This window comes from Pseudorca crassidens, chromosome 1 (assembly GCF_039906515.1).
Source record: "Pseudorca crassidens isolate mPseCra1 chromosome 1, mPseCra1.hap1, whole genome shotgun sequence".
In the NCBI taxonomy this organism is placed as follows: Eukaryota; Metazoa; Chordata; class Mammalia; order Artiodactyla; family Delphinidae; genus Pseudorca; species Pseudorca crassidens.
Genome location: NC_090296.1, coordinates 143,511,648 through 143,655,826, shown reverse-complemented (window position 1 = coordinate 143,655,826; position 144,179 = coordinate 143,511,648). Strand labels below are relative to the sequence as shown.

General features: G+C 45.3%; 2 protein-coding genes and 2 pseudogenes across 4 annotated transcripts; 1 reads left to right on the top strand and 3 right to left on the bottom strand.

Moving 5' to 3' along the window:
* Positions 1 to 85,329: 85,329 nt before the first annotated feature.
* LOC137220097 (myeloid-associated differentiation marker-like) lies at positions 85,330 to 86,231 on the bottom strand (annotated as a pseudogene).
* Positions 86,232 to 91,109: 4,878 nt separating this feature from the next.
* LOC137202218 (myeloid-associated differentiation marker-like) lies at positions 91,110 to 96,073 on the top strand (annotated as a pseudogene).
* An 11,444-nt stretch (positions 96,074 to 107,517) lies between these two features.
* On the bottom strand, positions 107,518 to 126,246 carry ISG20 (interferon stimulated exonuclease gene 20). 2 transcript variants are annotated; one of them, XM_067696347.1, is made up of 4 exons: positions 120,688 to 126,246; positions 120,142 to 120,393; positions 109,273 to 109,473; positions 107,518 to 107,733 (listed from the first exon to the last, which is right to left on the bottom strand). In XM_067696347.1, the coding sequence occupies exons 2-4, from the start codon at positions 120,367 to 120,369 to the stop codon at positions 107,647 to 107,649; spliced, it is 516 nt and encodes a 171-aa protein (XP_067552448.1). In that variant the 5' UTR covers positions 120,370 to 120,393; positions 120,688 to 126,246; the 3' UTR covers positions 107,518 to 107,646. The 2 variants fall into 2 exon arrangements, with proteins under 2 accessions (XP_067552448.1, XP_067552457.1); XM_067696356.1 differs by lacking the exon at positions 120,688 to 126,246 and adding an exon at positions 120,510 to 120,667.
* A 3-nt stretch (positions 126,247 to 126,249) lies between these two features.
* AEN (apoptosis enhancing nuclease) lies at positions 126,250 to 136,654 on the bottom strand. 2 transcript variants are annotated; one of them, XM_067696334.1, is made up of 4 exons: positions 136,532 to 136,654; positions 130,838 to 131,414; positions 128,217 to 128,417; positions 126,250 to 127,254 (listed from the first exon to the last, which is right to left on the bottom strand). In XM_067696334.1, the coding sequence occupies exons 2-4, from the start codon at positions 131,348 to 131,350 to the stop codon at positions 127,018 to 127,020; spliced, it is 951 nt and encodes a 316-aa protein (XP_067552435.1). In that variant the 5' UTR covers positions 131,351 to 131,414; positions 136,532 to 136,654; the 3' UTR covers positions 126,250 to 127,017. The 2 variants fall into 2 exon arrangements, with proteins under 2 accessions (XP_067552435.1, XP_067552427.1); XM_067696326.1 differs by lacking the exon at positions 136,532 to 136,654 and having other exon boundaries at positions 130,838 to 131,435.
* Positions 136,655 to 144,179: the final 7,525 nt, after the last annotated feature.

Sequence of the window (144,179 nt, the reverse complement as noted above, 5' to 3'; positions counted from 1 at the left end):
CACATATATAGTACAAATGAACCAGACTGTGTACACCTAAGACAAAAAATATTCTAATCGTTACCCCAATTAGAAAAATTAAAACATCGAACAAGAAGTAATGTGACATAATCTTATGCGGGGTTTTCCTGGCACATTCCATTCTAATTTACAACCTGGGAACAGGACTTCCAGAAAGGCTCTGCTGCCCTAGTAATCTGATTTGGGAATGTTGAAATGCTGCCGCCTTGTGGCCATTTCGCACAACAGCAGCTTTAAACCCAGGGCTAATGGTCACTAAATATTCACACTCATTGCAGGCCTGTAAAGGACACCTGCCCTCAAAAAAAATCCTGGGGTCGAAAATCGACCCAAAAATTGAAAAGAGGGCAACGTTCCAAGAAGACCATTTCAAGAGGTTTATTGTACTCACAGCTTCTTTTCTGTTTTTGTTTAACAGATATAAAATAGGCGTGGAAAAATGCTGAACATTAGGGATTATTAAAGACATGCAAATCCAAATTACAAAATCCTGTCAGCTTATGCCAGTCAGAATGGCCATGGGTAAAATTTCTGCAAAATATAAATGCTGTAGGGGTTGTGGGGAAATGTGTACCCTCGGTTCAAAGTGGGACATGGTAAGAGCCAGTAATGAAAACACAAACAAGGTGCCTTGAAAAGGTAAATATTGAGCTACCATTCAATCAGGCATACCCACTGCAGGGCCTATGGCCTCAGAGGATGAGAATGAAAAAGACACAGGCTGGCAATCCTGCACTCCAGCTATATTTACCATAGCCAACATTTGGAAGCAACGAAAATGTCCATCAACAGGGGAATGCACAAAGAAGAAGTGGTCCATGTACACAATGGCACATGGCTCCAATAAAAAATATAAATTCACATTAAAAAACAAACATAAGTAAGGAGACATCAGCATTTGGCGGATTATCCGGGCACATTCCACTCTAATTTATAACTGAGGAACACCACTGGCAGGAAGGTCTGTTTCCCTAGTTACCTGAGTGGGGAAAGCAGAAATGCTGCCGCCCTCTGGCTGTTACCTGCAACAGCAGCCTTAAAACCTGTGCTAAGGGTCACTTTATATGCACAAGTACTGGAGGGCTGTAAATGAACCTGCCCTCAAAATGTCTTGAGGGAGGTAATGGCCAAAGTATTACAAAATGTGGCACATACTTCAGGCAAACACGATGAAGACGTAAGTTGCGCTCACAGTTTGAAGAAAAAACGGACAGGCCTGAAAACTCAATTTCAAGGGATTATGAGACACATGCAAATCCAACCACAAAGAGGTATCAGCTCAAACCAGTCAGAAGAAACATCAGAAGAAAGCTACAAACAATAAGTGCTGAAGGGGTTGTGGAGGAGTGCATACCCTCAACTTTAAGTGGGACGTAACCTGGTAAGACCACGAATGACAACAGAACGGACGTGCCTTTACGAGGCCAACATTGAGCTACCATATGATCCAGCAGGCCCACTCCTGGGCCTATAACCTAAGAAGACAGAACTGGAAAGACACAGGGAGGCAAATCTGCATTGCAACAGTATTACAATAGCTAAGACGTGAAAGCAACCAAGAAGTCCATCAACAGATGAGTGGACAAAGAAGAACTGGTATATGTACACACGGAATATTAGCCAAGGAAGAAAAGGACACAATTCCATTTGCAGCACCATAGATGAGTCTAGAGGTAATCACACAACTTGTAGTAAGTCAGAAAGAGAAAGACACATGTCCTAGGATATCACTTATAGGTGTTACCTAAAAACGGATACCAGTGAAGATATTTCCACAGAGAAAGGCAATCACAGATTCATTCAACAAACTTATGGTTCACCAATGGAAAGGTGTCAGGATTGGATACATTAGGATATTGGGGTTAACAGACATATACAAACACAGGTGACGTATATAATCACCAGAGACCATGGGAAAAGGATCCCAGGAAGAATAGACACATGCATATGTGTAAAAGAACCACATCTTGCACACGTAGAACAAGCAAAACATTGTAATCGAACTTGCTGTGATAAAAAATAAAACTTAAATTAAGAAAACGAACAAGAAGTAGTGAGACATAAACTTAAGGCGCTTTTTCCTGGCACATTCCATTCTAATTTACAACCTACAACATTGAGGCTCTGTTGTCCTAGTACACAGATTTTATAAAGGAGAACTGCTGCCACATTGTGGCCGTTTCACACAACAACAGCTTTAAACCCAGGGCTGATGGTCAGTTGATATTCAGAATAATTACAGGCCTGTAAATGACACCTGCCCTGAAAACAAATCCTGGGGTCGTATATCGACCAAAAAATTCAAAAGACATCCACAATTCAAAACAACAATTTCAAGAGGCCATTTTACGCACATTTGTCTTCTCTTACTTTTTCTTTCTTTTCTTTGTTAAAAAAAATGGGAATGGAAAAATGCTTAACATCAGGAATTAATGAAGTCATGCAACTCCAATCTACAAAAACGTTCACCTCACAGCCGTCAGAATGATCATCAGCAAAAACGTGTACAAAGAATAAATGCTGAAGGGGTTTTAGAGAACGGCGTACCCTCTTGCTGCTGTTGGGATGTAACCTGGTAACAGCCAGTATTGAGAACAGAATGGAGGTGCATTTCAAGGTAAAAATTGAGCTACCCTATGACCTGGTAGGCCCACCGATGGGCCTATCTCCTGAGTAGACTAGAATCAAAAAGACACAGGCTGGCAATCCTGCACTCCAGCAACGTGTACCATAGCCAAGATTTGGAAGAACCAAAATGTCCATCAACAGAGAAATGCACCAGAAGGAAGTGGTCCATGTACACAATGGAATATTAGCCAAGGAAAAGAATGAAACATTGCCGTTGGCACCACCATAGAAGGATCTAGAAATAATCAGCCAACTTGAGCTACGAAAGAACCCAAAAGACAGATATCCTATGACATCAGTTATAGGTGTTACCTAAAAATTGATACCCATGAAATTATTTCCAAGAGAAGGACACGCATGGATTCAGAAAACAAAAATATGTTTAACCACATGGAAAGGTGTAAGGAACATATGAATTAGGGTATGGGGGTTAACAGACATGTACTAATACTTATGAAATATATAATCACAAAATACCTATGGAATACCAAGAGAGGTCTACTCAACACTCTGTAATAACCTACACGGGAAAGGATCCAAAGATGAATAGATCGATGCATAGATATAATGAACCAGATTCTGTACACCTAGAACACACACAATATTTTTATCAAATTTGCTCTGATAATAAATAAACATTAAATTTAAAAAGCAAACAAGAAGTGAGGAGATTTAAGCTCTTGGGGGCTTGCCCTGGCACATTTCACTCTAATTTGCAGCCTGCTAACACGATTTCCAGGAAGGCTGTGTTGCCCAAAAACCCAGATTTGGAAATGTAGAAATGCTGCCGCCTTGTGGCCGTTTCCCGCAAAAGCGGCTTTAAACCCACAGCTAACGGTCACTTAACATTCACAAGGACTCAGGGCAGTAAAGGACACGTGACCTCAAAAATGTCCTGAGCTGGGAATGGCCAAAAAAATTAAAAACAGGCCAATGTTTCACGGAGATAGTATGAAGAGGTAAGTTTTATTCACTCTTCTTCAAAAAAAGAAACATGGATAACAGCTCAACATCAGGAATTATTAGACTCATGCAAATCTAATCTACATAAAGGATTCAACTCACACAAGTCAACTACCATCGGCAAAAGTCAACAAACAATAAATGCCGAAGGGGTTTCAGAGAACTGTGTACCCTCTAACTGCTGGTGAGATGTAAAGTGGTAACAGCCAATAATGAGAACAGAAAGGAGCTGCATTTAAAAGTAAAAATTGAGCCACCATTCCATCCAGCAGGGCCACTGCTGAGCCTCTCACCTGAGAAGACCAGAGCCGAGAAGACACAGGCTGCAAGAGCTGCACTGCAGCCATTTTCACAATAGCCAAGGCACGGAAGCAACCAAAATGTCCATCAACAGATGAATGGATAAAGAAGTGGTCCATGTACACAAAGGCATACTAACGATGGAAAACAATGAAACACTGCTCTTTGCGGCACCATAGATGAGCCCAGAGATAATCACAGAACATGAGGTAAGTCGGAAAGTAAAAGACATATATCCTATAATATCACTTATAGGCGTTATCTAACAACTGAGAGAAATGAACATATTTCCACAGAGAAAGGCAGTCACAGACTTAGAAAACAAACCACGCTTATCTAAAAGGAAAGGTGGGGGGAATGGATAGATTAAGATTAGGGTTACCATAGGTATACAAATACATATTAAATATATATATCAAAGAGACCGACCATATAGCAAGGGAGGTCTACGGAACACTCTGCAGTAATTTACATGGGAAGAGGATCTGTACATGAATATATATATATATATATATATATATATATATATATATACACACACACACACACATATATAGTACAAATGAACCAGACTGTGTACACCTAAGACAAAAAATATTCTAATCGTTACCCCAATTAGAAAAATTAAAACATCGAACAAGAAGTAATGTGACATAATCTTATGCGGGGTTTTCCTGGCACATTCCATTCTAATTTACAACCTGGGAACAGGACTTCCAGAAAGGCTCTGCTGCCCTAGTAATCTGATTTGGGAATGTTGAAATGCTGCCGCCTTGTGGCCATTTCGCACAACAGCAGCTTTAAACCCAGGGCTAATGGTCACTAAATATTCACACTCATTGCAGGCCTGTAAAGGACACCTGCCCTCAAAAAAAATCCTGGGGTCGAAAATCGACCCAAAAATTGAAAAGAGGGCAACGTTCCAAGAAGACCATTTCAAGAGGTTTATTGTACTCACAGCTTCTTTTCTGTTTTTGTTTAACAGATATAAAATAGGCGTGGAAAAATGCTGAACATTAGGGATTATTAAAGACATGCAAATCCAAATTACAAAATCCTGTCAGCTTATGCCAGTCAGAATGGCCATGGGTAAAATTTCTGCAAAATATAAATGCTGTAGGGGTTGTGGGGAAATGTGTACCCTCGGTTCAAAGTGGGACATGGTAAGAGCCAGTAATGAAAACACAAACAAGGTGCCTTGAAAAGGTAAATATTGAGCTACCATTCAATCAGGCATACCCACTGCAGGGCCTATGGCCTCAGAGGATGAGAATGAAAAAGACACAGGCTGGCAATCCTGCACTCCAGCTATATTTACCATAGCCAACATTTGGAAGCAACGAAAATGTCCATCAACAGGGGAATGCACAAAGAAGAAGTGGTCCATGTACACAATGGCACATGGCTCCAATAAAAAATATAAATTCACATTAAAAAACAAACATAAGTAAGGAGACATCAGCATTTGGGGGATTATCCGGGCACATTCCACTCTAATTTATAACTGAGGAACACCACTGGCAGGAAGGTCTGTTTCCCTAGTTACCTGAGTGGGGAAAGCAGAAATGCTGCCGCCCTCTGGCTGTTACCTGCAACAGCAGCCTTAAAACCTGTGCTAAGGGTCACTTTATATGCACAAGTACTGGAGGGCTGTAAATGAACCTGCCCTCAAAATGTCTTGAGGGAGGTAATGGCCAAAATATTACAAAATGTGGCACATACTTCAGGCAAACACGATGAAGACGTAAGTTGCGCTCACAGTTTGAAGAAAAAACGGACAGGCCTGAAAACTCAATTTCAAGGGATTATGAGACACATGCAAATCCAACCACAAAGAGGTATCAGCTCAAACCAGTCAGAAGAAACATCAGAAGAAAGCTACAAACAATAAGTGCTGAAGGGGTTGTGGAGGAGTGCATACCCTCAACTTTAAGTGGGACGTAACCTGGTAAGACCACGAATGACAACAGAACGGACGTGCCTTTACGAGGCCAACATTGAGCTACCATATGATCCAGCAGGCCCACTCCTGGGCCTATAACCTAAGAAGACAGAACTGGAAAGACACAGGGAGGCAAATCTGCATTGCAACAGTATTACAATAGCTAAGACGTGAAAGCAACCAAGAAGTCCATCAACAGATGAGTGGACAAAGAAGAACTGGTATATGTACACACGGAATATTAGCCAAGGAAGAAAAGGACACAATTCCATTTGCAGCACCATAGATGAGTCTAGAGGTAATCACACAACTTGTAGTAAGTCAGAAAGAGAAAGACACATGTCCTAGGATATCACTTATAGGTGTTACCTAAAAACGGATACCAGTGAAGATATTTCCACAGAGAAAGGCAATCACAGATTCATTCAACAAACTTATGGTTCACCAATGGAAAGGTGTCAGGATTGGATACATTAGGATATTGGGGTTAACAGACATATACAAACACAGGTGACGTATATAATCACCAGAGACCATGGGAAAAGGATCCCAGGAAGAATAGACACATGCATATGTGTAAAAGAACCACATCTTGCACACGTAGAACAAGCAAAACATTGTAATCGAACTTGCTGTGATAAAAAATAAAACTTAAATTAAGAAAACGAACAAGAAGTAGTGAGACATAAACTTAAGGCGCTTTTTCCTGGCACATTCCATTCTAATTTACAACCTACAACATTGAGGCTCTGTTGTCCTAGTACACAGATTTTATAAAGGAGAACTGCTGCCACATTGTGGCCGTTTCACACAACAACAGCTTTAAACCCAGGGCTGATGGTCAGTTGATATTCAGAATAATTACAGGCCTGTAAATGACACCTGCCCTGAAAACAAATCCTGGGGTCGTATATCGACCAAAAAATTCAAAAGACATCCACAATTCAAAACAACAATTTCAAGAGGCCATTTTACGCACATTTGTCTTCTCTTACTTTTTCTTTCTTTTCTTTGTTAAAAAAAATGGGAATGGAAAAATGCTTAACATCAGGAATTAATGAAGTCATGCAACTCCAATCTACAAAAACGTTCACCTCACAGCCGTCAGAATGATCATCAGCAAAAACGTGTACAAAGAATAAATGCTGAAGGGGTTTTAGAGAACGGCGTACCCTCTTGCTGCTGTTGGGATGTAACCTGGTAACAGCCAGTATTGAGAACAGAATGGAGGTGCATTTCAAGGTAAAAATTGAGCTACCCTATGACCTGGTAGGCCCACCGATGGGCCTATCTCCTGAGTAGACTAGAATCAAAAAGACACAGGCTGGCAATCCTGCACTCCAGCAACGTGTACCATAGCCAAGATTTGGAAGAACCAAAATGTCCATCAACAGAGAAATGCACCAGAAGGAAGTGGTCCATGTACACAATGGAATATTAGCCAAGGAAAAGAATGAAACATTGCCGTTGGCACCACCATAGAAGGATCTAGAAATAATCAGCCAACTTGAGCTACGAAAGAACCCAAAAGACAGATATCCTATGACATCAGTTATAGGTGTTACCTAAAAATTGATACCCATGAAATTATTTCCAAGAGAAGGACACGCATGGATTCAGAAAACAAAAATATGTTTAACCACATGGAAAGGTGTAAGGAACATATGAATTAGGGTATGGGGGTTAACAGACATGTACTAATACTTATGAAATATATAATCACAAAATACCTATGGAATACCAAGAGAGGTCTACTCAACACTCTGTAATAACCTACACGGGAAAGGATCCAAAGATGAATAGATCGATGCATAGATATAATGAACCAGATTCTGTACACCTAGAACACACACAATATTTTTATCAAATTTGCTCTCATAATAAGTAAACATTAAATTTAAAAAGCAAACAAGAAGTGAGGAGATTTAAGCTCTTGGGGGCTTGCCCTGGCACATTTCACTCTAATTTGCAGCCTGCTAACACGATTTCCAGGAAGGCTGTGTTGCCCAAAAACCCAGATTTGGAAATGTAGAAATGCTGCCGCCTTGTGGCCGTTTCCCGCAAAAGCGGCTTTAAACCCACAGCTAACGGTCACTTAACATTCACAAGGACTCAGGGCAGTAAAGGACACGTGACCTCAAAAATGTCCTGAGCTGGGAATGGCCAAAAAAATTAAAAACAGGCCAATGTTTCACGGAGATAGTATGAAGAGGTAAGTTTTATTCACTCTTCTTCAAAAAAAGAAACATGGATAACAGCTCAACATCAGGAATTATTAGACTCATGCAAATCTAATCTACATAAAGGATTCAACTCACACAAGTCAACTACCATCGGCAAAAGTCAACAAACAATAAATGCCGAAGGGGTTTCAGAGAACTGTGTACCCTCTAACTGCTGGTGAGATGTAAAGTGGTAACAGCCAATAATGAGAACAGAAAGGAGCTGCATTTAAAAGTAAAAATTGAGCCACCATTCCATCCAGCAGGGCCACTGCTGAGCCTCTCACCTGAGAAGACCAGAGCCGAGAAGACACAGGCTGCAAGAGCTGCACTGCAGCCATTTTCACAATAGCCAAGGCACGGAAGCAACCAAAATGTCCATCAACAGATGAATGGATAAAGAAGTGGTCCATGTACACAAAGGCATACTAACGATGGAAAACAATGAAACACTGCTCTTTGCGGCACCATAGATGAGCCCAGAGATAATCACAGAACATGAGGTAAGTCGGAAAGTAAAAGACATATATCCTATAATATCACTTATAGGCGTTATCTAACAACTGAGAGAAATGAACATATTTCCACAGAGAAAGGCAGTCACAGACTTAGAAAACAAACCACGCTTATCTAAAAGGAAAGGTGGGGGGAATGGATAGATTAAGATTAGGGTTACCATAGGTATACAAATACATATTAAATATATATATCAAAGAGACCGACCATATAGCAAGGGAGGTCTACGGAACACTCTGCAGTAATTTACATGGGAAGAGGATCTGTACATGAATATATATATATATATATATATATATATATACACACACACACACACATATATAGTACAAATGAACCAGACTGTGTACACCTAAGACAAAAAATATTCTAATCGTTACCCCAATTAGAAAAATTAAAACATCGAACAAGAAGTAATGTGACATAATCTTATGCGGGGTTTTCCTGGCACATTCCATTCTAATTTACAACCTGGGAACAGGACTTCCAGAAAGGCTCTGCTGCCCTAGTAATCTGATTTGGGAATGTTGAAATGCTGCCGCCTTGTGGCCATTTCGCACAACAGCAGCTTTAAACCCAGGGCTAATGGTCACTAAATATTCACACTCATTGCAGGCCTGTAAAGGACACCTGCCCTCAAAAAAAATCCTGGGGTCGAAAATCGACCCAAAAATTGAAAAGAGGGCAACGTTCCAAGAAGACCATTTCAAGAGGTTTATTGTACTCACAGCTTCTTTTCTGTTTTTGTTTAACAGATATAAAATAGGCGTGGAAAAATGCTGAACATTAGGGATTATTAAAGACATGCAAATCCAAATTACAAAATCCTGTCAGCTTATGCCAGTCAGAATGGCCATGGGTAAAATTTCTGCAAAATATAAATGCTGTAGGGGTTGTGGGGAAATGTGTACCCTCGGTTCAAAGTGGGACATGGTAAGAGCCAGTAATGAAAACACAAACAAGGTGCCTTGAAAACGTAAATATTGAGCTACCATTCAATCAGGCATACCCACTGCAGGGCCTATGGCCTCAGAGGATGAGAATGAAAAAGACACAGGCTGGCAATCCTGCACTCCAGCTATATTTACCATAGCCAACATTTGGAAGCAACGAAAATGTCCATCAACAGGGGAATGCACAAAGAAGAAGTGGTCCATGTACACAATGGCACATGGCTCCAATAAAAAATATAAATTCACATTAAAAAACAAACATAAGTAAGGAGACATCAGCATTTGGGGGATTATCCGGGCACATTCCACTCTAATTTATAACTGAGGAACACCACTGGCAGGAAGGTCTGTTTCCCTAGTTACCTGAGTGGGGAAAGCAGAAATGCTGCCGCCCTCTGGCTGTTACCTGCAACAGCAGCCTTAAAACCTGTGCTAAGGGTCACTTTATATGCACAAGTACTGGAGGGCTGTAAATGAACCTGCCCTCAAAATGTCTTGAGGGAGGTAATGGCCAAAATATTACAAAATGTGGCACATACTTCAGGCAAACACGATGAAGACGTAAGTTGCGCTCACAGTTTGAAGAAAAAACGGACAGGCCTGAAAACTCAATTTCAAGGGATTATGAGACACATGCAAATCCAACCACAAAGAGGTATCAGCTCAAACCAGTCAGAAGAAACATCAGAAGAAAGCTACAAACAATAAGTGCTGAAGGGGTTGTGGAGGAGTGCATACCCTCAACTTTAAGTGGGACGTAACCTGGTAAGACCACGAATGACAACAGAACGGACGTGCCTTTACGAGGCCAACATTGAGCTACCATATGATCCAGCAGGCCCACTCCTGGGCCTATAACCTAAGAAGACAGAACTGGAAAGACACAGGGAGGCAAATCTGCATTGCAACAGTATTACAATAGCTAAGACGTGAAAGCAACCAAGAAGTCCATCAACAGATGAGTGGACAAAGAAGAACTGGTATATGTACACACGGAATATTAGCCAAGGAAGAAAAGGACACAATTCCATTTGCAGCACCATAGATGAGTCTAGAGGTAATCACACAACTTGTAGTAAGTCAGAAAGAGAAAGACACATGTCCTAGGATATCACTTATAGGTGTTACCTAAAAACGGATACCAGTGAAGATATTTCCACAGAGAAAGGCAATCACAGATTCATTCAACAAACTTATGGTTCACCAATGGAAAGGTGTCAGGATTGGATACATTAGGATATTGGGGTTAACAGACATATACAAACACAGGTGACGTATATAATCACCAGAGACCATGGGAAAAGGATCCCAGGAAGAATAGACACATGCATATGTGTAAAAGAACCACATCTTGCACACGTAGAACAAGCAAAACATTGTAATCGAACTTGCTGTGATAAAAAATAAAACTTAAATTAAGAAAACGAACAAGAAGTAGTGAGACATAAACTTAAGGCGCTTTTTCCTGGCACATTCCATTCTAATTTACAACCTACAACATTGAGGCTCTGTTGTCCTAGTACACAGATTTTATAAAGGAGAACTGCTGCCACATTGTGGCCGTTTCACACAACAACAGCTTTAAACCCAGGGCTGATGGTCAGTTGATATTCAGAATAATTACAGGCCTGTAAATGACACCTGCCCTGAAAACAAATCCTGGGGTCGTATATCGACCAAAAAATTCAAAAGACATCCACAATTCAAAACAACAATTTCAAGAGGCCATTTTACGCACATTTGTCTTCTCTTACTTTTTCTTTCTTTTCTTTGTTAAAAAAAATGGGAATGGAAAAATGCTTAACATCAGGAATTAATGAAGTCATGCAACTCCAATCTACAAAAACGTTCACCTCACAGCCGTCAGAATGATCATCAGCAAAAACGTGTACAAAGAATAAATGCTGAAGGGGTTTTAGAGAACGGCGTACCCTCTTGCTGCTCTTGGGATGTAACCTGGTAACAGCCAGTATTGAGAACAGAATGGAGGTGCATTTCAAGGTAAAAATTGAGCTACCCTATGACCTGGTAGGCCCACCGATGGGCCTATCTCCTGAGTAGACTAGAATCAAAAAGACACAGGCTGGCAATCCTGCACTCCAGCAACGTGTACCATAGCCAAGATTTGGAAGAACCAAAATGTCCATCAACAGAGAAATGCACCAGAAGGAAGTGGTCCATGTACACAATGGAATATTAGCCAAGGAAAAGAATGAAACATTGCCGTTGGCACCACCATAGAAGGATCTAGAAATAATCAGCCAACTTGAGCTACGAAAGAACCCAAAAGACAGATATCCTATGACATCAGTTATAGGTGTTACCTAAAAATTGATACCCATGAAATTATTTCCAAGAGAAGGACACGCATGGATTCAGAAAACAAAAATATGTTTAACCACATGGAAAGGTGTAAGGAACATATGAATTAGGGTATGGGGGTTAACAGACATGTACTAATACTTATGAAATATATAATCACAAAATACCTATGGAATACCAAGAGAGGTCTACTCAACACTCTGTAATAACCTACACGGGAAAGGATCCAAAGATGAATAGATCGATGCATAGATATAATGAACCAGATTCTGTACACCTAGAACACACACAATATTTTTATCAAATTTGCTCTGATAATAAATAAACATTAAATTTAAAAAGCAAACAAGAAGTGAGGAGATTTAAGCTCTTGGGGGCTTGCCCTGGCACATTTCACTCTAATTTGCAGCCTGCTAACACGATTTCCAGGAAGGCTGTGTTGCCCAAAAACCCAGATTTGGAAATGTAGAAATGCTGCCGCCTTGTGGCCGTTTCCCGCAAAAGCGGCTTTAAACCCACAGCTAACGGTCACTTAACATTCACAAGGACTCAGGGCAGTAAAGGACACGTGACCTCAAAAATGTCCTGAGCTGGGAATGGCCAAAAAAATTAAAAACAGGCCAATGTTTCACGGAGATAGTATGAAGAGGTAAGTTTTATTCACTCTTCTTCAAAAAAAGAAACATGGATAACAGCTCAACATCAGGAATTATTAGACTCATGCAAATCTAATCTACATAAAGGATTCAACTCACACAAGTCAACTACCATCGGCAAAAGTCAACAAACAATAAATGCCGAAGGGGTTTCAGAGAACTGTGTACCCTCTAACTGCTGGTGAGATGTAAAGTGGTAACAGCCAATAATGAGAACAGAAAGGAGCTGCATTTAAAAGTAAAAATTGAGCCACCATTCCATCCAGCAGGGCCACTGCTGAGCCTCTCACCTGAGAAGACCAGAGCCGAGAAGACACAGGCTGCAAGAGCTGCACTGCAGCCATTTTCACAATAGCCAAGGCACGGAAGCAACCAAAATGTCCATCAACAGATGAATGGATAAAGAAGTGGTCCATGTACACAAAGGCATACTAACGATGGAAAACAATGAAACACTGCTCTTTGCGGCACCATAGATGAGCCCAGAGATAATCACAGAACATGAGGTAAGTCGGAAAGTAAAAGACATATATCCTATAATATCACTTATAGGCGTTATCTAACAACTGAGAGAAATGAACATATTTCCACAGAGAAAGGCAGTCACAGACTTAGAAAACAAACCACGCTTATCTAAAAGGAAAGGTGGGGGGAATGGATAGATTAAGATTAGGGTTACCATAGGTATACAAATACATATTAAATATATATATCAAAGAGACCGACCATATAGCAAGGGAGGTCTACGGAACACTCTGCAGTAATTTACATGGGAAGAGGATCTGTACATGAATATATATATATATATATATATATATATATATATACACACACACACACACATATATAGTACAAATGAACCAGACTGTGTACACCTAAGACAAAAAATATTCTAATCGTTACCCCAATTAGAAAAATTAAAACATCGAACAAGAAGTAATGTGACATAATCTTATGCGGGGTTTTCCTGGCACATTCCATTCTAATTTACAACCTGGGAACAGGACTTCCAGAAAGGCTCTGCTGCCCTAGTAATCTGATTTGGGAATGTTGAAATGCTGCCGCCTTGTGGCCATTTCGCACAACAGCAGCTTTAAACCCAGGGCTAATGGTCACTAAATATTCACACTCATTGCAGGCCTGTAAAGGACACCTGCCCTCAAAAAAAATCCTGGGGTCGAAAATCGACCCAAAAATTGAAAAGAGGGCAACGTTCCAAGAAGACCATTTCAAGAGGTTTATTGTACTCACAGCTTCTTTTCTGTTTTTGTTTAACAGATATAAAATAGGCGTGGAAAAATGCTGAACATTAGGGATTATTAAAGACATGCAAATCCAAATTACAAAATCCTGTCAGCTTATGCCAGTCAGAATGGCCATGGGTAAAATTTCTGCAAAATATAAATGCTGTAGGGGTTGTGGGGAAATGTGTACCCTCGGTTCAAAGTGGGACATGGTAAGAGCCAGTAATGAAAACACAAACAAGGTGCCTTGAAAAGGTAAATATTGAGCTACCATTCAATCAGGCATACCCACTGCAGGGCCTATGGCCTCAGAGGATGAGAATGAAAAAGACACAGGCTGGCAATCCTGCACTCCAGCTATATTTACCATAGCCAACATTTGGAAGCAACGAAAATGTCCATCAACAGGGGAATGCACAAAGAAGAAGTGGTCCATGTACACAATGGCACATGGCTCCAATAAAAAATATAAATTCACATTAAAAAACAAACATAAGTAAGGAGACATCAGCATTTGGGGGATTATCCGGGCACATTCCACTCTAATTTATAACTGAGGAACACCACTGGCAGGAAGGTCTGTTTCCCTAGTTACCTGAGTGGGGAAAGCAGAAATGCTGCCGCCCTCTGGCTGTTACCTGCAACAGCAGCCTTAAAACCTGTGCTAAGGGTCACTTTATATGCACAAGTACTGGAGGGCTGTAAATGAACCTGCCCTCAAAATGTCTTGAGGGAGGTAATGGCCAAAATATTACAAAATGTGGCACATACTTCAGGCAAACACGATGAAGACGTAAGTTGCGCTCACAGTTTGAAGAAAAAACGGACAGGCCTGAAAACTCAATTTCAAGGGATTATGAGACACATGCAAATCCAACCACAAAGAGGTATCAGCTCAAACCAGTCAGAAGAAACATCAGAAGAAAGCTACAAACAATAAGTGCTGAAGGGGTTGTGGAGGAGTGCATACCCTCAACTTTAAGTGGGACGTAACCTGGTAAGACCACGAATGACAACAGAACGGACGTGCCTTTACGAGGCCAACATTGAGCTACCATATGATCCAGCAGGCCCACTCCTGGGCCTATAACCTAAGAAGACAGAACTGGAAAGACACAGGGAGGCAAATCTGCATTGCAACAGTATTACAATAGCTAAGACGTGAAAGCAACCAAGAAGTCCATCAACAGATGAGTGGACAAAGAAGAACTGGTATATGTACACACGGAATATTAGCCAAGGAAGAAAAGGACACAATTCCATTTGCAGCACCATAGATGAGTCTAGAGGTAATCACACAACTTGTAGTAAGTCAGAAAGAGAAAGACACATGTCCTAGGATATCACTTATAGGTGTTACCTAAAAACGGATACCAGTGAAGATATTTCCACAGAGAAAGGCAATCACAGATTCATTCAACAAACTTATGGTTCACCAATGGAAAGGTGTCAGGATTGGATACATTAGGATATTGGGGTTAACAGACATATACAAACACAGGTGACGTATATAATCACCAGAGACCATGGGAAAAGGATCCCAGGAAGAATAGACACATGCATATGTGTAAAAGAACCACATCTTGCACACGTAGAACAAGCAAAACATTGTAATCGAACTTGCTGTGATAAAAAATAAAACTTAAATTAAGAAAACGAACAAGAAGTAGTGAGACATAAACTTAAGGCGCTTTTTCCTGGCACATTCCATTCTAATTTACAACCTACAACATTGAGGCTCTGTTGTCCTAGTACACAGATTTTATAAAGGAGAACTGCTGCCACATTGTGGCCGTTTCACACAACAACAGCTTTAAACCCAGGGCTGATGGTCAGTTGATATTCAGAATAATTACAGGCCTGTAAATGACACCTGCCCTGAAAACAAATCCTGGGGTCGTATATCGACCAAAAAATTCAAAAGACATCCACAATTCAAAACAACAATTTCAAGAGGCCATTTTACGCACATTTGTCTTCTCTTACTTTTTCTTTCTTTTCTTTGTTTAAAAAAATGGGAATGGAAAAATGCTTAACATCAGGAATTAATGAAGTCATGCAACTCCAATCTACAAAAACGTTCACCTCACAGCCGTCAGAATGATCATCAGCAAAAACGTGTACAAAGAATAAATGCTGAAGGGGTTTTAGAGAACGGCGTACCCTCTTGCTGCTGTTGGGATGTAACCTGGTAACAGCCAGTATTGAGAACAGAATGGAGGTGCATTTCAAGGTAAAAATTGAGCTACCCTATGACCTGGTAGGCCCACCGATGGGCCTATCTCCTGAGTAGACTAGAATCAAAAAGACACAGGCTGGCAATCCTGCACTCCAGCAACGTGTACCATAGCCAAGATTTGGAAGAACCAAAATGTCCATCAACAGAGAAATGCACCAGAAGGAAGTGGTCCATGTACACAATGGAATATTAGCCAAGGAAAAGAATGAAACATTGCCGTTGGCACCACCATAGAAGGATCTAGAAATAATCAGCCAACTTGAGCTACGAAAGAACCCAAAAGACAGATATCCTATGACATCAGTTATAGGTGTTACCTAAAAATTGATACCCATGAAATTATTTCCAAGAGAAGGACACGCATGGATTCAGAAAACAAAAATATGTTTAACCACATGGAAAGGTGTAAGGAACATATGAATTAGGGTATGGGGGTTAACAGACATGTACTAATACTTATGAAATATATAATCACAAAATACCTATGGAATACCAAGAGAGGTCTACTCAACACTCTGTAATAACCTACACGGGAAAGGATCCAAAGATGAATAGATCGATGCATAGATATAATGAACCAGATTCTGTACACCTAGAACACACACAATATTTTTATCAAATTTGCTCTGATAATAAATAAACATTAAATTTAAAAAGCAAACAAGAAGTGAGGAGATTTAAGCTCTTGGGGGCTTGCCCTGGCACATTTCACTCTAATTTGCAGCCTGCTAACACGATTTCCAGGAAGGCTGTGTTGCCCAAAAACCCAGATTTGGAAATGTAGAAATGCTGCCGCCTTGTGGCCGTTTCCCGCAAAAGCGGCTTTAAACCCACAGCTAACGGTCACTTAACATTCACAAGGACTCAGGGCAGTAAAGGACACGTGACCTCAAAAATGTCCTGAGCTGGGAATGGCCAAAAAAATTAAAAACAGGCCAATGTTTCACGGAGATAGTATGAAGAGGTAAGTTTTATTCACTCTTCTTCAAAAAAAGAAACATGGATAACAGCTCAACATCAGGAATTATTAGACTCATGCAAATCTAATCTACATAAAGGATTCAACTCACACAAGTCAACTACCATCGGCAAAAGTCAACAAACAATAAATGCCGAAGGGGTTTCAGAGAACTGTGTACCCTCTAACTGCTGGTGAGATGTAAAGTGGTAACAGCCAATAATGAGAACAGAAAGGAGCTGCATTTAAAAGTAAAAATTGAGCCACCATTCCATCCAGCAGGGCCACTGCTGAGCCTCTCACCTGAGAAGACCAGAGCCGAGAAGACACAGGCTGCAAGAGCTGCACTGCAGCCATTTTCACAATAGCCAAGGCACGGAAGCAACCAAAATGTCCATCAACAGATGAATGGATAAAGAAGTGGTCCATGTACACAAAGGCATACTAACGATGGAAAACAATGAAACACTGCTCTTTGCGGCACCATAGATGAGCCCAGAGATAATCACAGAACATGAGGTAAGTCGGAAAGTAAAAGACATATATCCTATAATATCACTTATAGGCGTTATCTAACAACTGAGAGAAATGAACATATTTCCACAGAGAAAGGCAGTCACAGACTTAGAAAACAAACCACGCTTATCTAAAAGGAAAGGTGGGGGGAATGGATAGATTAAGATTAGGGTTACCATAGGTATACAAATACATATTAAATATATATATCAAAGAGACCGACCATATAGCAAGGGAGGTCTACGGAACACTCTGCAGTAATTTACATGGGAAGAGGATCTGTACATGAATATATATATATATATATATATATATATATATATATATACACACACACACACACATATATAGTACAAATGAACCAGACTGTGTACACCTAAGACAAAAAATATTCTAATCGTTACCCCAATTAGAAAAATTAAAACATCGAACAAGAAGTAATGTGACATAATCTTATGCGGGGTTTTCCTGGCACATTCCATTCTAATTTACAACCTGGGAACAGGACTTCCAGAAAGGCTCTGCTGCCCTAGTAATCTGATTTGGGAATGTTGAAATGCTGCCGCCTTGTGGCCATTTCGCACAACAGCAGCTTTAAACCCAGGGCTAATGGTCACTAAATATTCACACTCATTGCAGGCCTGTAAAGGACACCTGCCCTCAAAAAAAATCCTGGGGTCGAAAATCGACCCAAAAATTGAAAAGAGGGCAACGTTCCAAGAAGACCATTTCAAGAGGTTTATTGTACTCACAGCTTCTTTTCTGTTTTTGTTTAACAGATATAAAATAGGCGTGGAAAAATGCTGAACATTAGGGATTATTAAAGACATGCAAATCCAAATTACAAAATCCTGTCAGCTTATGCCAGTCAGAATGGCCATGGGTAAAATTTCTGCAAAATATAAATGCTGTAGGGGTTGTGGGGAAATGTGTACCCTCGGTTCAAAGTGGGACATGGTAAGAGCCAGTAATGAAAACACAAACAAGGTGCCTTGAAAAGGTAAATATTGAGCTACCATTCAATCAGGCATACCCACTGCAGGGCCTATGGCCTCAGAGGATGAGAATGAAAAAGACACAGGCTGGCAATCCTGCACTCCAGCTATATTTACCATAGCCAACATTTGGAAGCAACGAAAATGTCCATCAACAGGGGAATGCACAAAGAAGAAGTGGTCCATGTACACAATGGCACATGGCTCCAATAAAAAATATAAATTCACATTAAAAAACAAACATAAGTAAGGAGACATCAGCATTTGGGGGATTATCCGGGCACATTCCACTCTAATTTATAACTGAGGAACACCACTGGCAGGAAGGTCTGTTTCCCTAGTTACCTGAGTGGGGAAAGCAGAAATGCTGCCGCCCTCTGGCTGTTACCTGCAACAGCAGCCTTAAAACCTGTGCTAAGGGTCACTTTATATGCACAAGTACTGGAGGGCTGTAAATGAACCTGCCCTCAAAATGTCTTGAGGGAGGTAATGGCCAAAATATTACAAAATGTGGCACATACTTCAGGCAAACACGATGAAGACGTAAGTTGCGCTCACAGTTTGAAGAAAAAACGGACAGGCCTGAAAACTCAATTTCAAGGGATTATGAGACACATGCAAATCCAACCACAAAGAGGTATCAGCTCAAACCAGTCAGAAGAAACATCAGAAGAAAGCTACAAACAATAAGTGCTGAAGGGGTTGTGGAGGAGTGCATACCCTCAACTTTAAGTGGGACGTAACCTGGTAAGACCACGAATGACAACAGAACGGACGTGCCTTTACGAGGCCAACATTGAGCTACCATATGATCCAGCAGGCCCACTCCTGGGCCTATAACCTAAGAAGACAGAACTGGAAAGACACAGGGAGGCAAATCTGCATTGCAACAGTATTACAATAGCTAAGACGTGAAAGCAACCAAGAAGTCCATCAACAGATGAGTGGACAAAGAAGAACTGGTATATGTACACACGGAATATTAGCCAAGGAAGAAAAGGACACAATTCCATTTGCAGCACCATAGATGAGTCTAGAGGTAATCACACAACTTGTAGTAAGTCAGAAAGAGAAAGACACATGTCCTAGGATATCACTTATAGGTGTTACCTAAAAACGGATACCAGTGAAGATATTTCCACAGAGAAAGGCAATCACAGATTCATTCAACAAACTTATGGTTCACCAATGGAAAGGTGTCAGGATTGGATACATTAGGATATTGGGGTTAACAGACATATACAAACACAGGTGACGTATATAATCACCAGAGACCATGGGAAAAGGATCCCAGGAAGAATAGACACATGCATATGTGTAAAAGAACCACATCTTGCACACGTAGAACAAGCAAAACATTGTAATCGAACTTGCTGTGATAAAAAATAAAACTTAAATTAAGAAAACGAACAAGAAGTAGTGAGACATAAACTTAAGGCGCTTTTTCCTGGCACATTCCATTCTAATTTACAACCTACAACATTGAGGCTCTGTTGTCCTAGTACACAGATTTTATAAAGGAGAACTGCTGCCACATTGTGGCCGTTTCACACAACAACAGCTTTAAACCCAGGGCTGATGGTCAGTTGATATTCAGAATAATTACAGGCCTGTAAATGACACCTGCCCTGAAAACAAATCCTGGGGTCGTATATCGACCAAAAAATTCAAAAGACATCCACAATTCAAAACAACAATTTCAAGAGGCCATTTTACGCACATTTGTCTTCTCTTACTTTTTCTTTCTTTTCTTTGTTAAAAAAAATGGGAATGGAAAAATGCTTAACATCAGGAATTAATGAAGTCATGCAACTCCAATCTACAAAAACGTTCACCTCACAGCCGTCAGAATGATCATCAGCAAAAACGTGTACAAAGAATAAATGCTGAAGGGGTTTTAGAGAACGGCGTACCCTCTTGCTGCTGTTGGGATGTAACCTGGTAACAGCCAGTATTGAGAACAGAATGGAGGTGCATTTCAAGGTAAAAATTGAGCTACCCTATGACCTGGTAGGCCCACCGATGGGCCTATCTCCTGAGTAGACTAGAATCAAAAAGACACAGGCTGGCAATCCTGCACTCCAGCAACGTGTACCATAGCCAAGATTTGGAAGAACCAAAATGTCCATCAACAGAGAAATGCACCAGAAGGAAGTGGTCCATGTACACAATGGAATATTAGCCAAGGAAAAGAATGAAACATTGCCGTTGGCACCACCATAGAAGGATCTAGAAATAATCAGCCAACTTGAGCTACGAAAGAACCCAAAAGACAGATATCCTATGACATCAGTTATAGGTGTTACCTAAAAATTGATACCCATGAAATTATTTCCAAGAGAAGGACACGCATGGATTCAGAAAACAAAAATATGTTTAACCACATGGAAAGGTGTAAGGAACATATGAATTAGGGTATGGGGGTTAACAGACATGTACTAATACTTATGAAATATATAATCACAAAATACCTATGGAATACCAAGAGAGGTCTACTCAACACTCTGTAATAACCTACACGGGAAAGGATCCAAAGATGAATAGATCGATGCATAGATATAATGAACCAGATTCTGTACACCTAGAACACACACAATATTTTTATCAAATTTGCTCTGATAATAAATAAACATTAAATTTAAAAAGCAAACAAGAAGTGAGGAGATTTAAGCTCTTGGGGGCTTGCCCTGGCACATTTCACTCTAATTTGCAGCCTGCTAACACGATTTCCAGGAAGGCTGTGTTGCCCAAAAACCCAGATTTGGAAATGTAGAAATGCTGCCGCCTTGTGGCCGTTTCCCGCAAAAGCGGCTTTAAACCCACAGCTAACGGTCACTTAACATTCACAAGGACTCAGGGCAGTAAAGGACACGTGACCTCAAAAATGTCCTGAGCTGGGAATGGCCAAAAAAATTAAAAACAGGCCAATGTTTCACGGAGATAGTATGAAGAGGTAAGTTTTATTCACTCTTCTTCAAAAAAAGAAACATGGATAACAGCTCAACATCAGGAATTATTAGACTCATGCAAATCTAATCTACATAAAGGATTCAACTCACACAAGTCAACTACCATCGGCAAAAGTCAACAAACAATAAATGCCGAAGGGGTTTCAGAGAACTGTGTACCCTCTAACTGCTGGTGAGATGTAAAGTGGTAACAGCCAATAATGAGAACAGAAAGGAGCTGCATTTAAAAGTAAAAATTGAGCCACCATTCCATCCAGCAGGGCCACTGCTGAGCCTCTCACCTGAGAAGACCAGAGCCGAGAAGACACAGGCTGCAAGAGCTGCACTGCAGCCATTTTCACAATAGCCAAGGCACGGAAGCAACCAAAATGTCCATCAACAGATGAATGGATAAAGAAGTGGTCCATGTACACAAAGGCATACTAACGATGGAAAACAATGAAACACTGCTCTTTGCGGCACCATAGATGAGCCCAGAGATAATCACAGAACATGAGGTAAGTCGGAAAGTAAAAGACATATATCCTATAATATCACTTATAGGCGTTATCTAACAACTGAGAGAAATGAACATATTTCCACAGAGAAAGACAGTCACAGACTTAGAAAACAAACCACGCTTATCTAAAAGGAAAGGTGGGGGGAATGGATAAATTAAGATTAGGGTTACCATAGGTATACAAATACATATTAAATATATATATCAAAAAGACCGACCATATAGCAAGGGAGGTCTACGGAACACTCTGCAGTAATTTACATGGGAGGAGGATCTGTACGTGAATATATGTATATATATATATATATATATATATATACACATATATATATATATACACAGACACACACACATATATAGTACAAATGAACCAGACTGTGTACACCTAAGACAAAAAATATTCTAATCGTTACCCCAATTAGAAAAATTAAAACATCGAACAAGAAGTAATGTGACATAATCTTATGCGGGGTTTTCCTGGCACATTCCATTCTAATTTACAACCTGGGAACAGGACTTCCAGAAAGGCTCTGCTGCCCTAGTAATCTGATTTGGGAATGGAGAAATGCTGCCGCCTTGTGGCCATTTCGCACAACAGCAGCTTTAAACCCAGGGCTAATGGTCACTAAATATTCACACTCATTGCAGGCCTGTAAAGGACACCTGCCCTCAAAAAAAATCCTGGGGTCGAAAATCGACCGAAAAATTCAAAAGAGGGCAACGTTCCAAGAAGACCATTTCAAGAGGTTTACTGTACTCACAGTTTTTTTTTCTGTTTTTGTTTAACAGATATAAAATAGGCGTGGAAAAATGCTGAACATTAGGGATTATTAAAGACATGCAAATCCAAATTACAAAATCCTGTCAGCTTATGCCAGTCAGAATGGCCATGGGTAAAATTTCTGCAAAAAATAAATGCTGTAGGGGTTGTGGGGAAATGTGTACCCTCGGTTCAAAGTGGGACATGGTAAGAGCCAGTAATGAAAACGCAAACAAGGTGCCTTGAAAAGGTAAATATTGAGCTACCATTCAATCAGGCATACCCACTGCAGGGCCTATGGCCTCAGAGGATGAGAATGAAAAAGACACAGGCTGGCAATCCTGCACTCCAGCTATATTTACCATAGCCAACATTTGGAAGCAACGAAAATGTCCATCAACCGGGGAATGCACAAAGAAGAAGTGGTCCATGTACACAATGGCACGTGGCTCCAATAAAAAATATAAATTCACATTAAAAAACAAACATAAGTAAGGAGACATCAGCATTTGGGGGATTATCCGGGCACATTCCACTCTAATTTATAACTGAGGAACACCACTGGCAGGAAGGTCTGTTTCCCTAGTTACCTGAGTGGGGAAAGCAGAAATGCTGCCGCCCTCTGGCTGTTACCTGCAACAGCAGCCTTAAAACCTGTGCTAAGGGTCACTTTATATGCACAAGTACTGGAGGGCTGTAAATGAACCTGCCCTCAAAATGTCTTGAGGGAGGTAATGGCCAAAATATTACAAAATGTGGCACATACTTCAGGCAAACACGATGAAGACGTAAGTTGCGCTCACAGTTTGAAGAAAAAACGGACAGGCCTGAAAACTCAATTTCAAGGGATTATGAGACACATGCAAATCCAACCACAAAGAGGTATCAGCTCAAACCAGTCAGAATAAACATCAGAAGAAAGCTACAAACAATAAGTGCTGAAGGGGTTGTGGAGGAGTGCATACCCTCAACTTTAAGTGGGACGTAACCTGGTAAGAGCCACGAATGACAACAGAACGGACGTGCCTTTACGAGGCCAACATTGAGCTACCATATGATCCAGCAGGCCCACTCCTGGGCCTGTAACCTAAGAAGACAGAACTGGAAAGACACAGGGAGGCAAATCTGCATTGCAACAGTATTACAATAGCTAAGATGTGAAAGCAACCAAGAAGTCCATCAACAGATGAGTGGACAAAGAAGAACTGGTATATGTACACACGGAATATTAGCCAAGGAAGAAAAGGACACAATTCCATTTGCAGCACCATAGATGAGTCTAGAGGTAATCACACAACTTGTAGTAAGTCAGAAAGAGAAAGACACATGTCCTAGGATATCACTTATAGCTGTTACCTAAAAATGGATATTTTAGGTGGATGATATTTCCACAGAGAAAGGCAATCACAGATTCATTCAACAAACTTATGGTTCACCAATGGAAAGGTGTGAGGATTGGATACATTAGGATATTGGGGTTAACAGACATATACAAACACAGGTGACGTATATAATCACCAGAGACCATGGGAAAAGGATCCCAGGAAGAACAGACACATGTATATGTGTAAAAGAACCACATCTTGCACACGTAGAACAAGCAAAACGTTGTAATCGAACTTGCTGTGATAAAAAATAAAACTTAAATTAAGAAAACGAACAAGAAGTAGTGAGACATAAACTTAAGGCGCTTTTTCCTGGCACATTCCATTCTAATTTACAACCTACAACATTGAGGCTCTGTTGTCCTAGTACACAGATTTTATAAAGGAGAACTGCTGCCACATTGTGGCCGTTTCACACAACAACAGCTTTAAACCCAGGGCTGATGGTCAGTTGATATTCAAAATAATTACAGGCCTGTAAATGACACCTGCCCTGAAAACAAATCCTGGGGTCGTATATCGACCAAAAAATTCAAAAGACATCCACAATTCAAAACAACAATTTCAAGAGGCCATTTTACGCACATTTGTCTTCTCTTACTTTTTCTTTCTTTTCTTTGTTAAAAAAAATGGGAATGGAAAAATGCTTAACATCAGGAATTAATGAAGTCATGCAAATCCAATCTACAAAAACGTTCACCTCACAGCCGTCAGAATGATCATCAGCAAAAACGTGTACAAAGAATAAATGCTGAAGGGGTTTTAGAGAACGGCGTACCCTCTTGCTGCTGTTGGGATGTAACCTGGTAACAGCCAGTATTGAGAACAGAATGGAGGTGCATTTCAAGGTAAAAATTGAGCTACCCTATGACCTGGTAGGCCCACCGATGGGCCTATCTCCTGAGTAGACTAGAATCAAAAAGACACAGGCTGGCAATCCTGCACTCCAGCAACGTGTACCATAGCCAAGATTTGGAAGAACCAAAATGTCCATCAACAGAGAAATGCACCAGAAGGAAGTGGTCCATGTACACAATGGAATATTAGCCAAGGAAAAGAATGAAACATTGCCGTTGGCACCACCATAGAAGGATCTAGAAATAATCAGCCAACTTGAGCTACGAAAGAACCCAAAAGACAGATATCCTATGACATCAGTTATAGGTGTTACCTAAAAATTGATACCCATGAAATTATTTCCAAGAGAAGGACACGCATGGATTCAGAAAACAAAAATATGTTTAACCACATGGAAAGGTGTAAGGAACATATGAATTAGGGTATGGGGGTTAACAGACATGTACTAATACTTATGAAATATATAATCACAAAATACCTATGGAATACCAAGAGAGGTCTACTCAACACTCTGTAATAACCTACACGGGAAAGGATCCAAAGATGAATAGATCGATGCATAGATATAATGAACCAGATTCTGTACACCTAGAACACACACAATATTTTTATCAAATTTGCTCTGATAATAAATAAACATTAAATTTAAAAAGCAAACAAGAAGTGAGGAGATTTAAGCTCTTGGGGGCTTGCCCTGGCACATTTCACTCTAATTTGCAGCCTGCTAACACGATTTCCAGGAAGGCTGTGTTGCCCAAAAACCCAGATTTGGAAATGTAGAAATGCTGCCGCCTTGTGGCCGTTTCCCGCAAAAGCGGCTTTAAACCCACAGCTAACGGTCACTTAACATTCACAAGGACTCAGGGCAGTAAAGGACACGTGACCTCAAAAATGTCCTGAGCTGGGAATGGCCAAAAAAATTAAAAACAGGCCAATGTTTCACGGAGATAGTATGAAGAGGTAAGTTTTATTCACTCTTCTTCAAAAAAAGAAACATGGATAACAGCTCAACATCAGGAATTATTAGACTCATGCAAATCTAATCTACATAAAGGATTCAACTCACACAAGTCAACTACCATCGGCAAAAGTCAACAAACAATAAATGCCGAAGGGGTTTCAGAGAACTGTGTACCCTCTAACTGCTGGTGAGATGTAAAGTGGTAACAGCCAATAATGAGAACAGAAAGGAGCTGCATTTAAAAGTAAAAATTGAGCCACCATTCCATCCAGCAGGGCCACTGCTGAGCCTCTCACCTGAGAAGACCAGAGCCGAGAAGACACAGGCTGCAAGAGCTGCACTGCAGCCATTTTCACAATAGCCAAGGCACGGAAGCAACCAAAATGTCCATCAACAGATGAATGGATAAAGAAGTGGTCCATGTACACAAAGGCATACTAACGATGGAAAACAATGAAACACTGCTCTTTGCGGCACCATAGATGAGCCCAGAGATAATCACAGAACATGAGGTAAGTCGGAAAGTAAAAGACATATATCCTATAATATCACTTATAGGCGTTATCTAACAACTGAGAGAAATGAACATATTTCCACAGAGAAAGACAGTCACAGACTTAGAAAACAAACCACGCTTATCTAAAAGGAAAGGTGGGGGGAATGGATAAATTAAGATTAGGGTTACCATAGGTATACAAATACATATTAAATATATATATCAAAAAGACCGACCATATAGCAAGGGAGGTCTACGGAACACTCTGCAGTAATTTACATGGGAGGAGGATCTGTACGTGAATATATGTATATATATATATATATATATATATATATATACATATATATATATATACACAGACACACACACATATATAGTACAAATGAACCAGACTGTGTACACCTAAGACAAAAAATATTCTAATCGTTACCCCAATTAGAAAAATTAAAACATCGAACAAGAAGTAATGTGACATAATCTTATCCGGGGTTTTCCTGGCACATTCCATTCTAATTTACAACCTGGAAACAGGACTTCCAGAAAGGCTCTGCTGCCCTAGTAATCTGATTTGGGAATGGAGAAATGCTGCCGCCTTGTGGCCATTTCGCACAACAGCAGCTTTAAACCCAGGGCTAATGGTCACTAAATATTCACACTCATTGCAGGCCTGTAAAGGACACCTGCCCTCAAAAAAAATCCTGGGGTCGAAAATCGACCGAAAAATTCAAAAGAGGGCAACGTTCCAAGAAGACCATTTCAAGAGGTTTACTGTACTCACAGTTTTTTTTTCTGTTTTTGTTTAACAGATATAAAATAGGCGTGGAAAAATGCTGAACATTAGGGATTATTAAAGACATGCAAATCCAAATTACAAAATCCTGTCAGCTTACGCCAGTCAGAATGGCCATGGGTAAAATTTCTGCAAAAAATAAATGCTGTAGGGGTTGTGGGGAAATGTGTACCCTCGGTTCAAAGTGGGACATGGTAAGAGCCAGTAATGAAAACGCAAACAAGGTGCCTTGAAAAGGTAAATATTGAGCTACCATTCAATCAGGCATACCCACTGCAGGGCCTATGGCCTCAGAGGATGAGAATGAAAAAGACACAGGCTGGCAATCCTGCACTCCAGCTATATTTACCATAGCCAACATTTGGAAGCAACGAAAATGTCCATCAACCGGGGAATGCACAAAGAAGAAGTGGTCCATGTACACAATGGCACGTGGCTCCAATAAAAAATATAAATTCACATTAAAAAACAAACATAAGTAAGGAGACATCAGCATTTGGGGGATTATCCGGGCACATTCCACTCTAATTTATAACTGAGGAACACCACTGGCAGGAAGGTCTGTTTCCCTAGTTACCTGAGTGGGGAAAGCAGAAATGCTGCCGCCCTCTGGCTGTTACCTGCAACAGCAGCCTTAAAACCTGTGCTAAGGGTCACTTTATATGCACAAGTACTGGAGGGCTGTAAATGAACCTGCCCTCAAAATGTCTTGAGGGAGGTAATGGCCAAAATATTACAAAATGTGGCACATACTTCAGGAAAACAAGATGAAGAGGTAAGTTGCACTCACAGTTTGAAGAAAAAACGGACATGCCTGAAAGCTCAATTTCAAGGGATTATGAGACCCATGCAAATCCAACCACAAAGAGGTATCAGCTCAAACCAGTCAGAATAAACATCAGAAGAAAGCTACAAACAATAAATGCTGAAGGGGTTGTGGAGAAGTGCATACCCTCAACTTTAAGTGGGACGTAACCTGGTAAGAGCCACGAATGAGAACAGAACGGACGTGCTTTTACGAGGCCAACACTGAGCTACCATATGATCCAGCAGGCCCACTCCTGGGCCTGTAACCTAAGAAGACAGAATTGGAAAGACACAGGGAGGCAAATCTGCGTTGCAACAGTATTACAATAGGCAAGACATGAAAGCAACCAAGAAGTCCATCAACAGATGACTGGACAAAGAAGAACTGGTATATGTACACACGGAATATTAGCCAAGGAAGAAAAGGACACAATTCCATTTGCAGCACCATAGATGAGTCTAGAGGTAATCACACAACTTGTAGTAAGTCAGAAAGAGAAAGACACATGTCCTAGGATATCACTTATAGGTGTTACCTAAAAACGGATACCAGTGAAGATATTTCCACAGAGAAAGGCAATCACAGATTCATTCAACAAACTTATGGTTCACCAATGGAAAGGTGTCAGGATTGGATACATTAGGATATTGGGGTTAACAGACATATACAAACACAGGTGACGTATATAATCACCAGAGACCATGGGAAAAGGATCCCAGGAAGAATAGACACATGCATATGTGTAAAAGAACCACATCTTGCACACGTAGAACAAGCAAAACATTGTAATCGAACTTGCTGTGATAAAAAATAAAACTTAAATTAAGAAAACGAACAAGAAGTAGTGAGACATAAACTTAAGGCGCTTTTTCCTGGCACATTCCATTCTAATTTACAACCTACAACATTGAGGCTCTGTTGTCCTAGTACACAGATTTTATAAAGGAGAACTGCTGCCACATTGTGGCCGTTTCACACAACAACAGCTTTAAACCCAGGGCTGATGGTCAGTTGATATTCAAAATAATTACAGGCCTGTAAATGACACCTGCCCTGAAAACAAATCCTGGGGTCGTATATCGACCAAAAAATTCAAAAGACATCCACAATTCAAAACAACAATTTCAAGAGGCCATTTTACGCACATTTGTCTTCTCTTACTTTTTCTTTCTTTTCTTTGTTAAAAAAAATGGGAATGGAAAAATGCTTAACATCAGGAATTAATGAAGTCATGCAAATCCAATCTACAAAAACGTTCACCTCACAGCCGTCAGAATGATCATCAGCAAAAACGTGTACAAAGAATAAATGCTGAAGGGGTTTTAGAGAACGGCGTACCCTCTTGCTGCTGTTGGGATGTAACCTGGTAACAGCCAGTATTGAGAACAGAATGGAGGTGCATTTCAAGGTAAAAATTGAGCTACCCTATGACCTGGTAGGCCCACCGATGGGCCTATCTCCTGAGTAGACTAGAATCAAAAAGACACAGGCTGGCAATCCTGCACTCCAGCAACGTGTACCATAGCCAAGATTTGGAAGAACCAAAATGTCCATCAACAGAGAAATGCACCAGAAGGAAGTGGTCCATGTACACAATGGAATATTAGCCAAGGAAAAGAATGAAACATTGCCGTTGGCACCACCATAGAAGGATCTAGAAATAATCAGCCAACTTGAGCTACGAAAGAACCCAAAAGACAGATATCCTATGACATCAGTTATAGGTGTTACCTAAAAATTGATACCCATGAAATTATTTCCAAGAGAAGGACACGCATGGATTCAGAAAACAAAAATATGTTTAACCACATGGAAAGGTGTAAGGAACATATGAATTAGGGTATGGGGGTTAACAGACATGTACTAATACTTATGAAATATATAATCACAAAATACCTATGGAATACCAAGAGAGGTCTACTCAACACTCTGTAATAACCTACACGGGAAAGGATCCAAAGATGAATAGATCGATGCATAGATATAATGAACCAGATTCTGTACACCTAGAACACACACAATATTTTTATCAAATTTGCTCTGATAATAAATAAACATTAAATTTAAAAAGCAAACAAGAAGTGAGGAGATTTAAGCTCTTGGGGGCTTGCCCTGGCACATTTCACTCTAATTTGCAGCCTGCTAACACGATTTCCAGGAAGGCTGTGTTGCCCAAAAACCCAGATTTGGAAATGTAGAAATGCTGCCGCCTTGTGGCCGTTTCCCGCAAAAGCGGCTTTAAACCCACAGCTAACGGTCACTTAACATTCACAAGGACTCAGGGCAGTAAAGGACACGTGACCTCAAAAATGTCCTGAGCTGGGAATGGCCAAAAAAATTAAAAACAGGCCAATGTTTCACGGAGATAGTATGAAGAGGTAAGTTTTATTCACTCTTCTTCAAAAAAAGAAACATGGATAACAGCTCAACATCAGGAATTATTAGACTCATGCAAATCTAATCTACATAAAGGATTCAACTCACACAAGTCAACTACCATCGGCAAAAGTCAACAAACAATAAATGCCGAAGGGGTTTCAGAGAACTGTGTACCCTCTAACTGCTGGTGAGATGTAAAGTGGTAACAGCCAATAATGAGAACAGAAAGGAGCTGCATTTAAAAGTAAAAATTGAGCCACCATTCCATCCAGCAGGGCCACTGCTGAGCCTCTCACCTGAGAAGACCAGAGCCGAGAAGACACAGGCTGCAAGAGCTGCACTGCAGCCATTTTCACAATAGCCAAGGCACGGAAGCAACCAAAATGTCCATCAACAGATGAATGGATAAAGAAGTGGTCCATGTACACAAAGGCATACTAACGATGGAAAACAATGAAACACTGCTCTTTGCGGCACCATAGATGAGCCCAGAGATAATCACAGAACATGAGGTAAGTCGGAAAGTAAAAGACATATATCCTATAATATCACTTATAGGCGTTATCTAACAACTGAGAGAAATGAACATATTTCCACAGAGAAAGACAGTCACAGACTTAGAAAACAAACCACGCTTATCTAAAAGGAAAGGTGGGGGGAATGGATAAATTAAGATTAGGGTTACCATAGGTATACAAATACATATTAAATATATATATCAAAAAGACCGACCATATAGCAAGGGAGGTCTACGGAACACTCTGCAGTAATTTACATGGGAGGAGGATCTGTACGTGAATATATGTGTATATATATATATATATATATACATATATATATATATACACAGACACACACACATATATAGTACAAATGAACCAGACTGTGTACACCTAAGACAAAAAATATTCTAATCGTTACCCCAATTAGAAAAATTAAAACATCGAACAAGAAGTAATGTGACATAATCTTATCCGGGGTTTTCCTGGCACATTCCATTCTAATTTACAACCTGGAAACAGGACTTCCAGAAAGGCTCTGCTGCCCTAGTAATCTGATTTGGGAATGGAGAAATGCTGCCGCCTTGTGGCCATTTCGCACAACAGCAGCTTTAAACCCAGGGCTAATGGTCACTAAATATTCACACTCATTGCAGGCCTGTAAAGGACACCTGCCCTCAAAAAAAATCCTGGGGTCGAAAATCGACCGAAAAATTCAAAAGAGGGCAACGTTCCAAGAAGACCATTTCAAGAGGTTTACTGTACTCACAGTTTTTTTTTCTGTTTTTGTTTAACAGATATAAAATAGGCGTGGAAAAATGCTGAACATTAGGGATTATTAAAGACATGCAAATCCAAATTACAAAATCCTGTCAGCTTACGCCAGTCAGAATGGCCATGGGTAAAATTTCTGCAAAAAATAAATGCTGTAGGGGTTGTGGGGAAATGTGTACCCTCGGTTCAAAGTGGGACATGGTAAGAGCCAGTAATGAAAACGCAAACAAGGTGCCTTGAAAAGGTAAATATTGAGCTACCATTCAATCAGGCATACCCACTGCAGGGCCTATGGCCTCAGAGGATGAGAATGAAAAAGACACAGGCTGGCAATCCTGCACTCCAGCTATATTTACCATAGCCAACATTTGGAAGCAACGAAAATGTCCATCAACAGGGGAATGCACAAAGAAGAAGTGGTCCATGTACACAATGGCACGTGGCTCCAATAAAAAATATAAATTCACATTAAAAAACAAACATAAGTAAGGAGACATCAGCATTTGGGGGATTATCCGGGCACATTCCACTCTAATTTATAACTGAGGAACACCACTGGCAGGAAGGTCTGTTTCCCTAGTTACCTGAGTGGGGAAAGCAGAAATGCTGCCGCCCTCTGGCTGTTACCTGCAACAGCAGCCTTAAAACCTGTGCTAAGGGTCACTTTATATGCACAAGTACTGGAGGGCTGTAAATGAACCTGCCCTCAAAATGTCTTGAGGGAGGTAATGGCCAAAATATTACAAAATGTGGCACATACTTCAGGCAAACACGATGAAGAGGTAAGTTGCGCTCACAGTTTGAAGAAAAAACGGACAGGCCTGAAAACTCAATTTCAAGGGATTATGAGACACATGCAAATCCAACCACAAAGAGGTATCAGCTCAAACCAGTCAGAATAAACATCAGAAGAAAGCTACAAACAATAAGTGCTGAAGGGGTTGTGGAGGAGTGCATACCCTCAACTTTAAGTGGGACGTAACCTGGTAAGAGCCACGAATGACAACAGAACGGACGTGCCTTTACGAGGCCAACATTGAGCTACCATATGATCCAGCAGGCCCACTCCTGGGCCTGTAACCTAAGAAGACAGAACTGGAAAGACACAGGGAGGCAAATCTGCATTGCAACAGTATTACAATAGCTAAGACGTGAAAGCAACCAAGAAGTCCATCAACAGATGAGTGGACAAAGAAGAACTGGTATATGTACACACGGAATATTAGCCAAGGAAGAAAAGGACACAATTCCATTTGCAGCACCATAGATGAGTCTAGAGGTAATCACACAACTTGTAGTAAGTCAGAAAGAGAAAGACACATGTCCTAGGATATCACTTATAGGTGTTACCTAAAAATGGATATTTTAGGTGGATGATATTTCCACAGAGAAAGGCAATCACAGATTCATTCAACAAACTTATGGTTCACCAATGGAAAGGTGTGAGGATTGGATACATTAGGATATTGGGGTTAACAGACATATACAAACACAGGTGACGTATATAATCACCAGAGACCATGGGAAAAGGATCCCAGGAAGAACAGACACATGTATATGTGTAAAAGAACCACATCTTGCACACGTAGAACAAGCAAAACGTTGTAATCGAACTTGCTGTGATAAAAAATAAAACTTAAATTAAGAAAACGAACAAGAAGTAGTGAGACATAAACTTAAGGCGCTTTTTCCTGGCACATTCCATTCTAATTTACAACCTACAACATTGAGGCTCTGTTGTCCTAGTACACAGATTTTATAAAGGAGAACTGCTGCCACATTGTGGCCGTTTCACACAACAACAGCTTTAAACCCAGGGCTGATGGTCAGTTGATATTCAAAATAATTACACGCCTGTAAATGACACCTGCCCTGAAAACAAATCCTGGGGTCGTATATCGACCAAAAAATTCAAAAGACATCCACAATTCAAAACAACAATTTCAAGAGGCCATTTTACGCACATTTGTCTTCTCTTACTTTTTCTTTCTTTTCTTTGTTAAAAAAAATGGGAATGGAAAAATGCTTAACATCAGGAATTAATGAAGTCATGCAAATCCAATCTACAAAAACGTTCACCTCACAGCCGTCAGAATGATCATCAGCAAAAACGTGTACAAAGAATAAATGCTGAAGGGGTTTTAGAGAACGGCGTACCCTCTTGCTGCTGTTGGGATGTAACCTGGTAACAGCCAGTATTGAGAACAGAATGGAGGTGCATTTCAAGGTAAAAATTGAGCTACCCTATGACCTGGTAGGCCCACCGATGGGCCTATCTCCTGAGTAGACTAGAATCAAAAAGACACAGGCTGGCAACCCTGCACTCCAGCAACGTGTACCATAGCCAAGATTTGGAAGAACCAAAATGTCCATCAACAGAGAAATGCACCAGAAGGAAGTGGTCCATGTACACAATGGAATATTAGCCAAGGAAAAGAATGAAACATTGCCGTTGGCACCACCATAGAAGGATCTAGAAATAATCAGCCAACTTGAGCTACGAAAGAACCCAAAAGACAGATATCCTATGACATCAGTTATAGGTGTTACCTAAAAATTGATACCCATGAAATTATTTCCAAGAGAAGGACACGCATGGATTCAGAAAACAAAAATATGTTTAACCACATGGAAAGGTGTAAGGAACATATGAATTAGGGTATGGGGGTTAACAGACATGTACTAATACTTATGAAATATATAATCACAAAATACCTATGGAATACCAAGAGAGGTCTACTCAACACTCTGTAATAACCTACACGGGAAAGGATCCAAAGATGAATAGATCGATGCATAGATATAATGAACCAGATTCTGTACACCTAGAACACACACAATATTTTTATCAAATTTGCTCTGATAATAAATAAACATTAAATTTAAAAAGCAAACAAGAAGTGAGGAGATTTAAGCTCTTGGGGGCTTGCCCTGGCACATTTCACTCTAATTTGCAGCCTGCTAACACGATTTCCAGGAAGGCTGTGTTGCCCAAAAACCCAGATTTGGAAATGTAGAAATGCTGCCGCCTTGTGGCCGTTTCCCGCAAAAGCGGCTTTAAACCCACAGCTAACGGTCACTTAACATTCACAAGGACTCAGGGCAGTAAAGGACACGTGACCTCAAAAATGTCCTGAGCTGGGAATGGCCAAAAAAATTAAAAACAGGCCAATGTTTCACGGAGATAGTATGAAGAGGTAAGTTTTATTCACTCTTCTTCAAAAAAAGAAACATGGATAACAGCTCAACATCAGGAATTATTAGACTCATGCAAATCTAATCTACATAAAGGATTCAACTCACACAAGTCAACTACCATCGGCAAAAGTCAACAAACAATAAATGCCAAAGGGGTTTCAGAGAACTGTGTACCCTCTAACTGCTGGTGAGATGTAAAGTGGTAACAGCCAATAATGAGAACAGAAAGGAGCTGCATTTAAAAGTAAAAATTGAGCCACCATTCCATCCAGCAGGGCCACTGCTGAGCCTCTCACCTGAGAAGACCAGAGCCGAGAAGACACAGGCTGCAAGAGCTGCACTGCAGCCATTTTCACAATAGCCAAGGCACGGAAGCAACCAAAATGTCCATCAACAGATGAATGGATAAAGAAGTGGTCCATGTACACAAAGGCATACTAACGATGGAAAACAATGAAACACTGCTCTTTGCGGCACCATAGATGAGCCCAGAGATAATCACAGAACATGAGGTAAGTCGGAAAGTAAAAGACATATATCCTATAATATCACTTATAGGCGTTATCTAACAACTGAGAGAAATGAACATATTTCCACAGAGAAAGACAGTCACAGACTTAGAAAACAAACCACGCTTATCTAAAAGGAAAGGTGGGGGGAATGGATAAATTAAGATTAGGGTTACCATAGGTATACAAATACATATTAAATATATATATCAAAAAGACCGACCATATAGCAAGGGAGGTCTACGGAACACTCTGCAGTAATTTACATGGGAGGAGGATCTGTACGTGAATATATGTGTATATATATATATATATATATATATATACATATATATATATATACACAGACACACACACATATATAGTACAAATGAACCAGACTGTGTACACCTAAGACAAAAAATATTCTAATCGTTACCCCAATTAGAAAAATTAAAACATCGAACAAGAAGTAATGTGACATAATCTTATCCGGGGTTTTCCTGGCACATTCCATTCTAATTTACAACCTGGAAACAGGACTTCCAGAAAGGCTCTGCTGCCCTAGTAATCTGATTTGGGAATGGAGAAATGCTGCCGCCTTGTGGCCATTTCGCACAACAGCAGCTTTAAACCCAGGGCTAATGGTCACTAAATATTCACACTCATTGCAGGCCTGTAAAGGACACCTGCCCTCAAAAAAAATCCTGGGGTCGAAAATCGACCGAAAAATTCAAAAGAGGGCAACGTTCCAAGAAGACCATTTCAAGAGGTTTACTGTACTCACAGTTTTTTTTTCTGTTTTTGTTTAACAGATATAAAATAGGCGTGGAAAAATGCTGAACATTAGGGATTATTAAAGACATGCAAATCCAAATTACAAAATCCTGTCAGCTTACGCCAGTCAGAATGGCCATGGGTAAAATTTCTGCAAAAAATAAATGCTGTAGGGGTTGTGGGGAAATGTGTACCCTCGGTTCAAAGTGGGACATGGTAAGAGCCAGTAATGAAAACGCAAACAAGGTGCCTTGAAAAGGTAAATATTGAGCTACCATTCAATCAGGCATACCCACTGCAGGGCCTATGGCCTCAGAGGATGAGAATGAAAAAGACACAGGCTGGCAATCCTGCACTCCAGCTATATTTACCATAGCCAACATTTGGAAGCAACGAAAATGTCCATCAACCGGGGAATGCACAAAGAAGAAGTGGTCCATGTACACAATGGCACGTGGCTCCAATAAAAAATATAAATTCACATTAAAAAACAAACATAAGTAAGGAGACATCAGCATTTGGGGGATTATCCGGGCACATTCCACTCTAATTTATAACTGAGGAACACCACTGGCAGGAAGGTCTGTTTCCCTAGTTACCTGAGTGGGGAAAGCAGAAATGCTGCCGCCCTCTGGCTGCTACCTGCAACAGCAGCCTTAAAACCTGTGCTAAGGGTCACTTTATATGCACAAGTACTGGAGGGCTGTAAATGAACCTGCCCTCAAAATGTCTTGAGGGAGGTAATGGCCAAAATATTACAAAATGTGGCACATACTTCAGGCAAACACGATGAAGACGTAAGTTGCGCTCACAGTTTGAAGAAAAAACGGACAGGCCTGAAAACTCAATTTCAAGGGATTATGAGACCCATGCAAATCCAACCACAAAGAGGTATCAGCTCAAACCAGTCAGAATAAACATCAGAAGAAAGCTACAAACAATAAGTGCTGAAGGGGTTGTGGAGGAGTGCATACCCTCAACTTTAAGTGGGACGTAACCTGGTAAGAGCCACGAATGACAACAGAACGGACGTGCCTTTACGAGGCCAACATTGAGCTACCATATGATCCAGCAGGCCCACTCCTGGGCCTGTAACCTAAGAAGACAGAACTGGAAAGACACAGGGAGGCAAATCTGCATTGCAACAGTATTACAATAGCTAAGACGTGAAAGCAACCAAGAAGTCCATCAACAGATGAGTGGACAAAGAAGAACTGGTATATGTACACACGGAATATTAGCCAAGGAAGAAAAGGACACAATTCCATTTGCAGCACCATAGATGAGTCTAGAGGTAATCACACAACTTGTAGTAAGTCAGAAAGAGAAAGACACATGTCCTAGGATATCACTTATAGGTGTTACCTAAAAATGGATATTTTAGGTGGATGATATTTCCACAGAGAAAGGCAATCACAGATTCATCAACAAACTTATGGTTCACCAATGGAAAGGTGTGAGGATTGGATACATTAGGATATTGGGGTTAACAGACATATACAAACACAGGTGACGTATATAATCACCAGAGACCATGGGAAAAGGATCCCAGGAAGAACAGACACATGTATATGTGTAAAAGAACCACATCTTGCACACGTAGAACAAGCAAAACATTGTAATCGAACTTGCTGTGATAAAAAATAAAACTTAAATTAAGAAAACGAACAAGAAGTAGTGAGACATAAACTTAAGGCGCTTTTTCCTGGCACATTCCATTCTAATTTACAACCTACAACATTGAGGCTCTGTTGTCCTAGTACACAGATTTTATAAAGGAGAACTGCTGCCACATTGTGGCCGTTTCACACAACAACAGCTTTAAACCCAGGGCTGATGGTCAGTTGATATTCAAAATAATTACACGCCTGTAAATGACACCTGCCCTGAAAACAAATCCTGGGGTCGTATATCGACCAAAAAATTCAAAAGACATCCACAATTCAAAACAACAATTTCAAGAGGCCATTTTACGCACATTTGTCTTCTCTTACTTTTTCTTTCTTTTCTTTGTTAAAAAAAATGGGAATGGAAAAATGCTTAACATCAGGAATTAATGAAGTCATGCAAATCCAATCTACAAAAACGTTCACCTCACAGCCGTCAGAATGATCATCAGCAAAAACGTGTACAAAGAATAAATGCTGAAGGGGTTTTAGAGAACGGCGTACCCTCTTGCTGCTGTTGGGATGTAACCTGGTAACAGCCAGTATTGAGAACAGAATGGAGGTGCATTTCAAGGTAAAAATTGAGCTACCCTATGACCTGGTAGGCCCACCGATGGGCCTATCTCCTGAGTAGACTAGAATCAAAAAGACACAGGCTGGCAACCCTGCACTCCAGCAACGTGTACCATAGCCAAGATTTGGAAGAACCAAAATGTCCATCAACAGAGAAATGCACCAGAAGGAAGTGGTCCATGTACACAATGGAATATTAGCCAAGGAAAAGAATGAAACATTGCCGTTGGCACCACCATAGAAGGATCTAGAAATAATCAGCCAACTTGAGCTACGAAAGAACCCAAAAGACAGATATCCTATGACATCAGTTATAGGTGTTACCTAAAAATTGATACCCATGAAATTATTTCCAAGAGAAGGACACGCATGGATTCAGAAAACAAAAATATGTTTAACCACATGGAAAGGTGTAAGGAACATATGAATTAGGGTATGGGGGTTAACAGACATGTACTAATACTTATGAAATATATAATCACAAAATACCTATGGAATACCAAGAGAGGTCTACTCAACACTCTGTAATAACCTACACGGGAAAGGATCCAAAGATGAATAGATCGATGCATAGATATAATGAACCAGATTCTGTACACCTAGAACACACACAATATTTTTATCAAATTTGCTCTGATAATAAATAAACATTAAATTTAAAAAGCAAACAAGAAGTGAGGAGATTTAAGCTCTTGGGGGCTTGCCCTGGCACATTTCACTCTAATTTGCAGCCTGCTAACACGATTTCCAGGAAGGCTGTGTTGCCCAAAAACCCAGATTTGGAAATGTAGAAATGCTGCCGCCTTGTGGCCGTTTCCCGCAAAAGCGGCTTTAAACCCACAGCTAACGGTCACTTAACATTCACAAGGACTCAGGGCAGTAAAGGACACGTGACCTCAAAAATGTCCTGAGCTGGGAATGGCCAAAAAAATTAAAAACAGGCCAATGTTTCACGGAGATAGTATGAAGAGGTAAGTTTTATTCACTCTTCTTCAAAAAAAGAAACATGGATAACAGCTCAACATCAGGAATTATTAGACTCATGCAAATCTAATCTACATAAAGGATTCAACTCACACAAGTCAACTACCATCGGCAAAAGTCAACAAACAATAAATGCCAAAGGGGTTTCAGAGAACTGTGTACCCTCTAACTGCTGGTGAGATGTAAAGTGGTAACAGCCAATAATGAGAACAGAAAGGAGCTGCATTTAAAAGTAAAAATTGAGCCACCATTCCATCCAGCAGGGCCACTGCTGAGCCTCTCACCTGAGAAGACCAGAGCCGAGAAGACACAGGCTGCAAGAGCTGCACTGCAGCCATTTTCACAATAGCCAAGGCACGGAAGCAACCAAAATGTCCATCAACAGATGAATGGATAAAGAAGTGGTCCATGTACACAAAGGCATACTAACGATGGAAAACAATGAAACACTGCTCTTTGCGGCACCATAGATGAGCCCAGAGATAATCACAGAACATGAGGTAAGTCGGAAAGTAAAAGACATATATCCTATAATATCACTTATAGGCGTTATCTAACAACTGAGAGAAATGAACATATTTCCACAGAGAAAGACAGTCACAGACTTAGAAAACAAACCACGCTTATCTAAAAGGAAAGGTGGGGGGAATGGATAAATTAAGATTAGGGTTACCATAGGTATACAAATACATATTAAATATATATATCAAAAAGACCGACCATATAGCAAGGGAGGTCTACGGAACACTCTGCAGTAATTTACATGGGAGGAGGATCTGTACGTGAATATATGTGTATATATATATATATATATATATACATATATATATATATACACAGACACACACACATATATAGTACAAATGAACCAGACTGTGTACACCTAAGACAAAAAATATTCTAATCGTTACCCCAATTAGAAAAATTAAAACATCGAACAAGAAGTAATGTGACATAATCTTATCCGGGGTTTTCCTGGCACATTCCATTCTAATTTACAACCTGGAAACAGGACTTCCAGAAAGGCTCTGCTGCCCTAGTAATCTGATTTGGGAATGGAGAAATGCTGCCGCCTTGTGGCCATTTCGCACAACAGCAGCTTTAAACCCAGGGCTAATGGTCACTAAATATTCACACTCATTGCAGGCCTGTAAAGGACACCTGCCCTCAAAAAAAATCCTGGGGTCGAAAATCGACCCAAAAATTCAAAAGAGGGCAATGTTCCAAGAAGACCATTTCAAGAGGTTTACTGTACTCACAGTTTTTTTTTCTGTTTTTGTTTAACAGATATAAAATAGGCGTGGAAAAATGCTGAACATTAGGGATTATTAAAGACATGCAAATCCAAATTACAAAATCCTGTCAGCTTACGCCAGTCAGAATGGCCATGGGTAAAATTTCTGCAAAAAATAAATGCTGTAGGGGTTGTGGGGAAATGTGTACCCTCGGTTCAAAGTGGGACATGGTAAGAGCCAGTAATGAAAACGCAAACAAGGTGCCTTGAAAAGGTAAATATTGAGCTACCATTCAATCAGGCATACCCACTGCAGGGCCTATGGCCTCAGAGGATGAGAATGAAAAAGACACAGGCTGGCAATCCTGCACTCCAGCTATATTTACCATAGCCAACATTTGGAAGCAACGAAAATGTCCATCAACCGGGGAATGCACAAAGAAGAAGTGGTCCATGTACACAATGGCACGTGGCTCCAATAAAAAATATAAATTCACATTAAAAAACAAACATAAGTAAGGAGACATCAGCATTTGGGGGATTATCCGGGCACATTCCACTCTAATTTATAACTGAGGAACACCACTGGCAGGAAGGTCTGTTTCCCTAGTTACCTGAGTGGGGAAAGCAGAAATGCTGCCGCCCTCTGGCTGCTACCTGCAACAGCAGCCTTAAAACCTGTGCTAAGGGTCACTTTATATGCACAAGTACTGGAGGGCTGTAAATGAACCTGCCCTCAAAATGTCTTGAGGGAGGTAATGGCCAAAATATTACAAAATGTGGCACATACTTCAGGCAAACACGATGAAGACGTAAGTTGCACTCACAGTTTGAAGAAAAAACGGACAGGCCTGAAAACTCAATTTCAAGGGATTATGAGACCCATGCAAATCCAACCACAAAGAGGTATCAGCTCAAACCAGTCAGAATAAACATCAGAAGAAAGCTACAAACAATAAGTGCTGAAGGGGTTGTGGAGGAGTGCATACCCTCAACTTTAAGTGGGACGTAACCTGGTAAGAGCCACGAATGACAACAGAACGGACGTGCCTTTACGAGGCCAACATTGAGCTACCATATGATCCAGCAGGCCCACTCCTGGGCCTGTAACCTAAGAAGACAGAACTGGAAAGACACAGGGAGGCAAATCTGCATTGCAACAGTATTACAATAGCTAAGACGTGAAAGCAACCAAGAAGTCCATCAACAGATGAGTGGACAAAGAAGAACTGGTATATGTACACACGGAATATTAGCCAAGGAAGAAAAGGACACAATTCCATTTGCAGCACCATAGATGAGTCTAGAGGTAATCACACAACTTGTAGTAAGTCAGAAAGAGAAAGACACATGTCCTAGGATATCACTTATAGGTGTTACCTAAAAATGGATATTTTAGGTGGATGATATTTCCACAGAGAAAGGCAATCACAGATTCATCAACAAACTTATGGTTCACCAATGGAAAGGTGTGAGGATTGGATACATTAGGATATTGGGGTTAACAGACATATACAAACACAGGTGACGTATATAATCACCAGAGACCATGGGAAAAGGATCCCAGGAAGAACAGACACATGTATATGTGTAAAAGAACCACATCTTGCACACGTAGAACAAGCAAAACATTGTAATCGAACTTGCTGTGATAAAAAATAAAACTTAAATTAAGAAAACGAACAAGAAGTAGTGAGACATAAACTTAAGGCGCTTTTTCCTGGCACATTCCATTCTAATTTACAACCTACAACATTGAGGCTCTGTTGTCCTAGTACACAGATTTTATAAAGGAGAACTGCTGCCACATTGTGGCCGTTTCACACAACAACAGCTTTAAACCCAGGGCTGATGGTCAGTTGATATTCAAAATAATTACACGCCTGTAAATGACACCTGCCCTGAAAACAAATCCTGGGGTCGTATATCGACCAAAAAATTCAAAAGACATCCACAATTCAAAACAACAATTTCAAGAGGCCATTTTACGCACATTTGTCTTCTCTTACTTTTTCTTTCTTTTCTTTGTTAAAAAAAATGGGAATGGAAAAATGCTTAACATCAGGAATTAATGAAGTCATGCAAATCCAATCTACAAAAACGTTCACCTCACAGCCGTCAGAATGATCATCAGCAAAAACGTGTACAAAGAATAAATGCTGAAGGGGTTTTAGAGAACGGCGTACCCTCTTGCTGCTGTTGGGACGTAACCTGGTAACAGCCAGCATTGAGAACAGAATGGAGGTGCATTTCAAGGTAAAAATTGAGCTACCCTATGACCTGGTAGGCCCACCGATGGGCCTATCTCCTGAGTAGACTAGAATCAAAAAGACACAGGCTGGCAAGCCTGCACTCCAGCAACGTGTACCATAGCCAAGATTTGGAAGAACCAAAATGTCCATCAACAGAGAAATGCACCAGAAGGAAGTGGTCCATGTACACAATGGAATATTAGCCAAGGAAAAGAATGAAACATTGCCGTTGGCACCACCATAGAAGGATCTAGAAATAATCAGCCAACTTGAGCTACGAAAGAACCCAAAAGACAGATATCCTATGACATCAGTTATAGGTGTTACCTAAAAATTGATACCCATGAAATTATTTCCAAGAGAAGGACACGCATGGATTCAGAAAACAAAAATATGTTTAACCACATGGAAAGGTGTAAGGAACATATGAATTAGGGTATGGGGGTTAACAGACATGTACTAATACTTATGAAATATATAATCACAAAATACCTATGGAATACCAAGAGAGGTCTACTCAACACTCTGTAATAACCTACACGGGAAAGGATCCAAAGATGAATAGATCGATGCATAGATATAATGAACCAGATTCTGTACACCTAGAACACACACAATATTTTTATCAAATTTGCTCTCATAATAAGTAAACATTAAATTTAAAAAGCAAACAAGAAGTGAGGAGATTTAAGCTCTTGGGGGCTTGCCCTGGCACATTTCACTCTAATTTGCAGCCTGCTAACACGATTTCCAGGAAGGCTGTGTTGCCCAAAAACCCAGATTTGGAAATGTAGAAATGCTGCCGCCTTGTGGCCGTTTCCCGCAAAAGCGGCTTTAAACCCACAGCTAACGGTCACTTAACATTCACAAGGACTCAGGGCAGTAAAGGACACGTGACCTCAAAAATGTCCTGAGCTGGGAATGGCCAAAAAAATTAAAAACAGGCCAATGTTTCACGGAGATAGTATGAAGAGGTAAGTTTTATTCACTCTTCTTCAAAAAAAGAAACATGGATAACAGCTCAACATCAGGAATTATTAGACTCATGCAAATCTAATCTACATAAAGGATTCAACTCACACAAGTCAACTACCATCGGCAAAAGTCAACAAACAATAAATGCCGAAGGGGTTTCAGAGAACTGTGTACCCTCTAACTGCTGGTGAGATGTAAAGTGGTAACAGCCAATAATGAGAACAGAAAGGAGCTGCATTTAAAAGTAAAAATTGAGCCACCATTCCATCCAGCAGGGCCACTGCTGAGCCTCTCACCTGAGAAGACCAGAGCCGAGAAGACACAGGCTGCAAGAGCTGCACTGCAGCCATTTTCACAATAGCCAAGGCACGGAAGCAACCAAAATGTCCATCAACAGATGAATGGATAAAGAAGTGGTCCATGTACACAAAGGCATACTAACGATGGAAAACAATGAAACACTGCTCTTTGCCGCACCATAGATGAGCCCAGAGATAATCACAGAACATGAGGTAAGTCGGAAAGTAAAAGACATATATCCTATAATATCACTTATAGGCGTTATCTAACAACTGAGAGAAATGAACATATTTCCACAGAGAAAGACAGTCACAGACTTAGAAAACAAACCACGCTTATCTAAAAGGAAAGGTGGGGGGAATGGATAGATTAAGATTAGGGTTACCATAGGTATACAAATACATATTAAATATATATATCAAAAAGACCGACCATATAGCAAGGGAGGTCTACGGAACACTCTGCAGTAATTTACATGGGAAGAGGATCTGTACATGTATATATATATATATATATATATATATATATATACACACACACATATATAGTACAAATGAACCAGACTGTGTACACCTAAGACAAAAAATATTCTAATCATTACCCCAATTAGAAAAATTAAAACATCGAACAAGAAGTAATGTGACATAATCTTATGCGGGGTTTTCCTGGCACATTCCATTCTAATTTACAACCTGGGAACAGGACTTCCAGAAAGGCTCTGCTGCCCTAGTAATCTGATTTGGGAATGGAGAAATGCTGCCGCCTTGTGGCCATTTCGCACAACAGCAGCTTTAAACCCAGGGCTAATGGTCACTAAATATTCACACTCATTGCAGGCCTGTAAAGGACACCTGCCCTCAAAAGAAATCCTGGGGTCGAAAATCGACCGAAAAACTCAAAAGAGGACAACGTTCCAAGAAGACCATTTCAAGAGGTTTATTGTTCTCACAGTTTTTTTTTCTGTTTTTGTTTAACAGATATAAAATAGGCGTGGAAAAATGCTGAACATTAGGAATTATTAAAGACATGCAAATCCAAATTACAAAATCCTGTCAGCTTACGCCAGTCAGAATGGCCATGGGTAAAATTTCTGCAAAATATAAATGCTGTAGGGGTTGTGGGGAAATGTGTACCCTCGGTTCAAAGTGGGACATGGTAAGAGCCAGTAATGAAAACACAAACAAGGTGCCTTGAAAAGGTAAATATTGAGCTACCATTCAATCAGGCATACCCACTGCAGGGCCTATGGCCTCAGAGGATGAGAATGAAAAAGACACAGGCTGGCAATCCTGCACTCCAGCTATATTTACCATAGCCAACATTTGGAAGCAACGAAAATGTCCATCAACCGGGGAATGCACAAAGAAGAAGTGGTCCATGTACACAATGGCACGTGGCTCCAATAAAAAATATAAATTCACATTAAAAAACAAACATAAGTAAGGAGACATCAGCATTTGGGGGATTATCCGGGCACATTCCACTCTAATTTATAACTGAGGAACACCACTGGCAGGAAGGTCTGTTTCCCTAGTTACCTGAGTGGGGAAAGCAGAAATGCTGCCGCCCTCTGGCTGCTACCTGCAACAGCAGCCTTAAAACCTGTGCTAAGGGTCACTTTATATGCACAAGTACTGGAGGGCTGTAAATGAACCTGCCCTCAAAATGTCTTGAGGGAGGTAATGGCCAAAATATTACAAAATGTGGCACATACTTCAGGCAAACACGATGAAGACGTAAGTTGCACTCACAGTTTGAAGAAAAAACGGACAGGCCTGAAAACTCAATTTCAAGGGATTATGAGACCCATGCAAATCCAACCACAAAGAGGTATCAGCTCAAACCAGTCAGAATAAACATCAGAAGAAAGCTACAAACAATAAGTGCTGAAGGGGTTGTGGAGGAGTGCATACCCTCAACTTTAAGTGGGACGTAACCTGGTAAGAGCCACGAATGACAACAGAACGGACGTGCCTTTACGAGGCCAACATTGAGCTACCATATGATCCAGCAGGCCCACTCCTGGGCCTGTAACCTAAGAAGACAGAACTGGAAAGACACAGGGAGGCAAATCTGCATTGCAACAGTATTACAATAGCTAAGACGTGAAAGCAACCAAGAAGTCCATCAACAGATGAGTGGACAAAGAAGAACTGGTATATGTACACACGGAATATTAGCCAAGGAAGAAAAGGACACAATTCCATTTGCAGCACCATAGATGAGTCTAGAGGTAATCACACAACTTGTAGTAAGTCAGAAAGAGAAAGACACATGTCCTAGGATATCACTTATAGGTGTTACCTAAAAATGGATATTTTAGGTGGATGATATTTCCACAGAGAAAGGCAATCACAGATTCATCAACAAACTTATGGTTCACCAATGGAAAGGTGTGAGGATTGGATACATTAGGATATTGGGGTTAACAGACATATACAAACACAGGTGACGTATATAATCACCAGAGACCATGGGAAAAGGATCCCAGGAAGAACAGACACATGTATATGTGTAAAAGAACCACATCTTGCACACGTAGAACAAGCAAAACATTGTAATCGAACTTGCTGTGATAAAAAATAAAACTTAAATTAAGAAAACGAACAAGAAGTAGTGAGACATAAACTTAAGGCGCTTTTTCCTGGCACATTCCATTCTAATTTACAACCTACAACATTGAGGCTCTGTTGTCCTAGTACACAGATTTTATAAAGGAGAACTGCTGCCACATTGTGGCCGTTTCACACAACAACAGCTTTAAACCCAGGGCTGATGGTCAGTTGATATTCAAAATAATTACACGCCTGTAAATGACACCTGCCCTGAAAACAAATCCTGGGGTCGTATATCGACCAAAAAATTCAAAAGACATCCACAATTCAAAACAACAATTTCAAGAGGCCATTTTACGCACATTTGTCTTCTCTTACTTTTTCTTTCTTTTCTTTGTTAAAAAAAATGGGAATGGAAAAATGCTTAACATCAGGAATTAATGAAGTCATGCAAATCCAATCTACAAAAACGTTCACCTCACAGCCGTCAGAATGATCATCAGCAAAAACGTGTACAAAGAATAAATGCTGAAGGGGTTTTAGAGAACGGCGTACCCTCTTGCTGCTGTTGGGACGTAACCTGGTAACAGCCAGCATTGAGAACAGAATGGAGGTGCATTTCAAGGTAAAAATTGAGCTACCCTATGACCTGGTAGGCCCACCGATGGGCCTATCTCCTGAGTAGACTAGAATCAAAAAGACACAGGCTGGCAATCCTGCACTCCAGCAACGTGTACCATAGCCAAGATTTGGAAGAACCAAAATGTCCATCAACAGAGAAATGCACCAGAAGGAAGTGGTCCATGTACACAATGGAATATTAGCCAAGGAAAAGAATGAAACATTGCCGTTGGCACCACCATAGAAGGATCTAGAAATAATCAGCCAACTTGAGCTACGAAAGAACCCAAAAGACAGATATCCTATGACATCAGTTATAGGTGTTACCTAAAAATTGATACCCATGAAATTATTTCCAAGAGAAGGACACGCATGGATTCAGAAAACAAAAATATGTTTAACCACATGGAAAGGTGTAAGGAACATATGAATTAGGGTATGGGGGTTAACAGACATGTACTAATACTTATGAAATATATAATCACAAAATACCTATGGAATACCAAGAGAGGTCTACTCAACACTCTGTAATAACCTACACGGGAAAGGATCCAAAGATGAATAGATCGATGCATAGATATAATGAACCAGATTCTGTACACCTAGAACACACACAATATTTTTATCAAATTTGCTCTCATAATAAGTAAACATTAAATTTAAAAAGCAAACAAGAAGTGAGGAGATTTAAGCTCTTGGGGGCTTGCCCTGGCACATTTCACTCTAATTTGCAGCCTGCTAACACGATTTCCAGGAAGGCTGTGTTGCCCAAAAACCCAGATTTGGAAATGTAGAAATGCTGCCGCCTTGTGGCCGTTTCCCGCAAAAGCGGCTTTAAACCCACAGCTAACGGTCACTTAACATTCACAAGGACTCAGGGCAGTAAAGGACACGTGACCTCAAAAATGTCCTGAGCTGGGAATGGCCAAAAAAATTAAAAACAGGCCAATGTTTCACGGAGATAGTATGAAGAGGTAAGTTTTATTCACTCTTCTTCAAAAAAAGAAACATGGATAACAGCTCAACATCAGGAATTATTAGACTCATGCAAATCTAATCTACATAAAGGATTCAACTCACACAAGTCAACTACCATCGGCAAAAGTCAACAAACAATAAATGCCGAAGGGGTTTCAGAGAACTGTGTACCCTCTAACTGCTGGTGAGATGTAAAGTGGTAACAGCCAATAATGAGAACAGAAAGGAGCTGCATTTAAAAGTAAAAATTGAGCCACCATTCCATCCAGCAGGGCCACTGCTGAGCCTCTCACCTGAGAAGACCAGAGCCGAGAAGACACAGGCTGCAAGAGCTGCACTGCAGCCATTTTCACAATAGCCAAGGCACGGAAGCAACCAAAATGTCCATCAACAGATGAATGGATAAAGAAGTGGTCCATGTACACAAAGGCATACTAACGATGGAAAACAATGAAACACTGCTCTTTGCCGCACCATAGATGAGCCCAGAGATAATCACAGAACATGAGGTAAGTCGGAAAGTAAAAGACATATATCCTATAATATCACTTATAGGCGTTATCTAACAACTGAGAGAAATGAACATATTTCCACAGAGAAAGACAGTCACAGACTTAGAAAACAAACCACGCTTATCTAAAAGGAAAGGTGGGGGGAATGGATAGATTAAGATTAGGGTTACCATAGGTATACAAATACATATTAAATATATATATCAAAAAGACCGACCATATAGCAAGGGAGGTCTACGGAACACTCTGCAGTAATTTACATGGGAAGAGGATCTGTACATGTATATATATATATATATATATATATATATATATACACACACACATATATAGTACAAATGAACCAGACTGTGTACACCTAAGACAAAAAATATTCTAATCATTACCCCAATTAGAAAAATTAAAACATCGAACAAGAAGTAATGTGACATAATCTTATGCGGGGTTTTCCTGGCACATTCCATTCTAATTTACAACCTGGGAACAGGACTTCCAGAAAGGCTCTGCTGCCCTAGTAATCTGATTTGGGAATGGAGAAATGCTGCCGCCTTGTGGCCATTTCGCACAACAGCAGCTTTAAACCCAGGGCTAATGGTCACTAAATATTCACACTCATTGCAGGCCTGTAAAGGACACCTGCCCTCAAAAGAAATCCTGGGGTCGAAAATCGACCGAAAAACTCAAAAGAGGACAACGTTCCAAGAAGACCATTTCAAGAGGTTTATTGTTCTCACAGTTTTTTTTTCTGTTTTTGTTTAACAGATATAAAATAGGCGTGGAAAAATGCTGAACATTAGGAATTATTAAAGACATGCAAATCCAAATTACAAAATCCTGTCAGCTTACGCCAGTCAGAATGGCCATGGGTAAAATTTCTGCAAAATATAAATGCTGTAGGGGTTGTGGGGAAATGTGTACCCTCGGTTCAAAGTGGGACATGGTAAGAGCCAGTAATGAAAACACAAACAAGGTGCCTTGAAAAGGTAAATATTGAGCTACCATTCAATCAGGCATACCCACTGCAGGGCCTATGGCCTCAGAGGATGAGAATGAAAAAGACACAGGCTGGCAATCCTGCACTCCAGCTATATTTACCATAGCCAACATTTGGAAGCAACGAAAATGTCCATCAACCGGGGAATGCACAAAGAAGAAGTGGTCCATGTACACAATGGCACATGGCTCCAATAAAAAATATAAATTCACATTAAAAAACAAACATAAGTAAGGAGACATCAGCATTTGGGGGATTATCCGGGCACATTCCACTCTAATTTATAACTGAGGAACACCACTGGCAGGAAGGTCTGTTTCCCTAGTTACCTGAGTGGGGAAAGCAGAAATGCTGCCGCCCTCTGGCTGTTACCTGCAACAGCAGCCTTAAAACCTGTGCTAAGGGTCACTTTATATGCACAAGTACTGGAGGGCTGCCCTCAAAATGTCTTGAGGGAGGTAATGGCCAAAATATTACAAAATGTGGCACATACTTCAGGAAAACACGATGAAGAGGTAAGTTGCACTCACAGTTTGAAGAAAAAACGGACGTGCCTGAAAGCTCAATTTCAAGGGATTATGAGACCCATGCAAATCCAACCACAAAGAGGTATCAGCTCAAACCAGTCAGAATAAACATCAGAAGAAAGCTACAAACAATAAATGCTGAAGGGGTTGTGGAGAAGTGCATACCCTCAACTTTAAGTGGGACGTAACCTGGTAAGAGCCACGAATGACAACAGAACGGACGTGCCTTTACGAGGCCAACATTGAGCTACCATATGATCCAGCAGGCCCACTCCTGGGCCTGTAACCTAAGAAGACAGAATTGGAAAGACACAGGGAGGCAAATCTGCAATCCAACAGTATTACAATAGGCAAGACATGAAAGCAACCAAGAAGTCCATCAACAGATGAGTGGACAAAGAAGAACCGGTATATGCACACACGGAATATTAGCCAAGGAAGAAAATGACACAATTCCATTTGCAGCACCATAGATGAGTCTAGAGGTAATCACACAACTTGTAGTAAGTCAGAAAGAGAAAGACACATGTCCTAGGATATCACTTATAGGTGTTACCTAAAAATTGATACCAGTGAAGATATTTCCACAGAGAAAGGCAATCACAGATTCATTAAACAAACATATGGCTCAACAAAGAGAAAGGTGTGAGGATTGGATACATTAGGATATTGGGGTTAACAGAGATATACAAACACATGTGAAATATATAATCACCAAAAACCTACGGCATACCAAGAGAAGGCTACTCAACATTGTGTCATAACCTACATGGGAAAAGGATGAAGAATATATATATGTGTGTGTGTGTGTGTGTGTGTAAAAGAGCCACATCTTGCACACCTAGAACAAGCAAAACATTGTAATCAAACTTGTTGTGATAAAAAATAAAAATTAAATTAACAAAACGAACAAGAAGTAATGAGACATAATCTTAAGGGGCTTTTCCTGGCACATTTGGTTCTAATTTACAACCTACAACACAACTTCCATTATGGCTCTGTTGCCCTAGTAACCAGATTTGGTAAGGAGAAGTGCTGCCGCCTCCTGGCCATTTCACACAACAGTGCTAATGGTCACTTAATATTCAAAATAATTGCAGGCCTGTAAATGACACCTGCCATCACAAAAAATCCTGGGGTCGTAAATCGACCAGAAAATTCAAAAGACGTCAACATTTCAAGAAAACAATTTCAAGAGGCATATTTTATGCATATTTTGTCTTTTTTTTCTTTAAAATGAAATGGAATTGAAAAATGCTCAACATCAGCAATTAATAAAGCCATGCAAATCCAATTAGAGAAATGTTCACCTCACAGCCGTCAGAATGTTCTTCAGCAAAAAGTCTACAAAGAGTAAATACTGAAGGGGTTTCAGAGAACTGTGTACCCTCTAGCTGCTGGGGGGTTGTAAACTGGTAACAGCCAGTAGTGAGAACATAATGGAGGTGCATTTAAGGGTAACAATTGAGCTACCATGTGATCTGGTAGGTCCTTGGATGCGCCTATCACCTGAGCAGAGCAGAATGGAAAAGACACAGGCTGCCAAACCTGAACTGTAGGAACATTTAGCATAGCAAAGACTTGGAAGAAACCAAAATGTCCATCAACAGAAAAATGCACAAAGAGGAAGTGGTCCATGTAAACAATGGAATGTTAGCCATGGAAAACAATGAAACAGTGCCATTGGCACCACCATATAAGGACCTAGAGATAATCACCCAACTTGATGTAAGAAAGAAACTGAAAAACAGATATCCTATGACAACACTTCTAGGTGTTACCTAAAAATTGATACTCATGGACATATTTCCAAGAGAAGAAAAAGCATGGATTAAGAAAAAAATATTATGTTTAACCAAATGGAAAGGTGTAAGGAATGCATGAGTTAGGATATGGGGGTTAACAGACATGTATTAATACATACAAAATATATAATCACAAAATACCTATGGAATGCCAAGAGAGGTCTACTCAACACTCTGTAATAACCTACACGGGAAAGGATCCAAAGATGAATAGACAGATACGTTGATATGATGAACCAGATTCTGTACACCTAGGAGAAACAACATTTTTATTCAATTTTCTCTGATACCTAATAAAAATTAAATTTATAAAGCAAACAAGTAAGGAGATATAAGCTCTTGGGGGTTTGCGCTGGCACATTCCACTCTAATTTGAAGCCTACTAACACGATTTCCAGGAAAGCTCTGTTGCCCCAAAACCCAGAATTGGAAATGTAGAAATGCTGCCGCCTTGTGGCCGTTTCCCGCAAGAGCTGCTTTAAACGCACAGCTAATGGTCACTTAGCATTCACAAGGACTCAGGGCTGTAAAGGACACGCCCTCAAATATTGTGCTGAGGGAGGGAATGGCGAAAAAATTCAAAACAGGCAAATGTTTCAAGAAGACAGTATGAAGACAAGTTTTACTCACTGTCTTTTAGAAAAAGGAAAATGGATAAAAGCTCAACCTCAGGAATTATTAGAATCATGCAAATCTAATCTACAAAAAGGTTTCAACTCACACCAGTCAAATGACCATCAGCAAAAAGTCTACAAACAATAAATATTGAAGGGGTTTTAGGGAACTGTGTACCCTCTCACTGCTGATGAGATGTAAAGTGGTAACAGCCAATAATGAAAACAGAAAGGAGCTGCGTTTAAAAGTAAAAATTGAGGTACCATTCAATCCAGCAATCACACCACTGGGCCTCTCACCTGAGAAGACCAGAATCGAGAAGACCCGGGCTGCAAAAGCTGCACTGCAGCCTTATTCACAATAGCCAAAACAGTAAAGCAACCAAAATGTCCATCAACAGATGAATGGTTAAAGAAAAAATGGTCCATATACACAATGGAATATTAGCCATGGAAAACAATGAAAGACTGCTATTTGAGGCACCATAGAGGAGCTTGGAGATAAACACAGAACATGAGGTAAGTCAGAAAGCAAAAGACCTATATCCTATGATATCACTTATAGGCGTTATCTAATAACTAACACAAATGAACATACTTCCACAGAGAAAGATACTCACAGACTTAGAAATTAAGTATGCTTATCGAAAAGCAAAGGGCAGAACAGATAAATTAATATTAGTGTTACCGTATGTATACAAATACATATTATAAACATATATCAAAAAGACCGACCATATAGCAAGGGAGGTCTACAGAACACTCTGTAATATTTTACATGGGAAGAGGATCTGAACATGAATAGACATACATATTGTACAAATGAACCAGATTGTGTACACCTGGACAAACAATATTGTAATCATTACCCCAATTTAAAAAAAATTTAAAACCAAGAAGAAGTAATGAGACATAAACTTATGGGCGTTTCTCCTGGCACATTCCATTTTAACTTACAACTTAGGAACACAACTTCCAGAAAGGCTCTGCTGCCCTAGTACCCAGATTTGGGAATGGAGAAATGCTGCCGCCTTGTGGCCCTTTCCCACAGCAGCAGCTTTAAACCCAGTGCTAAAGGTCACTAAATATTCACCAAACTTGCAGTTCTGTAATGACAACTGCCCTCCAAAAAATCCTGGGGTCGAATATCGACCAAAAATTCAAAAGAGGTCAACATTCCAAGAAGACAATTTGAAGAGATATATTGTACTCACAGTTTTTCTTTTTAACATAAAAGAAAAAGGCGTGGAAAAATGATGAATTTTAGGAATTTTTAAAGACATGCAAACCGAAATTACAAAAACCTATCAGGTCACAGCAGTCAGAATGGCCATTAGCAAAAATGCTGCAAACAATAAATGCTGAAGGGATTGTGGAGAAATGCATACCCTCGGTTCTAAGGGGGATGTGGTAAGAGCCACTAATGAAAACACAATAGAGGTGCTTTGAAAAGGTAAACATTGAGCTACTAGTCAATCAGTCACACTCACTGCTGGGCCTATCACCTGAGAAAATGAGAATCAAAAAATCACAGGCTGGCAATCTTGCACTCCAGCAATATATAATATAGTCAACACTTGGAAGCAGCGAAAATGTCCATCAACAGAGGAATGCACAAAGAAGAAGTGGTCCATGTACACAATGGCATATGACTCCAATAAAAAATATAAATTCAGGGCTTCCCTGGTGGCGCAGTGGTTGAGAGTCCGCCTGCCGATGCAGGAGACATGGGTTCCTGCCCCGGTCCAGGAAGATCCCACATGCCGCGGAGCGGCCAGGCCTGTGAGCCATGGCTGCTAAGCCTGCACGTCCGGAGCCTGTGCTCCGCAAAGGGAGAGGCCACAACAGTGAGAGGCCCGCGTATCGAAAAAAAAAATATATATATATATATATATATATATACACACACACACACACACACATATATATATAGTATATATATATGTATATATATAAATTCAAATTAAAAAACAAACATAAGTAAGGAGACATCAGCTTTGGGGAGTTTATCCGGGCACATTCCACTCTAATTTATAATCGAGGAAGACCACTGGCCGGAAGGTCTGTTTCCCTAGTACCAGCATGGTGAACGAAGAAAGGCTGCTGCACTCTGGCCGTTACCTGCAAAAGCAACTTTAAAGCCTGTGCTAATGGTCACTTCATGTGAACACGTACTGCAGGGCTGTAAATGAAATCTGCCCTCAAAATGTCTTGAGAGAGGTAATGGCCAATACATTTCAAAATGTGACACATACTTTAAGAAAACACTTAGAAGAACTAAGCTGTAATCACAGTTTGAAAAATAAAAAGGACATGCCTTAAACCTCAATTTCAACGGATTATGAGTCACATGCAAATTCAACCACAAAGAAGTATCAGCTCACACCATTCAGAATATCCATCAGCAAGAAAACTACAAACAATAAATGCTGAAGGTGATGTGGAGAAATGCATACCCTCAACTTTAAGTGGGATGTAACCTGGAAATAGCCAGTAGTGAGAACAGATGCTTGGTGCCTTTAAAAGGTAAACCCTGACATACCATGTGATACAGGAGGCCCACTCCTGGGCCGATAACATAAGAAGACAGAATTGGAAAGACACAGGCAGGCAAATGTGCATTGCAGCAATATTACAATAGCCAAGACATGGAGGCAACCAAAAAGTTCATCAAGTGGTGAGTGGACAAAGAAGAACTGGTACATGTACAGATGGAGTATTACCTAGGGAAAAAAATGAAACAATGCCGTTTGCAGCACCATAGATGATTCTAGAGGTCATCAGGCAAATTGTACTAAGTCAGACAGCAAAAGGCACATATCCTATAATATCACTTATAGGTGTTAGCTAAAAGTGATACCAATGAAGATATTTCCACAGAGAAAGGCAATCACAGATTCATTAAACAAACTTATGGTTCACCAAATGGAAAGGTGTGAGGATTAGATACATTAGGGTATTGGGGTTAACATAGACATAGAAACACGTGTTAAATATATAATCACCAAAGACCTACGGAATACCAAGAGAAGACTACTCAACATTGTGTCATAACCTACATGAGAAAACGATCTGAAGAAGTATAGATACATGAATATGTGTAAAAGAACCAAGTCTTGCACACCTAGAACAAACAAAACATTTTAATCATATTTGCTCTGATAAAAAATAAAAATTAATTTAAAAAAAGAAGAAGTAATGAGACATAAACGTAAGGGGCTTTTTGCTGGCACATTGCATTCTACTTTACAACCAGAACACAACTTCCATTAAAGCTCTGTCATCACTAATAAAGCAGCTTTATAAGCAATGCTGAAGGTAGCTTAAAAGAAGTCTCACTGATTATTGATAGTAACAAGAAAACAAACAAAAGTAAAAATCACACTGCAAAAAGTATACATAGAGTAAGGGTAGTAGATCAAACACTTATTCAACTTCTGTAAAGAATAAAAGACAACAGTAGTATGTTTTTTTAAAAAGAGCGAGCCCAAATAAATCAGAAATGAAAGAGATGATGTTACAACAGCCACCACAGAAATACAAAGTATCCTAAGATACACACAAAGTAACTCAGGGCTCAGACTGGACAGAGCTCACTCTCCATTCCCCTGTACATGACTTACAGGAGCCTCAGGAACTGAGGATGAGGTCCCTGAGGAGAAGCACAAGAAAGAAGATGTTAGGCATTAACATGACTGCATTCATCTTAAACATGCCTGAACTATATTCACAGGAGATGATTTTGCCCTGTATGTACATCGGCACCTCTAGTCGGAACTGCAGATCTTTGGCTTCACCACCTCTACTGACAGCATTAGCTTCACCTGCTGTGGACCGTCTCTTATAGGATTTCTAGAACCACAAAGCATCGAAGCTTCACAGGACCCAGAGTCTGTGCGACTCCACTCCGACTCTCAGAGTCTCAACTGCACTCAGAGACTCAGAGTCTCAACAGAGACTCCACTCTTGGAGGGCACACACAAAGTAGTGTGCACATCAGGACCCAGGGGAAGGAGCAGTCACCCCATAGGCGAATGACCAGACCTACCTGCTAATTTTAGAGGGTCTCCTGCAGAGGTGGGGAGTGGCTGTAGCTCACCATGGGGACAACGACACTGGAAGCGGAAGTTCTGGGAAATACTCCTTGGTGTGAGCCCTCCCAGAGTCCGCCATTAGCCCCACCAAGAGCAAGGTAGGCTCCAGTGCTGGGTCGCCTCAGGCCAAACAAACAACAGGGAGGGAACCCAGCCCCATGCAACAGCAGACAAGTGGATTAAACTTTTTATTACATTTTATTTAATCCACAGACAAGCAGATTAAAGCTCTGCCCAGCAGAGCAACACCCAGCTCTACCCACCACCAGTCCCTCCCATAAGGAAGCTTGCACAAGCCTCTAAGATAGACTCATCCACCAGAAAGCAGACAGCAGAAGCAAGAACTACATTTCTGCAGGCTGTGGAAGGAAAACCACATTAACAGAAAGATAGAGAAAATGAAAAGGCAGAGGACTTTATACCAGATCAAGGAACGAGATAAATCCCCAGAAAAACAATGAAATGATGTGGGGATATGTAACCTTCCAGAAAAAGAATTCGGAATAATGATAGTGAAGATGATCCAAGACTTTGGAAAAAGAATGTAGGCAAAGATCGAGAAGATGCAAGAATTTTTTCATGTGCCAAGAAGCACATGAAAAGCTGCTCAACATCACTACTTATTAGAGAAATGCAAATCAAAACTACAATGGGGTATCACCTCACACCTGTTAGAATGGGCATCATCAGAAAATCTACAAACAACAAATGCTGGAGAGGGTGTGGAGAAAAGGAACCCTCTTCCACTATTGGTGGGAATGTAAATTGATACAGTCACTATGGAGAACAGTATGGAGGTTCCTTAAAAAACTAAAAATAGAATTACCATATGATCCAGCAATCCCACTACTGGGCATATACCCAGAGAAAACCATAAATCAAAAAGATACATTCACCACAATGTTCATTGCAGCACTATTTACAATAGCCAGGTAATGGAAGCAACCTGAATGCCCACAGACGAATGGATAAAGATGTAGTACATATATAAAATGGAATATTACTCAGCCATAAAAAGGAATGAAATTGGGTCATTTGTAGAGACGTCGATGGATCTAGAGACTGTCATACAGAGTGAAGTAAGTCAGAAAGAGAAAAACAAATATTTTATATTAATGCATATATGTGGCACCTAGAAAAATGGTACAGATGAATCAGTTTGCAGGGCAGAAATAGAGACACAGATGTAGAGAACAAACGTATGGACACCAAGGGGGGAGAGCCGTGGGGTGTGGTGGTGGGATGAGTTGGGAGATTGGGATTGACATGTATACACTTATATGTATAAAATAGATAACCAATAAGAACCTGCTGTATAAAAAAATAAAATAAAATTCAAAAATTAAAAAAATAAAATAAAATAAAACAGAAAAATTTCTTCCCTTCACATAGATGTATTTATATGAATGAATTATTTCCATGCTTATATCTATAAATACAAAAAACAGGAAAAAAATCTACCTTGAACCAAAAATGAAAAAAAGAAAAAAAAACAGAACCCACCAGTTACAAGGAAAACCCTATCAGGGCACTTGCTCCAGTGGTAAACAATTCTGAAGTTGGTCAGAGGTGGGGAAATCTCCCATGCAGCCAGCAGCCCCCCCCCACCACAATAAGCGTCCTCATTGCAAAGCTGGGGGACCGTGCTGAGGCGTCTCTGAGTAAACGTGAGCTGAGCCCCAAGTAGATGCTGCTGAACTGTTCCCACCCTTCCCAGGTAAAACGCCTGAATGTGTACAAGGACTTGAAAGCCTAGAGGAAGGGCCGTGGAGCCACACCAGCGACAGCACGCCGGCCAACTTGGTGCCTGCAGGCCAGCCAGGATGGTCCTGGCCCCGGGCGCTCTTCTGGAAGCTTTCCATTTCCCTGAGGTACCCCTCCCGTCCCGGCCCCCACTGCTTTTTTCCTTCCTCACCTCTGCCCGGGGAGAAATTCCAGCGGCAGGTATAGGTGACACATCCTCTTCTTTAGGAGGTGGCAGCCTGGCAACTCCTGCAGAAAGTCCAGCAGAGCCCCACTCACACCGGGCCACCCAAAAAGCCATGGCCCCTCACCCCCTCCCACCAGCACAGCCCCGAGACTGCTGACGGAGCAGAGACTATGGCGTCAGGCACAGCTGCAGGGGCTCTTGCTGCCTGGAGCGGTGCTTATATTGACCTCAACCCAGGCACACCTGGGGAGGGCTGGCCGGCAGGGTCAGGCTGCCCAGGTCAGCCAATCCTCACCCTTCAGGGGCTCACAGTTGCAGAAAATGGACCTTGCTAAACTGGCCAGTTCCAAGGAACAGGTATGGGCTCCTGAGAGTCAGGATAGACAAGGGACTGCAGCTCCGGCTTGTTTTCTAATCATTTTATCTGACCCATGAGTGGGAGACAACTTCAAGAAGACCCTCTTCTAATGAGAGGAACCCAGGAGTCAGGGAGAGGAGAGGTGGTGGGTGGAGACAGAGGCCTGGTGCCCCGGCTGCAGTGGAAGTCTCTGGAACACCAGGCAGAGGGAGGCTGCACAGAGTGATGCCCAGGGTCACAGACCTGTCGGAGCTGCTGTTAGTTCAAGTCCTGCTCTGCGGTGCTCTTTGTCATCTCTGAGCGACAGGTGAGCTGGGGGTGCTCTGCAATGAGGGCTATGTGCACGGTTCCTGTGTGCCCAGCCCTGCCGGAGTACCTGCCCAGGGGAGCTCCGTATCCTGGGAGGGGCCTGAACGCGAGAGCCCCATGGGCTGCTGGGTAGCTGCACAGGTGAGCTCCATACCCTGGGAGGGGCCTGAACACGAGAGCCCCGTGGGCTGCTGGGGATCTGCCCAGGTGAGCCCCATATCCTGGGAAGGGCCTAACCACTAGAGCCCCGTGGGCTGCTGAGGACCTGCCCAGGTGAACCCAATATCCTGGGAGGGGCTTCACCATGAGAGCCCCACGGGCTGCGGGGGACCTGCCCAGATGAGCTCCATATCCTGGGATTGGCCTGACCACGAGAGCCCCGTGGGCTGCTGGGGATGTGGTAAAGGATGTCAGGACAGTCAGTGAAGCCACCGAGGATATACATCCAGTAGTTCCTAATTCCTACACCCTGCTGGTCATTCTACCATCCACCAGGACATGGTACTCTGTATTAGACTTAGATGATGCCTACTTCTGTATTCCATTAGTCCCAGAGTCACAAGAAATTTTGGCTTGTGAGTGGCAGGACTCAACATACAACAAAAACAATACTGCTGGCTGTCCTGCCCCAAGGGTTCAAAAATTCCCACACCATCTTTGGGGAAACGTTAGCTAAAGACCTAAAAGTTCTACCTCTGGAAAAGGGAACCCTCCTTCAATATGCAGATGACATTCTGATCGCCAGCCCTACTAAGGAGGCCTCTGAACTACCCAGCCAATAAAGGATAGAAGGTGTCCAAGAAAAAGGCTCAAATATCACAGACTAAGGTGACCTGCCTGGACTTCATTCTCACAGAAGGTCGGAGAAGCCCATCCCAGGAAAGGGAAGAAGCCATTTGCAGCCTTACCTCTTCTAAAACTAGAAGACAGCTTAGGGGTTCCTGGGGAGGCCGGGGTTTGCTGCATCTGGATCCCTAACTACAGTCTAATAGCTGGGCCTCTATATGAAACACTGAAAGGAAAAGATGATGATCCTTTCGAAAAGAATCCAGAAGCGGCCTTTCAAGAATGGAAAGAGCAGTTAATTCAGATCCTTGCCCTGGAACTCCCGAATTTAGCTAAACCCTTTGACCTTTACATTCCGGGTCGAAGGTGAATCGCCCTTGGAGTATTAGTGTAAAAACTGGGACCACCTGAAATGGAACAATGCAAGAATGCCCTCCAGGTAGGATAAACTACGGTCATCAAGGGCTTGGCCCACTGCCCCATCTGGCCAGGATATTGGGGGTATCTAAAAACCTGGAAATCAGCAGCCCACAAGGCCAGCTCCCTCCTAAGGGAAAAGGACCCCACGTGGTGATCCTAACCACCCACCATGCCCTGAAGTTGCAGGGGTCACTCCGTGGGCACACTGACCTCGAGTGAGGAGGCTCTCTCATCAGGAAATACAGTTTCTACTTCTCTGTTTATTCTCCACATCCTGTAGTAAGTTAAGTTTCAATGAAAGATAAATCTACACGGCGAAAAAGAAAAGAAAACTTACATATGTTGATAAGATCATTCTGACAGGTTTTACCACATATGTCAGTGTTTCTGGCGATAGACACAAGCCAGAGCTTCCTACTCTGACATTTTCACTGATGTCATTCCCCTTGATCCTCAATTTGAAAGTGGAGAAAAATGTTTTCTGTGTTTTCTTCTTTAAGAAATTAAATAAAGAATGCTTTCTAGACATGATCCTCTAATGATTTTCAGTCAGTGGTCATCAAGAGAGGAAAAGCACAGAATCTCATCCCCACAGAAGGGTGACATTCAGTCAGGTAAGAAAATTCTCCCCAAAATCAGAGCTTCATCTTTAACATGCAATCAGAGGCTTTCACAGGTCCTTCATCACTCTGCACTCAGCCCTACCATATGGGATTGGCTCTGAGAATCTCACATCAGATGACTGACAAACATGTCATAGTACACTGATCTAGTACCAGATCCTGCCTCTCTTAATGATCTCCCGCAGGGATATTGCAATATTCTAGGATATTTCCTGGAGCCCTCTACTCTATACAGGTACACCTCCAAGTAGAAACAGAAGCTTTGATTCTCACTGGGACCCCTGCTCTGTCCAACCAACCTCTCTAGAAATATGATGTTCTAATCTCTCCTGATTAGAACATTTCAAGGTCTCTCCCTGTGCTAATTTAGTAAAGGTAAAAGAGAAACAAGAAAGAGCAAACTATGCAGGGAGCAATATATAAGATTCTTTACTTAATGTATTTATCTGATATACCCAAATATTGAGAAATATAGATTCATTTCATAATGGTCAAGAAAAGAGGAGGAACCTCCATGTCAACAGTATATATAAAATGCAATCAATATTGCATAAGCTCCAGCTTAAGCTTAGCTACGAGGTACTAACTCTTCTCATAAAGAAGCAATAGTTCTCCATCACTTGAAGCACACTGAGGACTCAGACATCTGGACACTGAGGGTGTAGTCTCCTTACTCGAATTCTGTACCTGCATCATAGAGCAATGGAATATTCCCAAAGAATTATTAAGGATGAGGTGGGGAGCTGAAATAAAAAAAGATGAATCCATAGTCTGTCCTACCATCTGTTCTGCTGGATATTACCCCATCTTGGCCCAATATGATCTTCCCACTTTTCTCTGGGCCTCCCTACTTTCCACATCCATCCTCTCATTATAGCTTACCTACACTTGGAAACAACTCTAGTTTTTCCCCTGATCTTTATCAACAAGCAATCCAAAGAGCAACTGTGTATATAACTCCTTAGAAACCTCAGGTCTGACTCAGGAATACGTGACCTTCGAAATCCGAAGTTTTCCTAATTCCCTTTATTATTTGTTTTTCTAATTTCCATGTAATTACACTCTCAGGACCTCCACTGTTCTCAGGTTCATCCTCCCAGCAAAATCTGTCAACCTAGACATAGACTTAAGTACCACCCTCTAATTATCTCCTAGGGAATCCAGTCTTTAAAAAAGCTTCAGCAAGCCTTATGGACTTTATTAAAGACTCTTTAAGATAACCCATGGGAGATAGCAGTACACCCACAGAGTAATTTTATTTTTCATTTTTATAAAGTCTCTTCTGGGGCTTCCCTGGTGGTGCAGTGGTTGAGAGTCCGCCTGCCGATGCAGGGGACACGGGTTCACGCCCCAGTCCGGGAAGATCCTGCATGCCGCGGAGCGGCTGGGCCCGTGAGCCATGGCCACTGAGCCTGCGCGTCCGGAGCCTGTGCTCCGCGGTGGGAGAGGCCACAGCAGTGAGAGGCCTGTGTACCGCAATAAAAAAAAAAAAAAAAAAAAGTCTCTTCTGGCCAATGAAGACTCTCAGCTCTTCTTCTTCAACATATGCAGTGTCTCACCCTTCTGATTACTCTCTGCTCTATCCCAGGGCCACTCCCTTTCCTGATATTACATTCTTTCCCAATTTTGTATGTTAGTAAAATCAAATAACATAAAATATAACATGCTAATTATTATAAAGTGCACCGTTCAGTGATATTAAATACATTCATATTATTGGGCGATGAAAATCACCATTTATCTTTCTAATTCTTTTCTACATTTTAAAACTGTAACTCTATATCCTTTAAAGATAACTTTCCCTTTTGGTCCATAACCACATGAAAAGCATCACTACCCTGCCAATTTCTATGGTTTTGACTACACTAAGTATCCCATATAATTGAAATAAGTAGTTGTATAGTTATGACTCACTAAAAGTCACAAAAATGGCATTTTGGTAGCTAAATTTCCTCAAGATTCATCCATGTTGTAGCATATTCCTGTATCTTTTCCTTCTTAACACTGAATAATATTGTATTATATGGGTACACCACACTTTGCTTATCCCGGAACTAGTGGATGAACACTTAGGTTGCTTTCATATTTTAGCTACTGTGATTATTACTGCTCTAAACACTGGAGTACAAATATTTCTTTAAGACCCTGATTTCAATTCTTTTGGATATACCTCATAGTAAAATTCCTGGATCATGTAGTAATTCTATTTTTCAATATCTGAAAAATTGCCATAATGTTTTTCAAAGCAGCTGCATCATTCTACATTCTCACTGACATAGCACAATGCTTCCAACTCCCTCACATCCTCACCAATACTTGTTTTCTGCTTGTGTATGTGTGTGTGTTCTTGTGTGTGTATGCATGCACACAAATATATAAACACGCATTTAGTGATATGGAGCATCTATTCAAGTGCTTGGTCATTTGTACATATTTTTGAAGAACCATCGATTCAAGTCTTTTATTCATTTTTGAATCAGTGTGTTTGCTTTTTGTTGAGTTGTACGAGTTCTCTGTATATTCTGAATAGAAATATCTTGTCAGATAGATGGCTTTCAAATATTTTCTCCCATCTTGTGGGTTGCCATCTTATTCTGTTTACATTTCTTTGATACACATTTTTTTAAATTATGTACTGCAAATTGTTTATTTTTTTGTTAGCTGTACCTTTGTTGTTCCTTCGTTGCATATTGAGGAAAACACTGCCAAATCCAATGTCATGAAGCTCTTGTCCTGTGTCTTCTTCTAAGACTTTTTATTTTATTAGGTCTTATATTTAGTTTCTTGATACGTTTTCATTAATTTGTGCATATGATGTTAGGTAAGGGTCCATCTTCCTTCTTTTGCATGTTGACAACAAGACTTCTCAGCACCATTTGTTGAAAATACTATCCTTTCTACTTTGAAAAGTCGTGGAAACTTGTCAAAAATCATTTGGCCATATATCAGGGTTTATTTCTGGGTGTTCTATTCTATTCTATTTGTCTTGAATAAGGGAGAAAATAGTATAACCTATCCAGGTTGATGAAGAACATAAAGAAAGACCAGGACTGAGAATTAGGAGGGCAATATAAAACAGCAGGGAGTAAAAGACAGTGTGAGAGAAGATCTTGTATTTGCAAGTTCATGGAAATATGATCATGTTAAACCACTAAACGCCTGACTTTGAACAATACAGTAAATGTGCTAGCAAGAAACATAACAGTTACCCATCTCTGGGAAATACAGTATGGGCATAAAGATAAACTACACACAAATATATTAAAAAGGGAAGGGTTTTCATGGTGTGAGAATATTGTGGGATTTGAAATACAATTTATTTCTGTTCTACCATTGTCTCTAAAATTTATCAAAGTGTATATACAAGCAATTCCAATTCTGGTAATGTGCTTGACAGGTTTATATATGAACTTCAGCAGACCAGTAAATATACATTCATAGTAGGACTGTTCCCTAATCCAAAAAACAAAACACAAAAACTGGAAAGACTAGAGTTCACTTTGTCAACACACGTACACATGCAGTGATGGTTAACGGTCCAAAAACAGAAGGTGAGCATGGGTGCAAGAGGTTAATCCCCAGGCTGGGGTGGGGTGCAGAGTTTGAGGGTAACACAGGTAGAAAAGGTTTTTGTCCTATCCTTGATTTGTGAGGTATGGAAATTCACAGGTCACTACCTTCATTTCAAAATGAATGTATGCACTATTCAATTTTTTAAAACAGGAGAAGTAAACATGAGTGATAATAAATTTCAAACTGTCGCTAATCAAATAAGATTCTAAGAAAAATTAAATAATATGATTTAAGAATCAAGTGGAGAGATTGTCCAAGACGGTAGCATTCAAAGACCCAGAGCTTGATGCCTCTCATGGGCACACCAAAGTCACAACTGTTTACAGAACAGCAATTGATGAAAAAGGCCGGGACCTACCATAAAAGATGTTTTACAGCTAAAGACATAAGGAAGGCACCTCGGCAAGACAGGAAGGAAGGGCAAAATCTCAATAGAGTCAAGACCCATAGCACCAGGTGGGTGGCCCACAAATGGGAGAATAATTACAGTTTCTGAGGTGCTCCCAGGTAGCAAGGGGTATGAACCCAACATCAGGCTCCCAAGCCCAGGGATCCTGTGATGGAAAGAAGAGTTCCTAGAAAGTTGGGCTTTGAAGACCAGTAGTGCTTATTTTCCAGAGAGCCAGAGGGTTGTGGGAAGTACAGATTCCACCTTAAAAGATGCTCACAGGGCTTCCCTGGTGGCGCAGTGGTTGAGAGTCCGCCTGCCGATGCAGGGGACACGGGTTCGTGCCCCGGTCCGGGAAGATCCCACATGCCGCGAAGCGGCTGGGCCTGTGAGCCATGGCCGCTGAGCGTGCGCGTCTGGAGCCTGTGCTCCGCAACGGGAGAGGCCACAACGGTGAGAGGCCTGCGTATCGCAAAAAAAAAAAAAAAAAAAAGATGCTCACAAAATCCCACATGACCCAAGAATCAGAACAGAAGCAGTCATTTGAAAGGATTCTGTGTCACACCTACCTCCTGATCTTGGAGAGTCTCCCAGAGAGGCAAGGAGGCAACTACAGCACAGCCTCAGGGACATAGACACTGGCAGCAGCCATTTGGGGGAGTTCCTTCTACCACGTGGCCACAGGTACCAGCAAGCATAATTTCAGAATCCTCCCTCTATCTTTTTAGCGTCAGGACCTAGCCCTACCCATTTCCACCAGGCTAGAGACACAAGTACTAGGATGCTGCAGGCCAAGCAACTAACTGAGCAGGGGCATAGCCCCATCCTCCAGCAAACAGGCTGCCTTCAGACCCTCTCAATGCACACCTGCCCCTGTTCATGGGCCCAGCCACCAAAAGCCCCGGGACCAGCCTCCACACCTCAGTGGACAGGCACCAGCCCCAGAGTCCCTGGCCCCTCTGACAAGTGAGCCTGCTCTGGCCTTGGAATCAGCCTAACCGTCGGCAGGTGATTACTGCACAGGGACTGGATGGAGCTTGGACCTACCCAACAGCAAACCTGCTCTAGCAGTGGGATCAGCCTCATACACCAACAGGCACACACCAGCTCCAGGAATACCACAGCCCAACTGCCTGTGTGACCAGAACACTCACTTGCAGGCCAGAAGCAGCCATAGACTCAGCTGGGTCCTGACCCTGCCCATCAGAATGCCAACACAAGATTAGGGATACCCCAGACCCTGCAGATAGCTGTGTCAGGAACAGTGATCCAACACCAACTCTGCGACTCCTGGGCTCTGCAGCCAGAACTCAGGACCTGTGTCTTCCTCCCAGTAGCCAGCATAGCCCCAGAACCAGTGACTGCGCAGTAGCCCTGATATCACCTGGACTGCAATTCTACCCATAAGTAAACCAGCACTAGGTTTGGTGTCCCCGAGAGTTGTGCAGCCAGCTGCCTTATGATTTAGCCTCACCAAGCAGCACAGACAGCCTCCATACTAGGCAGAGTCTGGCAAACAAGCACTCGGAGGGCAGCCAAGCCTACCAGACCACCCACAGTAGTCAGCCCACCACAACAGAAGAGCCCAAGCAGCCCACATAGGGGGTACACCTAGAACATATAGCTCTGGTGACCAGGGGACCGTGGGCTGCTGGGACACATAGGACCCCTCCTACAAAAGGCCACTTCTCCAAGGTCAGGAAATGTTAACGAGCCTACTACATACATAGCAATAAAAACAGCAAGTTAAGAAAAATGAGGTGACACAGAAACATGATCCAAATGAAGGAACAAGATAAGAACTCAGAAGAAGATCTAAGTGAAGTGGAGATAGCCAATCTCCTCAACAAAGAGTTCAAGGTAATGACTATAAAGATGATCAAAGAACTCAGGAGAAGAACCGACGACCAGAGCAAGAAGTTAGAATGTTTGAAAAAAGAGTTAGACCATTAAAGAACAACAAAACAGAGATGAGGAATACAATAACTGAAATGAAAAATACACTAAAAGGAAACTACTGTAGACTAAATGATACAGAGGAATGAATCAGAAAACTTAAGGACAGAGTACTGGCAATCACTGAAGATGAACGGTAAAACAATAGATTAAAATGAAATGAGGAAAGTTGAACAGACTTGTGAAACAACATCAAGTGTACTAATATTTGCATTATACTGGTCCCAGAAGCAAAAAGGAAAGAGAAAGCAGTGTAGAACATACCTGAAGACATAAGAGCTGAAAACTTCCATAACCTGGGAAAGAAAACAGACATCCAAGTCCAGTAAACACAGTAAGGCCAAAACAGGATCAACCCAAAGAGGACCACACCAAGACTCATTGTAATTAAAATGGCAAACAAATAAAGATAAAAAGACACTATTAAAAGGAGCAAAGGAAAAGCAACAAGTTACAAACATGGGAACTTGCATAAAGTTATCAGCTGACTTTTCAGGATAACCTCTGCATGCCAGAAGGGAGTGACATGGTATATTTAAAGTCATGAAAGGGAAAAGCCTATAACCAAAAATACTCTACCCAGCAAGGCTCTCCTTCAGATTTGACGGTGAGATCTAAAGTTTTACAGAGAAGCAAAACTAAAAGAGCTCAGCATCGCCAAACCAGCTTTATGAGAAATCTTAAAGGGGCTTTTCTAAGTGAAAAAGAAAAGGCCACGACTGAAACATAAAAATTAGGAAAGGAAATTTACTAAAGGAAAAACCTCATTGGATAAGGCAAATATTCAACAAAGGCAGTAAATCAACCATGTACATAGCTAATGGGAAGGATGAAAGAAAACAGTAATAAAATCATCTATATTCACAATAAGAAGTTCAGGGACACACAAAACAAGTAGATGTAAAATATAAGGTCAAATTCAGTAACTGTTGGGGAGCAGAGTAACAATGCAGGGTTGTTAGTGTCCATGTGAAATTAAGAGCTCAGCAACTTAAATAATCACACACACACACACACACACACACACACACACACAAAACTGAAAGAAATCCAAACATAATATTATAGATAGTCCTCACATCACAGATGAAGGGAATAAAAGGGGAAGAAAGGAACACTGAAGAAATTAAAGAGGGATTCTAAAAATACCCAAGACAAATGAAAACGAACACACAATGATCCAAAATCTATGGGACACAGCCAACGCAGTTCACAGGGGGAAGCTATAGTGATGCAAGCTTATTCTTAGGAAACAAGAAAAATATCAAATAAACAACCTAACGTTACACTTGAAGGAATTAGAAAAAGAAGAAAAAACAAAACTCAAAGCTGTCAGAAAGAAAAAAATTAAGAAAACAATACCATATGCAATCACACCGAAAAGAGTAAGATACCTAGGAACAAACACACCTAAGCAGGTAAAAGACTTGTACTCAGAAATCTATCAGCCATTGGTGAAAGAAGTTGAAGGCAACAGAAAAAGATGGGAAAATATAGCAGGTGCATGGACTGGAACAATTAATACAGTTAAAATAAACATACTACCAAAGACAATCTACAGATTTAATGCAATCCCTATCAGAATACCAAAGCATTTTCACAGAACTTGAAAAAGTAATTTTAAAATTTGTATAGAAACACAAAGACCCCAAATAGCCAAAGAACCTTGAGAAAGAACAGACCTGGAGGCATCACGCGCCTTGACTTCAGATTATACTGCAAAGCGACAGTAATCAAAGAGAATCGTACCGGAGCAAAAACAGACACAAAGATCACTGGAATAGAATATAGATCCCAGAAATAAGCCCACACACTTGTATTTAATTGATTTATGACAAAGCAGGCAATACGGAGAAAAAACTGTCTCTTCAATAAGTGGTACTGGGAAAACTGGTCAGCTACATGGAAAAGAATAAAATTAGAGTATTTTAGTACACCATATATAAAATAAATGCAAAACTGAATAAAGACCTAAATGTAGGACCATAAAACCCCTAGAGGAAAATACAGAACATTCTTCAACATAAATGATAGCAACAGTTTTAGGTTCAGTCTACTAAGGCAAATGAAACAAAAGCAAAAATAAACAAATGGGACCTCACTAAACTTAAAAGATCTTGCACAGCAAAGGAAACCAAAGACAAAATGAAAAGACAACCTGCTGAAGGAGAGACAATATTTGCACATGATAAGAGGTTAACACCAAAAAGGTGACCAAGCAAGGGTTCATATCTAAACTACAGAAACAGCACATACAACTCAATATCAGGACAACACCCAAAATCTTTTTTAAAAAATTGAGAGGACCTAAATAGACATTTTTCCAAGGAAAAAATATAGATAGACAGCCAGAACTCACAAAGATGCTAGACATAGCTAATGAGCAATAAAATGCAAGTCATAACTATGCGATATATCACATCAGTCTTGTCAGAATGGCTGTCATCAAAAAGATCACAAATAACAAAGGTTAGTGAGAATGTGGAGAAAGGGAAACTCTTGTACATTCTTGATGTGAATGTGAAGTAGTGCAGCTATTGTGGAAAGCAGAATGGAGGTTTCACAAAAAACTAAAAATAGAACTACCATAATATCCAGCAATTTCACTCTTGGGTATATCAGAAGAAAACAAAAACACTATTTCAAAAAAATAAATGCATACCAATGTTCATAACAGTGTATTTGCCATAGCCATGATATAGAGTCAAACTAAGTGTTCATCAATAGGTTAGGGGATAAAAAAGATTTTTTATGATGACTTCAGCAAAAAATGAAATTTTGCCATTTGCAAGAACATGGATGGACTTGGAGGGTATTATGCTTAGTAAAATAAGCCACAGAGAAAACAAGCATGGTAGGTTATCACTTACATGTGGCATCTAAAAAATTGAATACAAAAAAAAAATAGACTCACAGATTAAAGAACAGGCTAGTGGTTACCAGCAGGGAGAGACAGGGTGGAAGAGCAAAATAGTGGTAGGAGATTCTGAGGTATAATGCACTATGTATAAAATCAATAATTTACAGTGATGTACTGTATAGCATGGGGAATAGAGCCACTCTTTTATAATAAGTATAAATGGAGAAGAACCTAAACATTTATGAATCACTATGTTGTACCTCTGAAGCTAATATAATAATGTAAATTAACTATAGATCAATCAAATATAAAGTAAGAAACAAAAAAGGGGAGACACCGATTATTAGATAGAAATCAATTAACACAAGTTTTGGAAATCAAGGAATTAAAAAACAACATGTAAGACACAACATTGGCATTTAAAGTGTACAATTCATTTAAAAGAAATCATTTAAGTGGTGAAAAATGGTACCCATTCTCACAATTTTGTATATCTAGGATAAATTATTATCTACAAAAATATGTTACAAATATTCACTCAAAAAGAAAGAGAAAATTTGGATTAACCCATTTTAGTATACAAATTTAATATCAAAGTCTCTACGTAAAATTGATTTGAATAAGTTCTGTTAGCCACTTCTAGTTTCTTTGTGATGTAAAATCTTTTAAAGCATAAAAATCAGCCTTTCTACATTATTCCATTAGACATACATAGAAGTTAAGAAATGAGAAGACAGAACAATCAACCAGGAAGGTGAATTTACTGAGAAACAGTCATTCCTTCTCCCTCCTTTTCTTTTCCTCCTTTTCCAGGTCTCTTTCGGTTCCAATCAAGAGAAGTCTTGAGAGTTCTGAGAATATTTCTTTGAGGGCTTCAAATCACCATACCTACATCCTCTGCCACAACTACACACACAGTAACAAAAATAAACCTCTGCTATCTACTCATGTACGAGGGATACATGCAAAATAAACTCCTACATAGAGACCAACAGGTGAATTTGTCCTTCCATTATAGTAAATTCCACACATTATGAGGCAGAAGCGGTTATGTGAGCTTTTCCTTGAAGGCAAAAAACTTGCATTCATTTCAAGTACCTGGTGATCATAGGGTACAGCCAGGGAAGGTGCCATCCCCCTTGGTGGGGGGGGGGCGGTGGCGGTGAATGGGTTCCCGCAACAATGCACCTCCTGATGTACAGATTCAGGAGAAACAAAGGGCGGTCACACCACAGTCAGCCTGTCAGACTGTCGGGCCACTGGGCAACCCGACCAGCCTGGAAGTGCCCCATCAGTTGCTGAAAGCAAACTCTGTGCCCCATGAGAAGCCAGGCAACTTGCGCGAGAGAGTCAGAGGAGACCGGTAATCAACTCCTCCTCTCTGCTCACCTCCTTGAGGTTACAGCAACCCCATCTCCAAACCCAAATCTGACCCTGGAGTGCCAAACTGGGAGTGGCAGGTGGTCTCTGCCGGTGCTTCAGCGCCCTCTGGAGGGCGTCTGCTCTAATGGCAACTCTCAGCCCTTCCTCCTCCTCCTTCCCTAGTCCTGGGGGCTGCCTTGGCCTCCTGCAGCTGCTGGCCTGATTTCATTCTTCTTTTTTCTCCAATTACAATGAGGCGTCTTACAGAGGTTTGGACTCTTGAAGAAGGAAGATCTTTTAGTCAATACACCTTAACAGTGAGAAGTTGGTTTCAAGAATGAACCCGAAATACTGTATTTTTCTCCTGATGATTCCAAGGAGAGACAGCTCAAGTTTTCTAAATCATAAGAAAAACCAAGGTAGATATGATATTCTGAGCCAGAGATGAAAAAGCAGTTTTTAGCACCCCCTCCTCATGTCATATGGCCGGGATTTAAATCAATCAACTGCCACTGGTTTTTAAAGCACATGACTCAACTTTAAATCAATCAGCTGCTTCCCTGTAACTCACATGACTTGGTTTTGAATAGTAAGGAATGCAGAGGCTTTAAAAATGATGCTCTGAACAATAAATGGAAAAACAACATTTTAGAAAATTTTTTTCTTTTCGAATGGACCATTCATTGCATACAGAATAAAGGATTCTCTTGTGGATTTCTTGAAATGTAAACACGTACAATGTCTCTGTTGGCTTGATTGACTTAGTTTTTTGGGGTTCTTTTTTGTTGTTGCTAACATCTTTATTGGAGTATAATTGCTTTAACATGTTGTGTTAGCTTCTGCTGTATAACAAAATGAATCAGGCATTTGTATACATATATCCCCATATCCCCGCCCCTCCCTCCCACCCTCCCTATCCCATCCTTCTAGGTGGTCACAAAGCACTGAGCTGAGCTCCCTGTGCTATATGCAGCTCCTTCCCACTAGCTATCTGTTTCACCTTTGGTAGCGTATATATGTCTATGCCACTCTCTCACTTCATCCCAGCTTACCCTTTCCCCTCCCTGTGTCCTCAAGTCTGTTCTCTACATCTGCGTCTTTATTCCTCTGCATCAACTCCTGCTAGGGATGGATACTTCCTTTTATGCTCAGGGAAATCCCCTAGTTTGAATATGATTTGAGTTTGATCCTGTGAAACCATCACAACTTCCCACCAGAGATAAATGAGATTCTGGCTTTTATTAGTATGCACGGTGAACACGGGTGTCCTGGCTGTACTTGTCAACCCTCCTGTTTTATCCACCTATTTTTAATCCACCTTCCTCCCTGTGAGTACCTTTGACCGACCCTGAGCTCAGACTCCTGACCTATTACAGTGACTTTGTCAGTCTTTCTTTAAAAATGGACAGGTAATAAAATGAATTTAACCTAGAAGCAGCAGCTCAGTAAGGGAAATAAAATCACCAGAAGTTATCTAATCACAGCCACAGCCATCCAGGGCTCTGTCTTATCTGCTGGGTCATAAGAATGAGACCTTCCTAAACTTGAAGGGCATCCAATCAAATAAGTAAAGGTGTTGCTCACCTCTGGCTCTTGGAGGGATTGCTAGGCAGTCTATCCAGTGTATACTAACTGAAAAACACTGTTATGGTTTTGAAACACCTATGTTCCAGGAAAGATTTTTGGGGTGCATGGGGAAGGTTTCTTTTTGACATCAAGCAAAATATAAATCACCAAGCTCTTTGAGCACAGGGGTTCTTAAGAGGGCAGTAGAAGGAAGGAATGGGCAGAAAAGACGATCTCCTCTGAAGTGAAGGTCACTTTTCCAAAAGAGTAGGATTTAGTCTCAGTTTATGGAAAACACTTTTAAATAGCTGGGACAGGTCCAAACTGCAGTTTAGGGAACGAGGGCTTCAAAAGAACAGTGCTTTAAAAGTCCTGGCAAGGCAGCAAGAGGATGAAGAGTTGGTTTTGCATAGTTTTGAACACAGGAGTAAAGAAGCAGAGGCATCTCTGACTAAAAGGCCCTGAGATCCTATGGCAGCAATGGGTCAGTTGCAGGGGGCAGGGGGTGTGGGGGGCGATATTTCTCTCTCAATGTCTCCCAGGGCAGCCACCCTTCCCTACCCCACCCCCCTACTCCCTGCACCCTTCCACCCTCCACTGTTGGGTCCCCGGGGACAGCACTTCTTAAGCTGGAGCGCTCAGGCACCATCTCTGCAGTCTGGATTCTTCCTGGAGCCTAGCAAGTTCTGGGACAGGAAGCCAGGTCTGCAAGGCCGCTGGGGTACAGTTGGACCTGGAGGCCTGGAGGGGAACTGGAGCCCTGAAGCCCACCCACATCCTTGAAGCCGAGGGAGGAACACATCCTCCTAACAGTACTTCTCAGGGCTCAGTGTGTTCCCCACCCGACGGTGATCCATACTCACTTGAGGCAGCAAGGACTGCCTCTAACTGGCCCCCTCGATTCCGCCTTAAGGGTCCTCGCACATGTGTGATAGCGCAAGCCCCGGATGTATTCAGTCAGCTGAGGCCAGTGCTGCCGGGGTCCCTCCAGTCCCATCCCCCAGCCCCTCCCTCTGGGACTGTATCTAATAGAAGAAAGAGCACAGAGGAATTGGCTGAATCAAGGGACCTGGGAGCCTGGGTATGAATTTGAAGACCGAGAACCTAAAGTGCAATTACATATTATTGGAAACTCTTGTGGGGTGTGTGGGGTGAGGTTAGGAGGCTGAGAGGCTGAGTCCCACCTGGTGAGTCCAGCCCCAGGATACCACACAGCCCCACCCCTTTCCCTGATATCAGACAAGGGGTGCCTCAACTACAGTCGGCATTCTGCACTTCCCCCTCCCTGATTCTCCTCCAGAAGAGCAGGTGGCCCCCCTCTGAGGGCAGGGGCAAGACAACGGACCAAGTCCCCCTGCACTAAGGCGCTACTGGAAGCTCTTCCTGAACAGCAGTGCTGGCTTGGAACGAACCCGTGCACCGCCAAAGTTGGTCTTGTCCTGCAGCTGAGGGATGCAGGCTTTAAGTCAGCTGCCTTGGCTTTCAATCAATCAGCCCCCCCACCGCTTTAAGTCAGGTGACCCGACTTTAAATCACTGTGTGCCCCTCAAGCCTGCAACTTCAAAAGTTGGGAACTTCACTTTAATTCCAGCACCAAACATAGCTGAATGCACACTGTAGTCACCCCCAAGCCTGGCTTAGAGGCAGGATATAAAGTAAGGGGATGGGCGTGCACACATGGTGATGAGGGTGTACTTCATGTACCAGAACGGTCTAGGCACTCTGGGGTACAGCAAGCAGTGCACGATACAGCAGCTTCCTGGCAAAGCTGGTGATGCACAGGGAGAGCAGGCACACGCAGGAGTGCAGAGGTTCCAGGGCGTGAGCTGGGGCACAGCCAGCCGGGAGGGTGTGAAAGCGGAGGATCTGAGCCTTCTTGAGACAGGCAGACACAGAGGATGGATGAGAAACAAAGACCAGATGAAATATGGATTTGAAAAACACACGCTGCTCTTCTAATTCGGGTGGGGGCACCCCAGATTTGAGTCTTCTTACTCCCCAGTACCTAGTGCTTTGGCATTTGCCCAATTACTTATAAAATTTACTGATAATATCTAACCCATAGAATACTGCATTTGTAGTGGTATTGCATGTTAATGTTTCTATAGTGGAATAAACTTCGCTACAAGAAAAATGTACACTATCTGAAATAAATTAAAACCCCTCTTTATAAAGTACTATATCGGACTTCCCTGGCACAGTGGTTAAGAATCTGCCTGCCAACGCAGGGGACATGGGTTTGAGCCCTGGTCAGGGAAGATCCCACATGCCGCGGAGCAGCTAAGCCCATGCACCACAACTACTGAGCCTGCAGGCCACAATTACTGAAGCCCGAGCGCCTAGAGCCGGTGCTCCACAACAAGCACAGTAAGAGAAGCCACCGCAATGAGAAGCCCGCGCACTGCGACAAAGAGTAGAGCCCACTCGCCGCAACTAGAGAAAGCCCGCACGTAGCAACGAAGACCCAACGCAGCCAAAAATAAATAAATAATATATTTTTTTAAGTACTATATCCTTCTGTACAACTTCTCTGGGAAGAACAAAGAGATGGCGTGGGAGAGTGAGAAAGACCAATATTTAGTGCACATCTCTCATGCAGGTGCTCTGCTGGCTCAGATAGATTTATCCCCACTTTACAAAGGAGGAAATAATCTCAGAGAGGTTTAGTAATTTACCCAAAGCCAAACAGCCATTGAGTGGCAGAACCAAGATCTGAACCAAGTGTGTTACCTTCAAAGCCTAAGTCCTCATCACAACAAAACTCAATTAATATTTACATTTATCAAATTATATTGCAACCTGGGGAGTTCTTGGCACAATCCTGAATAAGAGTGAGAAAGAAAGAAATAGCATTGTTCCTACAGTCAACCAAAATTTTTGGAGCGGTTGCTAGATGCCTGGCCCTTTTTGGGGTTCAGCAGTGATGAAGACAGGAAGAATCCTGCTTTCATGAACCATGTAGTGGGGAGGAGAGAGGGGTGCAACTTGGGTGAGGGATTTCAACTTGCTGGGCCTCTGTTTTCTCATCTGGAAAATGGGACAGGTGTTCCTCATTTTGTGGGATTGTCCAGCCCTCACATTCTGATTCCATAAGAAGCATTTGTTTTCCTGTTTCTTTAAAATTCATTCAGGCCATGAGCCGTGATGAATGTTGTTAGCTGCTCCCCAAATCACTCTATTCCCACCCTTTTCCTGTGATCAGGTCTTTCCCAAAACATGACTCACAATCAATCAAGTCACAGGACCTAAGGGGCACCCAGGAGAAAAATTCCAACCCTTGCTTCCCAGGAGCTCTGCGGTCTACCTGCCAGGTAAACTTAACTCACCTGGCACAAGATGGCCATCCCTGGTTTCACATCAACATGATCTCAGGCACAAACCTCCTTGTTTTTCCATTTTGTCTTTAAGTTACTTGTCGAAACAACTGCACAAATATGACAAAGATATAAAATCAGGCATCTTCTGCCCCCAGTGCCTACTAATAAGTGATTTTCTGCCACTTTAATGATAAAGGTAGAACATTTCAACATTCTGCTGCCCTTATTATTTGTCATTTTTGTTGATATTTCTATTGAATACATCTTTCAATATTTTAACAATGGAACATTTATTTAGGTTGTTCCAGACCCAGCCTTGAGTGGTAAAGGTTTTGTTGTTATATTTCTATTATGTTTCCTTTAAAAATCATTATCCTATTTAACTGGATTAAGACAATTCTATAGGCATTTATCTTATGATATTGATGAAATTAATACATAGAGGGCAGTAGTACAAGTTGATTGGACTTGAGAACCTCTATTAGCACAGTTAAGTATAAATATTATCTATATGTAAACCAAAGTACATGCTGAGTGAAATTCTCCGACTCTTTTTCACTGTCTGCCCCTCAAGCCTGTGAGAAATGGAATATTTCTTACTATCTCAGTAAACAAAGGATGTCACAGTCATCAGCACTTGCAGCCCTCCAATGTGAGCCGGCGGGCCCTGAGGATCTCAGGTTATGCAAATACAGAATGCAGGCCCCAGAGAGCTGAGGTGCATATCAAAGGAAGGATTTCAGTGAGCCCAGACTCTTGCATCTTCCCATACAAAGAAAAGCGCTACATTCCTCACCTTGGGAGAGCTGGTTTTCCTTAGTTAACAATCACCTTTTGATGTTCCCCATTACCTGCGCCAGTCCCCTGCCCTGTCCCCTCTCCCCGGTACTTTAGCTCAGGGAGGAAGGAGCGCAGAGGGACTCGGCTGAATAAAGGACCTGCGATCCTCGGGAGGAGTTTTCAGCCGCTTTCTCCGCAGTCGGGAGGAGGGGCGCTGACGCTGCAGCCGGACCCTGCGCCTCCCTCGCCCCGTTTCCCCTCAGGACGCTCAGGCCGACCCCCTCCCCACGCCCCCCAGGCCCCACGAGCCAGGCCGAGGGCAGGGGCGAGAGGAGGGACCGAAGTTCCCCGGGATCAGACGCTGGGGGCCGCTCTTTCTACACAGCAGCGGCGGGTGGCAGCGAACCCCTTCCCCTCAGAAGCTGGTCTTGCGCTGCCGCCCGGGAACCGGACCAGGCGGAGGTTCGGCGCCCACTTACCCGGCCCGCCGTCCCCACGTCTGTCGCGGCTTCGGCCGCCGATCCGGGGCAGTTCCGTGACGGCGGAGGGAAGAGACTCCGAGCCGGGAGTTCCACCTCTGCGGAAACGCGGGCTCCGTTCTGGGCGCAGGGGCTGGGACCGCTCTGCCCCGAGGCCTTCCGGGAGGAAGCGGGGCGCCGGGGGAGGGAGTCGCCAGGAGCGCAGGGCCCCGTCGGGGGTCCTGGAGGGGCGGCCGGCCTGAGGGCCCCGCCCACTGTGGCCGCAGCCCAGGCCTTTTTCCTGGAATCCTACACAAAAAAAGTTAGAAAGATACACCGTCTATAATAAATATTCTCAGGTGATTGTTGCTGCTGTGCTTACTATCCTATTAAAGGTGTAAAATCCATAAAACACTTTATGTTCAAAATTAAATATGAATTTTTACCTTTCTAATTATGTCTCTGCTATTCACAATTGTCGTTAATGAATCAGAGACTGGCATCACTAGTTAAAAATGAGCTTGTTAAAAAAATAGAACTCAGGCCCACCGGAGCTACTGAATCACAATCTGCACTTTTACAATCTCCCCAGTGTACTTGTGTACCCATGAATAGTTGAAACGTACATTTCTACCTCGACATGTCTTTTCTGTCTGAGAAATACACACATTTTATCCAGTTTGATATAAATAAAACACTCAAAAATGCATATGCCTGTGTTGAAACCATCATTTTATCATTTCTTTTCCAGATAAGTATAGTCTCTATACTGGTTTTGTGGATCACATGCCATACTCTTTTCTTTTCTTTTCTTTTAATAAATTTCTTTATTTATTTTTGGCTGTGTTGGGTCTTCCTTTCTGTGCGAGGGCTTTCTCTAGTTGCAGCGAGCAGGGGACACTCTTCTTCGTGGTGCGCGGGCCTCTCACTGTCGCGTTCTCTCTTGTTGCAGAGCACAGGCTCCAGACGCGCAGGCTCAGTAGTTGTGGCTCACGGGCCCAGTTGCCCCGTGGCATGTGGGGTCTTTCCAGACCAGGTCTCGAAACCGTGTCCCCTTCATTGGCAGGCAGATTCTCAACCACTGCGCCACCAGGAAATCCCCATACTCTTTTCTTGTAGTTAGAAATAAGGTAGAGAAAGTTACTTTGTAAAAAAAAAAAAAAAAAAATATATATATATATATATATATATATATATATTACTGGATAATTGAAGACACTCTTCTAAATTAAAACCAGTTCTCTTAACTTGCTATTTTCTTCTTGGGTCACATTATGAACTCTTCCCGTGGCCACGTGGCATGTGTACTTTTAATTTCAGGGACTGCTGACATTACAGGATATAGCCATAGATTTCTCTCAAGAGGGGTGACAACGCCTGGACCAAGATCATTGGGAATTGTACAGGGATGTGATGTTAGAGAAGTATAGGAACCTGCTCTCCTTGGGTGAGGATACCTTCCTTCCAGAATTCCTTATCCAACCACAGGGTTTAGAGTCCTTCATTTGTAGAATGTCTCCTGGAATCTTCTGCTTCCTACAATAGGGTTTCAGATTGCAACGTTTCAGGAAAGATTGGGAGTTTGTGGGTATAATTTATCTTATTCTTTTAAAATTGCAGCCTCCCTTTTAATATACTTTGTAACTGCTTGGGATGTGTCTATATGAACTGTGTACTATATGCTTCTGTTATAGTCCTTACAATATTTTATTGTCTTATTTTCTGTAACAATTTTCCATGGATTCTTTGGGCTTAAGGTATATTAAAAGGGAGACTGCGATTCTGGGACTTCCCTGGTGATGCAGTGGTTAAGAATTTGCCTGCCAATGCAACTAGAGAAAAGTCGCACGCAGCAACGAAGACCCAACACAGATTAAAAAATAAATAAATAAGTAGTAGGTTTCTCTTTTTTCCACACTCTCTGAAGCATTTCTTGTTCGTAGACATTGTGATGATGGCTATTCTGAATGGTTCCAGGTGATACTTCTTTGTATATCTGATTTGCATTTGTCTAACATAAAGCAATGGTGAGCATCTCCATATGTGTTTTTTTTTTTTTCTTTGAACAGTGTGAGTAAAATTTACCCCTTGAAAAAGGGTTATTGGAATGTTGCCTGGTTTTGAACTCTATTTCGATTATCTACCCCAGGACATTTTTTGAGAGCTGTTGTCATTTACAGCTCCCCAGGCATTGTGAATATGAAGTGCCTATAAGGTCCAGTTTTAGAGTTGTTATGGGAAACAGAAGGTGGCAGGATTTCTACCGTCCCTCTCTGGTTACTGACACAACCTTAGATGTAGGGAAAGTCCTGTTCCTGGATTTTAAATTAGAGTGGAATGTGCCTGACCAAACACGTAAGGGCTTCTGTCCCATTCCTTCTTCCCCCTTAAACTTCATCCCCCGAACAAGTATAAATACCTACAAAATCACCTGTTGAGGGTGCTGTCGTGCAGAGAGGGAGGACCCTAATGAAGGAGTCGGGAGGTTGGAACCCAAACACCAGGATATGTTGAGACCAGGTGATTTTGCAAATGTCATCCAGCCCAGAGAGTCCACCATCCTTTGGGTGTCAGAGGGTTGGTTTAGTAGTATGAGGGCACACTTAGATCTGGAGATTGTGATCCCATGCAGGGGGAACAGGTACTACAAATTCAAGGGGTCGAAGTAGCTGGCATATCCTCCTGAGGTCCTCAGGAGGACCAAATTGGGTCTGTGTCCAGGGATGTGACACTAGCACGTTCACCGTGACTAAATGAATTTAGTGATCATTTTTCTTTTCTGTAATTTAATTTTAAATTTATAATGGAGTATAGTTGATTTACCATGTTGTGTTTTTGATATACACCAACATGATTCATTTATAAAGAGATGACTATATATTCTTTTTAGAATTATTTTCCCATTGAGGTTACTAAAGGGTGTTGAGAAGAGTTCCAAGTGCTCTACAGCAGGTCCATGTTGATTACAAGTTTTCCCTCTGTAAATATGTATATACTAACTCCAACCTCATGATTTATGTCTCCAACACAGCTTTCCAATTTGGTAACCATAGGTTTGTGTTCTAAGTCTGGGACTCTGCTACTGTGTTGTAAGATAATACCTTTGTATCAATTGTTAGATTCCACTGATAAGTAATATCATATGATACTTATCATTGTCTGATTTATGACACTTAGTATGAATGTATCTATGTCCTTCCGAGTGGCTGCAAATGGCCTTGTTTCATTCATTTCATGGCTGAGTAATATTCCATTGTACATATCTACCATAATTTCTTTAGCCAGTCTTCCTTCCAAGGACGTTTAGGTAGTTTCCAAGTAGAGGCTCTTGTAAACAGGGCTGCATAAATTTTGGAGTGCCTGGGTCCTGTCAATTTACGTTTTTTCGAAGATACAGGCCCAGGAGTGGAAGCGCCATATGCTCTGAATCTCTGTTTTCAGATTTTTAAGGAATCACCACCCACCTCTCCAGAGTAGCTGTTAGCAATTTACATTCCCTCTATCAGCTTGTCAGGGTTCCCTTTTCTCCACACCCTGTCCTGCATTTCAGGTTTTACACTTTGTGAGGTTGGCCATCCTGACTGGTGCGAAGTGATACCTCTTTGTAGTATTAATTTACATTGCCCACCTGTTTTGTTGGGCAAATATGGAGTAAGGGTTTTTCCTGAATATATTAAGGAATAATGCATATGGCCTTTTTGGCCAGCTGCATCATTGGCGATGTTCAGCAGCTTTGCATGTGCTTTAATGGCGAGTGCAAACTACCTCTTGAAATCCCTTTCCTGCAATTCTGCCTTGCTTGCAAGGCCTTTACGAATACTTGGCTCAAGAAATGACTCCATTAGAGGTGTCAATTACAACCCTGCATGTTTGTGAATTGCAGCGCCCCTGAGCACCAGTTTTCAACTTGTTGTTTAGGGAAGCAGCCACAAAGGGGCAGGATTTCTACCGACCCATTCCGGTTACTGGAGCACCTGAAGGATAGGGAAATTCTTATTCCAGATTAGGAAACTAGAGTGGCATATGCCTGTCCAAACATCTAGGGCTTGTGTCTCATTCCATCCCCCACTTCCCCATCTTCAGCCTTAAAATTCCAAGCTGTGCAAAACCGGCTGTTGAGTGTGCTGCCTTCCCAAAGTGGGGAGACTCTAAGGAAAGGAGCTGGAGGGGGGAACCCAAATACCAGGAGAAGTGGAGATGAGGTGACTTTTCGAAACTCTTCCCAAACAGACGGTGTAGCATCCTCTGGATGTCCCATTCATGTTTAAGCTGTAGGAAGGGTCCCCTGCACCTGGAGATATGGAACCCATGGGGACCAGGCAGTATTACTCTGAAAGTGCTGCATTTGCTGTCCCATCCCCACCAAGCCTCTCAGACCCACGAGTGTAGAGCCTTAGGTCCCATCCAGCTGTGTGGCTAGACGTCGTCAGTCCAGGTTGCATCACAGCCCTTGAACAAATTTTGTAAGAATTTCTCTCTCTCACACTGTCTTTTTGTTGTTGTTGTTATTTAATTTTATAATGGGGTATAGCTGATTTTCAATACTGTATTTCTTCCTGCTCTACATCTATTCACTTGATTCACTTAAAGAGAGACATCAATAAATTCTTTTACAGATTCTGACCAGTCTTATATATCCTTTTCCGGTGACAACAGTGTGCTGAGTCCGGCTCTTTGAGCTATACAGTAGGTCCTGTCAATTACCTATTTTGTTTATGGAACAGTATCTATGCTAATTTCAACCTCCTTGATTATGCATCACCCTACCCCATCTTTCTCCTTTAGCAGCCAGAAGTGTGTCTTCTAAAAGTGTGACTCTATTTCTGTTTTGTAATTGAGTTCATGTGTAGCCATTTTTAGATACCATCTATAAGTGATACCTTATGATAAGTCTCTTTTTATGTTTGACTTATGTCACTTAGAATGATCGTACCTAAGTCTCCAGGAGTTGCTGCAACTGGCCTTATTTCATTGATTTAATGGCTGAGTAATATTCCATTGTACATAAGTACCACATCTTCTTTATCCATTTTTTCCTTCCAAGGACATGTAAGTTGTAGCAAAGTCGAGGAATTTCTAAACAGAGCAGCCCTAAACTTTGGGGTGCCTGTGTCCTGTCGATTTTTGTTTTTCCTAAGATATACACCAGGACTGGAAGTGCCCTATGCTCTGTAGCTCTGTTTTTTTAGATGTTTTAGGAAACACCATACACTTCTCCAGAGTGGCCACTGGCAGTTTACATCCCGCCCATCAGGTAACAATGCTCCCTTTTCTCCATGGCCTGTCCTGCATTTCTGGTTTTTACACTTTTTCAGGATGGAACCTTTGACCGATTTGAAGTGAGACTTCTTTGTAGTGCTGATTTGATTGCCCACTTGTTTGGTTGGCCAAAAAGGGTGTATGTGTTTTTCCTGAATATATTCAGGAGAAAACGCATACGCCCTTTTTGGCCAACTGCATCATTGTCGAAGTTCTGCCGCTTTTCCTGTGCTTTAAAGGCGAGTCCCATCTACCTCTTGAAAACTGTTTCCTGCAATTCTGCATTGCTTTGAAATCCTCTTCGTTGCCCTACCTCAATATATTTTTGCACGATAGTTATCTTTTATAACCCTGCAGGTTTGTGAATTGCAGTGCCCCTGAGCTCCATTTTTCAACTCGCTTTTTTGGGAGCTGGCCGCAAAACCGCAGGATTGCTTCAGGCCCTATTCTGGTTCTGGGGCGGCAGGCTGAGCCTTTGGTTAATTCTTCTTCCTGATGTGAAATTAGAGTGACATGTGCCTGTCCAAACACTTAGAGCTAGTCTCTCATTGGTTAAATAGCAAATTTTATTTAAAATTTAAATAGCAAATTTTCCTTAAAAGAGCAATTTTACTTCATTATTTCTTAAGATTTCCTTGCTGTGGGGATCACCTCCTCGGAGCACTCCCCATCCACCCAAACTGCCACTGGGTGAAGAACTCATGCTTCACCCCAGGACTGGAGTGAGTGGCAGCATTTGGGGGATGGGGTCCTTCCCCTGCCTCTCCCCCAGAGCTCAGCTTGCCTGACCCCTCTGGCCCTGGTGACACAAGGATGCTGAGTTCTGAACATCCTGGCTGGGAGTAAGAGACGAAGAAGGCTTGTGATGCGTTTCTGACCACCAGTTACTGTAAGGGGCTTCTGGTCTCAATGCACAGGAGCACAGAGGTACACGCACACACACTCAGCATGCATGCCAACACACACCTTTAAAAAGAGGCCCCAGGAGCTGGTAGGGCTCCTTTAAGAGCTAGGGTACCAGATACTGGGCATTGGGGTGGGGTGCACCTCCGCTTTCCTAAGGCTGGGCCATTGCCTAGGATTTGGCTGAGGTGATGGTGGGCAGGCTGGAGGGATGGGGCGTGGTGGGGGAGAGACTGAGGGAGGGGTGCCTTGAGAGGGTGCTTTGGGTGAGGAGGGAAATCTGCTTGGCAGCGTCTGAGCTATGGGCAAATTTGGGGCGATTAGGATCTGTGGATTTTTTGGGTTTTCTTACTTTTATCTTTAAAAGGTTTAAAAACTAACATTATAGATGTGGTAGAAGGGACAAAGCTTCTCTCCGTGATTGACAACAGGGGCTGATGGGGACCAGAAGCTCCAGGAAGTTTTTTTTTAATTATGCACATTTATATAGATGCCATTATTCATGAGTCCCAGAGAAGCAGGAAGCAGCAGCAGGAAGCAACTGGCACACAGAAACACACGTGTGTGCACCACACGCAGTCACTGCAGTTTCTTTCACTATGGAAGCAGCAGTCTCCACCCCATTCAAACCACTCCACCAAAAATAAAATGAAAAGGAACTTTCCTTCAGAATAAGGCCACCCAGTAATTTGTGACCTCTTTACCGGAAAAAAAACAAAAAAGATAACATCAGCTATAAGGCTGGCAGTGACCAATTTTTTTGTCCCCGCAGAGGCAGGACATGCTGTTTTGAACACTGAGGCAGGAGGGCCACATCACTGCCCCTCACAAACACTGCAGACGGTTGTCTTCAAGTCGGTGCAGTTCTCTGCCAGCTCCTACTTGGATACACAGATAGTAGTTGGGGTGGAAGGCATTCATCCCTCTCTTCCTCTAAGATGGCCTCTAGGCAGTGGGTTTAAGTAAGCCTGCAAAAATTCTGGAGCCAATCTCAGGTGGGGCTGAGCACCAGGTGGGACCTCAGGACCCAGGGTATCTGCTTTAATACTCCTGCCCCTAGAAATTATTGACCTCCAGAGATATTATTTTAATTCTAAGGAGAGGTACACTGTATATCCCCTTCCACTGGGATAAAGGGGTTCAAATCCCTAGCTACCCACCCCACACCCCAAACACATACACACACACACACACACCAACTAAAGCACAGCCACGGGCACAGGCATGCTTTGGCTGTGAGACCCCTCCGGAGGCCCAGGGTGTGAACAGCTGCACAGAGGGCTGTGTGATGTGGAGTCAGCACCTTAGGAGGTGGGAGGGGGGCGGTGGGCAGAGAAGGAAGAAGCTCAGGGTCCCGGTGCAAGGAAGGGGAAGAGGTAGTAGGGAAACAGGTAGAAAAGAAAACAAAGCACAACCAGAAAGGGACAGAGAGCAGAAAATGTAAAAAAGAAGAGAATGGAAAGCAAAAGAGGCAAAACAGAATGTGGGCAACCACACAAAACAGGAAGAAGACAGAGGAAAAGGAGGGAAGGAAACAGAAAAGAGAGTGAGATGATTGGGGAAGGATGTGAGCAGGGAGAGAGGGGACAGGATGAGGACATCTGAGGATATCATGAAACTTCTGATGGTAATGAAACTTCTGTTAAGAAGAGGAATGGGCACTCATGGGCAGAGCCTCACCCTACAAAATACAAGGCCATGCACATGCTGTCAGCCACGTAAGCTAGCAGGTTCAAGGTGGTCAAGGTGGCCACAGCCAGTCGTTGGTCCCAGGTGCACAGTGTTGGGCAGAGCTCATCACTGCAGCTCACATCCCTGGACCACTGTGGCTGCCCGTCAAAATTCTCGTCAAACTGGTAAAGCGACCAGAGGACCAGGCAGTACTGTAAAGGAGGACGGAGAGCACAGTCTGCTCCATCAGGAAACTGGGGTAGGGGATGGGCAGGATTTTTTCATTGTCGCAGTCACACCCGTTCACAATGAAGTTCACGGCCCCCAGGATGAAGCAGATAGAGTACACGGCCACACGCCATATCAGGGCTGGCTGGTGCATGTACAAGTCAGTGTTACTGATGAAGCCAAAGATGACAAAGTCCACATAGTTCTCCAGCCTCCTGATCACACCTCCCAAAGTGGGCAGAAATCAGTACATATCGCCAGGCTGGACACAGACCCAGGCCACTTCGGTGGCATGAAGCATAGATGCCATGCCTGAGAATGCAGTGGCGGTGATGGCATGATTTTGGGCAGGGCCCTGAGGCAAGTACTGGATTTAGGTGATGCCGAAAATGATGGAGGCTGAGAGGCAGATGAAGGGAAAGTAAAAGGCAAAGGAATGGAGAAAACCATCCCAACCGCCGGCGGAAGCGGGACTGGAATACACATAATTAATTATAAGGATGATGAGGGTCACGGTGAAGCAGAAGCATCAGACAAACATGGACCAGTTACCTATGTCCCCCTTAAGAGTGTCTTCACTGGCCACCAGCAAGAAGGGCACACAGGTGGAGAGCAGCTGCCCCAGGCAGAGGAAGAAGCCCATGATGGTCATGGAGCCCAGACCTGAGGACAAGCACATGGTCACTCAGGTCACCGTCACCAGTACAGCAGGGGTCTTCACTGAGAACCCACCAGAGAAAGATCCGGCTCCAGAAGCTGATTAAGTCAGACACCTGGAAACGGCTCAGGAGTGGCTGAGGCTCAGGATGTGTGGGGTTTGAACCACTGACTCAGACACTCGGGTAACAGCACAGCCACTCCAGAATGGTTTGCCCCACCTATCACCCTTGGCCTTGTCAGGAGACTTGTCTTACCCCAAACCTCATAGCTTGGTTGGGTCTGGCCTCAAACCATGAACATTTTAGGTCCTCTGTGCTGTGTGCCATTATCTACAGAGACACAGGGTAGGATGGTCCTTATCTATAACCCCAAAGCTTCAAGGCTCTGAAATGGAAAAAGAACTTTAAAAAAATTCATTTGGTAAGAAAATTTGACCTGAACAGACATGAGACAATTTATGGTCTGTACTTATTTCACTTAGTGTGAATGTTCAAAAGTTCAGTTGCAGAAATACTAACGTGTTTGATTAAAAGGAGCTTTCAGGCCCCGGTGGGGTGTTATGTCCTACAGAGTAGTTGCACCATGTTACATGATTGAAGCTGAAAAATTCTGAATTCTGGATCATATCTGACCTGAAATGTTTCAGAAAACGGATTGTGGATTGTACTGCTGACCCCATTTTACAGATAAGAAAACTGACTCTTGGGGTATCAAGTGCCTTCCCTAAGGTTGCATGGCTAGAAAGTGGGAACTCCAGATAAAAATGCCAAAGCTGTGGGTTTGAATGTTTTCTCTAAGCCCAGCATTTAAGCAGCACACATGGGTGGTAGCCCAGGACCAAAGCTCCGGGCTCTGGGACCCAGGACACACCTTCAGAGCCATGGGTTCCATCCACAGCAACCTGAAGAGACACATGTCCTGGCCTTTCCTCCCTGCAGCCATCACTAGAAGGAGCTGCCATCTGAGGTGACCCAGCCCCACCCAGAGGAGGGCAGCTTCAGAGGTGAACAGGGGTAAGCCATGGGGTGAAAGCAAGGCAGTGGGGACAAGATGATATGTGAAGTAGGAACTGTTTTGAATCCCCTCCCCTCAAAATTTTGCCTTAACATGTGACTCTTCCCTATTTGGGAGAAGACACCAACCCAGCATTACTACAAGAAGGAGCATCACGGGGGAACCAAACAACAAAATAATATGTTTGGCTGTTAAGTACCAAAGCTGCCATCCAGGTGTGCGTCTGGAAAGATCTAGGAGTAGTACAGCCTGAGTGAGGATTTTTCTGGCCTGGGAGACTGGTTAGCAGCTTTCAAGGCGGGAAGGAGGGATTGGAAATGAACAAGGATGTTGTGTCTGGATGCTGATGTGGAGCCTTTCAGGGCATCCTAGGGAGGGGATGGAGCATGGACAGATGATAGGCCCCCTTTTAAGGGCAGGAGCTGAAAGAGGAGCTGGCCCTCTGGCAGGTGACAGCCCTGAGGATGCACTTGGGACTGGGGCGGGGGCGGCAGAGTGGAGATGAGCTGGGGAGGATTCCGGGGTCCGAGTGGCCCCGAGGCAGCCCAGTAGGTGTCTTCTGACCCAGAAGGGATGCAGGCATGGAGCCAACCTTCCCCATGGAGGAGGGGCCGCCTGGAATGGAACTGAGAGAGGGAGGACGGAGGCCTAAAAGGGTTTCAGGGTTGGGACAGGGGACACGTGGCGAGCATGGCAGGGACCATGGAGACCAGGGAATCGGCCAGGTCACCTGCCCAAGACGGTCCCGCCAGCAGGGCTGCAGTCCTGCCTCACACAGGGCCTCCTGCAAGGGTCCCAGGGTGTGGGGAACTGAGAGCTCCTCCCCGGCCCATTCCCTCCTCAGGGACAGCTGCCCTGTTTCAAAGGGACTCTTTGCCAAGAGGCGCCCCCAGGGCTTAAGGGCCAGCACCCTGAGCCCGCAGCCAGCTTCCTGCCATCAGGGGCCTTGTCACCTTTGCTGATAATAAACCCTGGGAAAAGCTGAGGCTGGAAAGAGAAACACAGAGCAAACCCCGAGAACCTACCTGGACTCACAAGGTTCCTTCAGCCCCAGTTGCCAGTGGAGCCCTGGAGCCTGCTGGCCTTCCAGTTGGCACTGCCAGGGGTGGGGTGTGGGCAAGAGGCACTGGATTTAAGGGAGGCTGGGGGTGTCACTCTGACTGTCCCCGAGTTTGTTCCCAACTTACTTCCCAAACTGACCCTACGATTTACACCTAAGGCTAAATGACAGATTTGGATGCATTTAACGCCACAGAGGGAGGGCTTGGAGAAGGAGAGGCATGGGGGTTCCAGCTGTGTGGCCCTGGGTAAGGCATGTGCCCTCTCTGGGCCTCAGTTCCCCCACGGGTGAAGCAACAGGTTTGCCTGAATTTCCCCCGAAGCCCCTTCTCCATTCTAATCCGTTAGCGTGGAAATGGTGCCAGTCAGAGCACATCCAAGATGTGGCTGAGCCCTGCCTGCCCAACAGCCTGGCATGCTGGACTCGAAAGACAGTGAGACGGGAAAGTCATGGCTGGGAGAAAGGAAGGAAGGAGGAGGGGAGATGGACACTCAGAGTTACAGGGAGGCTGTGGGGCATGGAGGAGACACTTCATAGCTGGATGATCCTGGGCAAGTTACTTAACAAAGTCTCAGTTTCCCCATCTGTGCAGTTGGCTTAATACCTACTTTGTGTCAATTAAGTGTCTGAAAGAATGTGAAGGGCTTATCAGAGGGCCTGGCACATGGCCCACTCAGTTCATGCCAGCTGCCTGTTCCCCTCAAACAGGACCCAGAAGGCCCTGACCCCACTCTGGACATTAGCACATGCAAGCTTGATTTGCTTCAGATCAGGGGTTGCAAGCCAGTTTGTACTAGAGGTGGTCCGGGGATGTGTTTGGTTTTCCTTCACAGTGTTTTCAGGAAGAGATGGTGTAAAATCGGTATTATTTCTTCTCTAAGTGTTTGGTAGCTGCAGGTTTTAATTTCACATGAAAATCCAGATTTTCAGCTCTTTTTGAAGCGTCAGGAGATCTGGTGTCACTGCGCTGCGCTCCTTAGAAGGGGGGGGGGGTAGCTAGAGCTGAGCAGCTTCTATTTTATAAAGCTTCCCTTTACGTTATAATGTTTTTCATTCTTCATCTCTGTTTAGTATTTTCTATATTTTCTTATTCTCATGTATACGTGACATAAAGCAGGACCCTGATCATATCTCATGTGCCCAGTTTCCCCTCTTCAGCGTGGCCAGGCTTCCTGCCTGCTCACAGGCGTGTCCACACCCCCATCCAGGGAGCATCCATGTCCTCAACCTCAGATGCAACCTTCAACACATTTCACGTGCTCTGAAACCATATTTAGACATGTGCGTACATATATGCATACGTTTGTAGGGCGTATCTGTAGATTTCTTTTCCCCCAATTATAATCATGAAACCATGTCATGCACACTGCATTGTGCTTTTCTACCATCCCCCAACAGATGCAGCTGGTCCTCTCCACTGGGCCTTGGTCCTCTCCATCTCCTTTACTTATCTCCTTCCCTCCCAGCTCCTGTGGACTGACCACCCTTCTCTAATCAGGGAATAATACTCTGCGAGTCTCAGACACTGGGGGACCACAGGATTATGACAAGGGGTCCCTTGGATCAATGTGCCCATATGCTCTAGAGCAGGAGGTCGGCAAGCTTTTCTGGAAACTTTTAAAAAATATGACAAAGATTATATTTTTCATTTCTGGAAATTAATCTTTTTCTCCTAGGGCTACTGCAACAAATTATCAAAAGCCTGGTGGCTTAAAACAACAGAAATGTATTCTCTCACAGCTTTGGAGGCCAGACTTTTGAAATCAAGTTGTCAGCAGGGCTTTGCTCTCTCTGACACCCCAGGGGAAGGTCCTTCCTTTCCTCTTTTAGCTTCTGGAGGCCCCTTAGCTTGTGGCACCGTTACTGAACTCAGGCTCGGCTGCTCATCAATCAAGAAGTCAAATACTGAGAGACAAGTGTTGGGCTTTGTCTAGAACAAGGTGCCGTTCATCGCTGTCAACATAATCGTCACCAACGCCTGTGCAACAGCCCGTGTTTGGCAGTGAGTTGAAAAAACTACTAATGAACGTCTCCACCATTTTTTGTGAATCATCTCAGTATGGAGGATTGGCGTTTTTACAGTTTAGTAGGTCTAAGGTGGAAAACGGAGTATAAGACCAATAACAGCCAACTGGCTGTCCTTGTGCATTCAGACCTCCTGCAAGGAACTGTCTTAGTGGAAATCCACCCCCCAACCCCTCCACCTCCCCCTGTAGGGGACACACTGTGGCCAAACTGATCTCCCTGTGGGGTCTTAAAGGGACAGACTACTTCAGATCTCATTTCCTCCTCATGCTGTGAGGGCACTGAGGCTCTGCTCTGTGCACTAGAACTCTTCCTCCTTCCAGAGACCGGGGTTTGGGGGGGGGACCCTGGGCAGCCCCTGCTTCAGGCATCAGGAGAAGAACCACAGCAGCTGGGGTGGATTCAATTCCCTAAGAAGCTGACCCCCTCTTCTTCCTCCCTTGCCTGAAAAGACCCATCTGTAAAGGGGGTGGACTTTTCACAGTGTAGTTTCCCTTTTTAAGGGCCGTTTTCCCTTTTTTTTTTAGGGCATTAAATTAGTGCCCTTGTTGGAAGAACCCTTATTATGGAGTAACAGGAAGGCCTGCACATGGAATTTCCTCCCATTTACCAGATATTTGACAAAACAGTTCTAACTACAAAATAGTGGAGTAATTTAGAGACCCATTCAGGGGCCACCATTCTTCAGAATCGAAAACATACATGGGCCAGGCTGCATTAAAATTAAAAAAATTAAAAATAACATTTTATTTTTCTCGGTTATAAGGTCATAGCTACAGTTTTGCCAGGCTGCCAAGATACGTCCTAGTGGACTTCTAGAAGGGACGGATGTAGACCCCACTTCACTGGCTCCCCAGAACAGATTTCAAAACAAACAAACAAATTCTCCCTCGGGGAGATACTGGTGCAGAGTCATAAACAAGCCATTACCCACTCCCGCGGTGTCCAAACTGATCCCAAAGTCCCAAAGGGCAAAGAATATGCCCAAACGGGTGGGAAGGGGGCTCCGGGGCGCACACCCCTGCACTCGCTCAAGAACTCGGCTGCTCCTTCAGAGGCCAGTTTCCTTCTCTCAACAGAAAGCAGAAGCAGGCTGTCGGCAAGGAGTGGGGAAAGACAGAGAAAGTTCCGGAAACGAACAAGTTTGGCAGCTGCTGACATGGCTGTAGATCCTGGCCAGAAGCAGCTGTCGCCCCGACATTCCCAGCTGAACTCCCCTCCTCACCCCAGGACAAGGTGGAGGGGCCGGAGCCTCGGGGACCTGACGCCTGCCTGGCTGCAAGACATTTGTCACCCAGCTCAGGCTTGGCTGTCGCTGGAGAAGCCAACACTGAGAGGTAAGTGTTGGGTAGAAGAAAAGTAGCTTTATCTTAAGGAAGCCGGCAGCCAGGGGAGAAGGAGGTTTACTGCGCAAAAGAACCAACTCCTTACATGCAAGTTTTAGCCGGATTTATACAAGAAGGGAAGCAGGAAATGGCTGCAGGCTGCGTGCTGGGGGTGCCCTGCTCTTCTCTTTTGGAGACCTTTACATTAACCACGAGGTGCCTTGCTGGCTTTTAAACTTGAGTCTGGTCCTTACATTGTCCAGATCAGAGGGTCAGTGTTCTAGGGGTCAGTGGTCATATATTTCTGGAGAAAGAAGAACAAAGACAGAGCAAAGCAGGCAAAGCAAAATAGGAACCAGTCTATCAAACCCCAGAGCTGTGTTTAACTATTCACAAGGCTTTGGTTGTAAAACAAGCAAGGTTACAACACCAGTGATGGTAACCTGCCTGATCATCACCATTACTGCGTGCTCATCCTCAGACCTGGGCTCTGTGCCCATCGTGGGCTTCTTCCTCCACCTGCTGCAGCTGCTCTCCACTTGCGTGCCCTTCTTGCTGGTGGCCAGTGAGGACACTCTGAAGGGTGACGTAATTAACTGGTGCATGTTCATCGGTGCTTCTGCTTCACTGTGTACCACATCATCTTCATGGTGGGGTTTTGTGGGCTCCAGTCCTGCCTCCCTTGCTCCTGGGACGGCTTCTCTATTCCCACGCCGTTTACTTTGCCGTCGTCTGCCTCTCAGCCTCCATCATCTTCCGCATCACCTACATCCACTTCTTGTCTCCAGGCCCCACCAAGAACCACGCCATCACCACCACTACATTCGCCTGCATGGCTGCTGTGCTTTACGCCACTGAAGTGGCCTGGGTCTGGGTCTGGCCTGGCGATGTATCTAACTGTGTGCCCACGTTGCCAGGCATGCTCAGGAGGCTGGAGAACTATGTGGCCTGTGTCATTTTCATCTTTATCAGCAGCCCCTACCTGTACCAGTACCAGCTGGCACTGGTGTGGTACGTGGCCAGGTACTCCATCTGCTTCATCCTGGGGGCCATGAACTTCATGGTGAAGGGGTCTGACTGCGACGAAGATAAAAAGCTGCCTGTCCGCTTTCCACGTTTCCTGTCGGGGCAGACTGTGCTCTCCATCTTCTTCTACATCACTGCCTGGTCCTCTGGCCTCTCTACAAGTTCAGTAAGAAGTTTGGTGTCCAGCCCCAGCGGTCCAGCAATGGGAGCTGCAGAGACAGACTCACCTCCTTGGTGTGCATCTGGGACCAACGACTGGCTGTGACCGTAATGACAGCCATCAACCTGCTGATTTATGCAGCCGATATGGCATACTTGGCCCAAGAGGCTTTTGTAGGGACCAAGGATCAACCCAGGGGCTCCAGATTCCTATTCTAACTGGAAGTTTCTACACGGAGTTCTGATGTCCTCTTCCTGTCCCCTCTCTCCCTGCTCACATCCTTCCCCAACCATCTCGCTCTCTTTTCTGTTCCCTTCCCTCCTTCTGCTCTGTCTCCTTCCTGTTTTGTGTGATTGCCCAGATCCTGTTTTGCCTCTTTCTCTTTTCACTCTCTTATTTTCTACATTTTCTGCTTTTTGGCCCTTTTCTGGTCATTTTTGTGTTCTTGTCTCCTGTGTCCTGACCGCCTCTTCCTCTTTTCCTTCTTCTGATCCACCGGGACCCTGAGCTTCTTCCTCCTCTGCCCACCACTCCCCTCCCACCTCCTAAGGTGCTGACTCCACATCACACAGCCCTCTGTGCAGCTGTTCACACCCTGGGCCTCCGGAGGGGCCTCACAGCCAAAGCATGCCTGTGCCCCTGGCTGTGCCTTCGTTGGGGTGTGTGTGTGCGGGTTTGGGGTGTGGGGTGGGTAGCTAGGCACTGGGCCTCCGTTCTTCCAGTGGAGGGGGGTGTACAGTGCACCTCCCCTTTAAGTTAAAAAAAAAAAACTCTGGATGTCAGTAATTTCCAGTGGGCGGGAGGATTAAAGCCTCTAGATTCTAAGGCCCCACCTGGTGCTCAGCCACACCTGAGACTGGCTCTAGAATTTTTCCAGGCTTACAAAAACCCACCGCCTAGAGGCCACCTTAAAGGTAGTTGGTATGCCTTCCAACCCAGCTACTCTCTGGGGAATCAAAAAAAAGGACCTGGCAAAAAATCACAGGGTCTTGGAGACAACCTTCTGCAGTGTTTGTGAGGGGCAGTGATGTGGCCCTCCTGCCTCGGTGTTCAAAACAGCATGTCCTGCCTCTGCGGGGAGACAAAAACGGCCACTGCCAGCCTTAACGGTGATATTAGCCTGGGTGTTTTATTTTTGTTTTCTTTTTTCAGAAAAATGGTGAAGATAACACTATTTACTTATGACCTGATTAACGTCACAGGCTCTGTTATTAGTACTCGGCCTTTTTTACAAGATTATTGTTTCTTGCATTAACAAATGTGTGACTGAGCCTCCGATAAAAGTAATGATGACCAGGAGGGCAAATGATGGTCAGGAGGGCAAAAATTACTGGGTGATCCTTTTTGTAACGGGGAAGCTTCTTTTCAAATTTTCTTGGGCAGGTGGCTTGGGGTGGGTGGGCCTTGCTGCCGCCACAGTCAAACTGCACTGCTTACATGTGTTTCTCTGTGCCTCTTGCTTTCTGCTGCTGCTTCCTGCTTCTCTGGGACTCATGAATAATGTGACCTATAAAATGTATATAATTTTTTAAAAATTCCCCAGAACTTCTGTTTCCCATCAGCTCCTTCTTGCAGTAATAGAAAAAAAAAGCTTGTCCCTTATCCCAAATCCATAATGTTCTTTTTTTTTTTTTACCATTTAAAGAAAAAGAAAGAAAAAACACAAACCCCACAAAATCATCAAATCCTAATTGCCTCAAATTTGCCTAGAGCTCAGAGGCAGCCCACCTGATTTCCCTCCTCACCCAAACTGCCCTTTCTGTGCCACCATTCCACCATCTCCTGCCCTCACCTCAGCCAGAGCCTATGGAGTGTCCCACCCTTAGGAAAGGAGAGGTTGAGCCCCACCCGAATGTCCAATATCCTGTCCCCTAGCTCTTAAAGGGGCCCTGCCAGCTCCTGGATGCCTCTGTTTAGAGGTGTGTGTCTGTGTGCATGCTGTGTGTGTGTGGGCACACGTGCGTGTGTCTGTGTGCATTGAGACCAGCAGGCCTTTGCAGTAACTGGTGACCTGGAAGTCACACCAAGACTTCTTCCTCGATTAAGCGCATCCACAGAGGCTCAGAGCCCAGCATCCTTGTGTCACCAGGGCCAGAGGGGCCTGGGGGAGAGACAGGGGAAGGACCCTCACTGCTGCCACTCACTCCAGTCCTGGGGTGAAGCATGTGATCTTCACCCAGTGACAGGTTAGGTGGAGGGGGAGTGCTCCCAGGAGGGGATAACTGCGGCAGAAAAATCTTAAGAAGCAATGAAATAAAATTCATATTTTAAGGCAAGACAAGAAAAATTTCAACATAAAAATTTTCTCTGCCCATTTGGGGCTCCTCCCTCCCTTCTGGTGTGCATTGTGCATCTGCATTGTGCCTTAACCAGACCTCCCCAAGGGCAGAAATACCTGCTCCACCATAAAGATGAATTTTTCTTTTTCTGGACCCAGCCATGTAACTCCTTAGAAGATAATACTACTTCCTTATGACCTGATTAACGTCACAGGCTATATTATTTGTACTCTGCTTTTTTTACAAGATTATTTTTTCTCGCATTAACAAATATGTGACTGAGTCTCCGATAAAAATAGTGATGACCAGGTGAGTTGAAACAATTGACCTGATGTATAGTCTATAAGAGCCATGACTGTAATAGTGTGATTCTAGATATGGGAAGAAGCAACAGGAGGGAACCATTTCCTGGAGCTGACAGACTAGTAAGACACGTGGTCCAGAGGCACTTGGCTACTGTTACCAGGACTAGATGAGTAATAGCACATTGACTGGTCTATCAGTGAAATCCTCAGCTGACCTGGGAATCAGCATTCCTGGGACAAAATGGTCAGGAAATGCCTCGCAAACCTTGGTCGAAATTAAGACCAAAATGGAGGGGATTGTGTAATAAAGAATGTTGCCCACCAAATGTAAATTGATACAGCCACTATGGAGAACAGTATGGAGGTCCCTTAAAAAACTAAAAATAGAATTACCATATGACCCACCAATCCCACTACTGGGCATATACCCAGAGAAAACCATAATTCAAAAAGACACATGCACCCCAATGTTCATTGCAGCACTATTTACAATAGCCAGGTCATGGAAGCAACCTAAATGCCCACCGACAGATGAATGGATAAAGAAGATGTGGTACATATATACAATGGAATATTATTCAGCCATAAAAAGGAACAAAATTGGGTCATTTGTAGTGACGTGGATGGACCTAGAGACTGTCATACAGAGTGAAATAAGTCAGAAAGAGAAAAACAAATATCATATATTACCGAATATATGTGGAATCTAGAAAAATGGCACAGATGAACTGGTTTGCAAGGCAGAAATAGAGACACAGATGTAGAGAACAAATGTATGGACACTAAGGGGGGAAAGCAGAGGAGGGAGGGTGGTGGTGGAATGAATTGGGAGGTTGGGATTGACATATACACACTAATATGTATAAAATTGATAACTAATAAGAACCTGCTGTATAAAAAATTAATTAATTAAATTAAAAAAAAAAGGAATGTTGCCCACCACCCAGCTCTAGAAGAATCAAGTCATTAGCCACTGCAGTCACTGCCCTACAAACCACCCTGAAAGGAATTCAGGACAAAGATCAGATTCAGACACTTTGTGATCTGGGAAAACTGGCAGAACTGGCCCTCAGATAGTTAGACATTTTCAGCAGAAATTTTTATGAACCTAGTTTCTTGCATCTTCTCATACTTAGAAAAACACTAAAACCGTTAACTAAGATATCTGCTCCTTGCAAACAACAGTAACCTTCTACCAAGCTGTGTGCTTAGTTGCATGTAACCCTTCCCCCAAGTCACATACATACTGGCCTCCCCCCCTTACCTCTTCAGAACAGTTCTCAGAGCTTCCTGAGAGACTGTCTCCCCATTTACAATCCTCAGGTTAGCTAGAATAAAATTTTCCATTTCTTTCTTAGGTTGACTATTGACTAATTTTTAATCCACAAAAGCAAGTATGCATTGACTTCACCAAGTCTGGGTACAAGAATCTCATATTCTTATATTTTCCTGAATGAAATTGAACTCAACCCTGGGAGCTCATTTCCCAGGAGGTTAGCAATGCCTCTGTGGTTCAGTAAAAGAATTGCCAAGGAAAGGGCTCACTTGAGGTGCCCATTACTCAAGCCTCATGGTTCATGAGGGTGGCTACTCCATCCTTCCCTTTTGGTGGAGGTTAAGGGTCATTTGTCACAGTTCCAAGACAAGGTCTAGTCCACTCACTTTGGCATTCAAAAGAAAGCTTAAAGGTCCTCTGCTTAGTCCAACCCTCTTGCCATAGAGGAGGTGCGGCTGGACCCCAGGGAGAGGGCAGGACTTGTCCAGAGTCACCCTGTGTCTGGCAGAATCAAAGACAGGACACAGGTTTCCTGGTTCCCAGGCCGGCTGCTTTTCCACTGCCCCACGCTCCTTGTTACAAGTGTGGCAGCAGCATCCTCCAGGCTGGGCTTATGCCCCATCTACCCTAGTTCTGCCACAAACCTGCTATGTCACCCTGAGGAGGTGACTCACTGCTGGGTGAGTCAGTTTCCTCATCTACAAGATGTGGGGGGAGGGCCAGAGACCCCTGATCCCCTCCTCACCCTGCCTCTTCCCTGAGCTCTTTCCTGCTGGGAGTACAAAGGGGCTGATTCCAAATAATGAAAGAGGAATTGGAAGGCCAGAGCGAGAGAGAGGCAGATCTGGAGTTCATTCACAGCTGGGTCCGCAGTCACATCTGCTCTGACTCCAGTCAGGTGGCGCCACTGCCCTGGTCTGGTCCCCCAGGGGATGAACCGTGAGTAGTCTGGAGAGCGGAGCCCAAGAGATCTGGTTTCTAGTTCAATTCTTCCCCAGGGTAACTCGTGACCACATGAGTCTAGTCCCTGCTCTGAGCCTCAGTTTCCTACTCATAAGGTGAGCAGATTGGTCTAAAATTGTGGTCTGGAGTGCTAGGGTTCTGGTGAGGCAGTGGGGTAGCAAGTAGGGTGTTGGCCTTACCCAGCACCTTCTCTACCCCGAGCAGCCTGGCGTGAATCAAACTCCATCCAAGATCTCATTTCAAAATAAGATTGGACACAACCACTGCTCATCTTTATGATGCTGGTTCATAAACCAAGGTACAGACAGAAGAGGGAGTACTATACAGCTGGAAAAAATGAGGATGCTCTCCAAATATTGATAAGGAAATATCTCCGGGATATATTTACTCAAAACAGTAAGATACAAAACGATGCCTAGTATGCTATTTTTAAGTAATAAAAGGGGGAGAAATAAAAATAAATATACCTGTATATGCTTGATTTGCATCAGGAGCACGGGAAGGACTCCCATGAGTGCAGTGGAGGAGTTACCTGGTCCTGGGTGGGGAGGGGAGCTGAGGGGAGAGTGGATGGAGCCCCAGGCAGAGGCCAGGTTTCTCAATGTGTGGCTTTTTAGGACATTTTAATTTTGAGCCACGTAAATATATTACCATTATAAGAAAATTAAATTTAAGTTTGAAAAATATACCACTAGGAGAAGAAGGGTCAGGGGAAGGAGAGTTGGCCAGTTGGTCTCCACATTCCCTGCAACCTTGATGGACAGGCTGGGGGAGGAGCTAAGAGATGCCCGCACATGCCTATCTCCAAAGGCAGGGGGATGGGGGGTGACTTGGGCCCAGGGGTCTGGGGAGGGGGTTCTGTGGCCACCAAGCCCATATGCTGAGTGGCCAGGGCCTCCCACTGCCTTTTAGCATACACAGTTGTTGGAGAAGCCCCCCTGTGCCCAAGCCTCAAGCCCTTTCCTTGCACCCTGCCTGGCCTGGGCTTTCTGTCTCCAGGGGCAGCGGCCAGAGGCAGCCCTCATCAGCTGGCCAGCCATAACCTCCTCTATGCTGGGATGACTCCAGCTGACGCCAGCCCCAGACTGAGGCCTGAGGTGCTGAACAGAACCGCGGTGGAGAGGTTCCCATTCTCTGGCTCTGGAACAGCTTCTTGGAAAAATCACGGAGCTGGCTTTCCTCAATCCACCTCTGAGTGGAGAGAAGAGGGTCTGTTCTGTCCTGTGGCCTTGGGCTACTGGCTGCCCTCCTCAGGACCAGCTGCTGACTGCCAATCCATGTCGCCCTGTCTATGCGGCTGGCTTCTGTCCGAAGGTGCTTGTAGAGATGCAGGTGGTCACAGGAGAGTCGTCAAGGCTTCATCAGCCTGTCTAAGGACTCCACACTCTCTCTGGAGTTTTCTGGCTGGCTTGCCAACAGGAAGTGTTCTGGCTGAGATGGGAGCGCTGCTGCAGGACCTCTGGGTGGGGCACTGCAGCCAGACCAGGACACACAGGAGCCAGGAGATGACTCCTAGACCCAAGAGAAGGGGGAAAGGGCTCAGCATTTACTGAGGTTTTATCATGTGCTGAGATTTGTAGTGAGACAAACTTGTATTCAAATCCAGGCTCTGTCGGGTGTTGCTCTGTGACCATGAGCAAACTACACAATGTAGTCTCTGAGTCTCAGTTTCATCATCTATAAAATGTGAATGACAATAATAATATCCCTGAAGATGAAATGAAATTAGCTATTAAATCACATGGTAAGATAGCTGGTGCTGAAACAATATTGGCTGCTCTCTTCTTCTTGGGTATAAGGTACAAAGTTAATACCAAGCAGGGTTTAAGATCCTGAAGCCACATGCCTGGGTTCAAATCCCAGCTCGATCACTTACTACATGTGTGATCTTGGGCCAGCTAACCTCTCCGTGCCTGTGAAAATGGGGACAGTGAGTACATAGTTCACAGGGCTGCTGGGAAGAACAAATGAATCCAGAGCGGTGCTTGACCTGCAGTGAGCACGACACGTGTGACCTCTTATAATTGTTGTGTCAACGACAGCCCAGCTGCAGCCCAAGCCCTCATGGAGACTTTCTTAGCTGACAAAATGTGCGAGCTGTAATCTGAGGTCTCTTCTGGAGCCAGGCTGGGCTGGTGAGGGTTTGTCCTAGTTGGTCTTTTCTGGGTCTGCTTCTGACCAGGGGTGGTGAGATGGGGGGGGGGGTGGCAGATGCTCAGATCAAGCCCATCCCCTCACCTCCACTCCAACCAGCATCTGTTTCCCATAAATCCCTCCAGTGCTTTGCCTGGAAGAAGAATGATCTTCCTCAGGAAACAAAGTTCTCCAAAACCACCCATCTGGGCAACCAGGCTGCTCATGGCGTGGGAGTGTCCGTCTGGGCCTCCTTCCCTCCCTACATTGTCCCTAACAAATCTTAGAACCAATGACACCCTTTTAGCACTACTGCCAAGGGAAGTCACTCCCCTTGTCCCAGCTGCAGGACGCCTGCCCCTCGGGCTCCCGACTGCCCACTGCTGCCAGCAACATGCCATCTCTCAGGTCACATGGTGACCACAGTGTTCCAAGTCCGTGCTGATCTGGGGCCAGCTGCCCATCAGCCCAGACCACTGCCCCCAGGAACACATTGTTGCTAGTCTAGGATTATTCCTTGTTCGAATCCCTTAAAAGAAAGCCCGTGGTTCTTTCTGCTGCAGCAGACAGAAGGAGGTGCTTCCAGAATATTCTGTTCCTGGAACCTGGCAGAGGCTGGCAGGGCCCCAGGTCCTTCCATCATCTCTCTCACTCTCTGCCTCCCTCCCACAGGGCCCTGGCACCCCAACTTTCTCTTCTCCCCTCCCATACACTCGTTTGAAGTTTTGCTCTTGGGTCACCCAGAACGTGCTCAGATATAGACACATAAAGACACAGTTTTCTGTATCTTCAGGCAAATGGGCAGCACAGCCAGTAGTCCATTAGTAGGAAGCCATTACTATCGTATTGAAACAAACCCTGATATGTTATGGGTACATTATTATGTCCGTGTTACAAAATAAAATGCAAAACTCTACATTCACTTTCAAGTGAAACGTGAGGCTTCAAAAAGAAACACTAGAATACAGATCCACCAAGCAGAGGTATCTTCTTCTTTGTTCACTGATATATTCCCAGTGCTGAGAAGAGGGCCTGGCACATTGAGGTGTTTGCTTAATGAACATTACACGAGCTTACAGTCTCAAGATCCAGGCTGGACTGCCTGACCTGGATACATTCCATCCCTTCTGCCTTTAGGGGAAATATTTGCGAGTCACTGGGTCATGTTATATACCATTTACTCCCCCTAACACTCCATGGCCTTATGTGATGGACACCTCCATTGAGTGGAACCATTGAGAACCTGAACTTCCCACTATATTTGAAGATGTCCCCACCATGTGAGTCTTGGTGAGAGACTGGGCCTAACCCTCAATAAGAAACTTAAAAGGCCAGGTAAATATTTGACCTGCCACACAAGCGGGACCTGGACACACACCTAAGGAGCAAGTGATAGACAGACACCAGGTCAGATCAGAATTCCTTCTGCTGGGGCCCGCAGTAGCATCCAGTGTGTGCTTCCAATGGCCACGGTGCCTGAATCAGTTGCCCTTGGCTGTGCCCTGGCTGCCCAACACCTTTCCTTCCTGTTCTGAGCCTGTTCTGAGCCTGGTCCCTCCCTAGTAATTTTTCAAGCTACTCAGCATCCTTCTCATACAGTTGTTCTCTGCATAAGTTACCAGAGATGTTTTCTGCAGCGTGAAATCAAGAACCTTCATGTCTGAACATTGATGCTATTATCTCCATTTTCTGGATGAGGAATCTGAGGTCTAGAGTGGCATTGACTGAGCAGAGTACTACCATGTGCCAGGCTGTTCTCTGGTCTCAGTTCAGGGATGGGAGGCAGGTTAGGCATGTAAGGGGAAAGGCCCTGAGATGACAAAGAGGAATTGGAAGAGCTCTCAGTGGCTGGAGGGAGGGAAGTGATTAGGCTGTAGAGTTAGAAAGGGCTCAGAGCTGGCAGGGCTTTGGCGGTGTTGTTTTGGAGTTTGTGTTTCATCCTAAGAGAAGCCGTCCAAGCTATCTTAGATTGAGTTCATTCCAAAGCAGACATTGCGGGAAAGGATGGAAATAGAGGAATCAGCTAGAAGCTTATGGCAGGAGTGCAAGTGAGGGGATGGATGGATCTGGACCAGGTGGCGGCTCTAGAGAGGAAGAAGAGTGGGTGGATTCACAAGTATGCTGTGAAGAGCATCTGTGAAAGTGGTGCTACTGATCGAGACGGAAAGATGAGGAAGGATCAGTGTGTGTTGTCGGAGGCAGGGCGATTCAAGAGATGGGATTGGACATGGTGAGTGTGAGGTATCCTGAGAGATCAGGAGGCAGTTGGATATGACTCTGGATCTCAGTAGAGATCAGCTCTGGAAGCACAAATAAGGGAACTGTCATCATACTCACTTCATTCAGTATCTTCTTAAATGTCACATCAATAGAGCAGCCTGCCCTGCCCACCCACATAAATAGCAGCCTTGCCCACCCTCCACACTCCAATAACTCTCTCTTCACCTGTTTCCCCTTTTTCATGGCATTTATCACGCAAAGACCTGATATAATATATATGGTTTGCATATTCTCCATCTCCTGTACTGGAGTACAGGAGGAGCTCCATGAGGGCAGAACTATTGGTTCTGTTCTGCTGTCTGTCCAGTGCCTAGAACAGTGCCTGGCACACACTCGGTGCACAATAATATTTGTCGACTGAGTGGAATCTTAAAGCCATCGGACTAGATGAGCACAAGAAGGCACACAAAGAAGAGGTGGTCTAGGCCCAAGTCCTGAGGACCTGAGACACTCAGATGATGGGAGAGGAGGAGAAGGAGGGGGAGAAAGACGGAGGAGAGGCTGAGCAGCAGGAGGAAAGTCACTCCAGAGAAGGGCTTCCTGACTCAGGTGAATTATGCTGAGAGGTCTAGTGATGAGAAGGTAAATACACCTTGAGTTGCCAACATGGTGCTCACTGGTGACCTGGTGAGAACAGTTTCCATGGAGAGGTGGGAACAGAAGTCAGAGCCGGGGTTAGAGCATAGAAGCTCTTTTCTCCATTCGGGCTGGGCTGTGGGCGGAGGAGGGAGGGAAGGAGGGAAGGATACGGGGTTTGAGAGGGGCGGGCGCCCTTTCCAATCCCTTCCTCATTCCAGCTGCAAACAGGTCTGAGTCAGGGGTGACCCAGGTGAGCTCAGAGAGGTAGGGCCACTTTAGACTGTCCTTTCCAAACGCCCCCGATTCCCCTTGATGCCTTCAGGGTGAGGGGGCAGGAGATGATCACGTCCCTGTGTCGTAGTTCATTCTGCCAGAGCCCCGTGAACGTACAGGTCTTTCCAAAGCCAGCCTTGGGCTGGAGGACGCTGCTGGTTCCCTGGGCTCAACTGAGTCCTGGTGTCTATTTGACTCATTTGTTAAGCATCCACTGAGAATGGGGCTGGGGAATGGGGCAGAGAAGGGACAGAGAGGCCAGTTTTGGGGTGGGTGGAGGGGCAGAGGGGAAATTGGTTAGGCTCCACATAAGGGAAAACATTGAAGAAATTGGGGATGTTTAACCTGGAAAGTCGGAGACTCACGGTTGAGACGGGAGACATGAAGATGATGTGAAGATGGGTGACAGGTCACCATGTAGAGGTGACACTGGATTTATCCTGGTTGGAAGCTTCAGTGGGGAAGCCCTGTGTGTATAGATCAGGGACCTCAGCCCTCCCTCTGAGCAGAGCTTAGGAGACAGTGAATCATCTGTCCTTGGACTTATCCAGGCCAAGGGTCCATGGCCCCCTGGTGAAAGGAGTCAGGTGTTAGGGGGGAGGTGGAGTAAGGCTCAGGCCTCAACCTGGTGGCCTGTGGTCCAGGGACAGCCCTGATGATGTTCCCATGGGCCAGGGTTTCTGCACAGCCAAGGTCAGCTGGGCCGAGTGGCAACTGCCCAGTGCAGCCGGGCCTGCATTCCTAGTTCTGAAAAATATCAGGCCTGGGTCACTCACTTGTTCCCGGATGGGCCCCTTAGGCATTTGGGTTGTGAGCCCTGACCACACTCATCAGGCTCTGCCTTTCTAGGTTCACCCGCAGGCCCACCTGGGGCAGGAGGGGAGGCGGCAGGACCTTCCCACGGGCTCAGGTGGGAGCACATGGCACGAGTGCCCGGCCATGACTGTGATGCCAGATGGCATCTGGACCCCACCCGGCTCGAGACCCCCCACTGCCTGCCCCTCCTCCCCGTCCACACGCTGCCACGCTGCCAGGGTCTATCATGGTCTCAGGGATGGGTTGTTTCCACCCAGGGCAGCAGAGTCACACATGGGGCCTCCTGCCCTGGAGAAGAGACAGTCCCCAGGACAGGTGCTCTGTGAGCTGAGATGAGGGACAACATAAGGACGTGTGCCCTCCCCCTGGCCCAGGAGGACGGCCCAGGGCAGGATGCCGGCAGCAGTGGGGGAGATGGAAGGTGACCGGTGGACTGGGGGGCAAAGGGGACTGGACACTAACCTGAGGAAGCACAGTGGGGCAGCTAAAGGGATTGGGAAGAAGAGATCGGAAGGCAAGGTGGTGCTGAGAAGCCCAGCTCTCCCTTCTCCCTCTTGACTGGGACGGACCCTGACCTACGCTTTTCAGATCTGAGGGCAGAAGACCAGGAGGGAGTAGTCTTCATGGGGAGGAGATTCCAGCTGATGCCTGACCAGACTGGGGCAGATTTCACCATGGCCCCATTTGTTTCCATGATGGCTACAGGAGTTGGGACTAATATCCCCATTTTACAGAGGAGGAGACTGAAGTGAGACTTGCCCAGGAATGAGTAGAGCCACTAGGTAACAGCAGGGCTCCTGGGTGTGTCCCAGGTCTGCTCTTTGAGGAACTGCTCTGGGCCACCAGGAGCAGGTCTGCTGGGGAGGACAGAGCTTGGGCTCAGGAGCCAGGCTTGGTTTCCTAAAGGTAATATGGGAAATAAACCAGCCCCAGGCAGGGTCACTGGAGGACAGTGTAAGGTGATGTGTTTGAAGCACCTATCACAGAACTAGTCACAAACATCACCTTCCCTGTTTCCCTCCTTCACAACCTCAGTGAATAAACCCAGCATTTACAGGCATCAACCCCAGGTGGGTGGGGACCCATGGAGGTCAGGAGTCTAGAGGGGCAGCAGGAGCAGCTCTTCCTTCTATTAGGATCAGTGGTGATGCTGCTGTTTATGGGTCCCCACCACCCCCAGCCCGGGGCTGGACACCCTGCCTATGGGATCTCAGTCCCCTTCTCAGCCCCTTTGATGGCCAGCGGCCCTGAGCTCAGAGGGAGACACTCAAGCCAGGTCTGCTGACTGAAACTGGAGTCTCTCTAGAGCATCAACCCATGTGCTTCCCACGTGATTGTGCTTCCCTCCACTGAGAAGCTGGCTGGGCAGGAGGCAGGGAGCCCTGGAGAGGGGCCACAGCACACGCTGCCCTCTGGGGACTGACCCTCACCTCGGGGCCCACCCGGGAGGTAGGGGGGCCTCCCCATCTTTTCTCTCCCCTGGGGGCATCCAAACCCCAGAGCCAGAAGCAGGAAGTCTGGTTAGAGATTTCCTTTGGGAAAACTTTTCCTCTGGGAATCCTTGTTCCTCTCCTTTCAAGGAAGCCTGAAACCCTGGAAGGAACCTTGGGCTGGGAGTCAGGGAGCCTGGGCTCACCTTCCAGGTCAGGCTGTACCACTGTACTAGCCCCCTCTGAGCCTCAGTTCAGTGGCTGAGCAAGGGCATCTAGAGGGTCCCTGGAGCAGCCGCCTAACCATGTTAAAGACCCAGCCCCTCACACCACCTGCCAGTGTCCGCCCCGCCGGTTCTGACTGCAAGGCAGCCTGGGGGCGAGACGGCCCAAGGGCTCCACTTGGTGGCCACGCTCAGCCAAACATGCAGCCACACCCAGCAGCTTCCAGTGTTCATTAATTAATCTTAAGAGCAGAGGTCATGACCCTAAAACATGGGAGACAGGGCAAGAGAAAACCCAGAGAGATCAAGGTGCACCTCCCCAACCCTTCCCAGACCAGGCTTTCAGAGTCAGTGGTGCAAACGGAAGGTACCGCCATTGTAAATCTGTCTGAGTGTAAAGCACTGGAGTTTGGGGTCGGATGGGCCTGGACTTTAATCCCTGGGGTTCTTAACCTCACCTCGAGTCCCTCACCCATGCAGTGGGCTATTTAGGGCACATCCTGCAGGACTATGGCCCTCTCTCTGCATGAGCAGGCAGCCAAGGGAGATGGCAGGGTCAAGGCTGGATCCATGACAGGTGTCCACCTGGTGGTGCTCAGCCCTTAGGCCAGTGGCTCATCCATGGCTGCACATCACAATCACCTGCCGCTTGGGCAGTGCTTCTCAAAGCATGGTCCCCGGACCAGCAGCAGAACATCAACAGGGTACTTGTTGGGAATGCAGATTCCTGGGTTCCACCCCAGACCTTCTGAATCAGAAACTCTGGGATGGGGCTCAGCAGGCTCCAGGTGATGCTGGTGCTTGGTCTAGTGTGAGAACACAGTGCTTAGCTACTGGGGGGTGCTGAGAAAACTCCTCATGTGATTCAGATGTCTTAGGATTCAAAATCACCTGTGAAGGTCAAAATACTAACAGGTGCCTGCCTCACCCCCCACTCCCCCACCCTAACTTCCACCCCTAGGGAGTCTGGTTCAGTGGAGCCAAAGCAGGACCCAGTCAGGGATTAAAATAACAACTCTGCAGCTGATTCTACTGCACAGTCACTGCTCTGGTTTGGATCCTTCTCTCCATACCCTACTCATGCCCTTCCTTTAGAGAGCCAGGCCCTGCAGCAGAGGGCAGCAGTTCTCCTAGAACGCCAGGTTGTGTACAGGATAATCACCAGTTATCGAATTTGGAGGCTGCTTGAGCTGTGACAGGCATGGTCCTGGACACTTCGTTACAGCATCTCACAAGAACCCTATGAATTGTTAGAAGTTCCTGCTTTACAGATGGAGAAACTGAGGCACAGAGAGGTTAAGTAATTGGCCCTAGGTCACACAGCTACTAAATGGCAGAACCCAAATTTCAACCTAGTTCCCACAGACTCCAGAGTCCACCACCTTTGCTTCCTTATTTTACAAATGAGAGGTGGGATGACTTGCTGAAGGTCACCAGGGGTGGCACCCATCACTCCTCCTGTACCTTTGCCTGGAAGCTCACCAGTGCCCTGGAACCAATTTCAAGATGGGATGAATGGACCTCTGAGTGGGTGTCACCCCCAGGAAATAATGCCACGCTCCCAGGAATAAATGCAACTGGAAAAGGAGGTGGAGGCAGGGTATTTGGGGTTTTTTGTTTTAAGTTTTATTTATTTATTTTTGGCTGCATTGGGTCTTTGTTGCTGTGCACAGGCTTTCTCTAGTTGCGGTGAGGGGGGCTTCTCTTTGTTGAGGCGCGCGGGCCTCTCATTGCAGTGGCTCCTCTTGCTGCGGAGCATGGGCTCTAGGAGCAGGGGCTTCAGCAGTTTTGGCACGTGGGCTCAATAGTTGTGGCTCGTGGGCTCTAGAGCACAGGCTCAGTAGTTGTAGTGCATGGGTCCGCGGCATGTGAGATTTTCCCGGACCAGGGCTCGAACCCGTGTCCCCTGCATCAGCAGGTGGATGCTCAACCACCACGCCACCAGGGAAGCCCTGAGGCAGGGGTATTAATTAAGTCACAGGAACTTCTTCCTGGACCCACAGGATTCAAGACATTAAGGAAATTGACACTTGTCCCTATCCTGGCTCAAGTGTTCGTTGTCTTCTCAGTGCTAGGTGGTGTCCACCAACACCCGGCTCAGAGAGAAGAAAGAAAAAGACAAGAGGAGAAGCCGAGGGAGTAGAGAAAATATAGAGTCATTTTATTGCTAAAAATATTTTTCCAAAAACAAGGGCATTTTTGTTTTGAAGACACGAAGGTCTGTAGTCCTTGGGGAGGGGGCTGAATACCACCAGATGGGCAGTCCTCATAGTTCTCGAATTCTCCTGGAGATTCGGTAGAGCTCCATTGTTGCCCTGGCGTCTTCCACCGAGTTGTGTCCCGACACGCTGTCCTGCAGACACAGGTACAGAGTGGGGACTTGGGGTGTGGCTGAATCCAGGCGCCCATGTGACCCGGGCCTTCCCTGCTCACACCCTGACTTCCGGGACTGAAGTGGGTCAGTGGGTGAGTCTCCCCAGGCCTCTGACACCCTGGACTCAGCAGGTGGCTGGAGCAGGCCTGGCTTCACCCATTAGCACTAGACCCAGGCATGGCCAGGCACAGAATCCAGCATCCTGAGGGCCAGGCTGTGCCCTCCAGGCGCTTACAATCCGCTGGGTGTGGGCCGGGCACTGCAGACTTGGCCTCAGACCCAGAGGGGCTGAAGCAGTTCTCACAGGGAGCCCCAGGGCAGCGAGGAATGTGGACACAGATGTTTCTAAGGGGCTCCTTGCTCAGCACGTGAACAGGGCTCTTCAGTGAATCCACGTGCTGACACTCTGTCCTCGGTCCCTGGTGCCACAAGCGCAACAGAGGGGCCCGACCTCAGGCCCATCCCCTGTCTCCTACACGTTCCTGCTTCCCAGCCAAGCCGCCCCCCACTCCTCAGGCTGGGGCTCGGTCTCTCCCCTCCCCGGCGCCTCCTCTCTTGCCTCCTCCACTAAGACGCCCCCGTCACACTCCACTCAGACCTGGTGTCCTGCCTGCCCCCTGTCTTCCGTCCCTGCTCCAGGACACCTGCCCTCCCCTCTGTGGACACGCCCCACAGATGTGCTGATGCTCAGGTCTCGGGCCACCCTCCGTTCAACCACGAGTTTCTCAAGGATGGGCTGGGCCTTGCTCACCCGGGTGCTCAGCCTCTGGTCCAGCCTGGCCCAGAGCAGGTGCTTCATAAACGTCCACTGTGCTGGAAGGGCCCACGTGTGGCCGCAGCTCCTAGTGTCCAGCCCGCCTCCCTGGGCCCTTCCACCTCGGTGAGCTCCCAGGCCCCAGCACACACCTGCCGGCTCCTGGAGACTGCTTTGCCTGTGGGTTTGAGCTCAGGGTCCCTCTCTCACTTTTGGAACCCCCCTCGTTGGATATCTGCCGCTTTCCTATCTGGGGGGGCAATTCCAGAGGCTTCTGCCTGGGGCTCTGGGGGGGCCTGCTCTGTCTGTGGCTGCAAGTGCTGAGGAATTAGGGCCCCGGGAGCAGTATCAGTTCCTGCCTAAAGGGAGGTGTGTGTAAATAGTGCGGCTCCCTGGATACATCTGCGCTCTGTGCTCTACACCATTTCGCAGAGTTAGGCAGGGGGATTAAGCTTCAGTTACCCACAGGGAAACTGGCATGATTTTGAAAACACACAAAAACGCCTTGACTGGGTACCTTCCCTTCCCTGCCGCTCATCCTCACTCTACCAGGGCTTCCTGGGTCAGCTCTCACATAAATGCCCTGCCCTCCTGGAGAAATCCCTACGCTCTCACACAGCCTCTCAGGACTAAGGGGAGGCTGAGCATCCTTGGGGCCAAATATTTGCTCCGCAGCTACTGGGAGACTTCACAGTCCTAGCGGGAAGGGCCAGGCCCCCAGAGCTGGCAATCCGGCCCCAGGCTGGGAAAGGGGTGGTCCTCACCTGGATGCGCCATCCAAGGAGGCGCTGGCTCAGCACGCGGAGGGAGACACGCCGGCAGTACAGCAGGCCGGCCTCACGCCAAAGAAGCTTGTCCGCGGCCGTGTCGTAGATGGCATAGTTCCTCATGTTCTCCTTCAGCGCCTTGAAGTCGTGCTTCAGGTCGTGACCCACCACCAGCTTGCCTTTCAGGAGCTGCAGGATCTGGCCAGGAAGACATGCACCCTACACGTCACGCAGGGCACTTCAGGTGGGTCTGGGGCAACTTGGTGCCATCACGGGGGGCTGGCCTGAGCTGTGTGACTATGAGCAAAGTCCTCCTGGACTTGCTGTGTGACTATGAGCAAATCACCATCCCTCTCTGGGCTTGGAACATATATACCATCGATAAAATGAGGAGACTGGACCAGGCCCCTTCCCCCTCAACAGTTTAGTGATGCCGGAAGGCCCATCCCAACTCCTTCCGTGGTTTCTGTGTGATAGCAATGGCCACGAGCCAGGCATTCGTTGTGCATCACCTACATTATGTCGTTTAATCCTTTTAACAGCCCTCCTGTGGCAGGCGGGTTGACCTCCCAGAGATGCCCACTCCCTAATCCCCAGGCCCTGTGAACATGTTACACGGCAAGGGAAAATTAAAGTTGCAGATGGACTTGAGGTTGCTAATCAAATGACCTTAAAATAAGGAGAGTTTCTGGATGATCCAGGTGGGCCCAGCATAATCCCAAGGTCCTTATATGTGGCGGTCAGAGAGATCTGACATGTGAACTGGACAGGCTGCCTCTGGCTGTGGAGGTGGAGGAAGGGGCTGAGAGTTCGGAACAGGGGCGGCCATAGAAGCAGGCAAGGGCAAGGAAACAGATCCCCCTCCAAAGGCTCCAGAAATGAACACGGCCCTACTGACACCTTGATCTCAGCGCAGTGAGACCCACATCGGACTCCTGAACCACAGAAGCGTAAGACAATAAATTTTCGTTCTTTTAAACCACCCGGTCTGCAGTTCTGTTACAGCAGCCATAGAAAACCCATACAGCTATGAGGGAGGATTGTGTTTAACTGAATTTTGCAGTTGAAAAAACTAAAGTGCTAAGAAGTGGAGTCATTTACTCAAGGTGACTCTGATGAATTTAAAATATTTGCAGATTCCTTGACACTCCTCACAGAAAAGATGGAGTCTAATTCCCCTCACCTTGAATATGGGCCGGGCTGTGTGACATCTGATCTCTCTGTGGGGCCAGTGTCCCGGGAGCCCTGAGTTACCCTGAAGCCACCATGCTGGGGAGACCACCCTGACGTAGGGAGATGTGCCCAAGGCCCCCAGCACCAGCCACAGCACAGGTGGGTGAGCGAACCATTCTGTGATTCTAATCCCGGGCCTGCCAGGTGCCTCAGCCAACCAGCTGTCCCCGTCTGCCGAGCCCTGCCCAGATTGCGGATGCCTGAGCGACATAAATATTGACACTGTTTGGAGCACTACGTTTTGGGGTGACGTGCTAAGCGTCATTAGATAACTGAGACAAGTCACACGGTTAGTTCGTGGCAGGGCCAGCCCTCAAAGCCAGCTTATCACCACCACATTATGCTGAAAAAGCCGCCTGCTCCAGGCCTCCGCCAGCCCAGCTGCCAAGCTGCAGAGGGCAGCCCTCAGGGTGCCCCAGTCCTGTGCCCTGCACGTATGCCCAGGCCTCCGTTCTCACCTCCTCTCCCACGGTGGCCCTATGGAGAGCCTCAATCATTGGTCACACAGGTGGGTCACCTTTCCTTCCCTTGGCTGCCACTGGGGAGGACGGAAGGGGGACCTTGGAGCGAGCTGTACCAGGCGCCAGCTGAAGGGCAGCTCATGGGCATCTCAGGCCCCCCTAGGACAGCTCTCCGGCAGCCTTCATCTCTTCCTCTGTGCCCGAGGAAGGAGCCCTCTGGATGGCTAACACCGTCCGGTGTCCTGCTTCTGCTTCTAGTGGCTTCCCCAGACATCCCATGGGGTGTTTGACTTGCTCCCCCTTGTGGCCACTTTGCAGAAAGAAGCTAAGGCTCCAAGAAGTGAGGTGACCTGTCCACGGTCACAGCACTGGAGGCAGAGCCGGTCCATCCACCGTCAACAGGTAATGTCACAAGCCTGCCCCACTGGTACCATGGTTTTCTTGGGGTCCTCCTCTGGACAGACCCTCACCCAACCTAGGGACTGGAGAAAGCACTCAAAGAATAAAGCTGGGCCACTCCTGAGGGACACCAGTTCTTGTCACACTTGGGCTTAGGAATCCCCTGGTGAATCTCACCAAAATCTGGATTCGGATGTGGGATTCTACATTTCTAACAGGTGGTGCTGATTCTGCTGGTCTGTGGGTCACCCTGAGTAGTAAGGGCACACAACCTCAGAGCAGCAGCTCGAGGGGAATCCTACGTGTGGAGGAAAGGGCTCGGGCAGCACACAGGGGATAGGTAGAGGCCCAGGGCCAGTGGATGTGGCTGTGCTGGGCAACCGTAGGTCACACGCCTTTCCTTGCTGACATCCTTTATGTTTCTGAACAATGGGGCCTGTTTTCCTGTCTATGAGCTGACTCAGGGCCAGTTCACACAAAGCTCTGAGGGGACTGTGCCACCCTAGAGTCAGCCACAGCAGCCGGTCCCAGGCGTAAGAGGGCCAAGTCATTGTGAGGCAGATTCCTGGGAAATTCATCACTTCCCGAGCCCCAGGGTCCCGGTGGTGGCGGGGGGAGAGGGGTACATTCAGGACCATGAGACTCATCATGAGACAAATAAAATAAGAGGTGGACAAGCAGAAGGAAGGAAGAAGTAGGGAAAGGAGGAGAACAGTCTGTTTAGCAGAGAGATGCCAACTCTTCAGGACAAAGATGCCGGGCACCGGGTAGGGAAAGGCTGCTGCAACTCGCTATGTGATCTCAGGGAGGTTGAAGACGGTCTCTGGGCTTCAGTTTCCCCATTTGTAAGGTGAGGGCCTGGCGACGTGAGCCTCCACGGACTTTCTGTGGCAGGGCTGGGAGGGAAACCCAGGGTGGTGTGGAGGTGCCAGCTGGAGGGGCCTCAGGGCTGTGTGACCTGCTGGCTTCGGACCTGCCCTGAATCAGTGTCATGAGGCGGGCGTGTCAAACACAGGGGAGGGAGGCTCAAATTCCTGGAAAGAACTGGAGTGGGTGGGGAAAGGGACATGCATCGATCTGTTCTCATTGCCTGGCACTAGGCCAGGTACTTTCCTCACCTCATCATGGGGCCTCTCAACAAGAGTGTGTCATTTTATAGTGAAGTGTCTTAGTGTCATTTTATAGTAAAGGGGGTTGTGGATCAGAGAGGGTAAGAGGCTTGCACAGGTCACACAGCTGGTGAGTTGATTGCTGAGATGCAGTGTCCGGATCTGCCTGACCCTGTCACTATTATCACAGTTGTTATTATTACTACCTACTGAGAACCTAGGGATTATATTAGCATTATTAATTTCAGGGTGGAAATTAATAATTTCTACTGCTGGGCCCATGACGGCACTCACTGAAGATTTCTTGAATCATGAATATGGCCCCTATGAGGCGGGGATTGTCATACCATCTTACCAACAGGGAAAGGGCGGTGCCAGTGGTGTGTACCCATGTCACATGCAGAGGAGTGACAGGCCCTGGTGTTTGCCCGAATTCTCTTTCCACTGTGTTTTCCCTCTAGTCCAGGTATTTCCCAGGCCTGATCAAAAAAATCACCTGAGACCCTTGTTAGAAATCCAGAGGGCAGGGCGCTACTCCAGACCTGCGGAATCAACATCGCCAGGGGAGGGGCATTAGCAAATGTTCCAGGGTATTCTTCCCATCTGCCAAGTTTGGAAATCCCGGCACGGATGCCTGTCCAGCCCCTTAGAGCCCGCTGCTCCCATCATGCATCCATTCTTCCATCTGCCCGTTCATTCATTCCTGGCTGCCAGGAGACGTGATTATAAGGGACTCTGAAGAATGTTGCCCTTGTGAAGGCCCAGGTCCCCTACTGGCATCTTCAGGAGTGACCCTGGTCCCCCTCTTTCCTTCTGTCCCCTGCCAAGCTCTCTGGGTACCCCTGCCCCCAGCTTCTGTCTGCTTACCCGGGGTAAACCTGGATGACGAAGTCATCCTCCTCCATCTGGCTGAGCCCCAGAGAGACCTGCCAGGTGGCAGGGCCCCAACAGGGCACTCCAACACAGGCAAGGGCTACAGCACTGGTACAGCTGAAACCAGTCCCTGTTCACAAGCTACTGTGGCTTCCTTTCTGTTTCCCACCTAAACCACGATGCCACACAAGATTTAGTTTCTTTATCTGCAAACTAAGAGTGTCATTATCATTCCCCAATCCCAGTCATGGGCTGGGTGCTACTCAGCATACCAGGTTAACATTAAAAGAGCATTTACTTACAAAAATGAGTTACGGTCTACGGACAATTACCGTTAGATTAAAAAATGAATTAAAAGAGCATTGACCTGTCAGGTGAGAGCCCTGCATCTGAGCACTGAGTTGTAGCCCAGCTTGCTGTGTGTCCTTAGCAAGTCACTGCCCCTCTCTGGACCTTGGTCTCCTCGCAGGTTCCTTCCTGTGCTGACAGTCTAATTTGTGGGGCTCTCTGTAGAACAGGGTTCTCAGCCTTGGGACAACTAACAGTTGGGGCCAGATACTCCTTTGGTGTGAGTGTGTGTCCTGTACATTGTAGGATGTTCATTCAGTACCATCCCTGGCCTCAAGCCACTGGATGTCAGTAGCAGCCTTCCGCACCTCACTTATGACAATCAGAAGTGCCTCCAAATCCTCCTGCACTGTTGGTGGGAATGTAAATTGATACAGCCACCATGGAGAACAGTATGGAGGTTCCTTAAAAAACTACAAATAGAACTACCATACGACCCAGCAATGCCACTACTGGGCATATACCCTGAGAAAACCATAATTCAAAAAGAGTCATGTACCAAAATTTTCATTGCAGCTCTATGTACAATAGCCAGGACATGGAAGCAACCTAGGTGTACATCAATAGATGAATGGATAAAGAAGATGTGACACATATATACAATGGAATATTACTCAGCCATAGAAGGGAACGAAACTGAGTTATTTGTAGTGAGGTGGATGGACCTAGAGACTGTCATGCAGAGTGAAGTAAGTCAGAAAGAGAAAAACAAATACCATATGCTAACACATATATATGGAATCTAAAAAAAAAAAAAGAAAGAAAAAAAATGGTCAGAAGAACCTAGGGGCAAGACAGGAATAAAAATGCAGACCTACTAGAGAATGGACTTGAGGATACGGGGAGGGGGAAGGGTAAGCTGGGACAAAGTGAGACAGTGGCATGGACATATATACACTACCAAATGTAAAATAGATAGCTAGTGGGAAGCAGCCGCATAGCACAGGGAGATCAGCTCGGTGCTTTGTGACCGCCTGGAGGGGTGGGATAGGGAGGGTGGGAGGGAGGGAGATGCAAGAGATATGGGGACATATGTATATGTATAACTGATTCACTTTGTTATAAAGCAGAAACTAACACACCATGGTAAAGCAATTATACTCCAATAAAGATGTTAAAAATAAATAAAATAAAATAAAATAAGGGCTTCCCTGGTGGTGCAGTGGTTGAGAGTCCGCCTGCCAATGCAGGGGACACGGGTTCATGCCCCGGTCCAGGAAGATCCCACATGCCGCGGAGCGGCGGGGCCCGTGAGCCATGGCCGCTGAGCCTGCGCGTCCGGAGCCTGTGCTCCGCAACGGGAGAGGCCACAACAGTGAGAGGCCCGTGTACCGCAAAAAATAATAATAATAATAATAAAATAAAATAAAAATATCTGATCTTACTGTAAAAAAGAAAAAAAAGAAATGCCTCCAGATATTGCTAAATGCTTCCAGATATCGCCTCCGGATTTGCCCTTGTAGGCAAAATCACAGTGCACTGAGAACCACCGTTCTGGATGACAGTGAGACCTATAGGCATCAGAAGATAACAAGGCAGTTACCTTGCATTATAAAAGCAATGTCATCCTATTACAAAAAATAAAAAACAGAAAAGGGGTGAGGGGAGCCCCCCCAAAATCCTAGTGCCTCGTGGCTGCATGGGCCCTGGGTGGACTGGGGGCCTCAGTGGCTCCCTGGAGCCAGCCTGGCTTCTATGGCCTGGTCTATGGCTCACTGCTAGCCGGGCCCACTTGCAGGAAGAGACAGACTGGCGAGCCACCTTTGAAAAAGGACTGCAAGAAACCAATGCCTGGTGAGCTGGTGGCTTAGCTGAGAGGTGTCGCCTGGACTTGTGGGGTCTGATAAATGGCTAATAGGCTTCTGCCCTTTGGGGGCTCCCCAGCGTAGCTTGGGATCTGTGAGCCTGGTCTTTGGGATTAAACTACTGTGGGTGATGAGTGAGGTCAAGGTGCCTCAGCGTCCTCGTTCATGAAAACAGATGATGGTGGTTGCCTCATACCACAGCTTCACTCCAATGCTGCTCCGACACTACCTGTTCATACATCAGGCACTTAGCATTCACAGCCCGCATTTACACACTTTGATCACAGGATCAGAACATCACAAAGCAAGCCCTCAGGCCAGAAGTTGAGTCTCTGCTCCACCCCTTTCTTGGACAATTTGCTCAACCTTGTGCCTAAGTTTGCTCATCTGTGAAATGGGGTGATGATACTAGTTAACTACCTCCCGGGGTTGTGGTGGGGCGTAAAGGTAGTGGGGGTATGAAAAGTGCTTAGAACAGGGCCCGGACATGATGCTGGATACACCTGTGCTGCTTCATCACCCCTGTGTTACAGAGGATCCTACTGAGGGGCACAGAGAGGTTTAGCAACAAGCCGGAGGACGCAGGGCAATCAGGTGGCAGAGCTGGGATTGGACCCACGTCCAGCCAAGTCTAAAGACAGTTTGCTAAAAGTCCGCATGCCCCAACTAAAGATCCCGGATGCCACAATGAAGATCCAGCGCAGCCAAAATAAATAATAAATAATAAAATAAATAGATAGATAATTTTAAAAAATAAATCAAGACAGTGCTTGCTCCCTGCCCCCTGGGCTGTACGTGTATTACTGTATCTTGACAGCAAAGGCCAACACGAGGGCAGAGGCAATTCTCTTCCACGCAGCTGCCAGAACTCTTGTATGATGAAAATCAATTCAACTCCAATCCCACAAACATTCTCAGGGCACCTTCTATGTTCAAAGCACAATATCCAACCTGGGGCAGATAAAGTACATGGCAGGAGCTGTGGAGCTAGACAGACCCGTGTGTGTGGCTAGGCAAGCTCTAAAGCGTGTGGGCTATGGGAATTCCCTGGAGGTCCAGTGGTTAGGACTCAGTGCTTCCACTGCAGGGGGCACGGGTTCTATCCCTGGTTGGGGAACTAAGATCCCGAAAGCCAGGCAGCGCGGCCAAAGAAAGAAAGGAAGTGTGTGGGCTATAGCAAGGAGGGTGAGACCCCCAGGGGGTTAGAGTTGTGGGTGGGGAGGGTGAGGGGGTCGGGCAGGGCCTCACACAGGACTCCTCTGGCCTGGGCCTGCCAGAATGGCAGTATTTCTAGGGAAAGGGATGGGGGATGGGAGAGAGTAGGGTTGGGTCTGAAGCACAGTGGGCGATGGCTGAGCTGAGAGAGAAGACAGAAAATGTAGGTATGTGGTACTTAGAGGACCATGGACGTTGGGTTGCCGGACCTTAGGCAATGGGAGCCTTGGAGGTACTTGAACCAGGGGGTGGGGATGGGAGCGGGGGCTATGATCTGAGCCAGGCCTGGGGAAGTGTCTCTGGCAGCAGGGTAGAAGACAGGGGCAGGGAGCATACATTGTGCAGCAGGCAGAAAACGAGGGCCAGAATCTAAGACCGAGGTTCTCAAGGGAAGCTGGAGAGGGGACGGGTTGTAAAATCTGACTTTCTGCCTTGTTCTCTCCACAGGCACGTTGATGACCTTCAGCCATGAGCCAGGCACTGTGCTTAGGGATACAGACGACATCACTACACCCAACCTACACAAGGCCAGGAAGGAGGCATTAGTACTCCCCATTCACTGATGAGAAAACTCAGGCTCAGAAAGTTTCAGTAACTTGCCAAAGGTCACACAAACCAGTAAGTGATGGAGCAGGAAATGTGAACCGCAGATGTGGTTCCAAAGAGCTGCCCGGTCTTTAGATCCCCGCCTCCCTCCTCGAATGGCTGTTAAGTGCCTACTCTGGACGGCACTCCGTGTTACACACTGGAAGGGCCTGGCATAATCTCCAACTGAGAAACAAAAGCATTTTGGCACCAAGTCTGGATGAGGACCAAGGTGTCCTGACTCCCAGGCCAGTGCTGGAGGGCGTCCAGGGAATCGCATTTCTCTTCTGCCCTTTCTGCTGCTGGGATGGGGAGGGAGGCCGGGGAGGAGAAGGGACGGGGCCAAGCCGCCCACCTGACTGCTCCGTGGGGCTCTGAGTGTGGGCAGCTCCATGTAGTATCCCTGGGTCTCCCATCGGCACCTAAAGCACGCCACCTTTCTTCGTGTTGCCCTCCCCTTCTCAGTGACTCACCTTTGTTCTCCTCTGTCCTAATGTTTCCTTCTTTCCGATCTTCTGGATGCTACTGATGACTAAGACACTGCTCCCTGGGGTCTCTAACTCTTCTCTCTGCTGCCATCTGTTTCCTCACTCCCATCCGTCTCCCCAGCACCCCCGTTCAGGTTTTCTTGACAGTGGTTTTCCTGCCATGCTATTGCTCAAGAATCTTCAGTGGCTCTCTATGGCCCACTGAGTTGCATACACAGACTCCTCCCTCCCCTTTGGCAAATAGCACCAGCCTCATGGAGCCTTTCCAGGACCACCCTGATGTACTCTGCCCCCTCCTCAGGGCTCCTTAGTACCCTCTTAGTACCTCTAGAACAGTGCTGTCCAATAGAAAGAAACATAACGTGAGCCACATACGTAATTTTAAATCATCACCAGCCATATTTTAAAAGGTAAAGAGAAATAGGTGAAATTAGTGTTACTGTTTTATTTAAACTAATATATAAAAATATATAAAATACTACCATTCTACATATAATCTATATTTTTAAATTATTGAAGTACTTTATGGTTCTTTTTTCATTCAAGTCTTTGAAATCCAGCGCATATTTTACACTTACAGCACATCTCAGTTCAGACAGACCAGCCACTTTTCAGGTGCTCACCTGTCACCCGTAACTGGTGGGACCCTACTGGACACACAGCTCTAGAGGTTTTGAGCCTTCCACATTCTAGTTATCTGAACTTGTGCGAGTTGCTTAGTGTTATGGGTTGAATTGCGTTCCCCCTCAAATTCATTTGTTGAAATCCTAACCCCAACCACCTCAAAATGTGACTTATTTGGAAATAGGGTCATTGCAGACGTTATTGTTAGGATGTCATAATGGAATAGGTTGAGTCCCTAACAAATACAACCGATATCCTTATAAAAAGGGGAAATTTGTGAGACATGCACACAGGGAGAATGCCATGTGAATATGAAGGCGAAGATTGGGGTGACATTTCTCCAAGCCAAGGAACATCAAAGATGGCCAGCAAATTGTCAGAAGCTAAGAGAGAGACAGAGAACAGGTTTTCCCTTGCAGCCTTCAGAAGGAACCAGCCCTGCTGACACCTAGATCTGGGACTTCTAGAACTAGTCTCTAGAACTGTGAGAGAAGACATTTCTATTGTTTAAGCCACCCACTTTTTGGTACTTTGTTTCAGCAGCTCTACCAAATCACTGTTTAGTTCAAGAGAGCCTCAGTTTTCCTCATCTGTAATATGGGGACAACAAGGAAAGAAACCTAACAGCTAACAGTTTTTTAGTACTTATATAGGCACTCTCTCCAGGCCCTTTTCCAATCCTCACAATAATCCTGTGAGATTGCTGCTGTCATCACCCCCATTTTCTTTTCCAGATGGTGAAATGGGGTACAGAGAGGGTGAGGAACTTGCTCAAGGTAACTTAGCAGGTAAGGAACAAAGCCAGGATTCAAACTTGGCCCTCTTAGCTCTGAGCTAACAGCTCCTGAAGACACTTTTGGCAGACTGTTTTGTGAGGCATGAGCTCCTGGATGGAGCTCAGGAGAGCATCCAGTGAGTAGCCAGTGCTCAGAAAACAGGGGCTATTGTTGTGGGCTTATCTCCGGCACCTGGAGCCTGGCACATGTGCAGTATTTGGGACTGAGGTGAACCTCAGTTCTTTGTGTTCTTCATGAACTTCCCCAGGGTGAGTTCACCTTCCCATGAATGACCAACCCTGGTGCTGAGTGGCTGAGTTTCGTTTTCTTCTAGTGATTCAGAGAAACAGAAAGTAGACTGGAGATGTCACAACAAGTTGAAGGGGAAGAGAATGGGAGATTTTGGTGTGCCACACCCATCTCTATGAGTGGATGGCCTGTGGTGGGTCTGGGAGCAAGCTCTCCCTGAGCTCCGTGGACTCTGGCTGGCCTGTCCTTCAGAACCAGGAGGGCGCCCTGCCGAGCGCCCAGCCAGTGAGGGCCTCCACCCAGGACCCGTCCCCCATTTCCCCCACAGGGCTCCCCAGAGGTAGCTGGTATAGAGGAAAGAAGGAGGAATCTAGCCCCCAAATCAGTATGCAGGGAACAGCAGGCAGGACTCAGCTTCCCCATCGTAAGACCAGCAAGGTGTACCAGATGCCCCGAAGGCTGCTCCCAGACACGAGTCTAAGGTTGTCTGATGGCAGGAAGCCTCCTCAGGGATGTGATGGACACACCAACGTGTTTCTCATGCTCTGGTGCTCCCCACGCATGGGTGGCAGGGAATCTGACATGGCTGGGGTCACAGGTCACAGCTCCGGCAACCAGGGGAGGTGCTGGGGAAGTGTGTATGTGTGTGTGTGGGGGGGTATATGTGTGTTGGCCTGGATGGCATATGGCCCTTCTCTTACCTCCAGCCTGGCCACGGCAAACGGGGTGGCCCCCTCCATGTTCTGAGCTGTGATCCCGCTGACGGGGGTTCTGTAGTCGGTGATCTCGCCCTCAGGCCGGATGAACTTGTCGTAGAGCACGGTGCCGTGGTAGTCTACGAGACTGCAGCGAGCCAAGCCACTCTCCCTGAAGGGCCCCAGCCCCACCATCTCGCAGTCCATGGCCACCACATCTGTGCCTCTTGCCATGTTCCACCGGGACCCTCAGATGTGCTGGAGAGGGGGCGGCAGGAGGGGCATCACATGAGGGCCAGCTGAGACCCCAGGCGTCCTCAGCCACCTCCCAGCCAGCCTACACCCTCTGCCCTGCCCTTTGTCACAAACACCACCTGGCACAGACGGAAGTTGGCCTCTTGCCACCCCAACTGGCTTCTTCAGCCGGCAGTCCCAGGGCCTCTCTCTGGTCCCGTCCGGCAGCCTCAGGACCAGGATATCCCCTCCCAGCACCTCCCCTGGATTCTACCCCGGAGAATGCCTTGAACCCACCACCCTGTCTCCCACTCTTACCGGCCTGCCTCTCTGGTGCCCCTTCTCAGCTACTGCAGTTGCTCTTAGCAGTGACTCATCTCTGACTTCAAGCCGGGAATCCTGACCCTGTTTCAGTTTCTGGTTTGGTATCAAGTGAAATCAGGGGCGGGAGGCGGGGCACGTGGACTGGGCTGCTTCATCTCCTCGGCCGGCTCGGGAGCTCAGTGTCCTGAGTCAGAATTGACCAAGCTTACCGGCTCCTTGTCTGGGTGTCCCATCTTTGCCCCTGCCCTCCACCTAATCGCTCAAGCCCTCCCCCTCCTCGGATGACGCAGCTGATGTGGACGGAGTGGATTGCAACATCTGTCTTTCATTTCTCACCCTCTGCCTGGGGAATAAACATCCCCAGGACTGGAGCCCAGGGCATGTCCCACAACTTCCGGGGCCACCACCAATCTGACAACTCTGTGAGGTTTTTTTTTTTTTTTTAAATATTTATTTATTTATTTATTCGGCTGCACCAGGTCTTTGTTGTGGTATGCAGGCTCTTAGTTGTGGCATGCGGGATCTAGTTCCCTGACCAGGGATCGAACCCGAGACCCCTGCATTGGGCGTATGGAGTCTTAACCAATGGACCACCAGGGAAGTCCCCCTGTGAGGTCTTTTATGGGGGCAGGGAGAGCTGGCTCTTGGGACACTGAGGTTATTTATTGGGAAGGGCAGGAGAAGGTTGGGGTGCAAGAGGGGCTAGCCCCCACTGCCGACCCAGTAAAGCCCTACGGCCTCTATTGGCTCAGGGATGCCTCAGAAAGGGTCATTAGTCTGCCCTCGACGTGCTCTGCCTCCAGCTGGACTGACACTGTCTTGAGGACAAGGAGAAGCAGGCCTGGAGGGAGCCCCACCAGCCCGGCCATATTTCCCAGGGGCAACGCTCTCCCAAGCTAGAACTTTGACCCGTTAGAACAATGCCTAACACACAGGGAGCACTCAACATTTATTGAATAAATGAATGAGTTACATCCGGGGCAAAAATAGAATCAGCTTTAATGAGGAAATTGTCCATTATATACTGTGGTGAGTTGAGCGCTCCCATCTTGCCTCCTACCCCAGATCCATATGGAACAAGCTTTGAGCTGTCGAGCTGAATCTGACAGCCCCCCGTTGTCACAAAGATTTGTGGCTTGGAAAGGAATTTCCCCAGGTTCTCGGTGTTTTCACCAAGTGACATCCAGCTTCATTTAACAGACCTCAAAAAGAAAACCAGATACTGACATACGTTTAAAGGATAAGTCATTGTTCCTGTTTGTCGCTCAACTGGTGGGAAGTTGAGTTAGAAGAGGTTATTTGGGGTTCCCATTCTGAATGAGCTACTTTTTCTTGAATTCAGGCTGTCTGGGAATTTTTTGTTTCTCAAATGCATAAAGGATTGTCACCCTGATTTAGGGGGAGAGGAAGCAAAATTCCCGTTACTTTAAAGGAACATGCATTGAAAAGGTAACCCCCTAAAGATCCAATTGGAGGTTTCTGTTTCTACAGTCCCCGTAGGACCCCATGCACCCTCTGGTGATCGGCCCACATCAACATCCCCACTACAGGCCTCACCCCCTCTCTTCCACTGGCCACCTCAGGACTCAGGCAGAACACGTACTCACCCCTGCGATTCTTTTCCCCACGGGTCCTAAACCTGCTCCGTGGTCAACTCCAAACCTGCATCTTCCAGTCTTCTCTGCATTTCTCCTTTTCTACCCACACCCTACCCCAGTCCTCACCTGCCCTACCTCCATCTTCATGCCCTGCTCTAAATTATCCTTCAAATCTTACCAGATTAAGTTCTCCAAAATCGAATCTCTTACACTGTCATGGCACTTTGCTCAAGAACCTAGTGATTTCCTGCTGTCCAAAAAAAAATAAACAAACCTCAACTCCCACGCAGTCCCCAAGACCCTCTTACATCTGTCCCACCTGCCTTTCCAATCTCATCTTGCACCACTATCCAATCTAAGACTCTTTTTTAGGTTTTGACCTAAATTGATGGCCTTCCGTGTGTTCACATGTTGACTCCTTCAGAAGAGATCAGTCATTCCATAATTCATTTATCACGTGCTAAGCCCTAGGGTTAGCAGGGGTATAATCAGGTCTGCGCCTTCAGGTCAAGGAGATGTACAGTCGTGCTACAAGGTCAGCCCCTGTCCCACACCTTCAATTAGCACCTCCTTCTCACCTCCTTCCTGCACACTGGCTTCTTCTCTGTCCCCAGAGCCTGGGCATTTGCTGTGCCAGTCTGGAAAGCTCTTCCTCCAGGTTATCTATCCAGTTTTCTCCCTTTCCCTCAGGTCTCCCACCAAGGCGTTTCTTGGCCTCTATTTAAAACTACACCCTCATCCCCTTCCCAGGTTTCTTCTATAAGAATTGATGCCATCTGAGATACCACATATTGTACTTGTTCACTTACTGTTCCCCCTCCCACTTGCACCTGGAACCCTGCCTGGATCACACTGAATTTTTTCAAATGTATTGTGTGCTCTGAGGTTGGACACAAACATTGGCGAGTAACAGCCTAGGAGAGGAATCCCTGACCCCAGCCAGGGGGATGGGATGGGGATTTCCTAGTGGGGATGCTTCCCAGGTTTAACTGGTGTCACTCATTGGCCAGACCAATCCACAAATTTCCTTGGGTAAGGGGGAAAGTGAGTCATTCAGGGCAAACCTCTCAGCCTTACAAGACACGCATCCTGCCAGTTGGCCCACCTGCAGTGCCTGTAGCAGGTTGAAGGCTGCCACTGTATGGCCTTCTCTGAACCCCCAGCATAGGACACAGGCCGAGTGGATGAATCATAACGGTGGGTCAGATACCTCTCCCTACAGGCAACCTGCCCTTTGAAATCCAGCTCAACTGCCTCCAACCTCAGCTGGTCACGTACCCCTAAAATGTGTATGTGAATTTCTAAATTATATACCACAGATGGAAACACCTCAGTCAAATATCGGCAATTTAGTGTGGTTCAACTTAAAACATGTCAAACTGTGCTATGGAATACTGTTTTTTTCTTTTGTTTTGTTTTTTTTGTGGCTGTGTCGGGTCTTAGTTGCAGCACACGGGATCTTAGATGAGGTGTGCGGGCTCAGTAGTGGCAGTGCGTGGGCTTAGTTGCCCTGCGGCATCTGGGATCTTAGTTCCCCAACCAGGGATTGAACCCGTGTCCCCTGCATTGGAAGGAGGATTCTTAACCACTGGACCACCAGGGAAGTCCCTGGGATACATTTTTTAAAACATAAAAAAGAATGTGTTAAAAATAAACTATATACTAATAAATATGTGAAAAAGATACTCAACATTACTAATCATCAGGGAAATGCAAATCAAAACCACAACGAGGTATATCACCTCACACCTGTCAGGATGACTATTATCAAAAAGACCACAAATAACAAGTGTCGGTGAGGATATGGAGAAATTAGAACCCTTGTGCACTGTTGGTGGGAATGTAAAATGGTGCAGCCACTGTGTAAAACAGTATAGAGATTCCTCAAAAAAATGAAACACAGGGAATTCCCTGGCAGTCCAGTGGTTAGGACTTGAGCTTTCACTGTTGTGGGCCAGAGTTCAATCCCTGGTCGGGGGAAACTAAGATCCTGCAAGCCACGGTGCGGCCAAAAATAAATAAATAAACAAACACAATTACCATGGTCCAGCAATCCCACTTCTGGATGTATACCCAAAAGAATTGAAAGCAGGGTCCTGGAGAGACATAGCAGCATTACTCACAATAACCAAGAGGGAGAAGTAACCCAAATGTCTGTTGATGGATGAATGAACAAAAGGTGTCATATACATACAAATGAATTATTATTTAGCCTTAAAATGGAAGGAAATTCTGACACATACTACAACCTCGGGGACAAACTCTGAGGACGTTATGTTAAGTGAAATAAGCCAGACACAAAAAGGCAAATACTGTAGGATTCCACTTACATGAGGTACCTAATCAAATTCATAAAAACAGAAAGAACGGTAGTTGCCGTTGGAAGAAGGAGGGAATGAGGAGCTATTGTTTAATGAGTATAGAGTTTCAGTTTTGCAAAATAATACAGTTCTGGAGACGGGTTGCACAACATTGTGAATATATTTAACACTACTTAACTCTACCCTTAAAAATGGCTAAGATGGTAAATTTTATATTGTGTATTTTATATTTAAAACTAAAAAAAGTTTTTAAAAATAAAAAAAGTGAGTATATACCTTCAAAGAGAAAGAAGTTTAATAAACTTGTGCTCTGTATTAGGGCAGTTATAAGATTTTCAAAAATAAACTATAGTGGGAAGCAGCCGCATAGCACAGGGAGATCAGCTCGGTGCTTTGTGACCACCTAGAGGGGTGGGATAGGGAGGGTGGCAGGGAGACGCAAGAGGAAGGAGATATGGGGATGTATGTATATGTATAGCTGATTCACTTTGTTATAAAGCAGAAACTAACACACCATTGTAAAGCAATTATACTCCAATAAAGATGTTAAAAAAAATAAAGGAAAAAAAATAATTAACTATAAATTCTGTAGTATTTTCTTGCTACATCCCAAAGCATCATCTTGAAAGCCGCCCACCTCAAAGGTCAAAGCAGCCAGCAAGACTCAGCGCCCCAGCATCACCACCATCCCTCCCCCAAGCCACCCTCCCACCCTAGCTGAAGAATTCAAAGAAAAGGCCACTTCACCCACTTTCCAATTGAGTTTTTTTCCAAGTTTTACAACAAAGCTGATTTTAAACCCAGTACATCTCCCCACTGCTAGCAGTTCCATCCTTCCTCAACCCACAGACCAAAGAACCAAAGCTAATTCTCAACTGTGAGTGTGGCGTCAGCTACAGATGTTTAAGGAACCTAGAACAAAGTCCTGGAGCCAGGCGAGGCGTGGTCAGTGACTCAGCCAGCTCCCAGAGCAATTTGCGGCCCTGCTTTTGCAGTTGCGTGGTTTCAGTGTCTCTCCCTTCCTGGCCCTGCTGCTTTGCTCAGACTGACGTGAAATCCAAGCATCACGGGGAACGGTGAGAGCCCAGAACCTCTGAGTTGTCCTCAGCAACCTGTGCCCCACCTGCTGGAACAGCCACGAGGACAGTCCTGTCTGGGTCAAAGCCACTCAACCTGAGGGCGTGTTCAGGTGTTACCCGGAAAGCCCAACACTGATCCTTAAAGAAAACATAGCTGGTCCGGCTTACTAGGCGCCAGGCACTGGGCCAAGCACTCAGCACTTCATCCTCCTAACAACCTGTGAGGTAGGTGGTGTTATTATCCCCATTTTACAGATGAGGGAACAGACTCAAGAGTGAAGTCACACACTTGCCTGAGTCTCAAAGCTATTGAGTAGTGAACAAAGATGGGGCTCAAAGGTTCTGTGTGACCTGAGCTCCGGGTTACCCCAATACCCCCAAACTGCCCCTTAGGAAACAAGGAAAGAGGGGTAGGGGATGAATCCTGACACAGAACATTTTTAGAAATCTGGAGAAAACCCAACCACCAGTGATTGGGGGCACCCACCCCAGTGCAACAGCTGCACAGCTGTCAATGCCCGGGCCGGCCCCAGTGGACCCGCCCTCTGCTCCCCTACAGACCCGTGGACTTGCTCTCAATAAATAAAGATCCCTGTGGGCAATTCTGCACAGGGGTCCCAGAATTCAAACCGCTGTCTTGTTTCTCAGACTTTTGCTTAAGAGAGCCTAGCGCTGGGTGGGCAGGAGGAATGCCTGACTTGGGTCAAAATACATATGCGAGTCTCCACCCAAAGCTCATCTGCCTTCCCTCCTCCCAGAATAGTGCCTGGTGAGTTCTGGTGGTGAGCAAGTGAAGACCCAGCTCCCCACGAGCTGAGGTCTCTGCTATTCCATTGTAGCCTGGCAGCTCCTACGATGGCTACAGCCAGGCTTCCAGTTCTGAGAGAAAGGGACAAAATGACCCTGGAGTGGCCTTAACTCTGTAGCTTCAGGGCATAGTTATTCTCCTGAAAATGACTGTGGAGGAAGAGGTAGATGGTGACAACAGGAAGAGAGCTTTACCCCAGGTCACTGGGGCGAGACAAGGGAATTCTTGAATAGGGACACCCACCCCACCCACCCCCAAGGAGGGAGAGATCATCCCTTTAGAGAGCACAGCCTGGGGGTGGGGAGTCTGCCGGTGCATCCCCTACTCCTGCTAGGCTCAAGCAGCTATAGCCCACCTGCCATTTTCATGGTGCCTGTAAAGTGCCATCAGCAAAACCACAGAATCGGGGACTGTGCTGTGGGCAGATGGTCCCAACACTTTAGGCCCTGGGGGACACTGGTGGCATCCGGCCCCAGCCACTCTCCTGGTCCCCGCTCTCCAGTGGAGCTTCCCCTCCCTCACTCCGTTCTGCCCGGTGCCTCTCCTGTTCCTCTGCTGGTGCCCTGGGCCAGGTCCTCCGGCCAGTACTGGTCCTCCATATACTGCTCCATGTCTGTGCTGCTGTCGGGCTCTCTGTCCTCAGGGTGGGGTTGGAGGCTGCTGGCCTCCTGCTGTTCCCACTGCACCTCCACCAGCCGGTAGAGCTCCATGGCCGTCACAGCGTCTTCCACCGATGAGTGCCCGTGCTGGCCCACCTGCGGACGAGAGCCCACGCATCACTGCCTGCAGTCCTGGTGGGAGCCCAGCGGCCCGGGCTGGGTCCTGGCCCAGAGATGCATACTCTCAGAATGTGGGTGTACAGCCTGGTACAGCGAGAAGGGCATGGGTCCTAGTCACACAGACAAGCGCTAGAATCCCAGCTGTACCACAAGCCTAGCTTCTTGAAGCCTGTTTCCTCAAATAGAAAACCCGGTTAAAAATCCCAGCTTCAGGGCTTCCCTGGTGGCACAGTGGTTAAGAATCCGCCTGCTAACACAGGGGACACGGGTTCAAGCCCTGGTCAGGGAAGATTCCCACATGCCGCGGAGCAACTAAGCCCGTGCGCCACAACTACTGAGCCTGAGTTCTAGATCCCGCGAGCCACAACTACTGAGCCTGCGTGCCACAACTACTGAAGCCTGTGTGCCTAGAGCCTGTGCTCCACAAGAGAAGCCACCGCAATGAGAAGCCCGCGCACTGCAACGAAGAGTAGCCCCCGCTCTCTGCAGCTAGAGAAAGCCTGCGCCCAGCAACGAAGACCCAATGCAGCCTAAAATAAATAAATAAAATAAGTAAATTTATTAAAAAAAAAAATCCCTGCTTCAAAGCCTTGAGGAGCAGATAGAATTATGAATGTGAAGCACAGCAGGAGCAAGAGTGATCAGCTGCCCCTGACCGAAGGCTGCAGGAGACGGGGTTCTACATGCAAGCGTGGGGACAGAGCCAGGAACTAGGTGGGAGACAGATCTGAAAGACAGCAGCCCGGGAGGGTGTGGCTGGCTGTCACAAAGCACTGGGGAAGGAGAGCGACGGAGAGAAAAAACCCAGGGCTGTGTGGACATGCGGGAGCCCCAGGACTGGGACTGGCAGGCTGGAGGCACAGCCCACGGCCTGTCCGTGGCCAGGCCAGCATGGAGGCCAGGCCTTCTCACTTCCCCAGCCCCCCTGCACCACACACCTGGATTTTCTTGTGCAGCAGCTGCAGGGCCAGGTCCTTAAGAGAGACGCGGGTCCGGGCGTGGAGGCTGGGCTGGCTGAGGAGGCTGGGGACATAAGTGGTGTCCCGGGTCTGGCCCCGAGGGTGGATGTACTTGAGGGCCTGGAAATCATTGTGCAGGGCGTGCCCCACCAACACCTTGCCCTTCAGGAGCTTGAGGATCTGTGAACAGAGGAGGAGTCGGGAAGGCCCCACTGTCAGGCGGGCACAAGACACATCCTGACACCCTGACCAGTGGGTGCGGGGACCCCTCTGGAATGAGGCAGCGCAGAGGGGCGACCACGGGCTCCACTGTCAACCAAGTTGCCCCGACTTTGAATCCAGACCCTCTACTCACTACTTGCTATAATCAGGGGGCCGTTTAAGCTTCCCGCACATCTGCAAAACAGGAAAGCTGGCGACGGCATTGGTGGGGTGGTAGTGAGCATTAAGGGGCTCTTGGATGGGTAAGTGACCCCATACAAGCACTCTTTCCTGCCAGCACAGGCTCTTCTCTCTCAGCCCGGAAGACCTCGCCAGCCCCCCGGCACCCCCCACCCCCACCAACTCCTCTCATGGCAGGTCTCAGCTTACACATCAGCAGGCCTCCCCCAACGCCATCAGGACCCCCGCTGTTCTCTCCTTCGGGGGATTCACCACATTTTCTAAGCACACATTCAGCTCCGCGTGGCCTGTCCGGCTGCCCCCCCACTGTGAGCTCATGGTAACACGCAGGAACCATGTCTGCCTGGACTAGTGATGCTCTGTGCCAGCTCAGCACACAGGAGGGTGTCAGGGTGAAGTCCCAGAACTGTGCCAGGCACTGGAGACGTATCACCAACGGCAGCTTTTACAGCATTAATGGAACGGTCCTTATCTTCAGGATTCTATCCCTTTGCCCCTCTGCTGTACAGGACTCCCGCTTCTCACCCTCAAAACATGCTCTCTGGCTCAGCTCTCACCAGCTACACAATGCGTGCTTCTCTTTCCTGCCTCCCGCCGTCCTCAGGCCCTAGGGAGGCCATGTCCAGGGCTATGGACATCTCCTTATCACCCACCACCAGCCTCCCACAGCTGCCTCTGCTGGTGACGCATGGTTTATCGCTAAACTCAGCCTTCACGGCATATGGATAAGGTGCATTTAGACTTTAGTGGTAGGGAGGGGCCACCCCACTCTAGTCACCACCCCCCCATAACACACACACACACACACACACACACACACACACACACACACACACACACACCCCAACACAAGCCACGTGGTGGGAAGGCACCCAGCACACTCCACACTGGCTCCAAGTCCAGGCAGATCCAATGTGGTCCAGCTCTTGGCAGGCTGAGGGAAGCAACAGGGAGCTGGAGGGTTCACCACCTACCTCCCTTCCTGCTGCTTCTATTCCTGATCAACCTGCTTGATTAATAACCTTTTGAAAGAAATCCTTAGCGTCTATCTTATGTGAAAAAGGAAGACACAAGATGATTTATATTAGTATTTCCTAAATGCACCTCATCCCAAGAATAAACCAGAAATGTTAAGTAGTTCTGCTACAACGCTTGGTTTGAAAATGAAAAATGTTCCAACACGGTTGATATATTAGGATGTGACTTGAGAATAATGCAAATTTCGCCCTTGAGAAACAGAAGGGCGAAAGTGAATGCAGAAACCTCACCTAGCTGAGCAGAGCCACTGGGGAATCCAGAAAGCACCCACGCCTTGCAAGTCTACCAGCCAGCGCAGTTCACCAGCGTGCTGCCGGCACCTGGCTTCCCACTTCCTGACTTCAGGTAATTCTCTCAACCCCTCCCACAGTGCGAGCCGCCACCCCCCTGACACCCACTTCCCAGAGTGCTCCAGGTCTTTCAAGGCAGAGTGCTGTACTTACGCATTTCTCAACCACTCAACCTGTGCAAAACTGTGCTCCCACTGTTATTAGGTTTCTATCTTTTTATTTTTGGGGTGTCATTAATGAAGTTTTTTGGGCATTGTGTCCCTAACCCCTTTTCCCCATCAGCTCTGGGGTTTTTATCGTGCAAGTTTACACAGCATGACAGTTTTTAGGAACACACACATCAGAGCCCTCCCAAGGCCTAGAGACCTGCAGGATCAGAATCTCTATGGAGGGATCGGAGGACAAGGATCCAAGATCATTAATAAGGATTAAGGTGTTTCCTATGCTCGAGGACGTTTGGGAATTCCTGGCATGTCAGTGTGGTCCCCACACTAATTTTTTTCAAAGCAATGAAAAACTAACATTAAAAAAATACCAAAACATTTAACACCTGAAGGTGACAGCACTGTGGGCCTTACAAATTTTAGGCAGACACATAGTGCTTTCATAACAGAAAAGAAGCTGTTTCGCATCTTACAGTTGGCGCGGCCTCTCCATAAACACTATCACGTGGGACACCCCAGCACCCCTTCCACGCAGGTAGGGCTGGATTTCTATTCACCCTTTTCTATGGAGAGGAAACCCACTGTTTGGAGAAGTTAAGTAACTTCCCAATGGTCTCTCGCTTCTAGTGGCTAAGTGTTGACTCAGGCCCGGGGCTGCTCTTCCCAGCCCATCACACTGCCCCCAAGCCCCCAGCCCTGCCCTCACCTCTTTCTGGGCCACCTGGAAGGGGATGGCCTTGCACATGTGCTGCCTGGTGATGCCGCTCCAGCGAGTGCGGTAGTCCACGATGGGCATCTCAGGCTGGATGTACTTGTCGTAGAGGACCTCGCCATGGTAACTCACCACGGAGCAGCGGGCCAGCTCACTCACCCGCCCTCGCGGTCCCGTGCCCACCATCTCACAGTCGATAGCCACGCACTTGCTGGGCAAGGGCCCAGCAGATTCTCTGGGGGTGGGCTTTCTGCTGCCTTGGGCACCTCCAGATTCAGCCCTTGGACGCTGCCTCACACTGCTGGCGGCTTTGGTGCCTGGGGAGGATCCTGGCTCCGGGGGTGTGTTCCACAACCCATACTCCTGCAGCAAGGCCTTCCGGGCCATAAACCGCTGGTGCTGTCGGCTCTTCCTCTTGTGTTTCCTCCGAAGCACATCCTTGGCATTCAGGCTGGCCAGGGAAGGGCACAGGCACTGGGCAGACTCAGAAGCTTCCCGGGCCACCATCCCAATCAGCTCACCGCTCAGGGCAAGGGAGGTCTGGGAGGTAATCTGCCTACAGGGCAGCAGCCTGGGGAGAGAACACATAGGGCAGAGGGGCTGGGTGAGGAGTGTCCCAGGCCAGCCCTGCCCCTCCAACTCTCTTCCTCCCTCCCTGCAGTGCTCTACTGCCAGGCCACCCCAGAGCCCTACACTTTGTCTCAGCATCCCAGGTGGAGTCAAGGACCTATGTTAATAATAATTGCACTCATACAATCGATACCACCTGCAAAACCACTGTTTTAAGTACTTTACATGGAATCACTCAATCTTCCCAACAACTTGAACAAAGCATTATTATCCTCATATTACAGGTACAAAAACTGAGGCATAGAGGTTAAGTAACTTGCCCGATTAATACATAGACAAAGGCTGATGTGAACCCAGAATCCATGCTCTCAACCTCCAAGCCATAGCTTACCTCCAATACCATTAGCATCAAAATATTTTAGAGGTATGGCTATGAGAAAATAAAGGTTACAGAAACGGCATATATATGACATCCTATTTAAAAAAAAACAAAAACAAAAACTTTATGAAATGTGAACGCAAGACCCACAGCAAAACCTGGAGAAAATATTTCACAGGAAGGCCACAATAGTTGTATTTTTGGTATGGGTTAACTAAAATGATGTAATCTATTAAATGCCTTTCTTTTAATTCACTCATCACAACACTGTCTACAAACATTTAAATACAGTTGGACATGTAGTTTAATCACTGAAGCCTACAGGCACTGGTGTGCTGGTTAACCAGCTCAACTCTAAAAGAGAAACAGAAAAAGCCCTGACCTATAGTGTTGCAGATTCCTGTGGTACCTCCCACAAGCTCTCCATCCCTGAACGCTGGGTTGTAAAGAGATGCTGTCACACACCACTGCCACAGGAAATATTTGTTGTTCACATGGGTTTGCAAATCCCATGCAATAAGGCCGGCATCTTCCCAACAGTGAAGGATGTAGCCTGGAAAACCTCATCTTGTTTGCTGTACTAAGTCAGCCAGTATGTTTTGAACACACCAGAAAACCAGCACTTTGAAGTAGACAGAGCAGGGTAACTTAGCTCTGTATAAGTTACCTAACCATTGAACTTCAGGTTCTTTGCGTGTAAAATGGCCCTACTACCCTCCCCTTGTGAAGAGAAAAAGGCACAATCCATGTGTGCTAGGATCTGCATATATTTTTTAAAATTATGCTTTATTTTTTAAATTCTATTGAAGTATAGTTTATTTACAATGTTGTTAATTTCTGCTGTACAGCAAAGGGACTCAGTTACACGTATATATACATTCTTTTTCACAGTCTTTTCCATTATGGTTTATCACAGGAAATTGAATATCGTTCCCTGTGCTATACAGTAGGACCTTGTTGTTTATCCATGCTATACAAAATAGTTTGCATCTACTAATCCCAAACTCCCAATCCTTCCCTCCCCCACCCTATTATTAAGAATACTAATTATTAGTCATTTGGTTCATTAATCTGTCTTTAGTCAAGACTATATACCTTGATGTAGCCTTTAAAATCTTTATAGGTGACCAATTTTAGTTGCATCTGTATTCATGAAAATGCTGTTTCCTAGTACATCTGGATAAAATTTAGCTGCTCATCCTTAACTCCTGAATCAACTATTCTTAATAGGAACAAAGGGATTTTCTGTGGAGTCAGGAGTGTCATGTCCCAAGTTTCCCTTGGTTAGTGTATATTTGAATTGTGGCCAAATCCCCATTAAACTGCATATATTATATGCTCCCTGCATATACATATATATATATATATATATATATATATATATATATTTAAAGGACTTTATCTTTTTATTGTTTGCCTTTTATTTATTTATTTATTTTGGCTGAGCGGCATGTGGGATCTCAGTTCCCCAACCAGGGATCGAACCTGTACACCCTGCATTGGAAGCACGGAATCTTAACCACTGGACTGCCAGGGAAGTCCCTTTTGCCTTTTTAATAATTTGCTTTTTTATTTTAATTTTATTTATTTATTCATTCATTCATTCACTCATTTTTGGTCACGTGGCTTACGGGACCTTAGTTCCCCAACCAGGGATTGAATCCGGCCATCCATCCATCCATCCATCCATCCATTCATTCATTTATGGCCACCCGGCTTGCGGGATCTTCGTTCCCCAACCAGGGATTGAACCCAGGCCACGGCAGTGGAAGCGCCAAGTCCTAACCACTGGACCACAGGGGAATTCCCTCCTGGCATGTATTATACGCTCCCTTTCCCCCAGAGGTGAAGACCCCTGCTCATGGTTGGTAACCAGTTCTTCCCAGGCCAGAGCTGCCTCAGCCTGGACTCCCAACCCACAGGCCTTCCTCCTGCCTCCCTTCCCACTTACATCCCCCCTACCCTTTCTACATCCTCCAGGAAGCCCTTCTGGAACAATCCTCCGGGTTGCACAGGCCAATGTCACACTGAGGCCTCTGGGTTCCCAATTGTGGCAAGAGCTGGGCAGAGAGTTACAAAGAAAGATCCTGGCTCCAAGAGTTGAGTCTCACTGCAGAGACAGAAACAGAGCAGAAGGCGTGTGAAGGGCTGTGTGAGAAGTGCCAGGGAAGCAGGACAGGCTGAAGAGGTTAAGTCTGCATGAACGTGGAACAGTAGCCCTCCAGGTAGAAGGGAGGAATCAGTGGACATGTTAGGAGCAAAGGCCTGAAAAAAGTACCCCAGGGCTGAGGAAGAGGGGCTCACCTTCAGCCTGATGCCATTTGGGCGTAAGGCACAAGGTAGGCCTGGCTGGAGGAACTGTCCCTGTCCGCTTTTTACCACTCCACCTTCTGCCTGCACTCTGGGAAGCCCATCACACTCTGGTGGCTTTTCCTACCCCAAGGTGGTGTCCCTATACTGGTCTCGGCGGGTCAAGCGAGGGAGCCCCAAAGGCACCTAGGGAGGTCACTGAAATATGGCACAGTAGCCCTGACCCCGGACAATTACAGTCTAACTGGGGAGCAAAGAAGTTCACCCCTCTCTGCTCTGGCAGCACAATCAGAGAATTTACTGCACTCTTCAAAGTCAGCAGTTACATACAGCCTACCTCAGAGCACTATGAAGGCAGGTAGAGAGCTTTGTTTGTCTCTGTCCCTTCCCCTACAGCCAGCCCGGAACCTGGCATGGAGCGGATCCTCTCCAGAAGCTGACACCAGGCCTGCTATCTGCCAGACTGTGGGGACTACAGTGCTGGAAGTGACCACATCCTCAGGGAACTCTGGTTTGGTCGGAAGAGAGATAGTCAGGAACTTACAAGAGTGTGCTCAGGATGGGAGCAATGGACAAAGGACCCATGCCTGAGTCACCAGGCCAGGTATTTAAAAAGCAGAAGCGCTAGGTTAGAAAAGCCCTGGCAGTGGAGGGGACACTTTGAAGGGTTTCAGAAAGGTCTACCAGGGAGCCCAGGTAGGGAAGGGCATCCAGACAGAAAAAAACACAGACACAAAGTCCAGGAGGCAAAGCACATCCATTGTGGGAAAGCAAGGAGTTTGGTGCAGCAATCGGAAAGCAAGGAGGTAAGGGGAGAGGAGACAGGTGCAGTGTGGACAGTGAGAAAGAACTGTTCCTGGAGAGTGGTAAAAGTTTGGCCTTAATCCAGAGGTGGATGGGAACCAATCTCCCTAGAGTTTTAGCGTGAGGGGGATCACAACTGCCATATAGGAAGAGACCTGGAGAACATACAAATCTGAGCAATAGCAGCAGAGGCTAAGAGAAATAGGAGGGGAGATGAACTGCTATTTGGTGATGCCTGGGCCAGGGGGAGGCACGGTGACCCATCCTGACTTATCCTCCCTCTGCTTGCTTAACCCTTCCCCAAGAAGTCTTCTCCTTTTTAAAAGGGCTCTTAACTGTAATCAACTTCCCCATATTGACAAGTCACATATTAAGGCTGACAAATACAGAATCTCAATTTGTCTCAGCCCAGTAATGGGGAGGCCTTAGACAGAGACCCATTAATAACTGACTTTTGTAGGGGAGGAGGGCCCTTTCCCTTCTCTGAGATGGCTAAGGACCCTACAGGTCAGGAGCTGAGGCCAGGACAAGGGTCGGTGGCCTCCCTAACATTGTTGGCAAGGTTTCAAAGAAGCCAGAAATTAGGATCCCTGAGAAAAAAGGTCTCTGTGGCCCTGGCCCTGTGCTGCAAGAGATGAAAGCAGTTCCCTACATGCCCTGACCTAGCTGACACGTCAGAGCCAACAATTAATCATCAAGGGGACACCTTCCTCATCCTGGGCTCCCACATGGAGCTCAGGGAAGCTCAGGAGAAGTTTTGCTCAAATAAAAGTATTTCAGTGAGGCAAACAAATCTCTCTCCAGCCCAGAACCAGCACTTTGAATCAGCAGCCACCAGGCCTTTCGGCAAAGGCCCAAAGGAACCTCGAAGTCAGAATTCCCAGTGGCCTCAGGGCCACCAACCTGCTGGCTGATCAGGAAGGTGGGCAGTTCTAGACCCTGCTCTGGCCCTAAAGAGCTAGATCAACTGGACCAAGGCACTGTCTCCTAACTTAAAACGAGGGTTTATGAAATCCAGCACTGAACTAGGTTAGGGGCTTCCCCAACCTAGTCTGTTTAAAAGGCTGATTTCCAGGCCTACTCCCCACACCTTCGTAACTGCCATTTGGGGAAACGGGGCCTGGAATCTGTATTTCAAAGAGTGCGCGGCCTCACTCCCTTGCCATGATACTAATAATCGCCCTAATTTGAGAAAAGCTGGCTCGATAAGATCCCCTGTGCTACTAAAAAGTTCACAAGACGAGAACAGTCAGAGGAGAGCCCTGCACGATCTCCCTCGGCGCCGGCGTTCCGAGGAGTGACGTGTAGGAGCCCGGCCTCACCCAGGGAAGGACGGAGGCATTGGTCACTCACTGGTCGCGGCGGCCGGGCAGACGCCCACCAGGCCGAGTCCCATCGCCCAACGCCGCCCACTCAGGCCCGAGAACCCCGAGCAGGGCGGGATGGAGGCCAGGCGGCGCCCGGGGTCAGGCCTGCACTTTGGGGAGCCCGGGAGCCGGGCCGGCCCGGCCGGGCGTCCCCCGCCACAAGCCGGGGGCGGACACACCGCGCGGGGCCCTGCGGCCGGGGGCACGTCGCGCCAGCCTACCCCACCCCGCGATCCCCAGCATGGCCCCCGAAATCACCTGAAAGCCCAGCGAGTCTTCTCACGCCAGCACGTGGCGTCCAGGGAACCTGCAGCTCCAACACGCCCGGGCAAGCCCTGCTCCGGCCGCCAGCCTGTTGGCTTGCTGAACCGCAGCGCCCGCCTAAGTCCTCTTCTGATTGGCCGGGAGCCTGGCTCGCTGCGGGTTGGCGCTTGGGAGCGTAAGGGGCGGGGACTCCTAGAGGGGTGTGGTTTGTGCCCAAGGCTGGCCCAGCCCGCGGGAAATTTTCAAGCGGTTGGAGGGGGTCGTGGCCTCCTATCGCCCACTTCTGCTCCCAATTTTGTCCAATCCATCCCGCTCCCTGGGTCGGGATGCGGGCTCCTATGATCTCCGTGCCACTAAAGGCAGGCTGACTTACAGAGTACACACCCACATTTGCGGAATAGGAATAACTCCTACCTCCTCGGGTGTCGAGGGGTTTCGGTGAAATAATATACACGATGGCCACTAAAAAAAAGATTTTTAAAAGTCAGGTTTGCTCCTTCGGCGCTACTTTTTCAGTTACCCTTTTGCGATACTTTACTCATAAGTAATAAGTTCCTACTATGGGCTCGGCATTGGGATACACAGAATAACAATCGCTGGGGACTCTAGTTGTTCATGGTTTGGCGCAGTAACAGAGGTTAACAGATAACAGTGCAACGTGAATAATAAAAAACAATAACAATGAGTTTGCATTTATTATGTGAGCATTAACAGAGTGCCAGGTAATACACCCCTTTAATCTGACGAACCCTTTGAGATGTGTACTATTATTTCTGTTTTACGATTAAGGAAATTGACATTTCAAGAAATTAAGGGAAAACAGCGAGGGTCCAAACAAAGACCAACGCAGTCAGATTCCTTCTAGCTCCATTGTGCAAGCAGCAGTGGCATCGCAAATGTACTCAGAAGGCCAGGGGTACATGTTCCAAAAATTGGGTATTTCTGACCAGGCTACAGATTTGAGGGAAGCAGGACAAAGGAGAAGGCCACTAGAGGGATAAGGCTTTCTACTCAGATTCCTGAAGGCTTGGAGGAGCTGGAAGGAATTCAAGCCAGAGCTGGTTCACCAGCGGATTTGCGTTTGGGGAAGCTCACTCTGGCTGCAATAGGAAAGGAATGGACCAGGCCTGGAGAAAGAGACATGGGTGTTGGGGTGATTGTGGACATTCAGGTGGGATAAGATCCTGGTGGCCAGAGTGGTAGAGAGGATAAAGAGCTTGGGACAGATTCCAGAGCTCCTTCGGAGGCAACATTGAGATGACAGAGAGCAGAAGGAAAGGGGATGCAGAGTAGCTGTTTTCAGACATGGAGACACTGTCAGAGGCAACTCTCGGGGCAAGGAGGATTTTAAGAGAGTCAGTAACCAGATCCTCAACTCCCATGGAACTACACCTGGGAATGGACCTGGAGTCTTTGGAGTCCAGCTTCCATCTCCCTTTTTATAACCAGCTGTCTCCCACTTTACAAAGGAAAGTCACACACACACATTCTAAATCTTGCTCTGTGGCATTACCCTGGGAAATAAAAGTAGTCTTGGGAAGAAGAAAAATAATGATAGGGATTGAGTAGGATAATCAAATAGTCAGCTTAGAAACCCCATTAGGGGATTGTAGATAGGGAACTTTAGGAGGCTCTGGGAGACCACAGTAAGATTAATGATCACTCAAGAAAGCATGTTTACTTAACCACAAAACCAAGCAGGCTTGCCTAGCCACAAAACCATGTGACAGAAGCACGAGACATGCCCCAAAACAAACAATGGTGGCATGAGACCCACATCCTGCCCAGTGAGCTCAGTATGGAAAGGTGCTCATTGTACAGAGACCTGAAATAATTTTTAAAGTCCTGGCTTGACCATGTAGGGACAAAAAACTCCCCTGCCCAACCTGGACGAGGAGTTGATGATGGAAGCATGACGTCTACTCAAGAATGAAGAAGAGGTGCTTCCCTGGTGGCACAGTGGTTGAGAGTCTGCCTGCCGATGCAGGGGACACGGGTTTGTGCCCTGGTCTGGGAAGATCCCACATGCAGCCGCGGAGCAGCTGGGCCCATGAGCCATGGCCGCTGAGCCTGCATGTCCGGAGCCTGTGCTCCACAATTGGAGAGGCCACAACAGTGAGAGGCCCGCGTACCGCAAAAAAAAAAAAAAAAAAAAAATGAAGAAGAAAGTGGTCTTTTCCCCCTCCCCCCTTTTCCTTTGATTATAAATGTAAGTTCCCACTAAGTTCTCAGGCGTGGCACCCTCTTGCCTGTCCGCTTGTAAGCCTCACAAGCATCCCATTCTAATAAATCACTTCTTATCTATCACTTTGCCTCTCACTGAATTCTTTCTGCGCTGAGACATAAAGGACCAGGCTTTTCGGAGCTCGCCTGAAATGACACCTATCAGTTTCAATAAGACTGCTCTAAATATGGGTTATTATTGAGGACTGGGCAAGAAACCCTTTCTACAAGTCTGGTGGGTTTCTGATTCTTTGCTTTCGTTATGATCTGAGGAGGATTTAATCATGTTGCCAGCTAATGGGTCATTAAAAAAATTTTTTTTGAGGCTACATAATTAACAGAAATGAAAAGAGATGACATTGTCAGAGAAAACTCCTTCCACTTCTATCTGCTTTTTATGTGAACAATGTTTTTAATCAGTGTTTACCTCCATAAAAACAAAACAGAAGGCCCAACTTTTTCCCATTCTTGCAAAAAGTGATATTCATCCCCAGATTTATAAACTTAATGAAAAATAACTGGCTCCATCTATCTCCTAAAGAGACATGTTTCCAATGGCATTTCTAATTAAAACTCACTTTTTATGTGTAAAGATTATTGCTCATATAATGAAATGCTGTATATTTATCATTTGCTCACTTGTAATAGAAATAATAGCAACAATGTCTCAATCCAGAAGGAAAAAAAATAACACGTGGAACCTCATGGGTCACAGGACATTTTTCTAGAGTTAACAAGTTCAAATTGATATACATAATTTTGTGACATTAAAGTATGATCAGGTTCTCCAGAAAATATTGCCAAGCATGAAAATAGATTATGTTAGGATAAATCTCCATAGTGGAAGTTGAATGGAAGTGTAAGTTGAAGAAGAAAAAAGAATGTTGCATGTAATAAAAAATAAATCCAGATTTAGGAAGGAGAGACTTTATTTGAAAGGATTAGGGGGGTGGGTGTTTGGGAGGGGATATTTATTGCAATAGAGAAAATGCTCTGCTAGTTCTCAAGGGTAGGCAAAAAGGGTTTTCCTTTATAGGGAGGAGTAAAGGGGGCTAGAAAGAACAGGATATGGAGATGGCAGTGACCAGATCCCAGATCCTATTAGGTTAGTAAATTGATATTAGATACGGAGATTGTTTTACCCTGAGGCCAGCCTATTCCCTGGAGGGGTCATTAAGGAGGGATTGTAAACTGGCTCTGGCTGAGGGTGGGCCATAGTTCAGGGACCTAGGGGAAGAAAAGAAGCTTAACCAAAGTTTGGTTAATGAGCGTTTTATTCCAATTGATCCATGGGTCCAGCAGTTCAGCTAATCATCAATGAGGCAAAGAATGGGAATTTGGAGTGTGCGTGCCAGGACTCGTCATAGGTAAACAATGGGGGAATCCTGGAGTCTTTTCACAATCATATGGGGCAGGATGTTTCTTTGCAGTAACTAGTTTCTGGAACACAGAAGGATGGGAGAAATTTCTTCACCATTGCTGCTTTCCAGGAGCATAGGACTCAGATAAAATTTAACATTGATGGTAAGAGTTTTTTCATGTATTTTTAAAATGGTTAATGTTAGTATCAAATTGCTCTGATAGATATGTGTCCACTACATTCATTTACAGACACAGTTTTTAAAAAGATGTCAATATTTACGATACGTCATTTGTAACTACCACAACTTACAATAGAAAATATTATCAAGCAAAAAATTTGAAGGTCCACAAGTATACAATATGGATGGCCCAATACTGGCATCTTGGCTGTGAATGGCAGTACCTCCAACCCCAACCTTTAGGGACTTCACCTTCCCGTTCCTGAAATGAAACTATCTCCTCCTTCCACAAAGACTGGGGCTCCTCTATAACAGACCCTTTTGAGTTGGGGCTTGGTGGGGGAAAGCCCATGATCCAAGCCCTGCCCCCAGGGACCCCACACTATTCCCCCCCAACCCTGTCAATCCAGAAGCACTTGAGACATCGGACTTGACCTGTGTTGTGTGCTTACAAATCATTATGCCACACTCGAAGCACCATTCTGCCTTCCTTGCATGCCTGCTTTGAGGACTATTTGGGATGCTATGGGGATTCCCATGTTGCTGGAGCAGGTGCAGACCTGAAGGCGGGTGTCGATCTGGCCATTTTTTGTAGCAGCGATTCTCTAAGTGTGGTCCTAAACCAGCAGCCTAGGCATCACTTGGAAATTTGTTGGACCCACTGACTCAGAAATTCAGGGGTGAGTGTGGCCCAGCGATCTGTGTTTTAACAAGCAGATTAGCAGCTTCCTCATGCATGCTCAAGTTTAAAATCCGATGTGTTAGAGGGTATGAAGCGGACACAACCTGGGAGCCAACGTAAATAACTTATTTTATTCAAGCACATTCCCGCTCTACTAGCACTCTTGATCCAACAGTGACTTTGAACCTACCTGGACACAGCCTGTCTTCAAGACAATTACAGTATTTTATACCTTCTCCCAACTCCTGAGATTTTCCAGGATTTTTAGAACCATGTAAAGTCTCATATGACTGACTTTTTGTGGAAAACTGGCAAGATTTGATCCAGAGGAATTTTATTCTCCACCGTTAACTTTTTCCATTCTACACTACAATTTCTTCACATATAAAATTAATCTGTAATTATTGCTCAATCTTGGCTGAACATTAAAATTGCCTGCGGAGCTTTAAAAAATATTGACACTTGGGTGACACCCCAAGATTCTGATGTAACAGGTCTGCAATGTGACCTGAATATGGAGATTTTTAAAGCTTATCAGGTGATTCTAGCTTGCAGCCAAGATTGAGACGGGGCGCTAAGGCGCAGCTACCTACAAGATCCATCAGAGGGCGCTGCCTCCCTGCTCATCCCTGGAAACGCGCCCGCAGATGGGGCTGCTGGCTGCATAAACCCGGGCGATGCAGTTGAGGTAAGGGGACTCCAGATGCCTGACCCTTGGATCACCAACCATTTTGTGTTCTGAGACTCCTAGAAAGTTACTTTAAGAAGTAGTAAGCTGTCTATTTTGCCGAGCGACTTAGAGGTAAATCATACAACCTAAGTGTTGGTTTCTGCATTTTTAAAACGGAGAAGTGTGGGGAGGGAAGAGGAGGGGGGTGGGGGCGGGGACACTTGGTCTATAATCATTCTTTAAATATATATTGAGCCTCCTGAAGTGGACAAGATACTGATCTGGGGAGGGGAAGGATAAACGTTTAAATGGGATAAAACTTCTATGCGATGTGGGAGACTAATAGAGAGATGGTGGTTCTCATTTGTTGCTACTTCAGGGAAGGGGACTTGTGGGTACCCCAGATCCTGGAAAAGAAAAACTATGAAAGAGGAGGCAAAAAAGACTACTGTTGAGTATTTACATATGCCATTATATATTATTGGCACTTCTCTTGATTAATTAACATATAACCTAGCAAGGTAGACGTGATCAATTCCATTTTACAATTAAAGAATCTGAGGCTCAGAGATGTTAAGTGACTGCCTCAATGTCACACAGCTAGTAAGTGGTGCAGCCAGGATTGGAACTGGGGTGTGTCTGACTTCGAAGCCAGGACTCCCTCCCCACCCCCCAGGGAGTACCTTGCTCCCTCTATTTTGTACCTTGCTACATATCAACAGGGGCACTCTTGTCCATCTCTCAAATCAGGAGTGCACCCCACTACCCTCTCTAGATGCTTGTTTTGCTGAGGCAGGATCTCTCTCCCTTCTGTCTCCATAGCAGCCCTGGATACTGAGGACTGCCTGGGAGAGATTTGACTCCCCTCCTCCCCTGTTCCCCACCTCTGCCCCCTTCTGCCCAATCCAGGCCCCTTTCCTCCAGTGAAGGGCAGGCACCTGCTGACACCAATTTGCAGCCTTCTCAAGTGTGAATGAGATTTCTAATAGGACTGGCTGCCCACTGGTTTCAGGCAGGATTGGAGAAAAGAGAATTTAAGAGGCAGGAAATGGAGAAGGAGAGAGCCAGTTTGGAGGAGCTGAGACACTGACAGCAGCAGCCTCTAGGTGGAAGTGAAGGACTGATTGGTTCAGAGAGGTTAAGTGTCTTGCCAAAGGTCACACAGCTGGCAAGTGGCAGAGGCAGGGTAAGCTCAACAATGGTTGCATTTTTAGGGTTCCCTAAAGGAGTACAACTCCCAACCCAATTTAAATTGGTAAGATGTGTTAGTGTTCTAAAACAAACAAACAAACACTTTCCCAGTCTTTTTTTTGCCTCCTGAGGCTGCTGACCAACACTTCCTTTCTCTGGCCCAAGGGCCCCAGGAGTGCCTCCTTCTCCAGGGTGGAGGAGGAGGGTGGGAATATACTTAGAAAGGACTGGGGAGGGCATTTGAGTTTGCTGCTTGAAAAATTTGTCCCACTGAGAGTCTCACCATTGGAACTTGGTGACCATCTGAGGGTAAGGTGCCCCCCACACGGAGGCATGGACAAAGGATGGGAAATGGTTTGTATGATCACTGCTTCTGCCATAGTGGGGGACTGGTTTCCAGGCTCAGATGTGGGACTGGGCTTTCTCACCTCAGTTTTCCCTTGGCGACACCTCTGGGCCCAGCAGCACGGAGGCAGATTCTGGGGCCAAGAAGAAGTTCTATATGCACAAGTCCACTCTCTCCTCCCTGGGGTAGGCAAGGTGAGGTCCGGGCCGGCCAGGGTCAGGCGTGTCCTCCAGGTGGCTGCCAGGGCACCAACATCGCAGGCACCCTGGTCATAAGTACATGCCGCTTTGTGCCTGCACACGCTCTGGCTCTCTCCTGCCAGAGACAACTAGACGCCTGGGCCCCTGCGGGGGGATTCTCTCTCCCTGCCCTTGTCAGTGATGTGGAAGCAGCTCGCCGCTCCCGGAGGACTGTGACCCTGTCCATCCCTCCCACCCTCATGCTTCCCCGCACCCCACCACACACACACACACACACACACACACACACACACACACACACAGTAGTCTGTCCTTGTTTCTGGAAGAGTCCGCCTGAGGTGTGCTGCCCAAGGTGGTGCTCAGGGTAGTTTCCAGAGGTGCTTTCTAGGAGACAGAGAAGGCACAGAAAGAACACACGGAGGAAGAGCCACAAAGTGCGCGGACCGCCCCCAGCCCCAGCGCACCGCCCCCCTCCACCCCGCTGCGGCGGCCGGCACCATGCGGCAGACTGGGACTTGTTGTTGAGCGCAGGGAGACAACAACAAAATCACTAGTCTTCCAGATGGGGCTGGCTGGTCCACGGCCGCACCCGCCGCTCGGGCCAGGCGTTCAGCCAGCCCGACACTCCCGCCGGGCCAGCTTGTGTCCCTGCCCCCACCCCCAAGGTCACCTCCTCCCACCAGCCCACCACCCCTCCCCCACCCCAGAGTTCTCCGGAGCCTCTGATGGAGATGGGGGGATGGGGGATGGGGGGTGGGGGGGGTGGGGAGGGGATTGTTTCATTATTTT

Excerpts from the sequence above, each read along its gene's own strand:
- ISG20 (XM_067696347.1), bottom strand. The coding sequence starts at position 120,369 with ATGGCAAGAGGCACAGATGTGGTGGCCATGGACTGCGAGATGGTGGGG. Across the intron at positions 109,474-120,141 it reads TTGCCGTGGCCAGGCTGGAG|ATCCTGCAGCTCCTGAAAGG; the intron begins GTAAGAGAAGGG and ends CTTCCTGGCCAG. Across the intron at positions 107,734-109,272 it reads TCCTTGGATGGCGCATCCAG|GACAGCGTGTCGGGACACAA; the intron begins GTGAGGACCACC and ends CTGTGTCTGCAG.
- AEN (XM_067696326.1), bottom strand. The coding sequence starts at position 131,431 with ATGTGTTCTCTCCCCAGGCTGCTGCCCTGTAGGCAGATTACCTCCCAG. Across the intron at positions 128,418-130,837 it reads TCCAGGTGGCCCAGAAAGAG|ATCCTCAAGCTCCTGAAGGG; the intron begins GTGAGGGCAGGG and ends CTCTGTTCACAG. Across the intron at positions 127,255-128,216 it reads TGCTGCACAAGAAAATCCAG|GTGGGCCAGCACGGGCACTC; the intron begins GTGTGTGGTGCA and ends TCTCGTCCGCAG.